The sequence below is a fragment of the Lytechinus pictus genome, chromosome 9 (assembly GCF_037042905.1).
Source record: "Lytechinus pictus isolate F3 Inbred chromosome 9, Lp3.0, whole genome shotgun sequence".
Classification (NCBI taxonomy): Eukaryota; Metazoa; Echinodermata; class Echinoidea; order Temnopleuroida; family Toxopneustidae; genus Lytechinus; species Lytechinus pictus.
This window is the reverse complement of record NC_087253.1, coordinates 21,709,802-21,832,263: the sequence shown is the minus strand read 5'-3', so window position 1 is coordinate 21,832,263 and position 122,462 is coordinate 21,709,802. Positions and strand designations below refer to the sequence as shown.

General features: G+C 36.6%; 5 protein-coding genes across 7 annotated transcripts in view; all 5 read right to left on the bottom strand.

The window, feature by feature from the left end:
* Window positions 1-806: 806 nt before the first annotated feature.
* Window positions 807-38,824, bottom strand: LOC129268582 (uncharacterized). Its single transcript, XM_064104404.1, has 30 exons — window positions 38,818-38,824; window positions 37,847-37,963; window positions 36,585-36,790; window positions 35,067-35,151; window positions 34,144-34,350; window positions 31,555-31,668; window positions 30,900-31,148; window positions 30,263-30,454; window positions 29,603-29,787; window positions 28,635-28,821; window positions 27,926-28,051; window positions 26,848-26,940; window positions 25,276-25,404; window positions 24,813-24,938; window positions 24,305-24,417; window positions 22,948-23,167; window positions 22,333-22,458; window positions 19,506-19,625; window positions 15,541-15,660; window positions 14,893-15,006; window positions 14,082-14,234; window positions 13,245-13,394; window positions 10,642-10,761; window positions 8,727-8,860; window positions 6,796-7,027; window positions 6,427-6,540; window positions 5,655-5,799; window positions 4,944-5,139; window positions 3,742-3,813; window positions 807-3,344 (listed from the first exon to the last, which is right to left on the bottom strand). Exons 1-30 carry the CDS (start codon window positions 38,822-38,824, stop codon window positions 3,303-3,305), a joined length of 4,194 nt encoding a protein of 1,397 aa, XP_063960474.1. The 3' UTR covers window positions 807-3,302.
* Window positions 38,825-39,053: 229 nt separating this feature from the next.
* Window positions 39,054-48,861, bottom strand: LOC129268583 (mucin-4-like). Its single transcript, XM_064104403.1, has 6 exons — window positions 48,694-48,861; window positions 46,288-46,473; window positions 43,165-43,389; window positions 39,706-39,997; window positions 39,313-39,317; window positions 39,054-39,137 (listed from the first exon to the last, which is right to left on the bottom strand). Exons 1-6 carry the CDS (start codon window positions 48,850-48,852, stop codon window positions 39,054-39,056), a joined length of 951 nt encoding a protein of 316 aa, XP_063960473.1. The 5' UTR covers window positions 48,853-48,861.
* An 11,446-nt stretch (window positions 48,862-60,307) lies between these two features.
* Window positions 60,308-77,036, bottom strand: LOC135155441 (serine-rich adhesin for platelets-like; the record flags this gene model as incomplete). The annotated part of the gene is made up of 2 exons (XM_064104402.1): window positions 60,671-77,036; window positions 60,308-60,366 (listed from the first exon to the last, which is right to left on the bottom strand). Coding segments are annotated over exons 1-2 (16,425 nt in total), but the record flags the coding sequence as incomplete, so codon positions are not given.
* A 1,631-nt stretch (window positions 77,037-78,667) lies between these two features.
* LOC135155440 (mucin-17-like) lies at window positions 78,668-89,138 on the bottom strand. Its single transcript, XM_064104401.1, has 3 exons — window positions 89,132-89,138; window positions 78,741-87,520; window positions 78,668-78,694 (listed from the first exon to the last, which is right to left on the bottom strand). The coding sequence occupies exons 1-3, from the start codon at window positions 89,136-89,138 to the stop codon at window positions 78,668-78,670; spliced, it is 8,814 nt and encodes a 2,937-aa protein (XP_063960471.1).
* A 31,835-nt stretch (window positions 89,139-120,973) lies between these two features.
* The window catches only part of LOC129268585 (uncharacterized), a 29,938-nt gene continuing 28,449 nt past the window's right edge, over window positions 120,974-122,462 (bottom strand). For all 3 annotated transcript variants that reach the window (XM_064104929.1, XM_064104927.1, XM_064104928.1), the window contains one exon: window positions 120,974-122,462. This exon is cut by the window's right edge and continues 1,363 nt beyond it. The gene's annotated coding sequence lies outside the window, so the exon portion shown is untranslated.

Sequence of the window (122,462 nt, the reverse complement as noted above, 5' to 3'; positions counted from 1 at the left end):
ATGATGTGTACATTAATACCTATGGTTACTGATGACAATAGGCATGAGTGGGCTTAATAACCAAAGGCAAACACTAAACAATATGGATGTGTGTGTTCCATGACCACCCCCTCCCCCCCCCCACCTCCTTTCGAAAACTAAAGGCTCCTAAAACGAATACTAGAATATTAACCATTATCAGGGATAATCTTTAGATTTCTGGTAAGAAACCTATTTTAACGTCTCTGGACTTGATCGTGGACTTGGTAGTTTTTTAAACATCAATAACACCGTTTTGTGTGAACCATCCCGCTAAAAAATATAAGCTTAAGGGTAAATGCCAGTTTTGGTAACGATATCAAAATGAGTTCGTACAGAATCCAATGAAATGACCACGAAAGTGTCTGTATAAATAAAACGCATGTGCCAAAGGATTCTGGAAGAAATTGTGTAATTGCTGAGAAATCAGCAAATAAGCACAGGATTCGGGTAGAGCGTCGGGCCCGACGCTCAAAGCAATAATTATACACTGTCCCACGTGCGCATATCTGTGTTGGGGAAGTTCAGTCTGAACATTTTCAGCGTAGAATTCAAGATTTTACAAAGTTCAGTTTATGTAACTGTACCAGATCTAGATCCTCGATGATATACTGACAATTAAGCCTGGTTTTACAGACTTTCTCATGAAATCAGTGTTTACTGCAACTACTGGAATTTCTCTTTAAATCAGCTGATTATTAAATGCACAATGCATTGTTGTTCACTGAAACAAAGCACGCAAATAAAACAACAAAATTACCAAAAGGAGATCATCATATATTCTTCTTGATATATTTTAATTATATTGCTCTCTGAGTAAAATAAATCTGGAAGTATAAACCTTAATAAACGCATTTTTGTACATTCAGAGTAATGGATATTGATTTGCGCGTTTTACTGTACAAGTATGCAAACGAACATATTCAATTGGCATCATTATGTAGGCATACAAATTACTTCATGCGAATGCAACAGCTCACGATTACGAGTCTTATTTAAAAAGATACAATATTTCACGAACAAATTACAATTCGAAAATACCTACAACGGAGAAATGAAAAAACTACCATTTAAATTACTACATACTGACATATTAATAATATACTTTACAGAGTTGAGTGGTGTTTGTATGTTATTAAAAGGGTGCACACACACACACACACACATACACTTATACAGTGATATTTCATGATTACCTATATTCAATTCTATTAATTTCATTCAAAAAATACAATAAACAAGAATCACATACATATGAATGCAAAATCAAATTAAACGTAATTAAACAAAATATTTCAGATTAAGACATTTCATGTTACTGAAAGAAAAGGTATTATAAATATAGAATTATAATCAAGCGCGTATCCCCATCAAAAACCTTACCTTTTTCTCTCACACAGAGACAAAGAAACACATATAATTCTTCATCTGCCCTTTATGCACAAATCGAACAAAAATAATAATCCAGGCTGATAGTAATATTATTTTGAAAGAAAAAGAAAATAAGACAAAAAAACACTGAAAATTTATTTAAAGGATTAAAGTTATGACAATTCAAAGATTTACATTATTTCGGTCAGTTATATGCAAGTGTTCATGAGTATTCAGAGCGCAAATTGATGCCATGTCCACACTTGTACTTTTGTTTCATTACATAAAATTATTTTAATTCAAATTTTTTCCTTCACGGACTAAAGCAATAGGACTGACAACCAATTTATTGCACTTTAATTTATTGCATATCCATTGCTTCAACTTATTTTGTTATAAGGGAGACATATTACACACGCATGTATGGAAATGTGAAATGATTATGATTTCATGTGATAACATAGAAAGGGAGAATGTGAATGTGACATCATCACCCCATCCAATAAATGATCACGACGACGTGCATATAAACGTTTTCATGCAATTTTGCTTAACTTTAACATTCAATAACTTCGTCATTTGTTTTCAAATTTTTGATGAAATTTTCAGCATTTTGCTCGGTGAAGTTTACTCTATCTATTTAGATATGATTTTTTTTTCAACCAGGAGCAGCCCTTTAGGTTAAAGACATTTCCTTGTACCTGAAATAAATACTTTGTGTGCCCTCAATAATGCTTCTCTGCTGCAAAAAAAAACCAAAGAGGGGGCACTTAGTTTGTTGGGGGTTTTTCACTACCACCTTAATCACCCGTGCACAGGACTGTACTAAGGCACTCACAAGGAAGAACGTTGGAACTGCATATCCATACAGACTTATTGGAATATTATGTGATCATATATAAAAAAAAAAATATTCAAATTATAAATGTCATTTATAGGCTGCTATATGAAGTACTGGATCTGAAACATATTGAACAGTAAATATTACTGAAACACATGTACATATTTGATATGATGTAGAAATCAAATTGAATATAATTTTATACAACAAAATATTATTAGAAATGAAGTATTCACCCGAGACAAGAAGATAGCCGTCATATATCACTTTATTGAATTCACTTAGAAATGCTTAGCTTACAAACATATTTATTCGATGATGATTAGAACAGATCTAATATCGATCTGGGTGACAATGAGTAGGCATCTGTATAGGGTCATTGTAGATGATAATCTATTCCGTGGCGCACTGTTGTTTTTATTACCCCGGCTTTAAGGTCGGCTGTTTCCATTCCTCAGTACATTCAAAGAAACAATCCTGTCGGGTACCCATTCACTTTATAATCAAGGTACGAATGGATAATTTGTTTTTCAATTCCAGTAATCGAAAAGAAAAAACGGAATTCAGACCCGTGGTTCGGTTTTTTTTTACACAAAAACGAAATCACCGTGTTGTGATTTCGTTTAGTAGATGAAAAACAGAAATCAAAAATCAAAAATACTTTTAGACTTATTTCTGATTTCTCATCAATTTTGATGTTTGCGGTGCGATTGTCGAAAAACAGAATCACAGAGCGGAAAGATTGTTTCGATTTGCATTGTTTGTTTTTGCAAACAGAACCACAGAGCAGAAACCGTGTTCTGATTTAGTTTTTGATGCATAAACAAAAAATTAGAATGAAAAATTTGAAAAATGTCCAAAATTCTTTTTGAAATTTTGAAATCACAACACGGATTCAGCTCTGTGTGATTTCGTTTTTGTGTTTTAAAAAACCAAACCACGGGGCCGACCTCCGTTTTCGCTTTTTGATGATTGGAATGGAACAAACGAATTATCCATTCCTAACTTGATTTTTTATCTGAGTTGAGTGCAAATCAAACAGAGTCAAAATGATAACTAGTGCTTGGGCGCTTTAATAGTAGCTGTAGCTTAACGGGTTCCGTTCAACGGCGCTCTGTAAACAATAAAATCGTACAAAATAATGAATAAGAAGGACATGTTAAAATAAGCAACAGGTTTTTTTTTTTAAGTGCACATGATTATCTTATAAACTTTAAAGCAAGTATATCACATTCATGTTGGATAACAATCAGGTTCACGTTCAATTATTTTTTCTCTGAAATATCCAGATAACACACTTGTGCAATATAATTAATGTTCAAAACAACAAGAATTAAATTTATGAACGATGAACTGAAAATATCGGAAGTATACGGGAAAGAAGTGGTCTGGATAGGCCTAACCTTTGTAGCAATCGAAAAATATTGAGGGTATAATAGATAATTTGTATAAAAAATAAAGAAATGCAGATAAAGGGCATTGCAAACATAGGGGTAAGGGAGTGTACTTACCTCACCGCTGGCACTGCTTCCTTCGCCATCAGCTACATATGGTAGAGCAAAGTTATTTAAAGTACCGGGTCTCTGTTCAGAGAAACAACAAATCAAAGGTATTAATCAAAATAAAAGGAATTGCCAAGACATTAAATAAAACGAAAAAAAAACATTGTTGACGATAGCATACTTATGCAATGTTTACTCATATGCATCTATGTTCAACATTTTAACTATTTACCAAATTATCACTTTTTAATAGGGGGAGAGGGTTTGGGGTTCTAAAGTGCTTTCTTTTTATTGATCAACCACATCATTATATACAAATAAATATATATACCTACACAAAATGTGTCTGACAAATTAGATATGAAAAGACTCCCTAAAACACACACAAAATAAATTACATAAGGTGGCAGGGCTAGCAATATATATAATTTAGTTGATTAACAAGTAATAATGTATTATTATAATTTTAAGCTTTGGAAATATAGTATCAAATACTTGAGAAAGTAACTTACTTTAGATTACCTGCGATAACATATTTTTATTCCGCTTATACAATTATTTCTCTCGATATTAAAATTTGATACATAATGATTTACCATGAATGAGTATAATTTATTTTTAATTGATTAATTATGAGTTAAACAGAATCAAATTTAACTGTGTAAAAATAGCTAAAACTTAATTTGCATTCAAAATATCAATGATAATTCACCAAACGGTTTTTTTTTCTTGTTCATTGTTTATTTGTCTTTTTGTTCCTTGTTTTTTATCCCTAGAACTTTCTGATGTATAATCTATATTATTACATTTTTCGTAAGGAATTTCATTTTGCAAAGCCAAATTAGGCTTTTCCAAAGGTTCTCCATTTCCATTATTGGTCTTTTGCAAAATTTACAAAAGACCAAAAATTATAACAAACAATGAACATGTATATACAATGTTAAAATATAAACAATGCATAAAGAATGTTCGTCAAATGACGAACATTCTTTATGCATTGTTTATATTTTAAGGTTGTATATACATGTACATTGTTTGTAACAATTGTGCCAATATTTTTAAGGGAATTGAATAAATTAATGATCAATTCAACTATATAAAGATAAACCAATAAAGAGAGTGGATGAAACAGAGAGAGAGAGAGAGGGAGGGACAGAAAAGGAAGTGAGAGAAAAGGGGTACAGAAGAATGAAGAAAAAAAATATTCTTACCCGATAATAACTTATTTCACTTCTGGGGTTATCCATGCCTTGATATTGTCTTATCCGATCAACAGCCCTACCGATATCATACTGTCGACGATCAAGAGAATTTTCAATCGAGTAATCGTCTGATGAACGATCCGACCATCGGTCACCGAATATACGCCGGTGCTCTGAGATGCGGTAGTTCATAGGCTTCTGCATCCTGTTGAATTACATTTGAAAGGTCGATTCCATTAATATGTTTACATTATATAAATTTGCCGTTTCGTAATTCATAACACAAAATACTACACATCTTGGAAGGCACGCAAGGGTACTTTTGAAACATTCTAACATTTAGGCTCTTTCAAAAGTAACAAGTATGCGTAATTATTCTAATGCCCGATTCAATTTATGTGTATTGTTTGTTTTATGATATAGTGATGTAAATCTTTATCCTTTTTGGTATACGATTCTCATCTCAAAACCATGACCAGTAAATAAACTAGCCATTAGTACCAGTCATTGGACAATATTTTTGTTAGCTTTAATGCATGTAAATGATTGATCACGTGATCAATCAATTTAGCCAATCTCTTAATTAGGATACGGCGTCTGACCAATTCATAACAGATAAAACCTTAAGTCAACGGCATCACTTTATCACTGCAAGAACAAGAAGAAAAAAATGTCAATACTTATTAGGCTGTTTCAAACAATCATAGAAATTTTACTTACCCTATCACCATCCTATTTGCCTGATTACGACGGACTGTCTGGACCATTATTAAACATGCGAAGATGACGAATATCAGAGCTCCCGACATGGCACCAAGTATAATTCCAACAATAGCACCAGGTGATAAGCCAGTCCTACCAGAGACTATGGGGATACATGAATAAGAAAATATTGCATTAAAATTATGTATAACCTATGAAACTTCAACGTAATTTGTATCATGTTCATGAGTGTGAAACTGCTCGACCAATGGAAAATGGAAATTATTGTGATTTGATATTATTACAACTTACAAATAACAGAACGAAATAAAATTCCTAGCTAAAAAGTACAAACTCCACGGGAGTAAGATACAGAGAACGCCTATAGTGAGGTGGGCGCTCACCCCTACAAGCAGTTATCCCCTGAATTGTGATACAAAGCTTGCAAGGTAGAACAGGTAATCATGTAATGGGAAATATCTATGTTTCCCTAATTCTGTCCATTATACCCTACTTACTCAGGATTTCGAAATAATTCTCTAAAGTATAAGTGAACAAGCAAGATAAACTGAGGGATACTGATGATCAATGCAGAATTTTCATTTTGATATTATTTAATAAAAATGTGAAATTTGACGATCATCAAGGAGGAAAACAAGTTGTATTGATAATAGGGCAAATTGATCGTAAAGGCTTGTTTGCCATAACTTTCTTATTTTACAAAGCTTCCCAAAAGATTAATGACTATGACTGCATTCAAAGTAATAAAAATAAATCAATTCATGCTTACATGTTGAACAGTTTTTTCCTGTGTAATCCTCTGGGCATGCGCAACTATACGTGCTGAATTCATCCGTGCATTTCCCTCCATTTCGACAGGGGTTATTCTCACAATTATCCGAATCTAATGAAACATGGCAAAGAATAACACCAATAAAAAAATTTATTGTGTCTGTGTGTTTGTTGTCTTTAGTACCTGCTATATTTGGATGTTAGGAAAAGGGGAGGGGTGGGGCGGGAGGGTACAGAATTGAAAACACTAAAAGTAACATATTTGAGGCATATAATCTCCTAAAAAGGTTATTTCCTTATAAACAGTCTTTAAGCAAATAATGACTTATTTAACAGAACAGTTTTGTTTTCTTTAATGTGCACTTACTGTCTACGGCTAACTCTTCGACGTAAAGAGAACCGCCGGGATAGGGTAATGTCTCATTCGCCAGTGAGATGTCAGCGGCTGATTCACGAAGATTATCAGCGGACACCTGCGACGAAGCTATGAGACTGATCCGAAGATCACCGATCACACTGCCATTTCGAAAAGAGATTACCTCACATGTGATATTGATGAGCAAAGTTGAATTCAAGGTTTCATTCAAATGCGTTGAGACCTGTCAATTATAAATTTAATTTGGGATATGAAAGTTAGTATATGATTTATTCATTTTTTATTTTATAAAATATTTCAATAGGGTGCCCTTTCAGCAAAAGCTGGTATCAAAATGGGCCCTAAAATCATAAAAACAAAACATGTATATATAAGTGATAAAACATACAAGGTAAAAACATTATATAAATCATACATATTAAAACACAGAAGGCATGCAAAGTTCGAGTCATTAAAATATTTGTAACACAGGAACCATTGACATTTTAACATTTGCTGGACATTATATATGATTTGAGTTCTTTTTAAAACTAGAGAGGGTGGATAGGGTTTTTAAATGAAGGGGCAAGGAATTGAACATTGATATTGAGGAAATAATGAAAAAGCATTTATAGTATTCAGTATTGCATTTTGGGACATCGAGGTGTAGATTGGAGGCATATCTTGTATTTACGTTATGTATTTCGGATACTAATTTAAAGTTATCATTAAAAAAATCGGAAGATAAACTATTTAAACTCTTAAATATAAATAAACATCGAAAATACATTACTCTTGGGGGATAGGAGAACCATTCAAGTTTCTTGAATAACTGATCAGACGGGGTGAGGACGTTAGCTTTGAGTATTATTCTGGCAGCACGTTTCTGAAGTTTTATTATTTGATTCGATTGTGTGATAAATCGTCAACCCCATACTTCACAACAATAGTCAATTTGACTTTGGATTAGACAGTTATAGATTAGTTTTGCCGTGGTAACATCAATGAATGGATGAGCCCTTTTCGGTGTGGCGAGAGCAGCACATACTTTTTTTACTAACGTGTTCTACATGATCATGCTAAAGAAGTTTATCGTCTATCATGACACCTAAACACTTAGTAGAGTGTACCTTCTTTATTACTTTACCATCAATCGTGATAAAATATCTGAATCTGATTTATTATATTTGTTCATTCTTTGTCTTGACCCCAGTATCATCATATTAGTATTTTCAATATTGAGAATTAACTTATTTAATTTTAACCATTGGTTTAAAGCATTTACATCTTCTTGTAAAGCCAATTTCATACTCTCTATATCAGATCCTGATAAAAATACTGTTGTGTCGTCGGCATACATTGTAACTTGACCATTCTTTATTACATTAGGCAGGTCGTTAATTAGGACTAGAAAGAATAGCGGACCTAATATGGATCATTGTGGTACTCCGATAGACACACTGTCGTTCCCAGAAATAGATTTGTTATATTGAACACATTGCGATCTCATGTTTAGATACGAGTTAAACCATCTTAGTGTTTTATCGGAGCAGCCAATACACTGGAGCTTATTTAGCAGTACATTCGTGTTGACAGAGTCAAACGCACGTCTAAGATCGATGAAAACAGCGCACACAAGCTGACCATTGTCTATTGCTTTAGACCAGTGATCCGTCATTGAAGCTAAATCTAACAATTGCTACTTCAAAATATATACTGTCTTCTAAATGAAATGAAAAAGCTGTCCCGATGCTCATGCTTTCCAATAGTGTCTCTATTTCATGAAGCATCTAGGCCTATACCGAGTACAGCATTAATACTAAAATGAAATAAAATAAGTAAAGTAGAATCTAATTTTATCTTATTTATTCAGATTTAACCTAATCTAATCGCATTAAGCGATTTTATGAATAAAAAACAAAAATCAATGTAGATTTCCTCACCGCACCGCAAAAGACATCTTCCAAATCCATAAAAGCGTCCGTAGATTGATCATTAAGTTCTTCTGTGAATACAAGCACTTCACCATTTCGTCTGTTGGCTGTGATCTCAATCCTTATGATGCTCACGAACGTTTCTAATAAACAAGATAGATAACAATTGTAATATTCAAGCATCAACGTCCTGTGTGACGGGCTGGTACTGCTCAAAGGCGGATCCAGGGGGCCGAGCCCCCCCCCCCCCCTCTATTGGTGGAGCAAAAAAAAAAAGGAAAAAAGGGGAAAGAAAGAAAAAAAGGAAAAAGAAGGGAAAGGAGAAAAAAGATGGGGAAACATAAGAGGGAAACAAGTGAATAAAATAAGATGATGGGGAGACTTGGAAAATATTTCAAAAAATCTTTCATGTCACTATATAAAATTTTCGCTCGCGCTTCGCGCTTGCATTGCCTTTTAGATGATTTACATATCTTGCTCAATATGGAGCTTAAATTACCAAATTTTTTTCAATATACAATGCACATTACGGCTCGGAAATCGAACTTTCATTCTTTTGTTTCATTTACAAATTGATTTTTAAAAAGTGCTCTGTAAAAATTTCCGTTTTATGGTCAGAATGTAAATATTTTCTGCTCGCGCTGCGCGCTAAAAAAATTCGATTTGTCAGGTACCTCTTATTTTCCTCTCACTAGGCTGATTAGATTAATAAATAAGAGATTAATTTGATAATCAAACTGTCCTTTTTTAGAATGGAATAACGACAAGTTTCATCTCGCGCTTAGGGAGGGAAATAGGAAGATCATTTTAGAATGTCCCGTCCTATGTCAAAACTCAAAGGAATAATATTAAAACATATCAGCTTGTTCTCTATTTAAATCATCCAATATATCAAACAAATTCTGTTCGTGCTTTCCGCTCGCATTATTAATGTAGAAAGATTTCCAATTACTCATCATTTTCATGATTAAAAAAAAACGTGAATAGAGTGTCCTATCTTTAGGTATAAATCACAAATTTTCCGCTCGCGCTTCGCGCTCGCATCAATTGTTTAGTTATATACCTATTCTTATCTCGATTACATCAAGCGCTTAGGGTTCCATTATTCAGGTAAAAAGATGCAAATTTTCAGCTCGCGCTTCACGCTCGCTTTGTTTGATTGTTAAAATATGTAAGGTCTACATGGCTAACTGCAAGGTCGTGAACAGATCCTTTGGGGTCAGATCAAAACGCATATAAAAAATTTCTGCTCGCGCTTCGCGCTCGCAGTAATTACTTAATTGGATACTCATGGTTCAGGATCACAAACATTGCCTAGAATATAAATATTTTAGGACAAATACTTGAAAAAAAAAGTAATTTTCTTTTCGTAATTTTACACATGATGAGTATCATTACCATTAAAGTTCATGCAACTTTTATTTCCTTACCATAAGAAAGTGTGATTTGCCCTTTTATAGTCGAATTTGCGTGTAATAAGAATTTCTAGGAAATGTATGTGCTGCAGTCAATGTTTATTTGAAGTACAAATGCATATGTCACAAGTCTCAGGTGAGTCGACTTGAGTGGTATTTAATTGATTACCATGGTAACATAAAAAGAGCAAAAATGTTACAGAGGACAGTAAAACTCTCTATTTATTTACTAAAGTAATTGAATAAGTTTAAAGTCAGGACATTTATTGAGGTAATTTGCAGGTAGAAGATTAAATACGAAATGTATTGACATTAGTTTGCTTTATATCTTATTTATGATTAATTTCACTTCTCGGTCCCGTTTCATAATGACTTGTTATGGCAACTAATGCAAAATGCCTTTTATAACTTAAATATCAGCCAATCAAATTGAAGGATTTTCAGTAGTTTTTTAATTGTTTTAAAGCTGTTAAATCAACAAGTTATACGAAATGGGTCCCCAAACATACCAGGCGACGAATCAGAAACAGAAGTAGTTGTAGACCCAGTATCTACTGGAGTAGTTGATCTAGGTTGTGTGGTAGTTGTAGCTGACAGGCCCTCTGTGGTGGTTGTGGTGGTGGCTATTTCTTCCAAAAATGGATGAATTTATGAATTGGATGTCATTTTGTTATGATGACAAAGATAATCATAAAAATTTTAATAATAATAATATTAATAATAATAGTAATGATAATAACAATAATAAAAATGATGTTGATAATTATAATGAAAATGATAGTAATACTAACAATAATAATAATGATAATGATAATAATAATATAAGCATTGCTATTACAGGGTCTATTCAATTGTGCATTATGTACTTAACCCTGACTTTTACTCCAAAATAATTTACTTGCATTATTGATCATTGACGGCTAAATCTGAGTATACATTTTCGCTTTTTACGGGCAGAAACACAAATAACAAGTGGAGCGCCTCTGGCAGTATCACCTGCATCACGCGATTTCAATATAGCAGCAGTGCTGACACTGGAAACTAATATAAAATAATTATTCACAAAAAACACCATTCATATAATGATACAATACTACGTTCATTGACAATAAATGACATTTGACCTTGATCATGTGAATTGAAACTCAGCTAGGATATTTAGTAATACTTGATTAATTGTGTGGCTAAGTTTCATGAGCTAGGTCCATATGCTTTCTAAGTTATGATGTCATTTCAAAAACTTAACCTTTGGTTAAGATTTGGTGTTGACGCCGCACAGTGGACCGGGGCGAAACAAAAGTGCGCCAAAAGTCATTTTGGGCAATTTCAGATTTTCAATTATCGTTATGCCCAGCCGAGAGGCAACACTTTGAAGAATACTTCAGCAAAATATTTCATTCGGGAATGTGCATAAAGATTGTTAATTTCCTACCTCAAATCGTAAAATCGCGTATACGACAATTTAGTTGAAAAACAAGCAATTTCACGGGAGGTTTTTCACGTAGGAATCTTAAATGGCACCCACATAATCCTGATATATTCTTTTTTTTCGTGGGAAAGGGTTCAAAGTAGATAAAAGACACATTTCAGGAGGTTTATAGGCTAATTATTCCTCGAAATAGGCGGATAATCATTTAACATTAGAAACGTTTGAATTTCCGTGGATTTCCGTTTAAATTCTATCATCATTTTGCCAGATGTCTAAGCTTTAAGTCGATACCAAATTGTCATGTTAGAGCCGATTTTACTTGACACAACACCTCCAAAACCTGTTCAAAAACGGTTATTTTTATACCGCGCAGTCATCGCAGCGCACCGTGTGGGGTGTACATTGCCGTTCATTTTTGCACGGCGAGGACGATTCCCCTTCCATTCCATGAAAAGGACATGAATTCCGGGAATAATGCAAACAAAATAAAGGTTGATAACGCATATAAGGGATGTCCGCCCCTCTTCCAGAGATAATAATTGTAGAGTAATTTCGGCCGAAAACCCTCCTCATAGTAAGACATTCGTGGTGTTATATACTCTGCGTTTTACCCAAGTGTACACCGCTTGATAAAGCACGGTTAATATTTTTCAGATTGTTAAGTATTTTTTTAAATCTAATGATCGTTTTGATGCCATAAATTATTTTCAGGATCTCATACACACTTTTTAGGCGTGTGAGAAGCATAAACCAACATTCTCTCTGGTCAATCTTAAAGTAACACATAACACAAAGTTTATATACTGCATATTGTTTAGCGTAATTTGTCTTTTCACAGATAGGTTTTAAGTAGCCAATCAAAATTTGGTATCAAAGTGACGTCATTTCGGCTTTAAATTATGTTCAGTCGATTCTACGCCCAAAAATAACCCTTAATCAACATGTTAAAGTAAAAATAAAACACATAGCATAATTTTGGCGCACTTTCAAATAATTCTGGCCCACTGTGCGCCGCTGCCGTCGCCGTCGGAAAAGCGGCGCCTATAGTCTCACTCTGCTATGCAGGTGAGACAAAAATGTTTTGACGATAATTTTCGTAATTGATATTCCTTCTGAACATACCGGGTGGGGGTGATAGTTGATGAATGAGTGATAGAATCAAAAACAGAAAAGTGTGTAGGCCTGGAGTAGTTGTGCTAGGTTGTGTGGTAGCTGTAGCTGACGTGCCCTCGGTGGCGGTGGTGAACAACCATGTATCCCTAAACATCCTCTCTGCGTTTCAGGTCACATGACCAAGACCAAAGGTCTTTTAAGGTCAATGAACTTTGGCCGTGTTAGGGGTATTTGTTGAATTGGCATCATTACTTAGACTATTATGGATCTAGTTCATGAAACATAGACATAAGGGTAATCAAGTTTGAATTATTGTTTTGCACACGTCCTTAGGTCACATGATCATGGTCAAAGGCCATTTCGAGTGACTGGACATAATATTTCATTATCTTTTCTTTTGTGAATAATCATTCAATAGCTGTTTTCAAAGTCTGAACTGCTGCTATATCATATCGCGTAATGCAAACGAGACTGCCAGGGACATTCCACTCGTTACTTTTACGGGCAGAAACATAAATACAAAATGTGTTGATATAAGTTTTCTTAATCGATTTTCCCTTCTGAACATACCTGGTGAAGAGAACGTTGTTGGATTAGTGATAGAATCAGAAACAGAAGTAGTTGTAGACCTACTATCTTCTGGAGGAGTTGTGCTAGGTTGTGTTGTAGTTGTAGCTGACGGGCCCTCTGTGGTGGTTGTTCTGGTTGTGGAGATTATTTCTTTCAGAAAAAAAAAGTAATAGAGATTACGAGATAAATAAGCTGTCACTTTGTAACAATAATAAATGAAATGATTAGCATCAGAGTTACTTATTCTACTTATTATATAGATGCATATCATAAATTATGCTCAAATTAATAATCTTAATGCTCTTGGACACATTTAAAAAAAAAACACTTTTATACATTTCAAGCTGGATATCCCGCTAGTCTTTATCATGTTTGCCAAGGCAATATATCAGTGTTTTAATGATACAAAAAATATTTCTATTGCCACCCATATTGTATAAATTATATGACCTTAAACTTTGTATCCTTAAGCCTATACTTAAATCGAAAGATGCATGGCATATATATCACAAAACAACCGTATTGAATTATATTATATTATGAAATCTTCATCTAGTAAAATCATTTGTTAAATCCTATTACCAATATCCATTTATTCAGATCAGAGTTTAGTTACTTATGTCTTATTTCAATATCTTATTTTTAACAACTATTGTGTGTGTATTGTTTATATTAATCATTTTTGTAAATTTTACGCAATTCAGCCGTGAGGCTGCTATGTGCAAATGTTTTTATACCGAAATAAATAAATAAATAAATAAATAATAAAGGGCAGACACATAAATACAAAATGTGTTGATATAAGTTTTCTTAATCGATTTTCCCTTCTGAACATACTTGGTGAAGAGAACGTTGTTGGATTAGTGATAGAATCAGAAACAGAAGTAGTTGTAGACCTACTATCTTCTGGAGGAGTTGTGCTAGGTTGTGTTGTAGTTGTAGCTGAAGGGCCCTCCCTGGTGGCGGTGGTGCTGGTTGTGGAGATTATTTCTTTTAGAAAAAAGTAATAGAGATTACAAGATAAATACATGTAAGATATCATTTTGTAACAATGATAAAGACAACAATGATAATAATAGTGATGATGAAATTAATGATGATAATATTGATAACAATATTAATAATAATAATAATGATAACAATGATGATACAAATAATAATGTAATGCATGTACAACATTTATGACTATGTAGCTGCCTATTTAATGGTGCACTATATTACCCAGACTTTAACTCTCATGCAACTGATCTATATGTAACCTTTTCACCTTTGAGTATTTTAAGCTACATTCCAATAAACAAAGTGCAATCATTTTGATACACACAAATTAGACATTATCTTGCTCTGATCTTGATTAACCTTGGTCACTCTCATAATACAGGGTCACCTCTAGGGTATCATCAAGAAATATTAATATCAAAGGCAATGAATCAGAATGTCACGTTGACGCCGGTTCTTTTTTTTAACCAGCTGAGATGCTTGATCGTACTCTTAATTTCAAATAAAGATATTTTCTCTGGCCTGGAAGAAAGGTACACGTACTTATAGCCACATTCTTATTTTAGTTCAAATGAAGAAGCAAAAATCCCCTACACTCTCCATCAAAGTGATCTCAAGATTTCAATACTACTTATTTTTGTCAAATTACCTATTGTGCAATTGGTTCCAGTATAACCAGGTGCGCAGGTACAGTTATACATGTTGATCCCGTCTATGCAAGTCGCTCCATTTTGACAAGGATTCGATTCACACTCATCAATTTCTACATACGTAAAAAAAAGTAACGTAAGATCGTTAGAGTCGAACAGAACAGGAAAGGACACGAGAAATGCAGAATATGGACAAGAAGCAGGAAAGGAAAATGGGCAAAAGAAGGAAAACAAAGAAAGAAACAGAAAAAAGAAGAAAACAAGAAGAGAAAGATGAGGAGGGGAAGATGATGATGAAGAAGAAGAAAAAAAGGAGAAAAGGCAAACAAAAAAAGGAATAATAAAAAGGAAGTAAGAAAGAAGAAGAAAAACAAAGCAAATACCAAACACAAACGACAACAAGAAGACTAAGAAATAAGACTTAAAGAGGAAGAAGAAATAGAAGTAGACGGAACAATTTTAAAGTACGAGGTAAATCGTGCAGTACTCGTAAAAACAGTAGTAGCAGTAGTAGTAGTAGAAGTAGTAGTAGTAGTAGTAGTAGTAGTAGTAGTAGTAGTAGTAGTAGTAGTAGTAGTAGTAGTAGTAGTAGAAGTAGAAGTAGGAGTGATATAACAAGTAGAAGTACATACAAGGAAAATATTTACCTTTACAAGAATCATTTCCTGTTCCAGTGAAACCGTCATCACAAGTGCAATAGTAGCTTCCGTATGTATTTGTACAGTTCCCCTTACTACACACGTCTGCTGCATTACATTCATTGATATCTAAGAAAGAAAGAAACAAAAACACGTTTTTCAGAATAAGGTACATTTTTCAATCAATCAATTCGCAGTAAAAGTGCTTCGGGACAACAATAACCATTCAATAACTCGAACAAGTTGGCTCGGAGTTTTGCTTACTGGTAATTTACATAAACGCACAAATGGTTTAGAAAGAAGACAAACTATAATGCTTTTATCGCAGTGAGCTTGTAGGCATTTTCATGAAGTAGATTGCCGTATATATACATGTACACTACTATTGATCGTTAAAATTTCATAGGATGAATTGTTAATATAAAATGTTATCACAATTTCAATCGGATCGTAACGAAGAGATGACAGGCACGAAGATAAATGTCTGCTGCGAGATTGCACTGGACAGAGAAAAATTAAAAAAAAAAAAAAAAAAAAAAACAATGACATCTAGGGGCGGATCCAAGATTTTCCAATGAAAATGTGACTAGGAAAAAAAGTCCTCGCTTTCAAGGGGGGGGGGGGGGGGGGCTGTTACACCCACAAATGTAATATTCGCCCACAAATGTAATAACGCCCACAAATGTAATAACACTTTACCCACAAATGTTATAACGCCCACAAATGTAATAACACTTTACCCACAAATGTAATAAATTTGAAGGGATTTTTGGCGAATCCGTTCTTAACTGAAATCCTATAGTAATACGTTCATATAGCACAAAAGTGCAAAGTCTTTTTTTCCAGACCCGGTTAATAAAGAAAGTATAATATGACTTAAAGTCTTTTTTCCAGTCCCGGTTGTTTCAATAATTATAATATAAGTTCAAAGTCTTTTTTCCAGACCAAGTTGTTTGAAAATTATAATATAAGTCCAAAGTTTTTTTTCCAGACCCGGTTGTTTAAAAAATTATAATATAAGTTCAAAGTCTTTTTTCCAGACCTGGTTGTTTAAAAAATTATAATATAAGTTCAAAGTCTTGTTTCCAGACCCGGTTGTTAAAAAAAATTATAATATAATATAAGTCCAAAGTCTTTTTTCCAGACCCTGTTATTTCAAAAATTATAATATAAGTCCAAACTAAGATGTGATAATGATATTCCAGTGGAATAAAAATGAGAATCGAGCTTAGTCTTTTTCCAGACCCAGTTAAGTAAAACTGGTGGAATTAGTGTCTTTGTTGTTGTTTTCACTTATACGGCGCATATTGTGAATATATGCGCTAAGGGTAAATTGAGAATCAAGCATAGTCTTTTCTCCAGACCCGGTAACTAAAACTAAAACCCTATAGTAATGTGTTCGTATAGCACAAATGTGCAAAGTCTTTTTTCCAGACCCGGTTAATTCAAAAATTATTATAAGTCCAATGTCTTTTTTCCAGACCCGGTTGTTTCAAAATTTATAATATAATTTCAAAGTCTTTTTTCCAGATCCGGTTGCTTCAAAAATTATAATATAAGTCCAAACTAAAACAACAAAACGAAGACCTATGGTGTAGTCTTTGCTCCAGACTCAGTTATTTCAAAATAGGAAATTATAAGAAACAATGAAAACAAACAAACTATATCAACAAAGACCCCACAATATCATTGATGTAGAATAACGTTGTTATTGTTATCTTGGGTTTTTAGGTGCGTATCATTCAGATATGAACATTTACGCCTATGATTAATTTGTCGTTTTCGTGGTATGCGTTATCACAGGGTTTTAATAGTTTAGAAGATGCTGGGGTTAAGTTTTAAGATTAAAGTTTCGCTTAATTTGTATTTTTTCAGAAAACTGGGTGTGGGGTACAGCCAACACTCTAAACCCAAGCATTTTAACTGGGCTTAATTTTTGAAATTTGGTCTTAGTTTTTTTTTTCTCAAAATGTCTTTATTTTTTAAATAACCGGGTCTAGACGAAAGACTAAACATAATACTCGTGTTATTCCACAGGAATAAGAATATGACAAAGTCTTGTGTTTTTAAGACTGTTTGAATTATTTTTTAAATGACTGGGTCTGGAATAAAGACAACGCTCTAAACATGTGATTTTCTACATGGTCTTAATTTGGAGGATTGTTGGTTCTTAGATTCATTGTTGGGGTTGGGTTTTATTGCTTTTTATTCTTGAAATAACTGTGTCTGGAGGAAAGTCTACAATCGATCTTCATGTTATTCCACAGTAATTCGATTATTGGGTATTCGTTTTAGAATATTTGTAAAAACTATTTTTTTTCTTCAAATAATAACCAAGTCTGGAGAAAGGATGTTTGCTTTACCCATGCATTATTACAATGTTTTGTAAGGGTCTTAGTATTATCTTTAAAAACTGGGTGCGGGGTAAATACATATTTTTACACCCAGTTACACCCAGTAAGGGTGTAACTTTTGAAGATTGGTCATAGATTTGAACTGTTGAAGATTTTTATTTTTATTTTTTTTAATAACCGGGTCTGTAGAAAAGAGTACGTTTTAAAACTCGTGTTATTCCAGAAGAATAAGAATATGATATAGTCTTACGTTAGAAGATTTTATTTATTTTTATTTTTTTTATGATTAGGTCTGGAATAAAGACAATGCTCTAAACCTATTTTTAAAACAGGTTCTTAGGTTGAAGGATTGTTTGGTCTTAGATTTGGAATTTTCTTATTATTACTGTTAGCGTTATTTTGAAGAAAAAAAAACTGGGTCTGGCTGAAAGACTATGCTATATATCCATGTTATCCAGAATTAATAGGATTATGGGGTCATTATACTGTTTTTGTTGTTGTTGTATTGTTATTTATAATTTTCGAATAACAGGGTTTGGAGAAAAGACTAAGCTCGATTTTTATTTTTATTCCACTGGAATATCATTATGGTATCTTAGTTTGGACTTATATTACAATTTTTGAAATAACTGGGTCTGGAAAAAAGACTTTGGACTTATGTTGTAATGTTTGAAACAACCGGGTCTGGAAAAAGACTTTGGACTTATATTATAATTTTTAAAACAACCAGGTCTTGAAAAAAAAAAGACTTAATTTAGACTTATGTCATACATTTTTAATTAACCAGGTCTGGAAAAAAGACTTTGCACTTTTGTGCTATATGAACGCATTACTATAAGGATGTAGTTTTTGGTTTTAAGTAACCGGGTGTGGAGAAAGACTACGCTTGATTCTCAATTTACTCTTAGCGCATATATTCACAATACGCACCGTGTAAGTTCAAACAACAACAAATACATTAATTTCATCAGTTTTAATTAACTGGGTCTGGAGAAAAGACTAAGCTCGATTCTCATTTTCATTCCACTGGAATATCATTATTGTATCCTAGCTTGGATTTATTTTATATTTTTTTAAATAACCGTGTCTGGAAAAAAAAAGACTTTGGACTTATATTATAATTTTTGAAACAACCGGGACTGGAAAAGAGACTTTAAATCACATTATAATTTTTGAATTAATCGGGTCTGGAAAAAAGACTTTACACTTTTGTGCTATATGAACGCATTACTACAGGATTTCAGTTAAGAACGGATTCGCCAAAAATCCCTTCAAATTTATTACATTTGTGGGTAAAGTCATTATTACATTTGTGGGCGATCAAAAATTATTACATTTGTGGGTAGTGTTATTACATTTTTGGGCGTTATTACATTTGTGGGTAAAGTGTTATTACATTTGTGGGCGTTATTACATTTGTGGGTGCAACAGGGGCACACTTGTTTTAGAACGGTGGTATTTTAACATTAAAACTTTTGATTGTGGCTCCAAAAAGGGGGAGGCACGGGCCGGCTGTGCCCCCCCCCCCCCCTCCCCCTGGATCCGCCAATGATGCCTCTTTAAAAAGAAGGAACAGCGGTAAGGTAAGGTAACGGAGCGTGTTATGTAAACGAAACATACCACTGCATGTAAACCCATCATCATCGAGCTCAAAGCCAGGATTACAAGAACACGAGTAATTTCCAGGTGAGTTGATACACGTTTGGTTGCATTCATGATCTCTGAGACACTCATTGATATCTAAAACAAAGCAATAAAATAATAAATAAAAGAGAAAGAATTTAACCATTACTTAATGAAAAGCGATTATAAGTTTGACTACTCTTAAAATGTATAATGACCTCACATCAGGAATATTGGTTATTATAGGGTTGGAAGCATTAGATTCAGGTCAGGGCAGGGGCCGCCTCCTCAGATATTCCAAGTGGTAAGAAAATAAATAATAATAAATAACAATTATATAGGATTTGTATAGCGCACTTATCCACCTTGCCAGGTGCTCAAGTCACTCCTACATGTATACTACCCCGGCTAAGATAGTCTACCGATTCTGGTGCGCACAGCTTTTTGAGAAATTACTTACTGTTACCCATTTACCTCACCTGGGTCGAGTGCAGAACAGTATGGATAAATTTCTTGCTGAAGGAAAACATGCCATGGCTAGGATTTGAACCCATGGCTGTCTGTTTGAATTGAATAGCGAGAGTCAGAACCACTAGACCACAACGCGCCAACACAATAGAGGAGTATAGAAAACAGGAGAAAATGGAAGGATAAACGTTGTTAAGAAGTAAAAAAGGAACAGTGTGCTGGGCTGAAACTAGAGTGAAATGTGCCGTGGGCAAATACATCAAAATTGATACGAGATATATATATACATATATATATATATGTATATATGTATATACAGTGCGTCCCAGAAAAAACGAAACCGATGATTTATCATAACTTAATCACAAATACAATAGACAAATGACCTACCAATGGAAAGCTTAGAATCTCCTCTTTTATATGATATTACTTATATTATTATTATATATCTGACGGTCAATTGGATCGGGGTCAACCTAGCCACTAACCCGTCTCTGTGGTCTAGTGGTTAAGGCACCGGCGCACAGTGGGCCAGAAGGAGTTGAAAGTGCGCCAAAATTATATTCCGTTTTATGTTTTTACTTTAACATGTCTATTACGGGTAATTTTGGGCGTAGAATCGACTGAACATAATTTAAAGCCGATATGACGTCACTTTGATACCAAACTTTGATTGGCTACTTAAAACCTATCTGTGGAAAGACAAATTACGCTAAACAATGTGTAGTATATAAACTTTTGTGTTATGTGTAACTTTAAGATTGACCAGAGTGAATGTTGGTTTATGCTTCTCACTTGCCAAAAAAGTGTGTATGAGATCCTGAAAATAATTTTATGGCATCAAAATGATCATTAGATTAAAAAAATGCTTAAAAATCTGAAAAATATGAACCGTGCTTTATCAAGCGGGTAGACTTGGGTAAAACGCAGAGTATATATACACCACGAATGTTTTACTATGAGGAGGGTTTTTGGGTGAAATTATTCTACAAGTAACTTTTATCTCTGGAAGAGGGGCGGGTAGCCCTTATATGAGTTATCAACCTTCATTTTGTTTACATTATGCCCGGAATTCATGTCATTTTCATGGAATAGAAGGGGAATCGTCCTCGCCACGCAAAAATGAACGGCAATGTACACTCCACACGGTGCGCTGCGATGACGGCGCGGTATAAAAATACCCGTTTTTTAACAGGTTTTGGGGGTATTGTGTCAAGTAAAATCGGCTCTAACATGAAAACGGGCAAAAACGGGCAGCTAAATTTGGTATTGACTTAAAGCTGAGACATCTGGAAAAATAATGATGATAGAATTTAAACGGAAATCCACGGAAATCTAAACGTTTCTAATGTAAATGCAAAAAACATGGATTATCAGCCAATTTCGAGGAATAATTATCCTATAAACCTCCTGAAATGTGTCTTTTATCTACTTTGAACCCTTTAACATAAAAAAGAATATATCAGGATTATGTGGGTGCCATTTCAGATTCCTACATGAAAAACCTCCTGTGAAATGGCTTGTTTTTCAACTAAGTTGTCATTTACGCGGCATTTCGCAAAATGTCACATTTTACGATTTGAGGTAGGAAATTAACATCCTTTATGCAAATTCCCGAATGAAATATTTTGCTGAAGTATTCTTCAAAGTGTTGTCTTTCAGCTGGGCATGACAAAAATTGAAAATCAGAAATTGCCCAAAATGACTTTTGGCGCACTTTTGTTTCGCCCCGGCCCACTGTGCGGCGTTCAAAGCTGGGCGCTCGGGTTCGATTCCCGGCAGAGACATTTTTTCGGCATTACCAATTTTTCCAAAGGGCAGATTGCTCTGGGGAACCTTGATAAAAGCTATGCCTACCATTGTTCTCTACATCCATTCCTTTCACAAAATATTTTAATAAAAGAGTTGCCAAAGCTGTTGTAAATGTAAAATTTCTTAAGTGATTTCTTAAGTTTCGGTTTATGTGTTTTCCTATGGTATTTAGTGAAAATACGGATTTGCTTAACAAAGTACTGATTTTCAGCCTCTACATGTAAAATAATGAAATGTTCTTGATCAGGTTGTTATTTCCGACACGCACGTTTGACAGACAATACGTTCAGCCACAACTTGGAAAAAACTTTTCTGCAGTGATGTATAGCAGTATAATTCATTAATCATCAACTGTTTCAACGATAAGTAGCCACAACTATTAAAACAAGCCTAGAGTGAGAATAATTTATACATTTTTATGAGTATTCCACCATTATGCACAATGATATTTAGATTATTTTAATATCTATATTTTCGCTTTGTTCTAGGGGGATATTCATGGTTTGTATAATAAAGATACATATCTGGCAACTCTCGTACCCACCTATGCAAGAAGCATTCGCGTTTCCGAGTTGGAAACCCGCAGAACAGGTACAAAAATAGCTACCGTCTGTATTTGTACAGTTACCGTTAATACATACATCCGTAGACAGCTCACATTCGTTGATATCTGTAAAAGAAGGATAATGTAAAGTTGGTAAATTATGACGATGATGATGGTGGTGGTGGTGGTGGTGGTTATGATGATGATGATGTTGTTGATTGTGATGATGATGATAACGTTGATTATGATTATGATGATGATGGTGGAGAAGAGGAATAGGATGTGGAGAGAGAAGAAGAAGAAGAAGAAGAAGACGACGACGACGATTTAAAAATGAAGAAGATTCAAGAGGCAGAAGAAAAAATAAAACATTACCATGATAAAATATAGAGTCTTGTATAATGCAGCATTCATTGTGCTTAATTGATCTATGCCTCGCTCTTCTCGTCCCTCTTTATTTCCTTTCAAATCAATCAATACCAAAATTAGACATCTACATCAATAAAAAACAATATAATTAACACCATTATTTATTGAAAATTTTAAAGTTTAAGATTAATTTTGAAAACTAGGGCTGGAGAGTTCTACGTCAGAAACATTCTGGGAAATACCTACCCTCGGGCGGAACTAAATGGTTTGGTTCAATGAGCCGTGAGCTTGGAAGAAGTTCCATGAAAATATTTTGCAGATTAGAATCGGTCAGTGACGAGTCGGGTTTTATGTCAACCCGGAAGGAAATCAGAAGAGAGATTCCTGCCAAGTTGTAGTTCCGCAGAGATACAGCCTGCAACTCGTCTTCACTTAATTCTGATGACGTGTTGAGGTAACGCAATACCTTAAAAGTAACAAAGATAGAATAATTTGATTTAAAAACATGTATTATTCTGATCTTCGAGACTTGCAGAAAGCTTTGACGAATGTATTTTACACACCAGAAATGGCCAAAACAATTGCGAACAATAACCTTTTTTCAATAGTTTATCATGCTAATTGTTGATGAAACAAACTACTTACTTAAATCAGTGGCCAAAACAATTGCGAACAATAACCTTTTTTCAATAGTTCATCATGCTAATTGTTGATGAAACGAACTACTTACTTAAATCAGTTTCATATATTATGTTATTTCTTATTTTGCTTTCGAGAAACGATTGCATTGTGACACGATGAAAGTTTAAAGGCAAATTATTATTCCTATCTTGCTTTTTTTGCTAAAAATGTTTTTTTTTCGGACAAAAATCAATGCACAAAATATATAAATGCTTTAAATATAGAATGATGAATAAATGAGAGAGAAAAAAAAGAACATTATTCCTTTTGTATTTCAACTATATTGATTTTCGAATAAATGTATCATAATAAAAATAATGATAACAAAAAATAACATTTATATTGCACGGTTAGCTTACTATTCTAATACTAACACAAAAATGAGTATTACTGAGGATATAATAGATGGGGTTTTAACATACTAACTTTGGGTGATTCCCATGAATGAGAAAAGTCAACTTTTTAAAGCACAATTTAGTAAAATCAGACATAAGTTTCAAGTACGTGCTGTTGATTGGTTAAAACTTTAATTCGCATTTTTGTTTTAGTTCACTGCAATTCTTTCTGCAAAGAGAACCTGTTTAAACAAAACCCCATTAAAAAATGTGATGAAAATTTGATTTTCAACTAATGAAATTCACCCATTAGGACATTGCGATTTTTTATTATTTATTATTATTATTATTATTTTGCATATAAACTTGATTCTTTCTGCAACGGGCCCAATGAGTGGTTTACACAAAAATTAAGTCCGATTTTGACTTTTATCTCTCAGATTCACGCGCTGCGATTAATGCGCCTCATGTCATTGGACGCGGTGTTGCCCGATGACATTACGCGATATATATCACGTGCACGTAGGCAACGTGAATATTAACCAGATTAAAATATGAGTGAAATAACGCCTTTCCAAGAAACTTACATCTTGTGCCAATTTCTGCTGATTTTCTTGGGAGTCAATTGTCTCTGGGTAGGAAACAACGCTTAGCCCGTTGATAAATGAGAAACGAACGTTGAGGGAGAGCGTCAATGCACCTATTTTATACAATCAACAAGAATACTACATATTCATTCATCAGTATCATTATCATTATTATTAGCAGTAGTATCATTATTACCATTGTCATCATCATTACTATTGTTTTTTTATTTGTCATATCAAATACATAGAGCATACATAGTTACAAACAAGTTAATAAGAAGAGCAATCACAATGTTGCATGAGAAAGAAAATAAGACCCGGGTGAGAGTTGGAGACGCTGCCCGGGTAAAGAAAAGGTAAAGAAAGTTTTCATTTTCTGTTTTTAGTACCTCTAGATTTATTCCTTATAATATAATATAATATAATTATAATATAATATGATCAGTTTTATCATTTAAACACACATATAATGTGACAAATGTAAAATATAAGAACGCATTTTTCATACCAAAACAAACTCCATCGACTTCTGTTGTATTTTCCTTGCAGACGCATAATGAGTTACCCGGTATGTTAACACAATCGAATTCAGCCCTGTTGCAAGTATCCATGTTAAGTTCACATTCGTTAATATCTAATTGGACATAAGGGAGTAAATTAACAACAAATCTGTTTAAAGCTTACAAATATCGCATTGCCTGTTTTGAAATACAAAAAAAACATAAAAAACCCAGTAGAATGAATATGCCATCTTGCGAATAAATGATTAAATAAATACGTGATAGAAAAGGTAAAGCTGTAAATAAATAAATTTATAAATAAGTGGATTAATAGATGAATAGTTATGTAAATGAATAGATGAATTAATAAATGAATAGATAAGTCAGAGGATAAATTAAGTAAATAATAAAAAGTAAATAAATCATAAATCAAACTAAATAATGAATTTTGCTACTAATGTATATGTTTACCTTCACATTCTTTTGGAGACATGTTTTCATATCCAGAATGACAAGTACAATTATAATCTCCTGGTAGGTTGTTACACGTGGATATGTCAGGTGGACACTCGTCTACACCAGCATTGCATTCATCAAAATCTGAAAATGAATAGGATGAAAGTGGAATTCAAATCCTTTATAGATGTTTTTTGTTTAATGGAAATAAGTTACTAGTAAAATAAAGAATTCAAAATTTAGGTGCCCACTTCATAAAACTTGCTATAACATCAAATTAAACGTGTAAATATACTGAAAACATTAAAGCAATATTGATCGGCCTCGGGACGATACGACATATATCGCCCAAACTAGATTTATATCGCCCGAGTCGTAGACGAGGGTGATATCAATTTAGTGAGGGTGATATATGTCCTTTCACCCCCAGGCCAGTCAATATAATTGCTATTATTAACCAAATCAGACATCTAGAGCAAAAATCGTTAATATTTTTGATATTTTAAAGTTTAAGAAGGATAATCTAGTTTGTCATGTTGAGCAGACTGGGCCTCTGAATTTTACCATTGTGACGTAATTGAAATGACGCGTCCATGGCCAAGGGACGCAGTATCCAGCACTGTCTCAACTTGATTACCATTATGACGTATAGCGCTGCGCGGTTCAAGGACGCGTACAAAAACGTAGAATACCCGGATGTTAGCGCTGCCTTTTATTGCCCACCACATTTCCACGCATTTTCTCATTGACTTTCTTGAGCGGGCAACAAATTGGGCCCGTGGATAAACAATTGGAATTGTATTGACCGGCCATTTGATCCCAGTCTTAAGCAGGCAACAATGTTTCAAAGTTGCCCTGCTCAGATGTCTGATACGGTTAATAATTGACTTAATTGACTGTTGTAAACTTGTTCTGTTTATTGTGCATTTGTTATTAATACAAGTCTTTATGAACCAGAACTAAGAACTAATCTAGTGCACATCATAGACTTTTGTTATTTGGTTACTCTCTATACTGTACTTAGGCCATCATCGTAATCAAACTAGCCGATAATGATATAATATGTACCTTGTTTATTAATATGTTTAATCCTAATTTATCGTCCAGTAATTTACAGTAGAATCTGTAAGTGCTTGCAACGTTTTTGTGATCTTTCCACCATTCTCGTAAATATTCTAACTTACGTTATAATGTACTCTATTTAAAATATTCATATTTCTTGATTTGCATGTTTTCATGAAGATGGTGGTAAATAAAGTTTCAATTTCAATTTTAAAGACCGAATAATTGCTCTATAATTTTGCAATAAGGAATAACTTCAAAACATATCATTCAGTTATCTCTGTTTCGCGTTTTTCATATCAGAATAATTCTTAATTATCACAAACTGCTAAAATTAACAGCTCTTTCTCTCTTAGTAGCATTGTATATTTTCTCATTATGATATAAGCCTACAGTGATGCCACAGTCGGCACAATAACATTGAAGCCAAATCGATCATTGTGTGTCGTTGGAAATGATGCAATACTTTAGATCGGACTGTAGTAGGATAAGTCGTTGTGACTGCCACATGATCTAACATTTTACCTGCACATGATCCATCTTTTAGTTTAAAGCCTGGCTCGCAAGTACAGCTTTCAGATCCCGTGGAATTTATCAATTCCTCAGTACAGAATATCTCTAAAGAAATAAAGTATTAAAAGTACTGTCATGGTTAGGGCATTATTGTCAACTGTTGTCGTAATTGTAACCATTTTACTATAAATCTCATGATTATTTATATTTACTATAGTAATTACCATAATCAGTATTGTTATATCATCATTAAAATCATCCGATTTGTAACATATATTTTTGTCGTTTAGGAATCATAACAACTTCTACTACGACTATAGTACTATAAATTATACTACTACTTCTTCTTCTTCTTTTTCTCTTCTACTACTACTACTACTATTATTACTGCTACTACTACTACAACTACTACCATGAATATTATTACTACTACTACTACTACAACTACTACGACCACCTCGACTACTACTATACTACTACTAAACTGCAACTTCTTCTACTACTACTTATACTACTACTACTTCTACTACTACTACTACTGCTTCTACTTCTAATACTACTACTACTACTACTACTACTACTACTACTACTACTACTACTATTACTACTACTACCCCTACAACTACTACTTCTAATACTACTACTACTACTACGACTACGACTACTACGACTACGACTACTATTCTACTGTCTATTACAACTACAACGACGACGATTTTTCTCCATTAGTTTCTGTTTGCTTATATTTTTTTTTGTGGGGTTGCTTTTCCTTCTGTTCTATACTTCCCACATGTTAAAGCATTGTTAGTCAATTTTAATGTCATACAGTTAAAACAACAAAAAACCGCAAACATTTTCATTCCACACTGGCATACACTATACCCATACTCGCAAATTTTTGTGCACGCACACACTCATACTCACCCACACAAATCCACCCACCTATCAACTTACCCACACACACCTACGAAATTCCCCTCTTTGTCAAACACACCCACTCTCCCCTACGTTCCAAAACACACGCACACACACCCTATTCTAAACCATTCACACCAGGTTTATGCCAACAGACCCCCACACATTGACTTACTTATACATGAACGTTGATCAAGGCCATGCCTGTAGCCCGGTTCACAAGAGCACGTGTAGGAACCCAAATTATTTTCACAAATCTGGTCGCAGTCGTTGGTGTCATTTTTAGCACATTCGTTGAAGTCTGAACAAATGAAGAAGGAAGGTTTGAGGAAATATTATTACTGTATACAATTGTAAATCATTTTGGGACAAAGGAAATCAATTATACATCACATTCTACGCATGATGAAGAGAACTTACTCTTTATTAATTAAACAAGAAATACTGCAATATTAATTGTTCATTACTTCAAGAGAACTTTCCGATATGGGCTGTGTACTTATTTATCACGCACTTGCGATTTTCTCACGAGTACCGATTCACATTAAATACTGGAAAACACAAATAGCACATTGTTTTATGTCTTCATGGAAGCTAAATATAATTTGAAGTACAATTTTGAAAAAAAACGACATTCTAACCACTTTGTGTATTGGAAAAATGAAAGAGTTGTCCACTCGCTGCCTCACAATGGCATCACCGATGTAGCCATGTTTAAGTCAACGTCCATGTAATGATTACATTGTGCTACATCTTTTTAAAAACTAACAACTCTAAATGATAATGCGATATTGTTCAAACTTCACCCATCTGTCTCTGTATTTTTCTCCCTTTTCCTCTAAAAACAACTTTTCCATTATTGGTTGGGTTCTCCTATAACTCACCGAAGCAGATACTTCCGTTGCCTGTCAGTTGAGGAGGGCAGGGCCCGCATCTGTATTCTTCATCCGAAGATGGAGGCTCATCATAGCATATAACCCCCTCATAACAAGGCCCGCTACCCTCACATGCATCGTAGTCTACGTCACAGTGGTCACCTGACCACTGATTAGTGCAGTTACACGTGACCACCTGTAATGTCATTACATATATGTTAAATAATGTTGATTTCTATGCTTTTTGAATGTACATGCTTTGAGTGAACTGAATTCATGAAAAATTGCTGAAAAGTGTGAACTATATGGGTTTAATGAATAATTAACAATTGTTCAAGAATATCATACATGCAAATGAAATACATATTTGATTGTGAGTGGTAATGAAAAAACTTGTTGGGGGCAAAAGACAAGATGACGAGTTGCTAAAACTTGGCAACTCTAGATTAGAAGACAAAATGACAAATTTTTAGAACTTGGCTGGTTGACTTGTTTAGGACAAGACAAGACGACGAGCTTTGAAAGACAACTTGTTTGGAAGAAGTATATTATAAAGAGTTCTTGAACATGTTGAACCGTGGAAAATGGGCTTTCCGAGTTTCGTCATCTTGTCTTCTTGTGCCAAACAAGTCTGCTTTCAGAGTTCCGACAAGTAGTCTTTTCGTCACTTTACTCGTCTTCTCATCGTATTATCTCGTCATCTGGAATGTACTTAAAATCTTCAGTACCAATGTCATTTGTTCAGCGTTAGTAGATCAGTACCGACCGCACAAAAACGTTGATAGCGCTAAGAACAGAAAATCCGCTAACATAGGCGCTGTTACAACAGGCAATACCTGTCACAGGAATGCGTTATTTAAGACTTGTGTCAATACTACGATTCGATATATGAAAATGGGCCTACTGTTCGTGTTCTGTTAACGATTTCTGTGCCCCCCCCCCCCCCCACCGCACAGCCCATCTATGAATATACTTACAGCAAAGCCATTAGCATTGAGGTCCTGTCCCTCGGCCTGGCTCTCGAAGTCGCACTCGCCATCGTTCTCGCATTGACAGATGAGGACCTTGTACGACAAAGAGGTCTCCGCGCCTCGGTTGTCCATGGCGATGATCTCGATGGAGGAGACGTTCAGGTCAGTTGGTATCCAAGTGAATATGCCATCTATGGAAGTGGTAGAGAGAGGGGGTGGGGTGGGGAGGAAAGTGAGAGAGAAGGGGTGAGAGAAAGTGTTAAGAAAAGAGGAAACAGCATCGAAACGGACAGAGTCAGAAAGGAACGACCAGAAAGAGGAGAGAGGGTTGGAGCGACTCGATATAGAAAAGGGAAAATGGTGAGACATAACGGCAAGATGGAGATGACAGATACAAAAAGGAAGACAAAAGAGAGATGGAGAGAGAGAGATAGAGAGAGAAGGTCGAAAGATAACGATAAGAAGGGGATAAAAAATAAAAAGAGACAGAATAGGGAAGAGAGAGAAATGATAGAGCATGCGTTACCATTTAATCTTCATCTTACTCATGTAACTATAACATATCTTTTGTTCTGTCATTAAAACTCTAAACCATTATCCAGGCGATAGAAGGAATGTAAGAAACAATAAAAGTCACACACGCACTCACACGCGTGAAAATCTCACCTGAGCTGATATTGGCGCCATCTGGAGTTGTATCGTTGAAAGTAAAGTATACGTCATCATCATCGTTAGGGTCATGTGCAGTAATCTCTAAGGTAACGTTCACGCCCACTTGCACGAAGATAACGTCATCCTCCTGTAGTGCATCTGTTCCCGTAAGTTCTGTGACGCTTGTTATGTTCGGAGGGAAATTATCTATAAAGTTACACAAAAGAAAAATGCAATTGTTCATTTCATATTAATCTAAAATGATACTCAAATTTGCATCAAAACTATTTCAATTCCGTTTTAAGAAATACCAAGTCATGTAATCATAATGTCAGGGCTCAATATATTCCAGGGTTATCGGTGTTAGTTGCTGTTTTTATTTCCGTAAGATGAAAATTCATATAAAATTAAAAATTGCAAGTATGCATGGAATTAGGTAAATTATGGCTAATTGCCCATTTTCAGCGGCAACTATGATGTCTTTGTGGTTTTCTATAGTGTCACTTCAATGTGAAACAATCGATATAATGAAATCATATCAATAAAAATAATGTAATAGGTTTAACAAATTACAAAAAAAATGTAAGAGAAAAACACGAATGGATGATAATATTCATTATTTGGGGTTAATGATAGCGATGACAAATCTCACCAAGGTTTAGGAGTTCGTTGTCGAGTTGGTTCCCGGTGTCCATCGTCTGTTTTCCAAAATCGGGGTTGACGGCGAGGAAGTCGAAAAGGCACGCTTCGTCATCCCCGCAAGTCTCCCGGGCCTCACTGGTCCTGTCTGGGTCAAGGGCGAGTAGGGCGTCTAAGAACATTGGTGTGTAGTTACTCGGGTTGAAGTAACTCCAGTCCTTATCACCGTATTCAAACAGCGACTCGTCCTCTGTTATCATCCCTTTAAGAGTAATAAATAGACACCGTTCAGTGTTATAGCTAAGGAGGTTTAATGGCTGTTCCGATTCATGAAAGGCTACCATTGGCTTTAGGTCTTCCATTATCGTAATCATTATCATCATCATAGTCGTCATCATTATCTTCATCATTAATCACGAAATCAATTATCATCTCCATGCATCATGATCATCATCGTCTTCGTCAATATAATCACCATTAGCAAAATCATTTTCATTATCGTCTTCAACATCGCCATCATCCTTACCATCATCATCCTCATTAAAATGATTATCATCACCCTAATCATCATTATCACCATCATTGTCATCTTCATCAACAATAATCATCAACATCATCATCTGCTTGACGAATAAATATACGTGTGCTAATAAAACCTGATAACTTACATGATTGTCCAAATTTGTATATTTCTTCTTCTGTTAGATTTCTCCCGGGTTGATCGGTAAGTAACGTTCCATTACGTAAAAGAAAATCATCTGTTTTATCTCCATTGACATTACCTGAGCAAATGTACATAAAGGTGGGTAAAAAAAAGAGAAAATATATCAGCTAAAATTGGTTGTGATTGACATTACGTTTGTAAAAATCCAGTTTATCATTCATTAAAACAAGGTTTGCAAACGACCGTTGCCTTTACTTGGCCATGGCACTCCAACAAATCTCTGCGTTCTTTTTTATGCTAATTCTATTGTCCTTCTGTTTTCTCAAACTACAGCCTTTTCTAAATTCCTTCTGTGATACATGAATGATGCAATTACACTAGATTAAGGGAACTATTGTCTCCGTTACACCATGGGCTGGCCTTCGATCGAGAAAGGCCCGCTAGAGCCGACGATCAGATAAAACATGTTATTCAGGACTTCAGGAGATGAATAACAAAACATGTTATTCATTTCCTCGCATGAGGGTTTGTTACAGAAGAGGAGTGACAATGCGTTGTCCAGACCCCAAACCCGAAGCAAGTGATGAGGAAAATCCGTAAGACCCATAGGGCAATTTAAATGCACAAAGCATCACCAGAAGACGAAAACTGTATTAGCAAAACCTTTTTGGAATTCTTAAAACACTGCTGTGTGGATCCCATTGACAATGCAGAAAGCCATTGCCGCATTCTTTCGTTTGAAAAAAAAAGATTATGTCGATCCCCATGCACGTAGGCCTACTACAAAGCCGTTCGAACGTACACTCTTAAAACAAATCAGTCAAATTGACTAGACCGGTATAGATGGGTCAATATACGACCAAAAATACCCTTACCTGAAACAAATTGCAACAAATTATTTTTCAACGGTTTTTTGTACCATTCGGGAAAGTGGTTATTTTCAAGATGGCGTCCAAGATTGCCGCAGTTCACTGAAACTGGATACAACTGACACATTATCCACCCTAGAATCACACTTCGGTTCATATTCCATGGTCTAGGAGGTACAAAAATTGTTGATACAGGCTAGAGTGAATTATAAGTCCTCCAGTGTACCTGGCAAATCTAAAATGGCGCCCAAAATGGCTGACGTAGGCTGAAAATCCACAATTCATCTAAGTGGCTTTAATTATGGTTTTTATTTCAATGGTTTTAAGGGTGAAGTAGTATATTGGAACAAGTTACAAGGACAGCTAGTGGTCTGGTGTGTCCAAAAATCCAAGATGGTGTAAAAAAAAAACCAAGAGGGCTTTCAAAAATGGGGTTTAAAATGGCTGTTGATAATTAAAATGGACATAGTTCATTTTTATATCAGCCTGGGACAAAATGATTTTGGTGTCTAGACCATGATTTCAATGGTCAAATAAGACATTTGGACAAGTCAGTGGTCCATTATGTTTAAAAATCCAGGATGGCTTCCAAAAATGGAGTCTTAAATGGATGTTGCTACTTAAAAGTGGCATAGCTAATTTTAAATGTGCCTGTGAGATATGATTTCGTTGTCTAAACTATGGTTTCAAGTGTCAAATTACAATTTAGGAAAAGTTACAATGACAGTCAATGGTCTAGTATGTTCAAAATTACAAGATGGCTTCCACAAATGGAGTAAAAACATGTCTGTTGTTACTTATAAAGGACATAGTTTGTTCAATATCTGTCTGAGTAATATGAGTTTGGTGTCTAAACCATGATGGAAATGGAGGTCTTAAATGACTGTTGTCAATTAAAGTGGATATAGAACATTACAAATGCACCTTGGGAATATTATTTTGGTGTCTACACTAGGGTTTCAAGGGTAAAAAATACTTTGGGACTGGTTACCATAATATGCAGTTATCCATTTTGCCTTGATATCCAAGTTGGTTTAAAAAAATGGGTTCTAAACTGACTGCTGTTACTTAAAATTTGCCATAGTTCATACGATATCCACCTTTAAGTCACAGTGTTTTTTTTTTTTACATAATTGACCAAACATCGTCCTTATAACTTATCTCAATGCATTATTTGACCCATTTAACCATGGTTTAGGCACACAAATCATATTCCCGGATATTGAACAAACTATGTTTGGTTTTTTTCAAAGTAGCAACATCATTATTTTTACTCCATTTTTAGAAGCCATCTTGCATTTTTGAACATACTGGACCACTGACTGTCCTTGAAACTTGTCCCAATGTATTATTTGACCATTGAAACCATGATCTAGACACCGAATTCATATCTCTCAGGTGGATGTGATATGAGCTATGTCCATTTTAAATATTAACAGCCATTTTAAACTCAATATTTGGAAACCTTCTTGGATTTTTGGACACACCAGACCACTGGCTGCCCTTCCCCCTCCCCCTTTTTATCAACAAAGGTAATTAGTATTAGAATTAGAAACTGCTAAAATAAAAAAAATATTGGGTAAAAGTGGAAAATAATTTGTTTGTCTTAATTATGTTTGTGACGAACTGTTTTTTTTTTACATCTTACATCGTTATGGTAATTCCATGAATTAGGGTTAAAATTATCGCTGACGAATGGTTCAGTGTACATGTAGATGGCTTACCAAGCAGACCCCTCCCTGTTGCGTTCTCAGAATACTCAGGCGGAACCATGACGCCAATATCCAAGATCCCATTCTTAAAGGTCACTGTAAATGACGTACTCGAATAGCCTTCTGGTTGAAAGAGAGCTGTGACCTTGATCTCATCCTCGGATTCGGTCTCATTATCCGAGGATAAGATAAAAGTCGGATCCTCTGAGTCATATCCATCTAGAAATGAACATAGAGAGATTATAACATTCATCATGTGGCATTTGTGGTCGGATGCATATCTCTGGGGGCATTCTGATTACTTTTAATAATCATTTTGAGATGTATCATTTAAATTATTCTGTATCTGTTAAACGTTTTGATCAGCTCTAATACTTATTACAATTCTTAACACCAGCTTAGCCACCATCCGCATATCACCATCATAATCAACGGCATGACCATCAGCACTTAAAATTCCACTACCACGACCATCAATGTTGTCATCATCATCATCATCATCATCGTCATCATCATCTTATCACCGTTATGTCGTTATGATTGTTTCAGCCTTTCAATCAGATGTTTTCAGAGCTCCTAACAAACATGACAAAAGAATACAGTTGTTGTTATGATGTACAGTATGATTTCATATTCGATTCAAACATTTAGGAAAGCTCCCATATTAATGGAGGTACCATTAACTGCATGATGAGACATCATTATAAATTTCAGGATCGTCATTAGCATTCACTTTACCAGAATTATTACCACCATCAACATCACCACAACCACCACCACCATTATCAGTTTTATCAAACTTCAATAAATACTTTAGGAAGTCTGTGGAGGAACTAGACTGTCATATGTAATTATCACCACGATCATCGTCATCTCAATCATTATCATATCATCATCACCATCATCATCATTACTCCTTATTATTCGATGCTTACCGTTTAGGAAATTTGTCATATTAATGGAGGAACCATTAACAAGAATACTCATTTCTGTCCTTTTGTCGTTCAGCTGGAATTCAACCTGGTCAATATTAATGATAAGAGTGTGATTACAAATCCACTTTGCACAGTACTCAAGACGCATTGAAATAAAAAAGAATGCAAAGTTAACTTGTACAGTCAAACGTATAAATCAACTGTATGATTTATTGCTGGACCTTTTCTAACATGGTATTGGGCTTTATATTTATATTTACTGTTCCCAGTACATGTATTAGTTTGCAATCATTTATGCTTTATATATGACAAGCTTCAGTATTAACTAAGCTTCTAATGCTTTATAATTATGTTCAGTGCACGTTTAGTTTTCATAAATTTTCCAGTCATTTGTATGTGTTTAGCCTTTAGCGTTGATAAATCATGTATTAATTTTTTTTGTGCTCGATTGTCCATTATGAAAACATGAATTTACTCTGACATTTTACTTTTCCATGTTCACATTTACTATTACCTTGTATGTACCGCTTTGTTCGAATTACCGATAAATATTTCACTTTGTATATTATTGATGTTTTTGAGAACGGTATATAATTTCTTCGTCTTCTTATTATTATCATTTTTTTTCTTCTTCTGTTTTCTTATCCGTTGTCTTTTTCTTCTCCTTCTCCCTTTTCCATTCTTCTTCTTCCTTGTTTCTTCTCCTCCCCTCCTCTTCACCTTTCTATGATTCCTTTGTAATATTTCATTGATGCTTCTGTTTAGGTTAACATATTTTTTTTCGTATATATTGTTCGTTAAACACTGGTTTTAAAATGTTTACTATGTCAATAAGCCTGTTCACGGTTGTGAACTGCGCACGAGCAGAAAAGGGTCAATGGAGACAACCACAAAGGTGGCTTTCAAATTCACTGACATAGGCATTTGTGATTTGATGATTATTCATGTATTCCTTTCAAAATATTCATCACATCCAAGCTGAAGAGTAATAAATAGAGCCTTCATAATCACTGGTATTTGACAGTAGCCTAAACAATAGTCAAATGTGCCAAAGGCAGACAATAAAACAGATTTCCAAACTTTATCCCTGATGTACTATTCTAGACACCTGGTCTATACAATGTATTTTGTTCTTAGAATTTGAATACTCTACCGGTAAAGCTTACGCAACATCTACATTTGAAAATGATAGTGCTTATCCTAACGAAAAATCACAAAGGTTATTTGAGAAAAGTTGATCATGAGCTAACCGTGAACAGGCTTATTGTATATTATGTTCCACACGGCCCCAATGGAAATCAGTCTGTGAACTGTTTTTTAACCGTGTATAAATAAAATCAATCTTATCTTATCTTTTTCATCGCTTTAAACCTTAATACGGAATCAATTACAATTCTCACATTTGATTTATGCGCCGCTGAAAATGTGAAAGTGGGCGACATTAAATTCATCATTGACTTCTCACATTTGTTCTCGTATTGAATAAACTGTATAAAATAAATTCCGCACTTCACCTACCTTTGTAATATATTGTGTAGCAGCGAACCCTATGAAGACCGTTCCGTGTTCAATAGGTTCACTGTTGTTAAAAGCCTTGCCAGTTCTTGATTGTAAAACGAATGGATCACCGTGATTGTAAGACAATGTAATGTATTCACCAAGGCCGTTGAAGGTGTATTTCCTACCATCCAGAGTATTGATATGCGGATCACCCCAAAACCATCCTTAAAAAATACCAAGAAATCGGAAAGAAATGCAAAAATATTCAATATTTAATAATCACCATTATTTACAAAGCTTTTAGTCGGAAAACGTACCCAATGACCAGGGGTGGAAATCTCTCCCAAAAGGTAGGGGGGGGCAAGGTGCTGGAAAATTTGACAAGCAAAAAAAAAAAGGTTATAACCCCCAAATTTAAGGCCATTTCGACGAAAATGAATTTGACAAGCAAAAAAAAAGGTTATCATCCCAATAGTAAGGTCATCTCGTACTAAAATACATGTTTTATTTCGATTTTGAACGATGTTTTGGGCGCCATATATATAACACAAATAGTAGGGGGGACATTTGATATTGTGTCCCCCCTACTATTTTGAGTAGGGGGGACACGTCCCCTCTGTCCCTCCTGGGATTTCCGCCCATGCCAATTACATAGAGGCTTGAAGCCACTTGAATGACTGTTACTTGGGTTCATCATTCGTTATCAAGTCTATCAAATTAATGTAAAAAAAACTAATGCTGTCTGCTTCTATGGAGATATCACTGAGGACCAATTCATAATTTGGAAAACCAGCTTAAAGCTACTGAACTCATTTAATCTGAACAGTTAATAGTTAATTTATTATAGAAATTTGGCATTTATCTCTGTAACAAGTATCCATATTCTTCCCTTACTGCCCAATTTTAACGATCGTAAATGGAAATAAAAATTTTGTATTCGATATTTTCCCTTAGCTTTACAATATTTTAAGTCATGCAAAGGTCTTTATTAACATTTCTGCATATACTTTTTAAAGATTTATGTTTATTATGGTAACTGTTGCTTTCATTGTATTTTTTAATGCTCCCCAAGGAGTGGAGAAGGTGCATACATAATCCCTACTTGCGGGCAAGCGGCAAGTTAGAATCCAATGACCGGAAAATTATATTTTTGTACGGTTATTGGAGACGTCTTTCCGATGTATTACGTGTTTGTGAAAGCGGATTAAAATAATAATGGAGATGATACAATAGTAAGATTTATGATTTACAATTTTTTCAGTTCGGTGACATATACATACCCCACCATGGTCGCCTATATCCAAAGCAGTGAGCCCGTGGAAGACGTCGCTCGTAAAGTCTACATAAGTTTCCACCAGCAAGTCCACAGCAGTAGAACCGTGGTAACACATCTCTCTCTATATAAAATGGCAATTACATCGTAATTAAGTACTGAATAGGATAAATTGATGGAGAGGAAATGAATGCAAGGAATCAAGCTGAATTGAAGATGAACTTGTATAAAAAAAATCAATAGAAAATTCACTTTTTAAACCATGAGTTATACATATATACACTTTAGATTTTGATTAATTTTATTAGATGTACATTCCCCTTGTACATGTATATACCTAGCTTTCAAGTTGCTGACTGCATACCATTCTGAACACTTTTCAAACCAGCTACATGTAGGTGACTTAAGTTTTGATAGTATGGAAGCATCATGGTGCTGTGTTAATGACTCCCGTCCTTTAATTAGGTTAATCAGAGGGTCGTGGGTTCAAGTCCTGCTCCAAGCATTAATTTCAAGAAATGTATCCATATTATACTACACTCAACCTAGGTGAAGTAAATTGCTCCCTGACAAGAATTTACTCCTTGAATCGCAGATCATGTGACGATATATATATATGTATATTACCCCCGCCCTCCCCGAATCGCCACACGACTTAATTGAGAACCATGGCGCAGTGACACTGTTCAAGGGATGCACCGGAAGTATTTGTGACGGCAATGCTATAGCCCCGTGAACAAAACGGACTCCAAACCGACCAATGGCATGTCATAGCCTCTGACGGTCTGGAGAGAGTTCCGCCGGTGAAACTGCCTCTTCATGGTCATGGTACATACAAATAACATACAGAATTTAGAAGGCGTTGATTGGTTGCCTATTTAATGGCGCACTTTATATCATTACCTCGACATTTGCTCCAGCTGCTAAAAGCGCTTCGTGCATAAGGAATAAATCATGCAGGTCACCCATTTATCTCACCTGTCATTGCGGATAGATTTCTTGCTGAAAGAAATTAAGCCATGGGCTGGGAATCGAACCTTCGACCCTCTCAAAGTCGGATCCACCAGACCATAACACTCAATACGTACATGGTAACTCACCAATCCATGCATAATAGTAACTAAGGGAGTAATAGAAGAATGAAAAGAATCTAGCGTTCGATGGCATGACTGCTTGATAGTGGCTGGACCGCCAAAGACTTCTATAGCCCCTGATCAAAGCAGAGAACTCATAGGTACATCTGTATCCACCTCCAAATCTGGGCCATCGAGGCTGGTAACAGGTAGTCCCTCTACTGTCTGTTAATAGGGCATAAAACATGATAAAATACAAATAAACCATAGCGATATTAGTATAATGATTTAAACTGTGGTATTGCACTTTGGCATGATCCAGGCTAATACATTTTAGTTTTTATATTTTGACATGTTTGAGGACAGGCCCACGTTTCTATATGACAAATTTCTTTATTACAGCACCTGGGAGAAAATCATATGGGAGCATTGCATTAATCTAAAGTGAGGGGGCATGAGGCCAATTAAAGCCGTGGTCTTGATGGCATTCGATTAATTTAAACCCTGATCGTCCGGTCCACTTTAATCTTGACAGGGTTGAGATTGTTAATTTGCATATGGTAATAATAAGGTCGAGTTCAAGACAAGGGCTACGGTTAGACGTTTGATGCAGCTAAACTGCTCCTAAATGCTGTGTCTACTAACGGCATGATCGTCCAGGACGTTCTTCGCGAATCGTACATGATATTTTTCAAGTCTGAGGAATATGATATCTTCCAAGAAGGACTATTAATGACTCACGTACAGGTATAATGAAGGAATTGATGCACTGATAGGGAAATACACTGCTCACCATAATAATAACTAGGAAGTCCATAGCCGTAACCGTATCCGTAGCCATAACCATAGCCGTATCCGTAGCCATAACCATAGCCATAACCGTAGCCATAACCGTAGCCGTAGATAGGGTAGTTGCAGCGAGTAAACCTTCCATCAATCTGGGCCTGCCACCGAGTACAGGGGCATGGCTCTGCCCAGGATGTCCATGAAGGCCTGCTCAGATCATCACTGTACCAATCTTGACAGTATCGGCGCGGGTTGATGTACCAGTCAGGGTTTGAATCAAGACGGTAGATGTCTCTGCCCTGTTCAGTAAGAGGTAATAATGATGATATTAATCATACTTCATTTATAATGCCCTACATTAACTCTGTAGAATGTAAAGGCGGAATGAAAGAAGGAGAGAGAGAGAAATAAAGAAAAGTCTGTGTAATGATAAACTAAAGAAGGAGTCAATTAGGAATATGAAGCATTGCATAAGCGTTAAGATATGTAAGCAAAAGTGTATTATCGGATATACAGGGGAAGATCATTCCAGAAAAAAGGGCCAGTGTGAACAAAAGCCGGTAGCCCTATGCCTTTGCAGAATGTGAACGACAGGCGACAGGACTTTGAAAGCCGTAATTTGAAAACGAGACGTTTGGGAAATATCTCCAGAATCATTTAGCACTATTGTCACAATGATGTACATGTACATGATCACTTTCTCACTCAGACCTTCCGCCTGTACCACTGATGTAGGTGCTAATACAACTATTCCCCGTACTCCTCCTATATACTACGGCTGCTACTATTAATACTACTACTATCACCACCACTACTGCTAATACCACTAATATTACTATTAATATTACTACTACTACTACTACTACTACTACTACTACTACTACTAATACTAGTACTATGACCACCACTACTACTACTACTACTACTACTATTACTACTACTACTACTACTCTTATACTACTACACTATTTGTACATCTGAGAGATTCCCTACTTCAGGCCGGCCCGGGGCCTACCTCGGGTCGGAAAGAAATCAGATGTAAAGATCCCAAACCTACATCGGGCCACCTTTTAGCGAACCTACCCGAGACCACATCCAGAGGTAGTCTCGGGTATGTATCGGGCCGGCCCCGGTCCACCGATTCGTAGATGTAAACGCACACAAGCTTTCGAACCTATCTCGGTCCGTTCGTCAGCTGTCAAATTATGTCATAGCGCCCGCTATCCCCTCCCCAGCCCCGTCGTTCTTCGAATGGCATGCGACATGTGAATTGTGATTGATAAAGTCTTTGATTTGAGTGGAAAGAAGGAAGCATTTTAAACGTATCCTTTTCAAGTCGATCACATCTTCAACGACTGCTGGGATCATAAGCATTCTTCCAGAATCTCGGGTAAAGGTCCCGGAAAAAGGTAAAGGTAAAGGTAAAGAGTCGTTCCGAGTCTCTCTGGAAATGATCGGCACATGTCCCATCCTGTCATTTATGTGTAGCAGCCGACGAGTGTAACGAAATGTAAACAACTTCAATCACCCCACGCAAATTATTCAGAGCCTAGATCGACAGCGCCATTTGGTGTCAGCAATCTGATACCGCTCGAAACCGTACCGATAGGGGAGGAAATGAACGCTGTGATGTGAACAGACCACATTTTGGACTCGGTCCGTTCGCGAAGCTAATCCACGAATAATTCAGTCAAGGTTGCAAGTGGACTCGGTCGGGTCTCGGGTAGGAAACTTTAGATGTAACAGGGGTCTTATACTACCACTACTACTTCTTCTACTACTACTACTACTAATATTACTACTGATTCTACTAGTTACTACTTCCGAGTGTACAAATAATACAGTTTAAAAAAAACATGTGAATTTTTTTGTACTGGAAATTTGCACAATATCCTTTAAAAAAAAAGCCCACTGAATAAAAAAAAGGATGAATGTATGAATATATGCACATCATAGCTTGAAAATATTTATGATGAACATGTATTGTAGATTATGACGTTGCTGGCCGTCCATAGTTATCGCAACTCCTTGTAAGACGGGTTCAGGTGTTGTTCACCCGGGTCACACGCACTATCTATTCTTTACCCATTTTAGTAAATGAAATTGCAAATATTTTAAAGTGTGTATACTTGGAGAAAAGTATGCTCTTTATTGAATCGCTGTAACAATTGTTTATTTAAGTCAATTGGAGCAGAAATTGAAATATTTCGAATTTCTTAGAGACAAATATACACGCAGAAGCGATCCGCACGTGACCTCACAACACATCCATTTGCAAACCGATATCACTATTTTATGAAACATTGAAAAAAATTCAAATGTCATGCGATATCTCATATTGTCATACATGCCATACCATATTTTGGTGAAATAAGAGATTATGTCTATAGATTTGTTCTTCTTTCTACTTGAAAAGGAGGATGGGTGTAACTTAAACGTGAGCGTGTTGAACTTTTATATTGTATTGAACGAAAAGATGAATAGGCCAACGTTTTTATTTGACCAATGTTGCAAATAGTGATTTTATGCATCTCCCCCTTCCGCAGACAATCATGAAAAAATATGAAATGTATGGACTCTGCCTTAAATCAATGATATCTCATACGGTATAAAAACAAATTTACGTTATGCATAACTTGATTTATATGACATCACTTTTCGATTTGTGTGAAGAGAATGGAAAGTAAGTTTGGCGCTGTTTCATATTAAATATTTCTCGAATGAATGTTGATCAAATTTTCAATAAGGGTCTGGGCCTAAAGACTTTTACAGCGCCCTACATATTTCATTTTATTTGTATATATTTATATAACTGATCTAGGAAATGCATTTTACGTCACTGATAATCATTAGGTTGTCCCGAGTCACCACAAAGGGATTTAAACGGACTTGAACAGATTTGAGATAAAGATGTTGTGTTTATAAGACTGTTTAGGAGGGTTAATGAAATTGATATTTCATGCCGTGATATCGATCTAATGTCAAGAAATCGAATGAGACTGGTAAGACCACTGTCATTAAATGAACTTTTAGAAACATAGAAGGTTTTAACAAGTTGCTCAAACTTTTAAACAAGTTGCTTAAAAGGTCTAAACAATTTTTTTTAATGAATGATTGAATATTTAAAAAAATTGTTGCTAAAACGACGCGCTTTAACAACGACCCCGTCTTACAAAGAGCTGCGATTGATCTGATCAACCTTAACGATATACATCATTATCATAGCCCCCTCCCCCACCCCCTTCCAGGGAATTTGAACAATGTAAAACTAAGAAGGGCCCACATAATTGTCAAAACAAAATTCAGGAATGTATGAGTATACATCTTATCTAGAAAACATCTTGTATTAACATGAATGATAGAAGTTGAAGTTGATGGCTTTCCTTAGTTGTGGTTGGTCAGATATATTGCGAATCTTTGTAAGACGGTACCCTACAATGTAAGTAAGTAGGAACCTATTTCTTACCAGAAGACCAGTGTTGCCAACTCTTAGATCAGGACGATAGCTCTCATATATTACAGCTAGAGAGTTTCTTTCATAGACGTTATACCAATCATGCCTGGTGCTGACACCGATTCTAGCCGGTACTGACTTAGAGAATGGATTCCAACTGAAACTGCCTTGCTGGTACATCATCAGAACACCACTTCTTCTTCCGTCAGTGAAGAGAATAGCTTGGTAGGTTACAGTCTAAGGGGGCATTGCAAGGAAAAGATGTGCAATTAATTGAAAAGATTATGTTGCAGTTAATATATCAATATTAGCAGCGGCAAATCAGATTTAAGTCCTTGTTGCAAGACGCACGATCAGAAATTAATTGCAAATTTACAATTGAAGCAAGGTATGTGAATGATTTAGGGACCAAAAGTAGACTAGGAATTGATCGCCTCATAAAACAGATGGGACGAAAAATGGTCGATCGCTGAAAAAGAACTGTGGTGTTATCCGGTGTGTAAAAACGGCAAAAACTCCGTAATTGTTGATTTACCACAAGCCCGGAATCTATGTCCACACCGGAGAAGTATCGAAACACCATCAGTTTGGAATCAAACCAATGGCGTTTCAATACTAATTGGTGTTGTATAAACACATATCTAGTGTTGGACCAAAACCAAACTGGTGTTGTTTAACATTTCTCTGGTTTGGACATAGATTTCGGGCTGGTGGTAAATCAACACCAGAGTTCTGCAGTGTATAGAGAGCTTCACCAGTCGTGATACTCCGGTGTTTAATTTTCAGTAGCTCAACATCCATGGATGTTGTTACAACTCCTGAAGTTGTTATTTATACTCATAACCTTTGGTGTTATGTTCAATTTATAGGGTGTGATTTCAAAACCTCAGGGAGTAGTCCCCCAGGGACACCTGTCTAGCTGGTGCTGGTTTACCCCCCCCCCCTTCTTTTTTTACAGTGATGGGACCGTCGATTTTCAAATTGGTAGAACTATTTCCTCCTTTCCTATTTCACCAGTAGAGTAATAATCCAAAAAAAATTAGGGAAACAATGTGGTATACTTGTGGGGTAGAATGTCTAAAAAGCCACAAACGAGCGAAAATCTCGACCTTTTCGAAATAAAAATCTAATTTTGAATATCATTATTTCCTTGGTCTTGGATTAAACTTTGACCAAAAAAAAAACTTTTGGCAAAAAAAACCCCGCATACATTCGTAAATCCGAAGCTTCGTTATTCCGAAGGTTCAGTTACTCCGAAGGTTCGTATTTCCAAAGGTTCGTAATTCCGAAGGTTCGTAATTTCGAAGGTTCTTTAATCCGAAAACGAAATAAGGTTCGTAATTCCGAAGGTTCGTTAGTCCGAAAACGAAATGAGGTTCGTAATTCCGAAGGTTCGTTAGTCCGAAAACGTAATGATTAACGAACCTTATTTCGTTTTCGGACTAACGAACCTTCGGAACAACGAACCTTATTTCGTTTTCGGATTGACGAACTTTAGGAACAACAAACCTGATTTCGTTTTCGGATTAACGAACCTTCAGAACATCGAACCGTATTTCGTTTTCGGATTATCGAACCTTCGGAATAACGCCACAAATGTTCGGATTAACGAACCCTTTTACGTTTTCGGATTAACGAACATCGAGGTAAAGGCAATTTACGTGTTTCGGAATTACGAACCTTCGGAATAAAGAACCTTCGGAATTACGAAGTGTAACCAAAAACCCCAAGAATTTCACACTGTGTGACCAACAAACCCACGAAAAACATAATCAGTCTTCCCTGAGTGTATAGTGTTAAAACTAGCTTCAATGACACTTGATATTCTACAGAAGATGATAATGATTCACTATGTAGGAGCACAATTATATTTTTCAGTGAACAATGAGGGACGTTAGGGGCGCGATAGGAGCTAGCAACTCCGAGCAATTGATCGATCGAATTCGGCCAACCAGGTTTCAAACGGCTACCAACATGGCGCAATTTCTTTTGAATAATAGGCTTGCCTAACAAAACATTATGCGCCATGTAGATAACCAATTCAAACCGGAGGAGCGTTTGATGGAAGGACTTGTCGGACATTTTATCCGATAAGTCCTGTTTTACCCGACAGAAACCATACTAGGAGTGCCTCTCAGCCAATCACAATCAAGGAAAGTTGTCAGATCTGACAACTTGTTGGAAAAAAATGTTGATGAAACGATCCCCGGGTAGGCCAAACTCTTTCTATTACTCTCCCCCCCTCTCTCTCTCTCTCTCTCTCTCTCTCTCTCTCTCTCTCTCTATATATATATATATATATATATATATACATGTGTATATAACCTCCTCAAAAAAAGTTTGGAAATCTGACTTTAATCGATAATCCCTCCTCGGTTTTAGTGAATATTAATGTGTGATTGATACCAATAAATAGATCATTTAATGTTTTTTTTTTTAATGATCCCCTACATGATATGATTATGGTTCACACGGAGGCGCAGTGCCTTGAGCGAAATGTGGCCCAAGGTAAAAACTCAAAAGTCGCAAAATGAAACAATATTGAAAGTCACTGTTTTTTTTCCCGTGGTGATGAGTGAATTTCTCAGCGGTTTATTTTGTTTTTATGCACCTTAACAGAAACACTAACATGGAATTAAACACACCTCTGCACATGTAAACACATAACAAACAAACAAACATGCATGGGTATTTCAAACCATGTTATCTCACAGAACCATCATGGTATAAACCACAACAAAACTTCAGAAATGAAGAAGCAGGGGCTTGATTTGAATGGATTTTCATCTCTATTGGCACAGACAAAAGAATCATGTTCTTTATTGACCCTTCATGGATTTTTCTGCTCATTTTGCAGCTTTTCAGTTCAGACCTCGTCCAACACTTCTGGATCCTGCTCTTTTCGTGATGACATGATCATAACAAGCATGGTATTATTTTAGAGAATTAAATTATCTTTTGAATGATATCAAATATGCATTGTGTAAAATTGGAAGTTGGGATATATTAATGGCCAGACTCAGATTTCCAAACTTTTTTTTTTTTTTTTTTTTTTTTTTTTTTTTTTTTTTTTTTTTTTTTGGGGGGGGGGGGGGGTTTAAATGTATGTATATATACATATAATTTCCACTTTACCTCCTGTCCTGGCACCGATCCCTGAGGTTGCACATTTTGCCACGTGACCTTGCAAATGAAGTTGATTCCATTGATGAACCGGAATGACTCTAACCCTGCCGGAAGTGACAGAGATGCATACAGTCTTTCTTGTACCGCTGAGAGAAGAGTGGCTGAATTTCCGTACCCCCTGTTGATGTCGTATACCTACAAAACGATGGGAATTGTGATATAATGATAACATTATCAATAAAACTGATAATGATAAAGAAAATAAATTATTACGATAGTGGTAGCAATAATAGTATTAATACTAATGTTAATAATGATACTGACAGTAGTGGAAATGTAATCATAATATAATAATAGCAGTTGTAATTGGCCTAATAATAATACATGTGTAAGATAGTTATAAGAACAATCGAATCGAAAAAAATAACAATTATAATAAGAATAACAATAATACTAGGTAAATAATAATATTGATTTTGACCTGTAGAATATTCACAAAACTATTATTATTGATGAATTTTGGCCAAAATATTATCAATATCATAAACTGATTGTTTTTTTATTTTTCACTTGTATTTATTACAAACTTCCCATTTTAAGATTCAACTTTGCAATTTTGGGAGAAATATTTTAACAGCTGAATTGCTGTGGTCCCGTTTTTATGAAATACAAAAATGTCGGCTGATTTGAAGTACGACTGTGATTCCAGTGAATCCTATCCCTTCTTCGAATATTGAATTATTAGTAGTTCTGCGTTTGAATATTAACTTCACGCAGCGTTAAAAAAGGGTGGAAATCCCAACCATATGTATCACACAACACAGCAGTTGTCTTCATTTAATTCACTTGCGGAAGTCATATCGAAAGCACTTCAGACCGAACGAATCATTTGCTTTAAATTGAAAGGGTTTAGTTGACATGTTAACGCACAGTAATAGACCCAGGATCTTACGGAGAGGGGGGGGGGGGGGTTGGTTGCCATTTTGTGGAAGACGACCTCAAAGTAATGGGTTTCGTTGGGGTCCCTCCCACTGAACTGGAAATACGTACGTACAGTTCAGTTGTCCCTCCCCAATTGACAAAAGAAAGGAAAGAAAGAAAGAAAGAAAGAAAGAAAGAAAGAAAGAAAGAAAGAAAGAAAGAAAGAAAGAAAGAAAGAAAGAAAGAAAGAAAGAAAGAAAGAAAGAAAGAAAAAAAGGAAGGAAGGAAAGAAGAAAGAAAGAAATAAAGAAAGAAAGTGGTGAACTAAAAATGGGGAACGCACTACACTTTTTTTTTTCTCAAAAGAATTTGATACCTCCAATAAAGCTACAAAAGGTATCATCAGGCCTACAGTTATAAATCAAGTGTTCAAGTTTTCCCTTCGTTTGTATATGCTTAGATATAACACTTGCGTATCAAATTGGGGCGAGAACCCCTAATCCCCCCCCCCCCCCTCCTCCAATGGAGTCGCCAGTGCTTCTATGCAATGTTTGAACACGATATCAAATGCCAATTCCACGATAAAAGACTTGTCATGTTTAGTTTGAAATGCTCTATAAACCAGTTTACTTATGTGCAAACAGAGAACAGAGCCGAAAGGTACTTAAACGTGCCTGTGAGGGTTATTGGCTGTATTTGACCTGACTCATTTCACATAGCTTCTCCGTTCACTTTCAACCTAAGTCCAATACATATTCTCAAATTCTGTACCATTTGGAGGATAGCAAACTACATGTATGATATCAGGAAATAAAAAGTAAGAACTTTATGGGCGTGGCAAAATCTGCATCTAGTAATACGGGCTACTTTGAGCTAGGTGTGTCATATGACGTGATGATAGAAAACTTAGAGGATAGATGAACAAAACGTTTCATATTGATTCTTTTCATTGAATCAGTGATTGTCATAGTTTGAGTTTAAATGAAAATAGCAAATATTATTAACACAAGACAGATACTCAATTCTATAATTCTGTCACAAATCAAACTAATCTCTTGCGTTAACAACGGATATTATACAAAAAAATACTTCGTTAACAACTTTCTACCGTGGTAACTTTGTCATTAAGGTAATGAAAATATATAAAAAGGCATATTGCACATCCCTTTAAATGTGATGTGAAAATTGGGCCAAAATACAATTTTCCCTCCATTTTTCACAAAAATGGCGGGAACCAATATAGAACTACATCGTAGGTCGAAATGGTTGTCGGATTTGTGTTCAGCAGCCCAAATTTCCATTATATGCATCCGTTTTTTAAACAAATTGTCTTTTGCCCACCCCTGGTATAAAGTCAACTGGTGCCCAAAATAGCACGAGAGATGCCTCGCGGTAGATGTACAAAAATAATGCTTAATATGACGAAAGGTGGATGTACTTGTGCAGGTTTAGCTACGTGGATACAAGTTAAAAATATGTACTTGCATAACCTACCTTATAATAGATCCTTGGATTACCGCGGTAAAGGTCGACCGGTGCACCAAATACCGCAATAGATGGATCGCGGTAGATATCAAAAAGGTAATATAACGACGGGTTGATATACTTGTACAGGTGATAGCTGCGTGGATAGTAGTTCGAAAAATGAATCATGCCCGTTGATGTACACTGTAATGATTAGATGAAACAAAAGATAAGACCGTCAATTTTCGTTATCGATTTTTTTTTAGGGGGAAGTGCTTTACTTGAATTTCTTATAGTTATGGAATATTCTCGTCCAAGGTATTTTATTTAGAGATGGATGGAAAAAATTGTAGTGGGGTCATCGATCGTGGTATACGTGCATTCTACCTGTTAACTATAAAAGAGTTGTATTCCTCAAGTGCCACGCCATACGGGGAGCCATACTCTTAATAATGCACAGGCTCTGTTAATTGGTGTTAAACCCTGTTCCGTGTATATCAGATGTAAGTTTCTATGTGACCTATGTATATGGTCACATGAGTACATATTTAAGTTTCTACCCGAGCGGGATGTGGAACATCAGACCTGGTTTCTAACCCGGGTAATACTACACTGTAAAAAATGAAGTGCTGATTTAGCACTTACAGTGCTTGTAAAGTGACTGCACTACAAGTGCTGATTTCTAGTTTAAATTTGAACTAAAAAATCAGCACTCGTAGTGTAGTCATTAGCACTTCATTTTTACAGTGTAGGTTTATGACAGCGCCTCAAGCTCAACCCCTCCCCCGACTGAGATTCAAAATACTAGACCGAAATGTTGCACCACCACACCGTTATATTGTACTTTACATAATACTCACTGTTATATAGGTGTATAGTTGACCATAGCTGATAGGAAACCCTGTATCCAGTCTTACAGTAAACCACGCTAGAAAGCTGTATTGAACATATCCAAGTGACCGGTCAAGCCCAGAGCCATAATCGATGTAAATACGCTCTAAACAGTAAATTAAAAAATAAAGCAAATAATCAGCAGATGAAAGCGACGGAACAACTATCATTTCCCGGACGATAATTAGATGTAGCTATATTTCCCCGGAGCGAATATGAGTAAAGAAAGCATTCAAAATCACATGCCTGTCGCTGAGTAAGGGATAGTTTGTGCTATCCACTGAAACCCAAAGATGATTATTTGTTTTACATTCTGTCATTTCAGAAGAGATTCAGATGTAGCTATACTTTCCCAAAACGAACCGGAGGAAAGAAAGAATAGCATTTATGGGCCCATAACCGAGGAGGAAGTGACAGTTTGTCCTAACCACTAAAACCTACATGATTATTTGTTTTATATTCTACAATATTTTACCAATAGGAAAGCAGCGCTGTGTTTGTAGGACAGGATTCGCTATATTCATTTGTTGAATACATTCTTACCAGGGTGCTAGCAGGCATAAAGGACATTCAAATGATATTTTTGTCGACGGGAAAGGAAAGGGTGGTTGGTTTGGTCAGCACTCAATGAGAAAGGGAAAAAATGGCGTCAAACACGAACTTGGTATGGGAGATGATATATACAGTGCGTCCCAGAAAAAACGAAACCGAGATTTAGCGATGATTTATCATAACTTAATCGCAAATACAATAGACAAATGACCGACCAATGTAAAGCTTAGAATCTCCTCTGTCATCTGATATTACTTAGATTATTCCTCATTCACGCATGAGTGAGCAAAAACAATTTGAAGAAAGGATAAGAAAAACTCATTTGGCGGGGGTATCTGAATTTCAACAAGAAAATCGCATGCCTAAAAAAGTTCAATACCTGCTCTTTAAATTGATACCTTAATCTGTAATTGAGATATCAAATTAAAGAGCAGATATTGAACTTTTTAGAAATGTGGTTTTCTTTTTAAAACCCAGATACAGCCCGATAAATGAATTTTTGGTATCCCCTCTTCAAATTGTTTTTGCTAACTCATACGTGAATGATAAATAATCTAAGTAATTTCACATGAAAGAAGCGATTCTAAGCTTTACAATGGTAGGTCATTTGTCTATTGTACACTTTTAAAAAAATAGTTGAAATTACTCAATAAAATTGTTTCAACAGATTGCCTTAATTTTTTAAGTATTATGAGTTTGCATCCATTTCACTCAAGAAAATTAAGTAACAATAACTTAATTCAATTTAGTAAAACAATCACTAAAATGTTTGAAAAAAATCAAATGGGGGAGCGGACTTTCGTTATCCGAAAGTCCGCTCCCCCATCGTCCCACTTTTACTTTAGTGGCATCATTTTCATCTTAGACATCTTTTATCCAAATATTAGACTTTGTGCATTTTCACTTACCTGTTACATATATAGGTACTTACATTGATTACGCGATCGTTTCATTCTTACAGATAAAACAGTGAGAACAATATAATCATTTACCGAAAACCTAAAAAGACATCTAAAATTTTCTGCTAAATGACCATTTAATGTTGCTTTTTCTTTGATTCAAGAAAAGAATTAAAAAGTTAGCACAACCTTATCCGAAAAAAATTCAAACACAAATAGATATGACAGTTATTTAAAAAAAAAAAAAAACATTTACTTGCTCTAACATGTCTAATGAATATTCATGCATTATTTAAATAAGGCGTTAATTGAAAAATATAAATACATTCAACAAGAATTTATAAGTAATAATTATCTTAGCCTAATTGAGTTAGATTTACTCAATCAAAGCAAGCCAGCAATACGTGAGTTTTCTTTAATGTATATTGAACCCAAAAAAATCAAGTAAATTAAAAAACAAGTTAAAACTACTTTAAAAAATGAAAAATAATTACAAATTATAAATTCTACTTATATTCATTAAGTATTAACTACTGATTCATAATTTTTTTTACAGTGTATTTGTGATTAAATTATGATAAATATCGGTTTCGTTTTTTGTGGGACGCACTGTATAGCATAATTATGAATGAGAAATATAATCACCATTGCAAGAAAATCCATCGCCTCCATATCCATCTTGGCATTCACAGGAATAACTTCCTATGACAGTCAGACCGCAGCTCGCGCGATAATGAGCATATTCACGGAAATTTATTCAGCGGCCCTCTAGCGGTCTCCGAAGGAAAACGTGCGATCAATTTGGCTTGATTTTCCCACTGAATTGGAGGGGCTGAAGTTATAGCTCTGTACTGGTCGCTAACTTCAGTTTACGTCGAAACGAATTGTGGTAAGTTATTCTCAAGACCTTCATCTACAGTTTGGTATATAATTTTCCATATTTCGACATTTTCGACCTACCATTTTTACCTCTTTAATTGATGCTTATTTTTAGTAATATTTTAACTGCGATTTTGTAGTCGGAATTTCACTTTTGGTTCCTGACTTTGCTACATAACCAAATTGTTTCGATCAGGATTTTTTAGAAAGAAGAAAAGTCACTGTTCAAAATATGTCAGAACCAACTTGACGCAAACTCACCTTATATTTTTATTTTAGAGAAAATGATACCCTAAAAATCGAGAAATTTACGTTTTACCCGGAAGTAACCTTCTCGTTCACTCCACGATGGCGCGAAATAATGCCAAAATTACGTTCGTCGCGGGTTGGTAGAATTTCGCCTTTGGTCCCATACGTTGAAACTTCTGTAATGATGGCAGATGGCTCGCATTACATGCGTCTGTGGACGGTGGACTTGTTTTTTTTAAATTAAGACTCAATATAAACGAAGCTTAATAAGTAGATCCCTTCTAAAGTTTTATTCAATGATTATCAGGTTTCCGAATTCCATCAAGTTTTTATTATAGATTGAGATATTTCTTGACTTATGTTGAAAATTGTTAACCTTTTTTCTTAATTAGTCGAAGTTGAGCCCCATGATGATTTTTGCTCCAGCCCAGCCCAGGCTGCGGTTAAGAATTAAATGATGATTAGCTCAGACAGTCTACTCTAGAGACTATAAACAGTTTAAAGTCAAACTAAAGAGTCTGGTACTACCGTACTCAGTAGTATTTATAAACCATTTTTGTTCAAATAAAAAAATTGTGGCTGTCACAGACAGTACAGTAACTTAGACTTAACTTAGTTAGTCTCTTAATTGACGTACATGTAACATAATTCATACTTTGAATGGTTATTTAGTAATTTAGACTATTTCTCTCTTTTTTTGTCTCTTCTACACACAGATCTGCATACTTGCTGACTCTGGTCTCTGCTTGCTACTTCATTCTGGGAGAGTCCATCATGTACTATAATGGTCAGACCATGATTTCCACAAAGCCCTTATTTCGTTTGCAAATTTTGGACTGATACAACAGAAAATTTATCTTTATCGATATTGGAAACAAAAAAATTAGAACACAGTTTTGGGGAGGACTAAGAATACTGACTTGGACAGGAATACAGCTTGACAAAAATAAAAATTCACAATTCAAAACCAAAGAACATTTTTAATGTTACTAATAGTGCATTGCAAGAAACTTTCTACTCAATCACACATTCCAAAATTAAGGGTAAGTCCTTTGATTAAACACAAACATGTAGTTGATTTGCAATTGAAATTGAACATAAGTTTCTTGCAATGCCCCATAATCATATTTTGTTCTCAAGCAACTCTGTTATATGTTATCTAATGTGCTGAAGGTTAAGTGCCATGTATGTTCACAATTTTTTTTCTCGAAGGTATAATATATTTGTCCTTTTAAACGGTATTTGAATGTGGTTACGCCTTGTTTTTGTTTTCCACAGTAATTATTGCATATATGAACAGAAGTGAAATATTTGTTGTGAAGCACTGTATGAATGTTGTGTGATCATGGAGCTATGGTGTGATGGTATTATAATTAATTCATCATTTTTGTTATAAGACTGTAAACCTGGTGGATGTGAGGGAGTGGCCTGGATGAAAGGAAAGTGAGCATGTGTCCAATTACGGATTTGCATATGTTTAGACAATTTTGTTCGTGGATAAATATTAATGTGCATTCCCTATTCCAAGCAAAGAGTAAAGGAGAAGTCCACCCCACCAAAAAATTAATTTGAATTTAAAGAAAAATAAAGTATTGCAGAAAATTTCATAAAAACTATGATTCAAAATTTAAAAAATTACTATTTTGACATTGAGAAATTTGCCTAATTTTATAAAACAATTATATGCTCATCTTGGTCAATGTGCAAATTACAGACCCGATTATGTCACAAGCACTCTAATTTCTTGTGTATTTTTTTGTTTGATACATGTACATGACATGTATATTTTATTTTAATTTTCATTAACAAATTTTGAGAGGGATTTTAATTCCTCCATTAACATTCGTAGTTTCCATAAATGTAACCTATTGTGATTCGAGGAAGATTTTTTAGATCAAATTTGTTAAAATTTATATAATAAAAATGCAACAAAAATTTAAAAAGTAATGTGATGTGAGTGACATAATCAACTCTATTTGCATACCATTGTTTTGTGTATATAACTGTTTTGTGTTAAAAAAGGGAAATTTCTGTATTTATTCAAATAATTTTTTGTTGATGTGCACTTGACCTTTAACTCACTTCCCTTCCCACCCCTGCCCAAATAAGTGTAATCAAGAACTTGAAAATCAAAAGCAGTGATTAAGAAGAAGTAAGAATTAATCATAGAGCTATTAATAGCTCCATGATTTAATAAATACAGGCCTAAATAGAACTTCACATGAAAGTAAAAAGAGAATAAAGCTGGGTAGGAACGATGAAGGAATATGATTTAAAGAAAAAGCATAAACATATCCCCATCACCCCCCCCCCCCAAAAAAAAAAAAAAATAAAAAACAGTCCGGCGGGTTCGAACCAGGGTCCTTGCACACGCCAAAAACAATGCGCCTACGCAATTCGCCATCGTTCTCTTCCATACTACTTCCGGGTTTTTTAGGCTATATGAAATGTTGCAAGTCTGTGCGCCGCTGTTGACCAATCAGAACGCGTCGGCAATTCTACTGCAATTCCAATCATTTTGCGATGGACATTGCCGTGGTTTTTTGTGGTTCCTGACTTTGCTACATCATAAAATTTCATAATTCTTTTTCAGTCGTAAAGAAGAATGTCTACGCTTTATATTGATTATAATATCAATTTGACGCAAGTGTAATTTCGGTGCAAAAATGCGCTCTGTTTATTCACATATATTTCGTGAAAAAAATCATTTTTTCTAAGCTAAATATCGGTCTTCAAAATACATTAAATGTGCATTTTATTTAGCTGATCAGAAATTTCAAAATTTTATCTATAAAATAAGACCAATTCTGTGAGGAATAAACGATTCTAAGAGCAAAAAACACCGATCGGAAAGTTCGTCTTCACAGCTCATTACGTATGCATAACCACGGACGGCTATGCATACCGCTGAATAAAATAGAGCACTTTCGGACGGGCTGCGGACTGACTGTGATGTTCACACACCGGGCGTTTACATCACAGCCATCGATGCCTGATATACATTCGTTGATATCTGAATTTCATGGTGATAATTATGATTATGTGGTATATGATCTGAGTAATAGCCCATCATAAAACATAAACAAGATATAAATATGTAGTATTTTATGATGATGATGATTATTATTATTATCTATAATTGTCATCATTAATGAAATGAATCATTATAATAATTATCAAAATCATTATAATTAGTATCATTACAATGAAATGATCGTTACTATCAATTAACATATACAAGCATTGAATGATTGATTATGTTCTGTGCATCAATCAAACATTATATACAACACAAAATGAATTAACAATGATAAAAATAATAATCATTGCATGCCGGGGGACAGCCATAAGCACAGTTGCTTAAAAAAGAATGCCAGTATACGGCCTCACTGCCCATTGTCATCAAATTGTCATTATCATCGTTATCATCAGTACTTCATTTCACAACCCCTTTAGGTCAAAATGGCAAATTAAAAAAGCCAGTTTGAAAATCTAGATTGTCTGAATAAATCAATTATTTTGAATTTATCCAAGATTAATAGGATCTTACCATAACAGACAGGAACAGGTGCAGAAAGGGTCCCGTTATCACACATGAACTCTGTTAGAATACCCATACCGGTAGAGTAGCCAATGTTACAGGCTATAACGATACTTGCATTATGGTCCAAAGAATCAGCCGTTGTTTGATTGGAGAAAAGAATTGCATCTACATCACAGTTTTCTATAAGACGGAAAAAATGAATAATCCGGTAACAATATTACCAACAAAAATAACATACTTATTATTGAATCAATTAGAGCCCCCAAAAAACTTGCCCTTGGAAAATTTGTAAAGAAAAAAATTCAAACTTACTAGAAATATTTACGACAGTAAAATGCCTAAAAATAGCAAGCATCTTTTAAAAATTAATCCTTACAATGGGTAGAGTAAGAAAAATTATCAGTACTTTCTTTACAACCCCATTAAGTCAAAATGGCACATAAAAAAAAGTCAGTTTGAAAATCTAGATTGTCTGAATAAATCAATTCTTTTGAATTGGCAGATTTATCCAAGATTAATAGGATCTTACCATAACAGACAGGAACAGGTGCAGAAAGGGTCCCGTTATCACACATGAGCTCTGTTAGAATACCCATACCGGTAGAGTAGCCAATGTTACAGGCTATAACGATACTTGCATCATGATCCAAAGAATCAGCCGTTGTTTGATTTGAGAAAGGAATTGCATCTACGTCACAGTTTTCTATAAGAGGAAAAAAAAGATACCTTGGTAACATTATTACCAACAAAAATAACATACTTATTATTTAATCCATTAGAGCCCCAAAAAAACTTGCCCTTGGAAAATTTGTAAAGAAAAAATTCAAACTTACTAGAAATATTTATGACAGTAAAATGCCTAAAAATAGCAAGCATCTCTTAGGAATTAATCCTTAAAATGGGCAAAGTAAGAAAATACTCAGTTCTTAATGTTAAATCATATTAATAATCATCATGATAATGATTAATGAACATCATTGATCATTATCATTATGATAATTACAAATGGATTATAATGTGATTAAGAATTCATCATCATACCCATTCGGAATTTTCACTCCAAGACGCAAGACGTATTCAAGAACCTAGAAAATGTATTGTCATGACAAATAACATCCAAGCAGTCTTTGTCGAAAACTGTTGAATCAAATATACGCATTCTGTCTTCAGCTCGGAAACTAAGGACGAAACTACTGTTTTGTTGTGTTCGGGTTTACAAATTTTCGACAAAGACCAAGTCCTAGCTGCCATTGTCATTTGACTGGCATTTTCTATACATTTACTATACATTTACTATCATAATGTTCTTCCGTCCGTCGCGCGTCGCGGGGGGAAACTGTCTAATGACAAGGAAAAGGAAAATATATAAATAACGCGCGTATTTACCAGAACAGCTTGTTCCGCTGCCTTGATATCCATCATTGCACACACACGTAAAGCTTCCAAAGCTGTTTACACAACGTGCATTGACGTCACAGTCATCGATCCCCAAATCACATTCATCATTATCTAAAACAGTCATTGAAACAAAGGAGATTGCAGGTAGAAGAAAAAGTAGTAGTAGTAGAAGTAATAGTAGTAGCAGCAGCAGAAGTAGTAGTAGTAGTAGTAGTAGTAGTCAGTGGCGTAACGTGGGTCACGGCATTGAGGGGGGCACCAGCAACATTTTTGAGTCACTAAGTGAGCGTGCGAAGCGCGCTCAGTTGCAAAGTATACTGACCTAATAGAGACATCTTACGGACAGTGCCGTTAAATTGATATGTATGTCACTTATCAAATAATGCGAGCGCGAAGCGCGAGCTGAAAATTTTTGATATTCAGACCTAAAAAGGGACATTATAAGTAAATTTTAATCATGATACGTAACTGTCTCGCTAAACAAACAATGCGAGTGCGAAGCGCGAGCTGGAATTTTTGTATATATTGACCCCAAACAGGGACATTTTAAGGACTATATTTTAGAAATCCATTAAGAGCATATATATCTCACCAAGGTCATCTAATGCGAGTGCCAAGCGCTTGCTGATTTTTTTAGAATTATATCTAGACACATGTAGCACTTGTAGTCATAATGATCATGATTAACATACGCATCTTACTAATCAAATGTTGCGAGCGCGAAGCGCGAGCTGAAATTTAGGAAATTCAGACCTAAAGAGGGACATTCTAGGGCTCGTTTGTAGGAATTAACTAAGACCATACGTATTTCACTAACCAAATGATGCGAGCGCGATGCGAGCTGAAAATTTTTGATATTCAGATCAGAAAAAGGGACATTTTAAGGACTGATTTTAGGAATTCATGAAGAGCAGACGTATATCACCAATCCACTAATGCGAACGTAAGCACGGACAGGAAATGTTTTATATTAAGACCTTAAAATTGGGCAATCACTTTAAGTATTCATGAAAAAGAAGCATAATTATGTCACTACATAAAGCAATAATAACTCGAAGTGCGAGGAAATATATTTGGTGTATAATGATTTGAAACCCGGATGTTTTAGTACAACAGGATTATATATCTCGTAAAACAGACAATGGAAGCACCAGGAACAATGAATACATAGGCCCTGAGCAAATTATGTTTCATAAAAAAAACGTTTTCTTATGTAATATAACATAATTATAACTATAATGAACAATATTTTCTTCTTTCCCACTTCGTTTCTCTTCCTTTCTCCCTCTTATTCTCCTTTCCCCCCTTTTTTTTTGGGGGGGGGCAGCCGATGGGGGGGGGGGGGGGCACGTGCCCCATCCCCCCCGTAGTTACGCCACTGGTAGTAGTAGTAGTAGTAGCATTAGCAGCCCGGGGGGACTTACATGGAGTATAAATGTATGATACGTATGCGTTTGAGACCCCCATTTTCTAACCTAAATTTCCGTTCCAGAGAATCACCAATTCAGAAAGCCATAAGAAACTCCTATTTTTCCTGTTCCGGATACCCTCGAATTTGTGATTTCTCGTTCCAGTCATGAACTACTCAGCCGGTCGGAGCGGCGAGCTCGATTGGCGCAGAGCGATATATGCCGGGTCGCCAATTTAAGCTCCCCGCACCTGCACCTAGCTAGCGCTAGCCCTGCTAGCGGTAGACCGATATGAATGTAGCAAGACGAAACATGTAGGATGTTATTATTCGAGTACCCCCCCCCCCCTCGCCCGGAGTAGTAGTAGTAGTAGTTGTTGTTGTATAAGAAGTAGAGGATGCAGGGGCGGCGATCCTGGGGGGCCAGGGGCCCAGTCCCCCCCCCCCCCGCCACACACACACACATTTTGAAGCACTGAAAAAGAGTCCTTTTTAATGCCCCCTCACGAATGTGTACTGTGCCCCTTTCATCGGAGGAGGACCCGTTTTAGGTGTTACCAAGTGCCCTTTCAACTACAAGTGCCATTTTTATCTCTTCAAAAAATGCTCCTGAAGGACTAGCCTATAATCTAGGCGGAGGCTGCAGTTATTGCCTTTGCTGTTATGCTAAAAGTAAGCGATACGTCTGAACTGGCAAAGACTACAGCAAGGCCAATAACTGCAGGCTTCGCCTGGATTATAGGCTACTGAAGGACGTGTTCTGTGCCCTTTTCACCTGAAAACGACCCGTTTTATGTATTAGCAAGTGCCATATCTCATATCAGTGCAAAATTTTAACAAATAATTCTCCCTCACGAACGTGTTCTGTGCCCCTTTCACCTGAGAAGAACCCGCTCTGTGTCCTAGCAAGTGCTCCCTTGCCTTGTAAGTGCCCTTTGTCAAATCAGTGCCCCTTTTTACTTAAAAAAAGTGCCCCTCACGAACATGTCCTGTGCCCTTATTACATGAGAGGGATCCGTTTTATGCCGTTCGCAAGTGCCCTTTTGCAATATTTTAGGTGCCCTTTCAGGTATCAGTGTATCAGTGCCCCGTTTTACCCGAGAAAATTGCCCATCACGAACGTGTACTCTACCCCTCTCCCCTGAGAAAGACCTGTTTTATGTGTTAAGAAATGCCCCTTCGCCTTTTCATAGGAGCCTGTTCTTAATATCAGATAATTTGTCCTGAAAAAAAACAAGTTTCGTCCCCGAGGAGCGCCCGGATTCTTTATTTAGCGCCGTTCTGCTCTTGTCTGCAAGTGCATAATGAACGAAAAAAAAATTGTGAAAATAATTCTACGTGCCTAAAGTTTCATGAGTCATGTTAGTGGGGTAGATAAGTCATTCCCCCCTTTGTTATTGCCTTACGCAGCAAGGGACGGGGGCAGCCCCCCCCCCCCCCCCCCCGAAATTTTGAAAACTCACATTGTCAGTTCACTGCAGATTTGCACAAAATTTACAAAAAGCATGCACAAAATCCATCAATTTCACTTAACAAAATGAAAAAGCGCCTCAATTATAAGCTCGGTCGCTTCGCTCCCTCGCTTTTGTCTCGCTGTGCCCCCCCCCCCGACTTTCGGCTTCGCTCCGCCGCCCCTATAAGAATGCATATACAAGTGGTAGTTGAAGAAGAAGAAGAAGTAGTAGTAGTAGTGGTGGTAGTAGTACTAGTAGTAGTAGATTTACTACTAGTAGTAGTTGTGGTAGTAGTATTATTATTAGTAGTACTAGTAGTAGTAATAGTAGTAATAGTAGTAGTAGTAGTAGTAGAAGCAGAAATAGTAGTAGTAGTAGCAGTAGCAGTAGTAATAGTAATAGTAGCAGTAGTAGTAGTTGTAGTAGTAGTAGTAGTAGTAGTAGTAGTAGTAGTAGTAGTAGCAGCAGCAGATATATAAATGGTATGTTGATGAAAGTCAAATCATTATTGCGGCTAATGCTGGATTGCAATTCATTTACAAAGAAATAATGGAACACAAATCTTTCGAACATAAATAAAGATAAATTGAATAAATAGCTAGAAGGATAGATTGATGGATGGATAGATAGATGGATAGATAGATAGTGAACCAGTGAGATAAAAAGGGGCGAGGGAGAGAGGAGAGAGCGATAAAGATTAACATAATATAGAAAAGGAGAAGCATTAACACACCTGAAGTAGTAAGTATAACAGTAGTCGTAGTAGGCATTTTAATTGTTGTAGGAATCACTGTACTGGCATTCTTCAATGTGGTGCTTTCAGTTGTTGAATCAGCTGGTATAGTTTCTTCAGTGGCTGTATCAGCCAGTGTAGTTTCTTCAGTAGTTGTATCAGCTGGTGTAGTTTCTTCATTTGTTGTATCAGCGGGTGTAGTTATTTCAGTTGTTTTATCAGCTGGTGTAGTTTCATATGTTGTTGTATCAGCTGTTGTCGTTTCTTGTGTTGTTGTATCGGCTAATGTTGTTTCTTGTGTTGTTGTATCAGCCAGTGTAGTTTCTTCTGTTGTTGTATCAGCTGGTGTAGTTTCCTTTGTGGTAGTATCAGTTGGTATAGTTTCTTCAGTGGTTGTATCAGCTGGTGTAGTATCTTCAGTTGTATCAGCTGGTGTAGATTCTTGTGTTGTTGTATGGGCCGGTGTAGTTTCTTCTGTTCTGGTATCAGCCGGTGTAGTTTCTTCAGTTGTTGTATCAGCTGGTGTCGTTTCTTCTGTTGTTGTATCAGCTGGTGTAGTGTCTTCAGTTGTTGTATCATCTGGTGTTGTTTCTTCTGGTGTTGTATCAACTGGTGTAGTTGCTTCAGTTGTTAAATCAGCTGGTGTAGTTTCTTCAGTTCCTGTATCAGCTGGTGTAGATCCTTCTGTTGTTGTATCATCTGGTGTGGGTTCTTTAGTTGTTGTATCAGCTGGTGTAGTTTCTTCAGTTATTGTATCAGCTGGTGTTGTTGTTTCTTCTGTTGTTGTGTCAGTCGGTGTAGTTTCTTCAGTTGTTGTATCAGCTGGTGTCGTTTCTTCTGTTGTTGTATCAGCTGGTGTAGTGTCTTCAGTTGTTGTATCATATGATGTTGTTTCTTCTGGTGTTGTATCAATTGGTGTAGTTGCTTCCGTTGTTGAATCAGCTGGTGTAGTTTCTTCAGTTGTTGTATCAGCTGAAGTAGTTTCTTCAGTTGTTGTATCAGCTGGTGTCGTTTCTTCGGTTGTTGAATCAGCCATCGTTGTTTCTTCAGTTGTTGTATCGGCTGGTGTAGTTTCTAATGTTGTTGTATCAGCTAATGTAGTTTCTTCAGTTCTTGTATCAGCCGGTGTAGTTTCTTCTGTTGTTGTATCAGCTGTTGTGGTTTCTTCAGGTGTTGTATCAGCTGGTGTAGTTTCTTCATTTGTTGTATCAGCTGAAGTAGTTTCTTCACTTGTTTTGTCAGCTGGTGTCGTGTCTTCAGTTGTTGTATCACCTGTCGTAGTTTCTTCAGTTGTTGGATCGGCTTGTGTAATTTCTAATGTTGTTGTATAAGCTGGCGTAGTTTCTTCAGTTGTTGGATCAGCTGTCGTAGTTTTTTCAGTTGTAGTAACGGCTAGTGTAGATCCTTCTGTTGTTGTATCAGCTGGTGTGGTTTCTTCAGTCGTTGTAGCAGCTGGTGTGGTTTCTTCAGGAGTTGTATCAGCTGGTGTAGTTTCTTCAGTTGTAGTAACAGCTAGTGTAGATCCTTCTGTTGTTGTATCAGCTGGTGTGGTTTCTTTATTTGTTGTATCAGCTGAAGTAGTTTCTTCAGTTGTTGTATCAGCTGGTGTCGTTTCTTCGGTTGTTGAATCAGCCATCGTTGTTTCTTCAGTTGTTGTATCACCTGGTGTAGTTTCTAATGTTGTTGTATCAGCTAATGTAGTTTCTTCAGTTCTTTTATCAGCCGGTGTAGTTTCTTCTGTTGTTGTATCAGCCGTCGTAGTTTCTTCAGCTGTAGTATCGGCTGGTGTAGTTTCTTCAGTTGTTGTATCAGCCGGTGTAGTTTCTTCTGTTGTTGTATCAGGTGGCGTAGTTTCATCAGTTGTTGTATCAGCCGGTGTAGGTTCTTCTGTTGTTATATCAGCTGGTGTGGTTTCTTCAGGTGTTTTATCATCTGGCGTAGTTTCTTCAGTTGTTGTATCAGCCGGTGTAGTTTCTTCTGATGTTGATTCAGCTGTCGTAGTTTCTTCAGTTGTAATAACTGCTAGTGTAGATCCTTCTGTTGTTGTATCAGCTGGTGTGGTTTCTCCATTTGTAGTATCAGCTGAAGTAATTTCTTCAGTTGTGGTATCAGCTGGTGTGGTTTCTTCATTTGTTGTATCAGCCGTCGTAGTTTCTTCAGTTGTTGTATCGGCTGGTGTAGTTTCTTCAGTTGTTGTATCAGCTAGTGTAGATCCCTCTGTTCTTGTATCATCTGGTGTGGTTTCTTCAGTTGTTGTATCAGCCGTCGTAGTTTCTTCAGTTGTTGTATCGGCTGGTGTAATTTCTACTGCTGTTGTATCAGCCAGTGTAGTTCCTTCAGTTGTTGTATCAGCCGGTGTAGTTTCTTCTATTGTTGTATCAGCTGGTGTGGTTTCTTCAGGAGTTGTATCAGCTGGTGTAGTTTCTTCAGTTGTAGTAACAGCTAGTGTAGATCCTTCTGTTGTTGTATCAGCTGGTGTAGTTTCTTTATTTGTTGTATCAGCTGAAGTAGTTTCTTCAGTTGTTGTATCAGCTGGTGTAGTTTCTAATGTTGTTGTATCAGCTAATGTAGTTTCTTCAGTTCTTGTATCAGCCGGTGTAGTTTCTTCTGTTGTTGTATCAGCTGTTGTGGTTTCTTCAGGTGTTGTATCAGCTGGTGTAGTTTCTTCATTTGTTGTATCAGCTGAAGTAGTTTCTTCACTTGTTTTGTCAGCTGGTGTCGTGTCTTCAGTTGTTGTATCACCTGTCGTAGTTTCTTCAGTTGTTGTATCAGCTGGTGTAATTTCTTCGGTTCTGGTATCAGCCGTCGTAGTTTCTTCAGTTGTTGTATCGGCTGGTGTAGTTTCTTCAGTTGTTGTATCAGCTGGTGTCGTTTCTTCGGTTGTTGTATCAGCCGTCGTAGTTTCTTCAGTTGTTGTATCAGCCGGTGTAGTTTCTTCTGTTGTTGTATCAGCTGGCGTAGTTTCTTCAGTTGTTGTTTTAGCTGTTGTAGTTTCTTCAGTTGTAGTAACAGCTAGTGTAAATCCTTCTGTTGTTGTATCAGCTGGTGTGGTTTCTTCATTTGTTTTAGCAGCTGAAGTAGTTTCTTCAGTTGTTGTATCAGCCGGTGTAGTTTCTTCTGTTGTTGTATCAGCTGGCGTAGTTTCTTCAATTGTTGTATCAGCTGGTGTAATTTCTTCGGTTGTTGTATCAGCCGTCGTAGTTTCTTCAGCTGTAGTATCGGCTGGTGTAGTTTCTTCAGTTGTTGTATCAGCTAGTGTAGATCCCTCTGTTCTTGTATCATCTGGTGTGGTTTCTTCATTTGCTGTATCAGCTGAAGTAGTTTCTTCAGTTGTTGGATCGGCTTGTGTAATTTCTACTGTTGTTGTATAAGCTGGCGTAGTTTCTTCAGTTGTTGGATCAGTTTTCGTAGTTTCTTCAGTTGTAGTAACGGCTAGTGTAGATCCTTCTGTTGTTGTATCAGCTGGTGTGGTTTCTTCATTCGTTGTAGCAGCTGAAGTTGTTTCTTCAGTTGTTGTATCAGCTTGTGTCGTTTCTTCGGTTGTTGTATCAGCCGTCGTAGTTTCTTCAGTTGTTGTATCGGCTGGTGTAGTTTCTTCGGTTGTTGTATCAGCTAGTGTAGATCCCTCTGTTCTTGTATCATCTGGTGTGGTTTCTTCAGTTATTGTATCAGCTGGTGTAGTTTCTACTGTTGTTGTATCAGCTAGTGTAGTTTCTTCAGTTGTTCTATCAGCCGGTGTAGTTTCTTCTGTTGTTTTATCAGCTGTTGTAGTTTCTTCAGTTGAAGTAACAGTTAGTGTAGATCCTTCTGTTGTTGTATCGGCTGGTGTGGTTTCTTTATTTGTTGTATCAGCTGAAGTAGTTTCTTCAGTTGTTGTATCGGCTGGTGTAGTTTCTTCAGTTGTTGTATCAGCTGGTGTCGTTTCTTCGGTTGTTGTATCAGCCGGTGTAGTTTCTTCTGTTGTTGTATTAGCTGGCGTAGTTTCTTCAGTTGTTGTTTCAGCTGTTGTAGTTTCTTCAGTTGTAGTAACAGCTAGTGTAAATCCTTCTGTTGTTGTATCAGCTGGTGTGGTTTCTTCATTTGTTCTAGCAGCTGAAGTAGTTTCTTCAGTTGTTGTATCAGCCGGTGTAGTTTCTTCTGTTGTTGTATCAGCTGGCGTAGTTTCGTCAGTTGTTGTATCAGCTGGTGTAATTTCTTCGGTTGTTGTATCAGCCGTCGTAGTTTCTTCAGCTGTAGTATCGGCTGGTGTAGTTTCTTCAGTTGTTGTATCAGCTAGTGTAGATCCCTCTGTTCTTGTATCATCTGGTGTGGTTTCTTCATTTGCTGTATCAGCTGAAGTAGTTTCTTCAGTTGTTGGATCGGCTTGTGTAATTTCTACTGTTGTTGTATAAGCTGGCGTAGTTTCTTCAGTTGTTGGATCAGTTTTCGTAGTTTCTTCAGTTGTAGTAACGGCTAGTGTAGATCCTTCTGTTGTTGTATCAGCTGGTGTGGTTTCTTCATTCGTTGTAGCAGCTGAAGTTGTTTCTTCAGTTGTTGTATCAGCTTGTGTCGTTTCTTCGGTTGTTGTATCAGCCGTCGTAGTTTCTTCAGTTGTTGTATCGGCTGGTGTAGTTTCTTCGGTTGTTGTATCAGCTAGTGTAGATCCCTCTGTTCTTGTATCATCTGGTGTGGTTTCTTCAGTTATTGTATCAGCTAGTGTAGTTTCTTCAGTTGTTCTATCAGCCGGTGTAGTTTCTTCTGTTGTTTTATCAGCTGTTGTAGTTTCTTCAGTTGAAGTAACAGTTAGTGTAGATCCTTCTGTTGTTGTATCGGCTGGTGTGGTTTCTTTATTTGTTGTATCAGCTGAAGTAGTTTCTTCAGTTGTTGTATCAGCTGGTGTCGTTTCTTCGGTTGTTGAATCAGCCATCGTTGTTTCTTCAGTTGTTGTATCGGCTGGTGTAGTTTCTAATGTTGTTGTATCAGCTAATGTAGTTTCTTCAGTTCTTGTATCAGCCGGTGTAGTTTCTTCTGTTGTTGTATCAGCTGTTGTGGTTTCTTCAGGTGTTGTATCAGCTGGTGTAGTTTCTTCATTTGTTGTATCAGCTGAAGTAGTTTCTTCACTTGTTGTGTCAGCTGGTGTCGTGTCTTCAGTTGTTGTATCACCTGTCGTAGTTTCTTCAGTTGTTGTATCAGCTGGTGTAATTTCTTCGGTTGTTGTATCAGCCGTCGTAGTTTCTTCAATTGTTGTATCGGCTGGTGTAGTTTCTTCAGTTGTTGTATCAGCTGGTGTCGTTTCTTCGGTTGCTGTATCAGCCGGTGTAGTTTCTTCTGTTGTTGTATCAGCTGGCGTAGTTTCTTCAGTTGTTGTTTCAGCTGTTGTAGTTTCTTCAGTTGCAGTAACAGCTTGTGTAAATCCTTCTGTTGATGTATCAGCTGGTGTGGTTTCTTCATTTGTTCTAGCAGCTGAAGTAGTTTCTTCAGTTGTTGTATCAGCCGGTGTAGTTTCTTCTGTTGTTGTATCAGCTGGCGTAGTTTCGTCAGTTGTTGTATCAGCTGGTGTAATTTCTTCGGTTGTTGTATCAGCCGTCGTAGTTTCTTCAGCTGTAGTATCGGCTGGTGTAGTTTCTTCAGTTGTTGTATCAGCTAGTGTAGATCCCTCTGTTCTTGTATCATCTGGTGTGATTTCTTCATTTGCTGTATCAGCTGAAGTAGTTTCTTCAGTTGTTGGATCGGCTTGTGTAATTTCTACTGTTGTTGTATAAGCTGGCGTAGTTTCTTCAGTTGTTGGATCAGTTTTCGTAGTTTCTTCAGTTGTAGTAACGGCTAGTGTAGATCCTTCTGTTGTTGTATCAGCTGGTGTGGTTTCTTCATTCGTTGTAGCAGCTGAAGTTGTTTCTTCAGTTGTTGTATCAGCTTGTGTCGTTTCTTCGGTTGTTGTATCAGCCGTCGTAGTTTCTTCAGTTGTTGTATCGGCTGGTGTAGTTTCTTCGGTTGTTGTATCAGCTAGTGTAGATCCCTCTGTTCTTGTATCATCTGGTGTGGTTTCTTCAGTTATTGTATCAGCTGGTGTAGTTTCTACTGTTGTTGTATCAGCTAGTGTAGTTTCTTCAGTTGTTCTATCAGCCGGTGTAGTTTCTTCTGTTGTTTTATCAGCTGTTGTAGTTTCTTCAGTTGAAGTAACAGTTAGTGTAGATCCTTCTGTTGTTGTATCAGCTAGTGTAGATCCTTCTGTTGTTGTATCAGCTGGTGTGGTTTCTTCATTTGCTGTATCAGCTGAAGTAGTTTCTTCAGTTGTTGGATCGGCTTGTGTAATTTCTACTGCTGTTGTATGAGCCAGTATAGTTCCTTCAGTTGTTGTATCAGCCGGTGTAGTTTCTTCTGTTGTTGTATTAGCTGGAGTAGTTTCTTCAGTTGTTGGATCAGCTGGTGTCGTTTCTTCGGTTGTTGAATCAGCCATCGTTGTTTCTTCAGTTGTTGTATCGGCTGTCGTAGTTTCTAATGTTGTTGTATCAGCTAATGTAGTTTCTTCAGTTCTTGTATCAGCCGTCGTAGTTTCTTCAATTGTTGTATCGGCTGGTGTAGTTTCTTCAGTTGTTGTATCAGCTGGTGTCGTTTCTTCGGTTGCTGTATCAGCCGGTGTAGTTTCTTCTGTTGTTGTATCAGCTGGCGTAGTTTGTTCAGTTGTTGTTTCAGCTGTTGTAGTTTCTTCAGTTGTAGTAACAGCTTGTGTAAATCCTTCTGTTGTTGTATCAGCTGGTGTGGTTTCTTCATTTGTTCTAGCAGCTGAAGTAGTTTCTTCAGTTGTTGTATCAGCCGGTGTAGTTTCTTCTGTTGTTGTATCAGCTGGCGTAGTTTCGTCAGTTGTTGTATCAGCTGGTGTAATTTCTTCGGTTGTTGTATCAGCCGTCGTAGTTTCTTCAGCTGTAGTATCGGCTGGTGTAGTTTCTTCAGTTGTTGTATCAGCTAGTGTAGATTCCTCTGTTCTTGTATCATCTGGTGTGATTTCTTCATTTGCTGTATCAGCTGAAGTTGTTTCTTCAGTTGTTGGTTCGGCTTGTGTAATTTCTACTGTTGTTGTATAAGCTGGCGTAGTTTCTTCAGTTGTTGGATCAGTTTTCGTAGTTTCTTCAGTTGTAGTAACGGCTAGTGTAGATCCTTCTGTTGTTGTATCAGCTTGTGTGGTTTCTTCATTTGCTGTATCAGCTGAAGTAGTTTCTTCAGTTGTTTGATCGGCTTGTGTAATTTCTACTGCTGTTGTATCAGCCAGTATAGTTCCTTCAGTTGTTGTATCAGCCGGTGTAGTTTCTTCTGTTGTTGTATTAGCTGGAGTAGTTTCTTCAGTTGTTGGATCAGCTGGTGTCGTTTCTTCGGTTGTTGAATCAGCCATCGTTGTTTCTTCAGTTGTTGTATCGGCTGTCGTAGTTTCTAATGTTGTTGTATCAGCTAATGTAGTTTCTTCAGTTCTTGTATCAGCCGTCGTAGTTTCTTCAATTGTTGTATCGGCTGGTGTAGTTTCTTCAGTTGTTGTATCAGCTGGTGTCGTTTCTTCGGTTGCTGTATCAGCCGGTGTAGTTTCTTCTGTTGTTGTATCAGCTGGCGTAGTTTCTTCAGTTGTTGTTTCAGCTGTTGTAGTTTCTTCAGTTGTAGTAACAGCTTGTGTAAATCCTTCTGTTGTTGTATCAGCTGGTGTGGTTTCTTCATTTGTTCTAGCAGCTGAAGTAGTTTCTTCAGTTGTTGTATCAGCCGGTGTAGTTTCTTCTGTTGTTGTATCAGCTGGCGTAGTTTCGTCAGTTGTTGTATCAGCTGGTGTAATTTCTTCGGTTGTTGTATCAGCCGTCGTAGTTTCTTCAGCTGTAGTATCGGCTGGTGTAGTTTCTTCAGTTGTTGTATCAGCTAGTGTAGATCCCTCTGTTCTTGTATCATCTGGTGTGATTTCTTCATTTGCTGTATCAGCTGAAGTAGTTTCTTCAGTTGTTGGATCGGCTTGTGTAATTTCTACTGTTGTTGTATAAGCTGGCGTAGTTTCTTCAGTTGTTGGATCAGTTTTCGTAGTTTCTTCAGTTGTAGTAACGGCTAGTGTAGATCCTTCTGTTGTTGTATCAGCTGGTGTGGTTTCTTCATTCGTTGTAGCAGCTGAAGTTGTTTCTTCAGTTGTTGTATCAGCTTGTGTCGTTTCTTCGGTTGTTGTATCAGCCGTCGTAGTTTCTTCAGTTGTTGTATCGGCTGGTGTAGTTTCTTCGGTTGTTGTATCAGCTAGTGTAGATCCCTCTGTTCTTGTATCATCTGGTGTGGTTTCTTCAGTTATTGTATCAGCTGGTGTAGTTTCTACTGTTGTTGTATCAGCTAGTGTAGTTTCTTCAGTTGTTCTATCAGCCGGTGTAGTTTCTTCTGTTGTTTTATCAGCTGTTGTAGTTTCTTCAGTTGAAGTAACAGTTAGTGTAGATCCTTCTGTTGTTGTATCAGCTAGTGTAGATCCTTCTGTTGTTGTATCAGCTGGTGTGGTTTCTTCATTTGCTGTATCAGCTGAAGTAGTTTCTTCAGTTGTTGGATCGGCTTGTGTAATTTCTACTGTTGTTGTATCAGCCAGTATAGTTCCTTCAGTTGTTGTATCAGCCGGTGTAGTTTCTTCTGTTGTTGTATTAGCTGGAGTAGTTTCTTCAGTTGTTGGATCAGCTGGTGTCGTTTCTTCGGTTGTTGAATCAGCCAAGGTTGTTTCTTCAGTTGTTGTATCGGCTGTCGTAGTTTCTAATGTTGTTGTATCAGCTAATGTAGTTTCTTCAGTTCTTGTATCAGCCGGTGTAGTTTCTTCTGTTGTTGTATCAGCCGTCGTAGTTTCTTCAGCTGTAGTATCGGGTGGTGTAGTTTCTTCAGTTGTTGTATCAGCCGGTGTAGTTTCTTCTGTTGTTGTATCAGGTGGCGTAGTTTCATCAGTTGTTGTATCAGCCGGTGTAGGTTCTTCTGTTGTTATATCAGCTGGTGTGGTTTCTTCAGGTGTTGTATCATCTGGCGTAGTTTCTTCAGTTGTTGTATCAGCCGGTGTAGTTTCTTCTGATGTTGATTCAGTTGTCGTAGTTTCTTCAGTTGTAATAACTGCTAGTGTAGATCCTTCTGTTGTTGTATCAGCTGGTGTGGTTTCTCCATTTGTAGTATCAGCTGAAGTAATTTCTTCAGTTGTAGTATCAGCTGGTGTGGTTTCTTCATTTGTTGTATCAGCCGTCGTAGTTTCTTCGGTTGTTGTATCGGCTGGTGTAGTTTCTTCAGTTGTTGTATCAGCTAGTGTAGATCCCTCTGTTCTTGTATCATCTGGTGTGGTTTCTTCAGTTGTTGTATCAGCCGTCGTAGTTTCTTCAGTTGTTGTATCGGCTGGTGTAATTTCTACTGTTGTTGTATCAGCCAGTGTAGTTCCTTCAGTTGTTGTATCAGACGGTGTTGTTTCTCCTATTGTTGTATCAGCTGGTGTGGTTTCTTCAGGAGTTGTATCAGCTGGTGTAGTTTCTTCAGTTGTAGTAACAGCTAGTGTAGATCCTTCTGTTGTTGTATCAGCTGGTGTGGTTTCTTTATTTGTTGTATCAGCTGAAGTAGTTTCTTCAGTTGTTGTATCAGCTGGTGTCGTTTCTTCGGTTGTTGAATCAGCCATCGTTGTTTCTTCAGTTGTTGTATCGGCTGGTGTAGTTTCTAATGTTGTTGTATCAGCTAATGTAGTTTCTTCAGTTCTTGTATCAGCCGGTGTAGTTTCTTCTGTCTTTGTATCAGCTGTTGTGGTTTCTTCAGGTGTTGTATCAGCTGGTGTAGTTTCTTCATTTGTTGTATCAGCTGAAGTAGTTTCTTCACTTGTTGTGTCAGCTGGTGTCGTGTCTTCAGTTGTTGTATCACCTGTCGTAGTTTCTTCAGTTGTTGTATCAGCTGGTGTAATTTCTTCGGTTGTTGTATCAGCCGTCGTAGTTTCTTCAGTTGTTGTATCGGCTGGTGTAGTTTCTTCAGTTGTTGTATCAGCTGGTGTCGTTTCTTCGGTTGTTGTATCAGCCGTCGTAGTTTCTTCAGTTGTTGTATCAGCCGATGTAGTTTCTTCTGTTGTTGTATCAGCTGGCGTAGTTTCTTCAGTTGTTGTTTCAGCTGTTGTAGTTTCTTCAGTTGTAGTAACAGCTAGTGTAAATCCTTCTGCTGTTGTATCAGCTGGTGTGGTTTCTTCATTTGTTCTAGCAGCTGAAGTAGTTTCTTCAGTTGTTGTATCAGCCGGTGTAGTTTCTTCTGTTGTTGTATCAGCTGGCGTAGTTTCTTCAGTTGTTGTATCAGCTGGTGTAATTTCTTCGGTTGTTGTATCAGCCGTCGTAGTTTCTTCAGCTGTAGTATCGGCTGGTGTAGTTTCTTCAGTTGTTGTATCAGCTAGTGTAGATCCCTCTGTTCTTGTATCATCTGGTGTGGTTTCTTCATTTGCTGTATCAGCTGAAGTAGTTTCTTCAGTTGTTGGATCGGCTTGTGTAATTTCTACTGTTGTTGTATAAGCTGGCGTAGTTTCTTCAGTTGTTGGATCAGTTTTCGTAGTTTCTTCAGTTGTAGTAACGGCTAGTGTAGATCCTTCTGTTGTTGTATCAGCTGGTGTGGTTTCTTCATTCGTTGTAGCAGCTGAAGTTGTTTCTTCAGTTGTTGTATCAGCTTGTGTCGTTTCTTCGGTTGTTGTATCAGCCGTCGTAGTTTCTTCAGTTGTTGTATCGGCTGGTGTAGTTTCTTCGGTTGTTGTATCAGCTAGTGTAGATCCCTCTGTTCTTGTATCATCTGGTGTGGTTTCTTCAGTTATTGTATCAGCTGGTGTAGTTTCTACTGTTGTTGTATCAGCTAGTGTAGTTTCTTCAGTTGTTCTATCAGCCGGTGTAGTTTCTTCTGTTGTTTTATCAGCTGCTGTAGTTTCTTCAGTTGAAGTAACAGTTAGTGTAGATCCTTCTGTTGTTGTATCAGCTGGTGTGGTTTCTTTATTTGTTGTATCAGCTGAAGTAGTTTCTTCAGTTGTTGTATCAGCTGATGTCGTTTCTTCGGTTGTTGAATCAGCCATCGTTGTTTCTTCAGTTGTTGTATCGGCTGGTGTAGTTTCTAATGTTGTTGTAATAGCTAATGTAGTTTCTTCAGTTCTTGTATCAGCCGGTGTAGTTTCTTCTGTTGTTGTATCAGCTGTTGTGGTTTCTTCAGGTGTTGTATCAGCTGGTGTAGTTTCTTCATTTGTTGTATCAGCTGAAGTAGTTTCTTCACTTGTTGTGTCAGCTGGTGTCGTGTCTTCAGTTGTTGTATCACCTGTCGTAGTTTCTTCAGTTGTTGTATCAGCTGGTGTAATTTCTTCGGTTGTTGTATCAGCCGTCGTAGTTTCTTCGGTTGTTGTATCGGCTGGTGTAGTTTCTTCAGTTGTTGTATCAGCTGGTGTCGTTTCTTCGGTTGTTGTATCAGCCGGTGTAGTTTCTTCTGTTGTTGTATTAGCTGGCGTAGTTTCTTCAGTTGTTGTTTCAGCTGTTGTAGTTTCTTCAGTTGTAGTAACAGCTAGTGTAAATCCTTCTGTTGTTGTATCAGCTGGTGTGGTTTCTTCATTTGTTCTAGCAGCTGAAGTAGTTTCTTCAGTTGTTGTATCAGCCGGTGTAGTTTCTTCTGTTGTTGTATCAGCTGGCGTAGTTTCGTCAGTTGTTGTATCAGCTGGTGTAATTTCTTCGGTTGTTGTATCAGCCGTCGTAGTTTCTTCAGCTGTAGTATCGGCTGGTGTAGTTTCTTCAGTTGTTGTATCAGCTAGTGTAGATCCCTCTGTTCTTGTATCATCTGGTGTGATTTCTTCATTTGCTGTATCAGCTGAAGTAGTTTCTTCAGTTGTTGGATCGGCTTGTGTAATTTCTACTGTTGTTGTATAAGCTGGCGTAGTTTCTTCAGTTGTTGGATCAGTTTTCGTAGTTTCTTCAGTTGTAGTAACGGCTAGTGTAGATCCTTCTGTTGTTGTATCATCTGGTGTGGTTTCTTCAGTTATTGTATCAGCTGGTGTAGTTTCTACTGTTGTTGTATCAGCTAGTGTAGTTTCTTCAGTTGTTCTATCAGCTGTTGTAGTTTCTTCAGTTGAAGTAACAGTTAGTGTAGATCCTTCTGTTGTTGTATCAGCTAGTGTAGATCCTTCTGTTGTTGTATCAGCTGGTGTGGTTTCTTCTGTTGTAGTATCAGCTGGTGTTGTTTCTTCATTTGTTGTAGCAGCTGAAGTAGTTTCTTCAGTTGCTGTATCAGCTGGTGTCGTTTCTTCGGTTGTTGTATCAGCCGTCGTAGTTTCTTCAGTTGTTGTATCGGCTGGTGTAGTTTCTACTGTTGTTGTATCAGCTAGTGTTGTTTCTTCAGTTGTTGTATCAGTCGGTGTAGTTTCTTCTGTTGTTGTATCAGCTCGCGTAGTTTTTTCAGGTGTAGTAACAGCTAGTGTGGTTTCTTCATTTGTTGTATCAGCCAGTATAGTTCCTTCAGTTGTTGTATCAGCCGGTGTAGTTTCTTCTGTTGTTGTATTAGCTGGAGTAGTTTCTTCAGTTGTTGGATCAGCTGGTGTCGTTTCTTCGGTTGTTGAATCAGCCAAGGTTGTTTCTTCAGTTGTTGTATCGGCTGTCGTAGTTTCTAATGTTGTTGTATCAGCTAATGTAGTTTCTTCAGTTCTTGTATCAGCCGGTGTAGTTTCTTCTGTTGTTGTATCAGCCGTCGTAGTTTCTTCAGCTGTAGTATCGGGTGGTGTAGTTTCTTCAGTTGTTGTATCAGCCGGTGTAGTTTCTTCTGTTGTTGTATCAGGTGGCGTAGTTTCATCAGTTGTTGTATCAGCCGGTGTAGGTTCTTCTGTTGTTATATCAGCTGGTGTGGTTTCTTCAGGTGTTGTATCATCTGGCGTAGTTTCTTCAGTTGTTGTATCAGCCGGTGTAGTTTCTTCTGATGTTGATTCAGTTGTCGTAGTTTCTTCAGTTGTAATAACTGCTAGTGTAGATCCTTCTGTTGTTGTATCAGCTGGTGTGGTTTCTCCATTTGTAGTATCAGCTGAAGTAATTTCTTCAGTTGTAGTATCAGCTGGTGTGGTTTCTTCATTTGTTGTATCAGCCGTCGTAGTTTCTTCGGTTGTTGTATCGGCTGGTGTAGTTTCTTCAGTTGTTGTATCAGCTAGTGTAGATCCCTCTGTTCTTGTATCATCTGGTGTGGTTTCTTCAGTTGTTGTATCAGCCGTCGTAGTTTCTTCAGTTGTTGTATCGGCTGGTGTAATTTCTACTGTTGTTGTATCAGCCAGTGTAGTTCCTTCAGTTGTTGTATCAGACGGTGTTGTTTCTCCTATTGTTGTATCAGCTGGTGTGGTTTCTTCAGGAGTTGTATCAGCTGGTGTAGTTTCTTCAGTTGTAGTAACAGCTAGTGTAGATCCTTCTGTTGTTGTATCAGCTGGTGTGGTTTCTTTATTTGTTGTATCAGCTGAAGTAGTTTCTTCAGTTGTTGTATCAGCTGGTGTCGTTTCTTCGGTTGTTGAATCAGCCATCGTTGTTTCTTCAGTTGTTGTATCGGCTGGTGTAGTTTCTAATGTTGTTGTATCAGCTAATGTAGTTTCTTCAGTTCTTGTATCAGCCGGTGTAGTTTCTTCTGTCTTTGTATCAGCTGTTGTGGTTTCTTCAGGTGTTGTATCAGCTGGTGTAGTTTCTTCATTTGTTGTATCAGCTGAAGTAGTTTCTTCACTTGTTGTGTCAGCTGGTGTCGTGTCTTCAGTTGTTGTATCACCTGTCGTAGTTTCTTCAGTTGTTGTATCAGCTGGTGTAATTTCTTCGGTTGTTGTATCAGCCGTCGTAGTTTCTTCAGTTGTTGTATCGGCTGGTGTAGTTTCTTCAGTTGTTGTATCAGCTGGTGTCGTTTCTTCGGTTGTTGTATCAGCCGTCGTAGTTTCTTCAGTTGTTGTATCAGCCGATGTAGTTTCTTCTGTTGTTGTATCAGCTGGCGTAGTTTCTTCAGTTGTTGTTTCAGCTGTTGTAGTTTCTTCAGTTGTAGTAACAGCTAGTGTAAATCCTTCTGCTGTTGTATCAGCTGGTGTGGTTTCTTCATTTGTTCTAGCAGCTGAAGTAGTTTCTTCAGTTGTTGTATCAGCCGGTGTAGTTTCTTCTGTTGTTGTATCAGCTGGCGTAGTTTCTTCAGTTGTTGTATCAGCTGGTGTAATTTCTTCGGTTGTTGTATCAGCCGTCGTAGTTTCTTCAGCTGTAGTATCGGCTGGTGTAGTTTCTTCAGTTGTTGTATCAGCTAGTGTAGATCCCTCTGTTCTTGTATCATCTGGTGTGGTTTCTTCATTTGCTGTATCAGCTGAAGTAGTTTCTTCAGTTGTTGGATCGGCTTGTGTAATTTCTACTGTTGTTGTATAAGCTGGCGTAGTTTCTTCAGTTGTTGGATCAGTTTTCGTAGTTTCTTCAGTTGTAGTAACGGCTAGTGTAGATCCTTCTGTTGTTGTATCAGCTGGTGTGGTTTCTTCATTCGTTGTAGCAGCTGAAGTTGTTTCTTCAGTTGTTGTATCAGCTTGTGTCGTTTCTTCGGTTGTTGTATCAGCCGTCGTAGTTTCTTCAGTTGTTGTATCGGCTGGTGTAGTTTCTTCGGTTGTTGTATCAGCTAGTGTAGATCCCTCTGTTCTTGTATCATCTGGTGTGGTTTCTTCAGTTATTGTATCAGCTGGTGTAGTTTCTACTGTTGTTGTATCAGCTAGTGTAGTTTCTTCAGTTGTTCTATCAGCCGGTGTAGTTTCTTCTGTTGTTTTATCAGCTGCTGTAGTTTCTTCAGTTGAAGTAACAGTTAGTGTAGATCCTTCTGTTGTTGTATCAGCTGGTGTGGTTTCTTTATTTGTTGTATCAGCTGAAGTAGTTTCTTCAGTTGTTGTATCAGCTGATGTCGTTTCTTCGGTTGTTGAATCAGCCATCGTTGTTTCTTCAGTTGTTGTATCGGCTGGTGTAGTTTCTAATGTTGTTGTAATAGCTAATGTAGTTTCTTCAGTTCTTGTATCAGCCGGTGTAGTTTCTTCTGTTGTTGTATCAGCTGTTGTGGTTTCTTCAGGTGTTGTATCAGCTGGTGTAGTTTCTTCATTTGTTGTATCAGCTGAAGTAGTTTCTTCACTTGTTGTGTCAGCTGGTGTCGTGTCTTCAGTTGTTGTATCACCTGTCGTAGTTTCTTCAGTTGTTGTATCAGCTGGTGTAATTTCTTCGGTTGTTGTATCAGCCGTCGTAGTTTCTTCGGTTGTTGTATCGGCTGGTGTAGTTTCTTCAGTTGTTGTATCAGCTGGTGTCGTTTCTTCGGTTGTTGTATCAGCCGGTGTAGTTTCTTCTGTTGTTGTATTAGCTGGCGTAGTTTCTTCAGTTGTTGTTTCAGCTGTTGTAGTTTCTTCAGTTGTAGTAACAGCTAGTGTAAATCCTTCTGTTGTTGTATCAGCTGGTGTGGTTTCTTCATTTGTTCTAGCAGCTGAAGTAGTTTCTTCAGTTGTTGTATCAGCCGGTGTAGTTTCTTCTGTTGTTGTATCAGCTGGCGTAGTTTCGTCAGTTGTTGTATCAGCTGGTGTAATTTCTTCGGTTGTTGTATCAGCCGTCGTAGTTTCTTCAGCTGTAGTATCGGCTGGTGTAGTTTCTTCAGTTGTTGTATCAGCTAGTGTAGATCCCTCTGTTCTTGTATCATCTGGTGTGATTTCTTCATTTGCTGTATCAGCTGAAGTAGTTTCTTCAGTTGTTGGATCGGCTTGTGTAATTTCTACTGTTGTTGTATAAGCTGGCGTAGTTTCTTCAGTTGTTGGATCAGTTTTCGTAGTTTCTTCAGTTGTAGTAACGGCTAGTGTAGATCCTTCTGTTGTTGTATCATCTGGTGTGGTTTCTTCAGTTATTGTATCAGCTGGTGTAGTTTCTACTGTTGTTGTATCAGCTAGTGTAGTTTCTTCAGTTGTTCTATCAGCTGTTGTAGTTTCTTCAGTTGAAGTAACAGTTAGTGTAGATCCTTCTGTTGTTGTATCAGCTAGTGTAGATCCTTCTGTTGTTGTATCAGCTGGTGTGGTTTCTTCTGTTGTAGTATCAGCTGGTGTTGTTTCTTCATTTGTTGTAGCAGCTGAAGTAGTTTCTTCAGTTGCTGTATCAGCTGGTGTCGTTTCTTCGGTTGTTGTATCAGCCGTCGTAGTTTCTTCAGTTGTTGTATCGGCTGGTGTAGTTTCTACTGTTGTTGTATCAGCTAGTGTTGTTTCTTCAGTTGTTGTATCAGTCGGTGTAGTTTCTTCTGTTGTTGTATCAGCTCGCGTAGTTTTTTCAGGTGTAGTAACAGCTAGTGTGGTTTCTTCATTTGTTGTATCAGCTGAAGTAATTTCTTCAGTTGTTGTATCAGCTGGTGTCGTTTCTTCGGTTGTTGTATCAGCCATCGTAATTTCTTCTGTTGTTGTATCAGCTGTCGTAGTTTCTTCTTTTGTAGTAACAGTTAGTGTGGATCCTTCTGTTGTTGTATCAGCTGGTGTGGTTTCTGCATTTGTTGTATCAGCTGAAGTAGTTTCTTCAGTTGTTGTATCGGCTGGTGTCGTTTCTTCAATTGTTGTATCAGCCGTCGTAGTTTCTTTAGTTGTTGTATCAGCCGGTGTAGTTTCTTCTGTTGTTGTATCAGCTGGCGTAGTTTCTTCAGTTGTTGTTTCAGCTGTTGTAGTTTCTTCAGTTGTAGTAACAGCTAGTGTAAATCCCTCTGTTGTTGTATCAGCTGGTGTGGTTTCTTCATTTGTTCTAGCAGCTGAAGTAGTTTCTTCAGTTGTTGTATCAGCCGGTGTAGTTTCTTCTATTATTGTATCAGCTGGCGTAGTTTCATCAGTTGTTGTATCAGCCGGTGTAGGTTCTTCTGTTGTTATATCAGCTGGTGTGGTTTCTTCAGGTGTTGTATCATCTGGCAAAGTATCGTCAGTTGTTGTATCAGCCGGTCTAGTTTCTTCTGATGTTGAATCAGCTGTCGTAGTTTCTTCAGTTGTAATAACTGCTAGTGTAGATCCTTCTGTTGTTGTATCAGCTGGTGTGGTTTCTCCATTTGTTGTATCAGCTGATGTAATTTCTTCAGTTGTGGTATCAGCTGGTGCGGTTTCTTCATTTGTTGTACCAGCTGCAGTAGTTTCTTCAGTTGTTGTATCAGCCGTCGTAGTTTCTTCAGTTGTTGTATCGGCTGGTGTAGTTTCTTCAGTTGTTGTATCAGCTGGTGTAGTTTCTTCTATTGTTGTATCAGCTGGTGTGGTTTCTTCGGTTGTTGTATCAGCCGTCCTAGTTTCTTCAGTTGTTATATCGGCTGGTGTAGTTTCTTCTATTGTTGTATCAGCTGGTGTGGTTTCTTCAGGTGTTGTATCAGCTGGTGTAGTTTCTTCAGTTGTAGTAACAGCTAGTGTAGTTCCTTCAGTTGTTGTATCAGCTGGTGTGGTTTCTTCGGTTGTTGTATCAGCCAGTGTAGTTCCTTCAGTTTTTGTATCAGCCGGTGAAGTTTCTTCTATTGTTGTATCAGCTGGTGTGGTTTCTTCAGGTGTTGTATCAGCTGGTGTAGTTTCTTCAGTTGTAGTAACAGCTAGTGTAGATCCTTCTGTTGTTGTATCAGCTGGTGTGGTTTCTTTATTTGTTGTATCAGCTAAAATAGTTTCTTCAGTTGTTGGATCAGCTGGTGTCGTTTCTTCCATTGTTGTATCAGCCATCGTAGTTTCTTCTGTTGTTGTATCAGCTGTCGTAGTTTCTTCAGTTGTAGTAACAGCTAGTGTGGATCCTTCTGTTGTTGAATCAGCTGGTGTGTTTTCTGCATTTGTTGTATCAGCTGAAGTAGTTTCTTCAGTTGTTGTATCGGCTGGTGTCGTTTCTTCGGTTGTTGTATCAGCCGTCGTAGTTTCTTCAGTTGTTGTATCAGCCGGTGTAGTTTCTTCTGTTGTTGTATCAGCTGGTGTAGTTTCTTCTATTGTTGTATCAGCTGGTGTGGTTTCTTCGGTTGTTGTATCAGCCGTCCTAGTTTCTTCAGTTGTTGTATCGGCTGGTGTAGTTTCTTCTATTGTTGTATCAGTAGGTGTGGTTTCTTCAGGTGTTGTATCAGCTGGTATAGTTTCTTCAGTTGTAGTAACAGCTAGTGTAGTTCCTTCAGTTGTTGTATCAGCTGGTGTGGTTTCTTCGGTTGTTGTATCAGCCAGTGTAGTTCCTTCAGTTTTTGTATCAGCCGGTGAAGTTTCTTCTATTGTTGTATCAGCTGGTGTGGTTTCTTCAGGTGTTGTTTCAGCTGTTGTAGTTTCTTCAGTTGTAGTAACAGCTTGTGTAAATCCTTCTGTTGTTGTATTAGCTGGTGTGGTTTCTTCATTTGTTCTAGCAGCTGAAGTAGTTTCTTCAGTTGTTGTATCAGTCGGTGTAGTTTCTTCTGTTGTTGTATCAGCTGGCGTAGTTTCTTCAGTTGTTGTATCAGCTGGTGTAATTTCTTCGGTTGTTGTATCAGCCGTCGTAGTTTCTTCAGTTATTGTATCGGCTGGTGTAGTTTCTTCAGTTGTTGTATCAGCTAGTGTAGATCTCTCTGTTCTTGTATCATCTGGTGTGGTTTCTTCATTTGCTGTATCAGCTGAAGTAGTTTCTTCAGTTGTTGGATCGGCTTGTGTAATTCCTACTGTTGTTGTATAAGCTGGCGTAGTTTCTTCAGTTGTTGGATCAGCTGTCGTAGTTTCTTCAGTTGTAGTAACGGCTAGTGTAGATCCTTCTGTTGTTGTATCAGCTGGTGTGGTTTCTTCATTTGTTGTATCAGCTGAAGAAATTTTTTCAGTTGTTGTATCAGCTGGTGTCGTTTCTTCGGTTGTAGTATCAGCCGTCGTAGTTTCTTTAGTTGTTGTATCGGCTGGTGTAGTTTCTTCAGTTGTTGTATCAGCTAGTGTAGATCTCTCTGTTCTTGTATCATCTGGTGTGGTTTCTTCATTTGCTGTATCAGCTGAAGTAGTTTCTTCAGTTGTTGGATCGGCTTGTGTAATTCCTACTGTTGTTGTATAAGCTGGCGTAGTTTCTTCAGTTGTTGGATCAGCTGTCGTAGTTTCTTCAGTTGTAGTAACGGCTAGTGTAGATCCTTCTGTTGTTGTATCAGCTGGTGTAGTTTCTTCTGTTGTTGTATCAGCTGGCGTAGTTTCTTCAGTTGTTGTATCAGCCGGTGTAGTTTCTTTTGTTGTTGTATCAGCCGATGTAGTTTCTTCAGTTGTAGTAACAGCTAGTGTAGATCCCTCTGTTGTTGTATCAGCTGGTGTGGTTTCTTCATTTGTTGTAGCAGCTGAAGTAGTTTCGACATTTGTTTTAGCAGCTATAGTAGTTTCTTCAGTTGTTGTATCAGCTAGTGTCGTTTCTTCGGGTGTTGTATCAGCCATCGTAGTTTCTTCAGTTGTTGTATCAGCTAGTGTAGTTTCTTCAGTTGTTGTATCAGTCGGTGTAGTTTCTTCAGGTGTTGTATCAGCTGGTGTAGTTTCTTCAGTTGTAGTAACAGCTAGTGTAGTTCCTTCAGTTGTTGTATCAGCTGGTGTGGTTTCTTCGGTTGTTGTATCAGCCAGTGTAGTTCCTTCAGTTTTTGTATCAGCCGGTGAAGTTTCTTCTATTGTTGTATCAGCTGGTGTGGTTTCTTCAGGTGTTGTATCAGCTGGTGTAGTTTCTTCAGTTGTAGTAACAGCTAGTGTAGATCCTTCTGTTGTTGTATCAGCTGGTGTGGTTTCTTTATTTGTTGTATCAGCTAAAATAGTTTCTTCAGTTGTTGTATCAGCTGGTGTCGTTTCTTCGATTGTTGTATCAGCCATCGTAGTTTCTTCTGTTGTTGTATCAGCTGTCATAGTTTCTTCAGTTGTAGTAACAGCTAGTGTGGATCCTTCTGTTGTTGTATCAGCTGGTGTGGTTTCTGCATTTGTTGTATCAGCTGAAGTAGTTCCTTCAGTTGTTGTATCGGCTGGTGTCGTTTCTTCGGTTGTTGTATCAGCCGTCGTAAATTCTTCAGTTGTTGTATCAGCTGGCGTAGTTTCTTCAGTTGTTGTTTCAGCTGTTGTAGTTTCTTCAGTTGTAGTAACAACTTGTGTAAATCCTTCTGTTGTTGTATCAGCTGGTGTGGTTTCTTCATTTGTTCTAGCAGCTGAAGTAGTTTCTTCAGTTGTTGTATCAGCCGGTGTAGTTTCTTCTGTTGTTGTATCAGCCGTCGTAGTTTCTTCAGTTGTTGTATCGGCTGGTGTAGTTTCTTCAGTTGTTGTATCAGCTAGTGTAGATCTCTCTGTTCTTGTATCATCTGGTGTGGTTTCTTCATTTGCTGTATCAGCTGAAGTAGTTTCTTCAGTTGTTGGATCGGCTTGTGTAATTTCTACTGTTGTTGTATACGCTGGCGTAGTTTCTTCAGTTTTTGGATCAGCTGGTGTGGTTTCTTCGGTTGTTGTATCAGCCAGTGTAGTTCCTTCAGTTTTTTTATCAGCCGGTGAAGTTTCTTCTATTGTTGTATCAGCTGGTGTGGTTTCTTCAGGTGTTGTATCAGCTGGTGTAGTTTCTTCAGTTGTAGTAACAGCTAGTGTAGATCCTTCTGTTGTTGTATCAGCTGGTGTGGTTTCTTCATTTGTTCTAGCAGCTAAAGTAGTTTCTTCAGTTGTTGTATCAGCCGGTGTAGTTTCTTCTGTTGTTGTATCAGCTGGCGTAGTTTCTTCAGTTGTTGTATCAGCTGGTGTAATTTCTTCGGTTGTTGTATCAGCCGTCGTAGTTTCTTCAGTTGTTGTATCGGCTGGTGTAGTTTCTTCAGTTGTTGTATCAGCTAGTGTAGATCCCTCTGTTCTTGTATCATCTGGTGTGGTTTCTTCATTTGCTGTATCAGCTGAAGTAGTTTCTTCAGTTGTTGGATCGGCTTGTGTAATTTCTACTGTTGTTGTATAAGCTGGCGTAGTTTCTTCTGTTGTTGGATCAGCTGTCGTAGTTTCTTCAGTTGTAGTAACGGCTAGTGTAGATCCTTCTGTTGTTGTATCAGCTGGTGTGGTTTCTTCATTTGTTGTATCAGCCGTCGTATTTTCTTTTGTTGATGTATCAGCCGGTGTAGTTTCTTCTGTTGTTGTATCAGCTGGCGTAGTTTCTTCAGTTGTTGTATCAGCCGGTGTAGTTTCTTTTGTTGTTGTATCAGCCGGTGTAGTTTCTTCAGTTGTAGTAACAGCTAGTGTAGATCCCTCTGTTGTTGTATCAGCTGGTGTGGTTTCTTCATTTGTTGTAGCAGCTGAAGTAGTTTCTTCATTTGTTTTAGCAGCTATAGTAGTTTCTTCAGTTGTTGTATCAGCTGGTGTCGTTTCTTCGGTTGTTGTATCAGCCGTCGTAGTTTCTTCAGTTGTTGTATCAGCTAGTGTAGTTTCTTCAGTTGTTGTATCAGTCGGTGTAGTTTCTTCTGTTGTTGTATCAGCTGGCGTAGTTTCTTCAGGTGTAGTAACAGCTAGTGTGGTTTCTTCATTTGTTGTATCAGCTGAAGTAATTTCTTCAGTTGTTGTATCAGCTGGTGTCGTTTCTTCGATTGTTGTATCAGCTGGCGTAGTTTCTTCAGGTGTAGTTACAGCTAGTGTGGTTTCTTCATTTGTTGTATCAGCTGAAGTAATTTCTACAGTTGTTGTATCAGCTGGTGTCGTTTCTTCGATTGTTGTATCAGCAATCGTAGTTTCTTCTGTTGTTGTATCAGCTGTCGTAGTTTCTTCAGTTGTAGTAACAGCTAGTGTGGATCCTTCTGTTGTTGTATCAGCTGGTGCGGTTTCCGCATTTGTTGTATCAGCTGAAGTAGTTTCTTCAGTTGTTGTATCGGCTGGTGTCGTTTCTTCGGTTGTTGTATCAGCCGTCGTAGTTTCTTCAGTTGTTGTATCAGCCGGTGTAGTTTCATCAGTTGTTGTATCAGCCGGTGTAGTTTCTTCTGTTGTTGTATCAGCTGGTGTGGTTTCTTCAGGTGTTGTATCAGCTAATGTAGTTTCTTCAGTTCTTGTATCAGCCGGTGTAGTTTCTTCTGTTGTTGTATCAGCTGGTGTGGTTTCTTCAGGTGTTGTATCAGCTGGTGTAGTTTCTTCATTTGTTGTATCAGCGGAAGTAGTTTCTTCACTTGTTGTGTCAGCTGGTGTTGTGTCTTCGGTTGTTGTATCAGCCGTCGTAGTTTCTTCAGTTGTTGTATCAGCTGGTGTAATTTCTTCGGTTGTTGTATCAGCTGGTGTCATTTCTTCGGTTGTTGTATCAGCCGTCGTAGTTTCTTCAGTTGTTGTATCGGCTGGTGTAGTTTCTTCAGTTGTTGTATCAGCTAGTGTAGATCCTTCAGTTGTTGTATCAGCCGGTGTTGTTTCTTCTATTGTTGTATCAGCTGGTGTGGTTTCTTCGGTTGTTGTATCAGCCGTCGTAGTTTCTTCAGTTGTTGTATCGGCTGGTGTAATTTCTACTGTTGTTGTATCAGCCAGTGTAGTTCCTTCAGTTGTTGTATCAGCCGGTGTAGTTTCTTCTATTGTTGTATCAGCTGGTGTGGTTTCTTCAGGTGTTGTATCAGCTGGTGTAGTTTCTTCAGTTGTAGTAACAGCTAGTGTAGATCCTTCTGTTGTTGTATCAGCTGGTGTGGTTTCTTTATTTGTTTTATCAGCTGAAGTAGTTTCTTCAGTTGTTGTATCAGCTGGTGTGGTTTCTTCAGGTGTTGTATCAGCCGGTTTAGTTCCATCAGTTGTTGTATCAGCCGGTGTAGTTTCTTCTATTGTTGTATCAGCTGGTGTGGTTTCTTCAGGTGTTGTATCAGCTGGTGTAGTTTCTTCAGTTGTAGTAACAGCTAGTGTAGATCCTTCTGTTGTTGTATCAGCTGGTGTGGTTTCTTTATTTGTTGTATCAGCTGAAGTAGTTTCTTCAGTTGTTGTATCAGCTGGTGTCGTTTCTTCGGTTGTTGAATCAGCCATCGTTGTTTCTTCAGTTGATGTGTCGGCTGGTGTAGTTTCTTCAGTTCTTGTATCAGCCGGTGTAGTTTCTTCTGTTGTTGTATCAGCTGGTGTGGTTTCTTCAGGTGTTGTATCAGCTAATGTAGTTTCTTCAGTTCTTGTATCAGCCGGTGTAGTTTCTTCTGTTGTTGTATCAGCTGGTGTGGTTTCTTCAGGTGTTGTATCAGCTGGTGTAGTTTCTTCATTTGTTGTATCAGCTGAAGTAGTTTCTTCACTTGTTGTGTCAGCTGGTGTTGTGTCTTCGGTTGTTGTATCAGCCGTCGTAGTTTCTTCAGTTGTTGTATCAGCTGGTGTAATTTCTTCGGTTGTTGTATCAGCCGTCGTAGTTTCTTCAGCTGTTGTATCGGCTGGTGTAGTTTCTTCAGTTGTTGTATCAGCTAGTGTAGATCCCTCTGTTCTTGTATCATCTGGTGTGGTTTCTTCATTTGCTGTATCAGCTGAAGTAGTTTCTTCAGTTGTTGGATCGGCTTGTGTAATTTCTACTGTTGTTGTATAAGCTGGCGTAGTTTCTTCAGTTGTTGGATCAGCTGTCGTAGTTTCTTCAGTTGTAGTAACGGCTAGTATAGATCCTTCTGTTGTTGTATCAGCTGGTGTGGTTTCTTCATTTGTTGTATCAGCTGAAGTAATTTTTTCAGTTGTTGTATCAGCTGTTGTAGTTTCTTCAGTTGTAGTAACAGCTAGTGTAGATCCCTCTGTTGTTGTATCAGCTGGTGTGGTTTCTTCATTTGTTGCAGCAGCTGAAGTAGTTTCTTCAGTTGTTGTATCAGCCGGTGTAGTTTCTTCTTTTGTTTGTTCAGCTGTCGTAGTTTCTTCAGTTGTAGTAACATCTAGTGTAGATCCTTCTGTTGTTGTATCAGCTGGTGTAGTTTCTTCATTTGTTGTATCAGCTAAAGTAGTTTCTTCAGTTGTTGTATCAGCTGGTGTAGTTTCTTCTGCTGTTGTATCAGCTGGTGTCGTTTCTTCAGTTGTTGTATCAGCTGTCGTAGTTTCTTCGGCTGTAGTAAGAGCTAGTGTGGATCCTTCTGTTGTTGTATCAGCTGGTGAGGTTTCTTCATTTGTTGTATCAGCTGAAGTAGTTTCTTCAGTTGTAGTAACAGCTAGTGTGGATCCTTCTGTTGTTGTATCAGCTGGTGCGGTTTCTGCATTTGTTGTATCAGCTGAAGTAGTTTCTTCAGTTGTTGTATCGGCTGGTGTCGTTTCTTCGGTTGTTGTATCAGCCGTCGTAGTTTCTTCAGTTGTTGTATCAGCCGGTGTAGTTTCATCAGTTGTTGTATCAGCCGGTGTAGGTTCTCCTGTTGTTATATCAGCTGGTGTGGTTTCTTCAGGTGTTGTATCATCTGGCGTAGTTTCTTCAGTTGTTGTATCAGCCGGTGTAGTTTCTTCTGATGTTGAATCAGCTGTCGTAGTTTCTTCAGTTGTAATAACTGCTAGTGTAGATCCTTCTATTGTTGTATCAGCAGGTGTGGTTTCTCCAGTTGTTGTATCAGCTGAAGTAATTTCTTCAGTTGTGGTATCAGCTGGTGTGGTTTCTTCATTTGTTGTATCAGCTGCAGTAATTTCTTCAGTTGTTGTATCAGCTGGTGTCATTTCTTCGGTTGTTGTATCAGCCGTCGTAGTTTCTTCAGTTGTTGTATCGGCTGGTGTAGTTTCTTCAGTTGTTGTATCAGCTAGTGTAGATCCTTCAGTTGTTGTATCAGCCGGTGTTGTTTCTTCTATTTTTGTATCAGCTGGTGTGGTTTCTTCAGGTGTTGTATCAGCTGGTTTAGTTTCTTCAGTTGTAGTAACAGCTAGTGTAGATCCTTCTGTTGTTGTATCAGCTGGTGTGGTTTCTTTATTTGTTTTATCAGCTGAAGTAGTTTCTTCAGTTGTTGTATCAGCTGGTGTGGTTTCTTCAGGTGTTGTATCAGCCGGTTTAGTTCCATCAGTTGTTGTATCAGCCGGTGTAGTTTCTTCTATTGTTGTATCAGCTCGTGTGGTTTCTTCAGGTGTTGTATCAGCTGGTGTAGTTTCTTCAGTTGTAGTAACAGCTAGTGTAGATCCTTCTGTTGTTGTATCAGCTGGTGTGGTTTCTTTATTTGTTGTATCAGCTGAAGTAGTTTCTTCAGTTGTTGTATCAGCTGGTGTCGTTTCTTCGGTTGTTGAATCAGCCATCGTTGTTTCTTCAGTTGATGTATCGGCTGGTGTAGTTTCTTCAGTTCTTGTATCAGCCGGTGTAGTTTCTTCTGTTGTTGTATCAGCTGGTGTGGTTTCTTCAGGTGTTGTATCAGCTAATGTAGTTTCTTCAGTTCTTGTATCAGCCGGTGTAGTTTCTTCTGTTGTTGTATCAGCTGGTGTGGTTTCTTCAGGTGTTGTATCAGCTGGTGTAGTTTCTTCATTTGTTGTATCAGCTGAAGTAGTTTCTTCACTTGTTGTGTCAGCTGGTGTTGTGTCTTCGGTTGTTGTATCAGCCGTCGTAGTTTCTTCAGTTGTTGTATCAGCTGGTGTAATTTCTTCGGTTGTTGTATCAGCCGTCGTAGTTTCTTCAGCTGTTGTATCGGCTGGTGTAGTTTCTTCAGTTGTTGTATCAGCTAGTGTAGATCCCTCTGTTCTTGTATCATCTGGTGTGGTTTCTTCATTTGCTGTATCAGCTGAAGTAGTTTCTTCAGTTGTTGGATCGGCTTGTGTAATTTCTACTGTTGTTGTATAAGCTGGCGTAGTTTCTTCAGTTGTTGGATCAGCTGTCGTAGTTTCTTCAGTTGTAGTAACGGCTAGTATAGATCCTTCTGTTGTTGTATCAGCTGGTGTGGTTTCTTCATTTGTTGTATCAGCTGAAGTAATTTTTTCAGTTGTTGTATCAGCTGTTGTAGTTTCTTCAGTTGTAGTAACAGCTAGTGTAGATCCCTCTGTTGTTGTATCAGCTGGTGTGGTTTCTTCATTTGTTGCAGCAGCTGAAGTAGTTTCTTCAGTTGTTGTATCAGCCGGTGTAGTTTCTTCTTTTGTTTGTTCAGCTGTCGTAGTTTCTTCAGTTGTAGTAACATCTAGTGTAGATCCTTCTGTTGTTGTATCAGCTGGTGTAGTTTCTTCATTTGTTGTATCAGCTAAAGTAGTTTCTTCAGTTGTTGTATCAGCTGGTGTAGTTTCTTCTGCTGTTGTATCAGCTGGTGTCGTTTCTTCAGTTGTTGTATCAGCTGTCGTAGTTTCTTCGGCTGTAGTAAGAGCTAGTGTGGATCCTTCTGTTGTTGTATCAGCTGGTGAGGTTTCTTCATTTGTTGTATCAGCTGAAGTAATTTCTTCAGTTGTTGTTTCAGCTGGTGTCGTGTCTTCGGTTGTTGTATCAGCCGTCGTAGTTTCTTCAGTTGTTGTATCAGCCGGTGTAGTTTCTTCCGTTGTTGTATCAGCTTTCGTAGTTTCTTCAGTTGTTGTATCAGCCGGTGTAGTTTCATCAGTTGTAGTAACAGCTAGTATAGATCCTTCTCTTGTTGTATCAGCTGGTGTGGTTTCTTCATTTGTTGTATCAGCTGAAGTAGTTTCTTCAGTTGTTGTATCAGCTGATATCGTTTCTTCGGTTGTTGTATCGGCTGGTGTAGTTTCTACTGTTGTTGTATCAGCTAATGTAGTTTCTTCAGTTGTTGTATCAGCTTGTGTAATTTCCTTTGTTGTTGTATCTGCTGGTGTAGTTGCTTCAGTTGTTGTATCAGCTGGTGTAGTTTCTTCTGTTGTTGTATCAGCTGTCGTAGTTTCTTCAGTTGTTGTGTCAGCTGGTGTAGATCCTACTACTGTTGTTGTATCAGCCGGTGTAGTTTCTTCTGTTGCATCAGCTGATGTAGTTTCCTCTGTTGTTGTATCAGCTGGTGTAGTTGCTTCAGTTGTAGTGTCAGCTAGTGTTGTTTCTTCTGTTGTTGTATTAGCTGCTGAAGTTTCTTTTGTTGTTTTATCAGCTGGTGTAGTTTTTTCTGCTGTTGTATCAAATAAAAAAAATGAAGAAAGAACAGTAGATTTTAACTAATATCAAATTGTTCCTAGAACATTTAGTATATGTTATTTTTTATTGCTTGTAGTTCTTGAAAATGTTTATCAAAACCACAATTCTTTTTAAAATATTTGTTTTATATAATGTATATACTGTGCGTCCCACAAAAAACGAAACCGAGATTTAGTGATGACTTATCATAACTTAATCATAAATACAAAAGACAAAAGACCTATCAATGTAAAGCATAGAATCTCCCCTTTAATCTGATATTAGTTAGATTATTCCTCATTCACGCATGAGTGAGCAAAAACAATTTGAGGAAAGGATACCAAAAACTCGTTTTGCGGGGGGTATCTGAATTTCAAAAAGAAAATCACATGCCTAAAAAGTTCAATATCTGCTCTTTTATTTGATACCTTAATCACAAAAAATGGTCAAGAAGTAAAAAAGTTATTTTCCCTCGAAACAATGCTTGTATTTCCATAATTTCATTAATTAAACGTGTTTTCACCGGTTTCCAACAAAAGCTATCGCACAGTTAACAAAAGACTAAATGCATGGCTGATCGCTAGCCTGTAAAACCTCTTCATTTTATGAAATTATTGAAATTCAAGCCTTATTTCAAATATCCAGAACTTTGTTATTTCTTGACTATTTTCTGTAATTGAGGTATCAAATTAAAGAGCAGATATGGAACTTTTTAAAAATGTGGTTTTCGTTTTGAAACCCAAATACAGCCCGCAAAATGACTTTTTGGTATCCCCTCTTCAAGTTGTTTTTGCTCACTCATGCGTGAATGAGAAATAATCTAAGTAGTTACAGATGAAAGAGTAGATTCTAAGCTTTACAATGGTAGGTCATTTGTCTATTGTATTTGTGATTAAGTTATGATAAATCTCGGTTTCGTTTTTTGTGGGACGCACTCTATATATATATATATATATATATATATATATACATATATTTATAGGTTTTTTTTCTTTCATTTATGACTCAGATTTACATCGAGAACAAACAATTAAATATCATTAGGCTGAAAAAACATCATTGCTTTGACCATCCATCCCAAAGTAAAAGGTATCCTAAAATCAATGATGGATTTTTATTGACCATGGATAACGTTGACAATCCCAAAATCAAGGTTTTCATTACCAAATCGAGGTCATTTTGTTCAACAATTTGACAAGCAAACAAAATGGTCCTTGCCTATGCGCAAAAGAATTCAAGATCATTTTACGGGGCAAATAATTCATGCATTCTAACGGCTGCATTACTCTTTTATTTACAGAAAGCGCCCTCACATCCCCTCCAAGATCTGCCCCCGTTGACAGTCAGTTTCGTAACAAAATTATGACTGTCTATTGATTGTTTTATAAAATTATGACTGTCCATTTATTTTGTAATAAAATAAGAATTGCATGTTTTTTTAGGTACATTGGTTTACACTCGGTGCCCAATATTAAGATTCCAATTTATTCCTGATATTTGAGACCATTTTTCACAAAGCAAGGGGTTTGCGGTTGCAAACAAACTCAAAGGTCAATCGAAAACAACTCATTTTATTTAGCAAAGAAGCCATGAAACCTGGACTTACCAGTCATCGTAGTTTGCGCCCAGCACGCTGTGGAGATCTGTAAGATTCAAGAACAATAGAAGCAAGATTATTCGATGAATTCCGTTGAGAGAAGGGCATGATTTATCGTAGCGGAAAATTGCTCTGATAAAATAGAAGTCATAGGTAGACACATATTGCACTTTTTCTGGGATATCTAACACAACGACGTTTGTTTTGAAAGTAAACCTGTAAGAAAACGAAAAGGGGTTCTTCTAAAAATGTGACGTGCCACCCAAAATCAACAATAAGTTGCCAAAAACATTTGGGAGATTTTCATTTAGCTTGAAAACAATAACCCATATCAAACTGTTGAAATCTGAAGAAATTCTGCGAGAGCTTTGGGGATGTGCACACTATGCAATCGTGCCAAAAGGTCCGCAAAATTGATGTAAAAAAATCTTGTATCTTAGCTCTACAACTTCAGATTTTTGGCATTTCGAAGGAAAAGAATTACCAATTTAAATTTTATTTACACATGTTTGCTTTTCGGAGAGAATATTGCTTGTTCTGGAGTGGCTTGTCAATAATATACTTTATATTGGATAAATTGATACTCGTCGTTCTCACATGATAAGAGTACACGCCCAACCACACACTCTCACATTACAAACACACATCCACACACGCACGTGCTCATTTTGGATTGCTGGAATTGCCTGTAAAAAAGTCTTATGATTTTCACTGTTAAAAATGTTAAACTAAAGCATCGGAAATCTATATTATTCAACGCAAAATATTTATCTTGATAACAATTTATACACACTCGTAATCGGGGTATATATTATGTCCTACCACCTTAGGTGAGAGGTGAATATCCTACTATTTACCAAGTTCATATTATATTACGTTAATTACATTATTCACGTATTCGAGAGATCAGCGTCCAACAAGCCAAGCTTCTCAGCTGGTCTCTCTTTTCATTTCACACATTTCTTTTTTTTTTTACATACACACGAATACTCATACTTTTAAGAATGTTTAGTTTTATAAAATGATAATATAAGTATCGTATTTTGTTCGTATAATTTACATTACCCAATTTTTGCAAATGTAAGGTCATTACTTTTGTTAATTTTTGTTTGTAATTGTATTTATGTATTTTTTATTTGTATGTGAAAAATGGAAAGAAAAGAAATGAAATAAATCAATAAATCTAAATGAGGGTGTGTGTGTATATTGGAGTTAGTACAGACATGTATGATTATTTACGTCTGTGACAGACCTTTAACGTCACCCTCCGAAAGACGTGACCAGGGCTCGAACCTCTGCATTAATCGTAACTTCCCCCACGTATCTTGGATTGGATTACATGTATACGCTACGACGCGTGGGTATTGGATGGTTTGTACAAATTAGCCCATGCTTAAAAGAAATGGTATAGTTGAGGACATTTCTCAAATCAGTGCTGTCTACAGGGTAGAAATATTCGCATGCCTGATAAATAATAATGAAAATAAAAACGTTAAGTCTGAACAGTCATTGGAAGAAGTTACAAGCGTAGAGATATCGAAGTACATGTACTGTAAGTAGAAGTTACAATAATGATGATGGTAATAATAATAATTATGATAACAATAATATTAATATTGTCACAAGTCGAGTTCCTAAATTGTTATCTATTATAATTTTTTTACTTTCATCCTCCCAAAATCTAACCGAGGAAAAGATCCCTTAATATTTACAATTAAACAAAATGCTGGTCAATGATCAGGCCAATATAAATGTATAACAAAATAGCTTCGTGGCGAATTGCCGCCGATTTTCTTTCTTAGCGCTCGTCGCTAAGGTAATTATGCAAATTAGTCCACCGAGCGTACGTGGCTCGTAATTTATGTAAGAATGTATATACGATGTTTACGTATGTGCCACACCCAAGTTGATACGTCGGGTAAGTTGTATTGGTTGGTGTACAAGCTAGTGACAGGCATTACGTTTTTTGCTTTCATTGAGTGAAGACATGTAGTCGTCTGAGTTTAATTCCTGCCAGTCAATTTATAAGACGAGTAGAGAAGTCGTCCCTTTTTGGTGTATTTTAAAGCTCGCTTCGGTGGTAAGCAATGATTGTATTTATCTATCTCTCGGTTAAGCAAATTACGACTTTTGAAAGCATTTGAATGTTAAACATAGCACTGATTTAACATTAATAGTTATTGAGTATTTGCTATAGATTAAACTCAATTACTAAAAAAAAAACGGAAGAAATTATTAGCCAATGTGATAGAAACATATTTTGTAAATGTTTGATCATTGTTAATTGGTTCTTATGAATGATTTAAAGAGCATATGAAATAATAAGTTTTTTTTGACATAATTTATGCATAAAGATTTGTTTACCTCGATCTTTATTGCGTTATGTAAAATGAGGAAATGTAATCCAAACGGGTATTATTGGCATGTATGCATGTGGATGAATGCGAATGTTTGTTTGGGTAAATATAGCTATACATCTCAAAGATCTTGTTCTCGAAAGACATTTTGGATTATTGTTTTAGTATAAAGTTCTATCGTCGGGACTGGAGTCGGCTACCCTATCGGGTGCGTTTATGCAGCCGTTACTTTTGAGGGGTCATCAAGGACAGCTCAAGGTCGTCATTTTGGGACGTCGCACAGTTCATCGACCGGCAAGAGTTGGAACCGAGTTTCAAATCCAGGGGCCCCACCCTACCGCGAACTGATAATCAGGTTTCGTGTGAATGCGTGTGTGTGATTGGATGTGGGTATTTCATTAAGTCCGTGAATATTTTTCCTCTTCAATTGAAATAGTATTCAACCTCTCAAATGTATTTTGAATACTCGTTAATAATAACTATTGATTTTCTCAAATCTCAGTGTTCTAAGGAAGATGGGAATTAATAATCCACTCTGTTGTGAACTGATGTTGGAACGAGAACTTAATAATTAAATGCTATTATAAAATGTACTCAAACTGTCAGGGTTTTGTTGTACTGAGCATCCGTTCACAAGTCTACCTCTGTCTTTTCTTTCCGGACCACAATATAGGGCTGTGACAAATAGTAATGATAATAATAATTGTAATAAAAATGATAACAACAACAAAACAATACATTCATGACACAAAGTACAATCAATGATATAAACAATAATGTATACAAAAATGACCCGTTCAGCAAAATCACAAACAAAATAACAGAAAACATCTGTTCCTATTTACCACCCATGCACTTTACTACCCCCCCCCCCCCTCATGACAGACATCACAATAATGACCTACCACCCCATAGTCATACAAAACCACCAATAATTCGCCAGGTAAGGTTCTCTGTCAATAGCCAAAATATTAATTCAATTTCCCCAAAAAATGAAAAAATAGCTTACCTAAAATAGCAATTCCTCTTCTTCATACTGTGAAAATTTGAAGTCATGAAGTTCAATAAAAGAAATATACGTTTTGCAGACTGCTTGGAAGTTTCACTGAGATTACATAGTATGCACATCTTATGCTTGAGTGAACCCAAACTTCAAACCTGGATTTTCCTTATTTGTTAGGCTCTTGCTGAATTTCCTCTGCATTCAATCAAGTACTTGTAATGGCTATTGTTGGTCAATTTTAACATATTATATATCATATTAAAACTTAGGAAATGAATTTTCAAGCTCGATAAACATTTCAATATTCATTTTGGTCGACTTATTTTTGGTTTTTGGGTGGCAGGTCACAAATTTATTCTAAGACGGTTTTATAATCTGTTCTTAATTGTTTTTTTGGGGGGAGGCCTTCGACGTGACGATTGCTTCATTGATCATTTTATCATGAAGATCAGAATTTCATGGATAATATCATTATGTTTCATTTTGTGCAGGAAGGGCTGTCATACCTGTTAAGCCGGGGGGGGGGTGTTCACGAGGCAAGGGTCGACTATCCCGAGTGTCCACGAGGCCGATTTTCTCATACTGTATTTCCTTTCATCAAGATGTTTGTCTACGTAAACTACAGACCTTGGGTTTGGCCTATTCTTTAATGTAAACGAAAATGGGTCTACCCAAAGCCATTTTCGCAAGTTATTATTATTAGCAGTCGTATTTTATTCGGCATAATTATAAAGAATATTACACAACAAATATGTAAAGGAGAGTCGCATTGATGCCGGTTAATAACAATAAATTGTGGGAAAATAAAATATGAGGAAAAATTCGGCCTCGCGGATTCTCGGCCTCGTGGACGCTGTGCCTAATGAGAAGTTCCTCACAGGGCATACCGACGTAATTGCACGTAACATAATTATTATTGACAAAAGGCAATTCTCGAAATCAGGTATTGGGGAAAACCAACTTTGCCATCCCATAGCCTACATACATCAGAATACGCTGGCCAAAATATCAAGCCATATGGGTCTGTTGCAAGTCCCGAATGCCCGCATTTCATTTGTTGAAAATCAAGCTGCGATTGATTTTTTTATTAGTTGCGTTTCATTGCAGATTTTTGTTAAACTGGCCCCAAGTGTGACACGCCCACTGAAGACCATTAATTTGGATATACACTCTTTACACGCTCTAGGTGAAAACTATACAGTATTGGTTGAAAGCTACCTAAAGTTTGATAATTTTGTTAACCAATTGTTGTGTGGACAGTATGTTTCCCAACATTTTAAGAGTGTATGAAATGTATGAATTTGTAATATTCTTATCTATTGATCAAGTTTATGATGTTATAATCATACAAAACCTGTTCAAACTATCTTTTTCATCATTGGGGGAAATGTATAGTTGATTAAATCAAAATATTACATTAGCATAAAAAATATATATATCATTAAAAATTATTATATTATGTTTGATAGGAGGCCAATGAATTCAGAGCCTAGCAGTAGGTGATATCTCTTGACAAGTTTCAATTCGATGAGATTCAATTTAAGTCAAATTTACTGCAAGCACCAGGCCGATTTAGTGAATAAAGAATAAATCAAAGAAGCATAACAGTTTCTGACTTTTTCTCAATTAAACAAAAAGATATATTTTTATAAAAATTACAAGGACAAAGTAAAACCAACAGAACTAAAGAAATACGTGCACTTTGGACAAAATATCAATATAAATGATATATCAAAGAATAGGAATTAAATTCGTTGCGCATTTCTCAAATAAACAAATATTACACAATTTGTCGATTTGACATTACGAAAATAAACGTTAAATGAGTTTCAAGAATTTAGAAAACATGTTTTAAAGGCATTATGTGAAGGAATTAGGAAGCGTTGGCTTCACAAATTCCATATTTTGGGCAATTTAATGACATTATGACGTACATATCAAGTTGTTCGTTCTATGATTAAAAAAATGACGTTGACTCCAACTATAGTACACGAAATCGTTATCGCAATATTGCATTGCAAAATTTATGAAATTTGGTGGAAATTGGCCGGTTTGGTGTTTATCTACACAACATAAGATGAGCTCATTAGGAAATGTGCATTCCTGTTTTGGCTACTTTGGCACACCTCGAAAGATATCAATGAATCTGAAAAACCATTTAAACTGGATTTGTTAGAATGTGAGCACGCGAAATAATTGGAGGATCTGGTAGCGATTGCACCAGACTAATTTGTTTGTTTTTGGACAGAAAAACTCTCGAACCCTCTTACCGCCCATTCACAAGGTAAACAAATCGTGATTTGAATGATGATTCCAGTGGAAAATAAGGCTAATGACGAATATTTAGCACGTGTGAAACCAAACTAGAACACGATTAGAATCACCAACGCTAATCATCACAGTCACGATTACAATAGCAATCATCATTACAATGATGATTCAAAATTCACGTGTGAAAAGGCAGTGAGATTTGCCCCCTCTAGGTGTACCTCAAACGTCGAACAATTGTGCGGTATCTCTGGTTTTCCCCATGATAATAAAATTTAAAGAAAAAGTAAATCCACCATTGCTCATCTGGCACGGAATTTAAAACCGCTTCGGTAACTGTAACTATACAGAGTCACTCACAATGTCACGCTTTAAGCGACAACCCTTCTTTTTCCATTTGACATTTATTCGAGGAATGCAATTTACCCCTTCTTTTTCTCTGTCTCCTTCTCTCTCTGTCTGCTTCTGTTTCTCTATCCCTACCTCTCCTCTGAAAAGAGAGAAAGAGAGAGGTCAGTGTCTCGTCACTCGTTAGGTTAGCGATTAATTGCTCAATGAAACGGCCAAACAAAATGATCGTTGCATGCGCATTTTGGACTGACAATGAACCAATCAGAGTTATTCTTTGAAATTAGCGGGGGGGGGGTTCTTATTTTTATTTGGCAACCAGTCAATTTGACTATTTTCGCCATCATATATATTTTATTATTAACGTTTGTTTTCTTTGAAAAAGAAAGTAATTGAATAAAGCAAAATTCAAATATTTATTTATTTTTCCTTTCTTTTTTCTTTTTCTTTTTTTATGTCTTTTTTTTTATTAGGATATCTACTAGGATTTAAAGTCGATTAGGTGTGTCTCACAATTTAAAACCAGGGCTTTTACTGAAAATATGTTATATATGCCTACTAGTATGCAAGTAGGATGGAGAGGACAGAGAAAGAAATGAGGAAAATCACAGCTCCAATCCTACACCCGTATCGGAGTATGGGGATACGTCTGTCCCGTTGATGTGAACATCAACGTCAGTGAAGTCTCGATCTTTCCCGCAGACAAGACGCCTTTAAATCCTACCTACTTTGGGAGACAAGCCCTTGTATATAGGATGGAATGTGATTTTGGGTGAGTTTGGGAGAAAAAAAAGTATAAAAAAAGAAAGAAAAAGAAAATAAAAAAATCAATCCATATATATCCATATCCCTTTGCGTGCGACGGGCTTCCACAGAAGCTGAGATATGTTTGGATTAATTCAATGAAGTTTGTCAGCTTTTTCGTAATTGTTATGTACTAAAACCTCTGCCACTATTTCCTTTATAAACCTATTCCGATAACAGATTGAAAAAAATATACAGCTACGTGGGGAAAAATCCCGAAAATAGGAAATCATTTCAACTTTACCCGATATTTTCGTTTTAGTCTGACGGGGAAGATAAATTTTGTGACGAGCACGTACGCGCGCGCACAAGGCCTGATCACGTGATTTGTTCTGATCACGTGATTTGATCCATATCGTTGTTCTGATAGATATATACGCTAACATCTTTTCTGCAAGATCGTCACGTAATAAGCTAAGCGTTTATTCACCATTTTCGTCTTATTTGTTTAATCAAGAAGATATCACTCTAGATAGAATGATATCTCCTTGGTTTCATCGATCGATTGTATTTTCAGAAAAACAAAAAGCTTGTAATGTCTTAGTACTTTGAGTTGATCTCGGTGCACTTTTGAACTTTTTCCCTCCCCATCATCCCCCTTCTTATTATTTTTGTCTACTATTCTGAAAAAACGAGAAAAGAAAGCAGTTAAGCACACCATTCATCTTCTGCCCTTTTCAAAAGGGAAACGTCCATGTAGTTCATGATATCGGCACTACCTGAACAAAAGAATGTCTGGGCGGCCACTGAAACAAATTCCTTCCGAAAAGAGCAGGATACAGATGGTCAACGCCCCGAACAAAAGGAAGATTAGTGTTTATCGGCAGGATGACCCATTGAATGCTTTTCGTACTTAGCAATACAAAAAGCTTTTATTTCGACCAACATACCGTATCTAAAAATAAATTGTCTCATTACCGACAACACAGGTGCTTATGACATCCGTCAGTGATTCATTTTGCATAAAAGCGCTACCCCTTGGTTGATGATGCATATAAGGATGAACGAAGAATCGTTTAGGGAAATTATAGAAAAAATATGATCAGATGTCACGGAGAACGAGAGTAAATGAGAGACAGAGACAAAAGGGGGAATAGACAAGTGCGCTTTTGCTAAAATTCCATGAATATCTACTTAAACGAATAACAACATGACTTTATTTTTTGGTTAGATTACTTTTAAAAAATCCCACAACGTTTGTTTGTCGCAACTCGGTCCCCAGACCCTTGCCAAACTGATGACTTGTATACAAATAATGCATGCAGCCGAGTGCGTTAGTGGAAATGCAGAGCACGCGAGGTTTCTTTAGATAGGAGTCGCACTGTGCACGAGCCGCTTGCGGCGAGTGTCCAGTGTGCTCCATCTGAAGAAACCGAGCTTTCTCTGCATTTACTTTTACGCACGACAGAGCAAGTGCATTATTTGTTTTATAAAATAGCAACACAGAAACAATTTTTTTAAAGTTACAGTACAGTTTTTTTGGACTTCTACCGCACTGGTTTGCTTGAGCGTGCAATGTCAATTTTCGTTGCACACCTTTTGCACTACCGTGCAGTGCACAAAAAAAGTTGGATGTCATGTGACGCGTATTGACCAATCGCGATGCTTGAAATAATACAGCTATTTTATAATTATCATTATTCTTGTTTGACCTTGCCCCCCCCCCCCCCCAGGTGGAAATGTTCTGACATACACTCTAATATTGCTCGTTTTTCTCCTCTCTCCGATTTTCTGTTTTTAATTGCGAGTAACGCGGTAGAAAAGATAAGAATAAAGACCGTCCTGGCCAGTTTTTCCCCTTACGACCAAAAAAAAATCGCATTTGGGGCGCTTACCATGGTTAGCATCTAAACCAAAATATTTGGAAAAAGATGTTATACAGGGACAGCAAAGTTTTTTTTATGGTGCAGGGGTTGAGCTGTGGGACGGGGGTGAAGCGGCAAAAAAAATCACAATTTGTTAATTCATGTCATTTTACAGAATGAATTAATAATAGGTTAGGTTTTAGAAGCTCTTCATCTTATTTCCTTTTCTCTCCCATTGAAAACTTTTGCATTGAAAAGTTACCGGAAACATAATCACTTCAAATGATAATAACAATAATGAACTAAAAGTTTCCTCGCGCGAAATGGAGGAAATAGAATGATACAGGATGACAAATTGTTTGTCTGGCGTGTCACCCGATAGAACCCTCTCAATCATACAAACTTTTATTCATGTGTGGCCTACACCCCCCCCAAAAAAAAATGTTGATACCGACCCAAATTTTATTGATTTTCCTACTTTTTCGCCAATTTCTTTCTTTTTTTTTTTTACCTGCGAATAGCGTGGTAGAAAAGATTCATAGAGGAAAACAAATTGTTTCCGTTACTGCAAACAAACATTTTGGCCACCCTGGTTAGCATCAAAACCAAAATATCTGATTTTTTAAAATAAAAAACAGGGGCCACTGAGCGTTTTTGATAATGGAGGGGTTGAGCTGAATGTGGGAGGGAGTGGACCGGCCAAAAAAAATCATAAAATTATATAGACTTCGGATTTTTTTGTACATGTTTGCTGAAAGGGATGAGGACTGAAACTTCCTACCAACTCCGCTGCCTCTGTACTATGAGATTTAACGATTAAAACGATAGAGACAAAAATGAATTCTAACTATTGTGAATGTTTTTTTTCATAATTTATTTATTACTTTGTTTTCGGCTGTGAAATCAAGGAGACAATATAACAAAACGCAGGAGATAATCGAACAAAACGAAAGAATAAATAAAAAAAAACATTTATGATTACGGATGCTATAATTTATTCAAGAAAAATTATTTTCTCTTACTTTCAGTAATTGCTATCATGGCTCTTTTTGAGGGAATAGTAAGATAAAGAAAGAAACGTAGAAAGTGACAAGAAGAGAGTTGGGAGGTACGATTTCAGACTTACAATTTTAGTCACTTTTATTCGTTTAACACTTTGAAATAATTTCAGGATATTACAAATCGAATACCGGTGCGCAAACTTCAGGAACAAAATTATTTTATCATTATAAAAGCTGCGTGGAAAATCGAATTAAATGAGACTGAGACATATAATTTATGAAAAAATCTTTAAAAAAAAAATACTTTTAGTAAAAGATTGAGGCCTCTGTCTTGCCATAACCCTAAGCCCCAAGTTCAATAAAAATAGTTTAGTTGTGCATTTTTATACGATGATGATGTTATCAATATAGAAAATGGAAGATGATATAGAATTTATTGTGAAATGACAGTTACAAAAGTAATTTTAAAAGTTTTTTCGAGACATTATTTGAGAAACTGGGGGGAAAAAACCCAAAGTTTCGACTTGATGACCACGATGCAATAGAACGAGAGGCCCATAAATCCAACCATCTCCGATACAAGTTGGCAAAAACGCGGCATTCTCTCGGAACTCTCTCGGAACCGTTTCCGATGAAGAGAGAGAGAGGGGGGGGGACGTTAGATGTAATCTAAAACGACAGGTACTGAGAAGAAAAAATCAGAAAGGATTGAGGGGGATGGGGGCGGGTATATACCTCGTAATCCAAATCGGGAAGAAGGAAGACGATACAGATACAATTTAAATGAGAAGAACTCAGAGAAAAAAAGGTGTAGAAGGGCATGAAGGGAGGGGATATAGAAAGACGATAGATATAAGGGAATGAAAGCGGTAGATAATACATTCGGTTACAGGTTAGAAACCAGATAAAGGGAAAACGAGGAAATCCCTAATTGGTACCGTTTTATAAATACATTATACATGTACATTTTATCTTGACAAATGTGCAATAATTTAAACAAATTTACCATCCGCCAGTCAAATAGAAGGATTTCAGTAGCTTTCAAGTGTTATTGAAAATTTGTAAACAAATTTTATATAAAAAGGGCCCCCGGTAATTTTTTGAACCCCCCCCCCCCTGCTTTCTCTCGTTCTCTCATCCGATATTGCTCTTATTTTTGTCTTCTATTTCAAAGGAAACAAACAGAAAATAAAGGAATTTAGAACATCGTTCATCCTCTGCTCTTTTGAAAATGAAAACGTCCATGCAGTTCTTGGTTTCGGCACTCCCCAAACAAAAAGAAAGTCATGGCGGACGCTCAAACAAATTCCTTATGAAAAGAGCATGGGGACAAATAGCCAACGCCCTGAATAAAAGGAAGATTAGTATATACACCTAAAAAAAACACGTTTGTTTGACGTGTCCCGACAAACCCCTCTCAATCTTACACCTACCCCTCCCCCTGAAAATGTTATTAATTTGTTTCGCCAGTTTCTTTCTTCTTTTTTTTTTGGTCTTTTGTTTTTCTGGCGAATAGCGTAGCAAAAAAGGATCCATATAAAGAAAAAATAAGGACAGGTTGACCTTATATTTTTTTTGGGGGGGCGCTTACCCTGGTGAGAATCAACACCCAAATATTTGAAAAAGATGTATAGATAAATTTAATTTAGATGCTACAATTTCAATAGATAAAAATAATTTACTTTCTCTCATTGTGACGAACAGTAATCGGTAGCATGGTTATTTTGGAGGGAAAAGGGAGATAGAAAAATGAAACGTAGAACGAGACGAGGAGAGCGTTGGTGGGAGGTATGATTTCAGATCCACTATTTGAGTCACATTTACCCCCTTCGCTCTTTGAAATTGCAACAGGAAAACAAATCAAAGACTGGTATGCAATCTTCAGGAACAAAATTATTTTTTTATTACAAACTATAATTCATGAAAAGAAGAAACCAAAGACGATTTTTAGTGAAACATTGAGGCCACCGTCTTAAAGCCCAGAAGCCAAAAATCACAAAATAGTTTCGGACTTTCGTTGCGCAGCATCATCATCGTACTTGTAAGGGAATATTCATCCTTTTTTATTCATTCTGGAAAATAAAGGTATTTGGTATGCTGTGATTTCACCCAAAACGGATTATCGTTGTAATTATACACTTTGCAAATGATCTGTATACAAGGGGGTAAAGAGAACATTCATAAGTAACGTGACAATAGGCAATGAAAAAAAGCACCAGAGCAGAAAACAAAGCGGTATCGATCGAACCCGACTTGTCCGCGCGTGCTGATTGCCCTTACGCATTTTTGTACTCAGTGCCTATTGACTTGGGAAAAAGCGAAGATTTTACAAAATAACGACTTTTTCCTCGTAAATTTCTTAACTATTCTGTTGATTTGAGAAGCGAGACCTTTAGTTCTAAAAAGAAAAATGTCTGATCTTTCATCTTTACATTGACTAAAAATCCTGAAAATACTTCAGTTTGGCGCAATTAGCAATAGATTAGGAAAACACCGCCACAGATCCAAATACCAGCAATGTACAAAAACGGCTCCGCCGCAGGGAGAGGTATCCGGTTTCGCGGGCCCGCACGCAAAGTGATATGCATACTTATTCATCATTTAAATATAAGTAAACCGTAAGGCAATTATCTGAAGGCTAGTCATGACCATATAACGATGTAATTGCAAAATGAACAGTATTTGGCTATAATATAATGTGATTACAAGTAATCAAGAGCAGTCCAACTTGTACATAAAACGTTTTCTATTTTTTCTGTTTTCTTCTCTCTCAATACTTCCTCCACCTTTCTCTCTCTCTCTCGTAATTCTTTTTTTTTTTGTCGTGAGTTTGAATATCCACATGAAGCCTGGAATATGATTATTGGCAAAACAAACCAATTAAAAAAAGCTCAATTTTTTAACTGCTCCTCGAATAGCTGGGTAACTGATGAACTAAATCGACTTGGTGCTTTCATGGGCCGTTTTCCTCGAGTCACCTATGACTAATCATCAGCCGAGAAGGAGACTTTCTCCAACCGTTGACCAACATAAAAAACATTGGCCCCAGTATCCGATTTACAGAATTAATTGAGGAAAGCATCCGGGCTTTCTGTGCATATTGCAGTGTTTCCTTAAAGCATTAGAATATATATTTAGCATTAAAACAAACTAGCCGAAAATGCATGCAAAAACATACATAACACATTCTTCCCTCAATATTTTTCTTTTGTATTTTAGGTAAATTTTGAGAAAATCGTAAATACCATAATTCATGCCATTCTTTAAAGGGGGTTACATAATGTTTATTGTTTCAGGATTGTTAATTTATTTCGCATAATTCAACGAGTTGTACAACTCAAACTGTTCTGAGAAAAAGGTATATGAATACTGTTTGTTATATATTCGTTTCGTTCTAAGGACGAAACGTACGAGTGATTTTTGTTTGTCGGTGTCTATGCTTTTTAGCAGGGAGGGAATCCCTATAGGTTTCGTCAAATTTGTTTCAGTGAGCAGCATAGCTCTTTGAATGATATAACGTGGGCATTTCACGAGAAAATGGTCAATAGTTTCCAATATTTTGCAGGAATCACAGAAACCAGTGGGATGTAGTTTTAATCGGAAAAGATCAAAGTTAAGACCTATTATTCCGAAACGAAGTTTATGTAGTAGACTTTCGGCAAATCTGTTCAGGTGGCATTCGTATAAAGAAAGATTCACTCGTGGTTGTATCTGTCTCATATTACAAATGGAATACTTCAATTGATTGATTGCTAACCTTGGGGGGTATAGTGAATTGGTGAAATGATCCCACTTTCAGAACATGGGCGGGCATCGGGTAATTTTGAAAGCGGGAGATGAGCCTATGATATATATATATATTAACTTAAAGTGGTAACATTAAGTTAAGAGACTAGTATCTCTGTTTTTTTCTCCATTTTCTTCTCTCTGTTTGTGTTATGACCTCTTCTTCATCCTCCATTATTGTGAGGTCACATGAACAGTCGCTCTCCTGACCCATATATCACCAACCCTGTTGGAGATAAAGATTTGGAGCAGTTATTGAATTAACAGAATAGATTAAAGATTACGTCGGGAGTTTAGCTTAGCTGAAAAGAACTCTTGTTGAAAATAAATCAAACTATGTGATGGGAAGATCCAACGGGCACGTGCAAAAACAAGCAAACATAACAGAAGTAAGGGGGCGGTTGATAGAAAAAACGAGGTGGTTGTATTGTATTGTATTGTATTTATTTAATCACGGTAAAACTTACATTCAGTCATGGCAGACTGCTTTTCAGGTTGTTGATACGCATCCTATCTTGAGCGCCACTTCTGCAAATCTCGTATTTTTCAACGATCTTTCCCCTTTTCCAACACACAAAGAAGGGTGTAACGGTGAATATTCCTTCCATTGATGGAGTTATTTAATCCTTTATCATTATGATAATGGCATATCCGTTATTATTCGCAAATGGTGGGAATCTGATCGTGGGAAATTGTATCTATTGACTACAGGAATAGATCCTGTCATTGTTTGTTCCCCTAATGTACATTAATTGACCGTCAGACCAAAAAAAATAAATGAATACAATGATGCATATTTCAATGCATTTTCTCGCTGATCACGTCTGTACAGAATCAGAAGTGGGCTATGGTGTTCATCAGGGCCCTGGGAACGATTTTGTGCTGGGGGTGCTGAAGTAGGCCTAAATTCTGTGGCGGATCCAGCTTTCGCCAATAAGGGGGGGGGGTTCACCCATATTTTCCCCGATTGGCCACTTAAAGATGAATTCTGTTTGCTTCTTCGTATAAACAATAACGTTTTTGCTTTATTCTACGGTAATCTTTTAAACCATATTCAAATCGAAAATTCTGGGAAATGTTTGTGATCCTGAAGAAAATGCGCATATAACTGATCGAAAAGGGTCTTTTTGAAGACTGTTTGTAGTTAGCCATAAAGCGATACATATTCAATAGTCAAATAAAGCGAGCGCGAAGCGCGAGATATAACTAAACAATGCGAGCAGGAAGCGTGAGCGGAAATAAAAGAGATTTAGACCTAAAAAACGGGTCACTCTATTTATGTTTTGTAAATCACGAAAAGAATGGGTAATTGGGTATCCTAAATCAATAATGTGAGCGCGAAGCGCGAGCAGAAAAGTTTAGTCTGAAACTGTTTTAAATAAAGAACAAGCTATGTATCTCAATATTTATTTATTTATTTATTTCAAAATATTTATTCAGGATAAAAACATGTATCAGCACAATGGCTGTTCTACATCATGGTCCTGAAGGACAAAATATAATCAGTAAAATAAATTCAATATTCATAAGATTAATATACTAGCAACAAAGCGAATATAAGATACAAACAATCAATATAGCCAAACTTAAGAGTACGACAAAAAGAAGGTTTAAATCAAAAGAAATGTGACAAGTCGAGTTTGGAAGTACAAACAAATGTTTGAATGTCTGAGAAATAGAAACATTAGATGAGAAATAGAAACGACGGAGGATTGAGTAATAGTCGACTCCAGGGATGAAGCGAAAATAGAGGGGATATGAGTCAGAAAGAAATGAAACAATTAAGAAATGCAAGAGTAATGAGAAGAGGAATATTAAGAAGGAGAACTTTGAAACAAACTCAAAACTTTTTAGAATATAACTAACATATCAAATTTAATAAAAAGTAAACATAATTATTCTAGTCATTGTAAAAAAAACATGTGATTAAAGAGTAATATCAATATTATTTAAAATATTTTTGTTTACAATTCATCTTGAAGGACTTGAGGGTTTGTTGATTTTGTCATTCATTTGGGAGAGAATTCCATGATTTTGCACCAGAGTATTTAATGGATTGTTTGAAAAGTTCGGTATTTGGTTTGGGCGGGACTACATTTAAAGAATCAGCATTACGAGTATTAAAACCATGTCTGTCATAAAACATTTATATTTCATTACAAAGTCTCAGTGGTGCAGAGCCACGTATGCAACGATACATAAGTACATTAATGAAATAATCTCTTCGCCTCTCAAAGTCTTGCCATTTTAAACCTTTAAATAGTTTAGAAACACTAATATCACGTACACCATAATTCTTAGTGACTAGACGAGAAGCTCTTTTTTAAATCCGTTTGATAAGATTACGATTCTTCGATGAGCAATTTCCCCATACAGAGCTTCCATAACCAATGACAGGCTGGATGGAGGATTTGAAAAGGGTATTCAGTAAATGGGTAGGCATATATCATCAAACATGCAATGCGAACGCGAAGCGCGAGCGAAAACTTGCCAAAAGCTATTGTGACATGAAAGGTCTTTTTATTATATTTTCCTATTCGTGCCCTCACCTTATTTTATTCACTCTTCTTTATCCTCTTCTTTTCTCCTTTATTTTCCATTCTTTTTCTTTTTTTAATGCCTTTCCTCCCCCTTTTTTTTTGCTCCGCCAATAGGGAGTCCCCCTGGATCCGCCTATGTAAATTTGACAAGCAAAAAAAAGGTTTCACTACAAAATGAACGTCGTTTTGGTGCCAAGAAATTTGATAAGCCTCTATTTTCCGTTCTTTTTCTTTTTTTAATGCCTTCCCCCCCCCCCCCCCACTTTTTTCGCTCCGCCAATAGGGAGTCCCCCTGGATCCGCCTATGTAAATTTGACAAGCAAAAAAAGGTTTCACTACAAAATGAAAGTCGTTTTCGTGCCAAGAAATTTGATTAGCCTCTATTTTCCCTTTTTCTTGTTTAAATGCCTTTCCTCCCCTACTTTTTTTGCTCCGCCAATAGGGAGTCCCCCTGGATCCGCCTATGTAAATTTTACAAGCAAAAAAGGTTTCACTACAAAATGAACGTCGTTTTGGTGCCAAGAAATTCGATTAGCCTCTATTTTCCCTTCTTTTTCTTTTTTAAATAAATATATGAAGATAACCATGATGAATTAAGAGAAATCTTTCAATTTGGGGTAGTGACTCTGTAGGGGTGGGCAGCTGCAGTAGAGCGCGTCAAACGGACAGGGGGTCAACATGGTCAAGGGGGGAAGAATTCCAGACAATCAACAATCAAGGGATGGTTTTTAGGAAGAAGTAACGGCAGAACGTACAGAAATTACAGAGAGATGCAACAGTTCTCCGGTGCTCGAGTGGATAAAGCCCAACCTTGGAAGGGTATTCAATTCTCAGGAAGCGGATTGCTTTCCGCTATAACCTATCAACATTTTCAAGAAGTGTGAGTACACTAGCACCAGCTCCAGCCAAAATCGGACATTAAGGGCCTAATATCAGCTTTGTAGATAGTGGCTCTTGCATTGAACGGAAGGAGATGTACAACCCCTTTGCAACCTTTTTGGCGAGGCATGTGACGTAGGGTGCCCAGGTCAAAAGTGTTGGCGACGGTGACACCAAGTAGAGTGATGCTCTTTGTTGGTTTTAGGGCTGAGTTCATAAAGTAGAGAGAAGGGTGATTCTGATTTCGCTTCCTGCTGATGATCATCTCTTCTGTCTTGCTTGCATTGCAGGTGATGCATTAATCTGTTACCTATTTCTCAATTGTCAGCAAGTCGCGTTGAAGATTCTCAGCACAGATGGTTCTGTCGCAGGATTGTTTGTTTTACTAAATTTCACTCAATTCAAACGTTCATCCATATGCTACTCAACAAAAAGATCATGTCCATCAGTGGCGGATCCAAGGGGGCACAGGGGGCGCACCCCTCTCTAATATTTGAGCGGCGCCTTCGGCGCCACTCAAAAAAAAATAAAAGTAAAAGAAAGAAAGGGGGCCGCTTGAAAAAATAAAAATAAAGGAAAGAAAAGAAAAGGCGCGGCTTAAAAAAATTATACACTGATATATTAGCAACAGTAAAGGAAAGACTATCCCCCTGCAAAGCACAATCATATCATCTTCCTTATCTTTTCTTTTAACCACCCTTTTCCCAACAATTTCGCCGGTTGAAAATAATCAGCAGTGCGCTGCCTGCATATAACTGGCGCCAATCAAGAATAATCAGCGCCACCTAAATCTAAATCGGTGCGGGACAAGAATAATCAGCACCATCTGGTTATAAATCGGCGCCGGTAAAGAAAAATCGACGCTGCCTGAGTTCCTAACCGGCGCCGATCAAGGATAATCAGCGCCATCTATATCTAAATCGGGGCTGGTCAAAAATAATCAGCGCCATCTGGTTATAAATTGGCGCTGCCTGAGTCTTAACCGGCGCCGATCGAGAATAATCAGCTCCACCTAAATTTAAATCGGCGCCGGACAAGAATAATCAGCACCACCTGGTTAAAAATCGACGCCAGTCAAGAATAATCGGCGCCTCCTTGTTCTAAATCGGCGCCAGTCGATTATGAATTGCCGCTGCCTGAATCTTACGTGACGTCGGTAAAAATAATCAGCACTACTTGTTCTAAATCGGCGCCGGTCAAGACAAATCGGCGCTGCCTTCGTCTTAACCGGTGCCACCTAAATTTAAATCGGCGCCGGTCAAGAATAATCAGCGTCCCCTGGTTCCAATAAATAGGCGCCGGTAGAATAATGAAGAAGGGCCTATTGCCAACCAAATCTAGATCGGCGCCGGTCAAGAATGACCAGCGGCACCTGGTTATACATTTTATTGTTGAATGGTCATAACGAATAACAAAGCTTATCGCATGCCATTACAGCATGTACAGAGTAAACTGGGGCGGGGCAGTTGCCCACAGATGTCATGAAATCTTTAATTTGTTATTTAAAAAATCCCAGAATCATACAAAAGTGTAGAGCAAATCCTTTAATTTTGATCTTACTTTCCAATGCTTTAATAAAAAAATGTCAGTCACTTTTCTTCTTTACACATTCCACATTGTGCCACTTCTATGGCCTTTAGTGTAAAACAGCTACTATAGTGTTTTATGAAGATGAATCGATATTTTAGTCCAAAACTTTGCTAAAACCCGTTGCTAATACCGGGAGTGTATAATTACTCAACCAGACATATATTCGTTAGACCTTAAACCACTAAATATCATTTTCAATGTATAAATACAGGTTTATCAATACCTTTGTTTTAACGTTTAAATGTTTACGCCACAAAATTTGATTTATTTTCCTCTTCCATTAAGTTAAATATTATTCATCTGATCCATCAGGAAGAAATTAAAAACAAAGATAACGATATCTGTAAAACTGGAGAACTATTTCCAAAGCTCTGTCTTGAAGGATCTCTTTCTGAATTCAGGTCTTAAGCATTATATCCAGTTTCATCAAAGTAATAAGATAAAAGTTACTTATCATTACAAATTGCATTATATTTAGTGAAAAGCATCACAATATATATATAAATACCTAATTCAGTATATAGGCCAATACATCATGTACATGAAAATTGAATGATAATATATAAACCTGGATTGGTGATGTATTCCAAATGATTCATGATGTAGTATCATTGTATATACAGAGGCGTCGATCCTGGGGGGGGGGGGGGCAGGGGGGGCGATCGCCCCACCAATGAAAATATTGGGGGGCAAACATATCGTTTTGCCCCCCCCCCCCAATGATTCCGCATGTGCAAAAATAAAATAAGATGGTAATGTTACACAGAAATCAGCAAGCGAGATTGAGCTACACAACTCGTTCTTTATTTAAAATCATGCTCAAATTGTCCGCTTTTTAGATTGGAATAAAAAAAATTTCAGCTCGCGCTTCGCGCTCGCATCATTTCTGTAGGAAAACCCCATACTTTTCATGATTAAATAGGTGAATAGAATGTCCCGTTTTCAGTTCTAAACCTCAAAAGAACTCCCGCTTCGATTTGCAATTATCTTTTGTTGGATATATAATCTTGTTCTTTATTAAAAACGTCCATTAAACTGTCATTTTTTTTCAGATCGAAATAGCAAATTTTGGGTTTCTGGTCAGAATATAAAGAAATTTCAGCTCGCCCTCGGCACTCGCATTATCTGTGTAGTGAGATATGTATCCTACATACAGTCCTAAACAGGCACATTTTTTCTGTTTTCAGGTCAGTATACTAAAAAATTTCAGCTCGTGCTTCGCGCTCGCATTAATTTGTTGGTGAGATATGTGTTTCTATCTCATGAGTCATATAACTATATATATATATATAAATATATATGCATATGTGTGTGTGTGTTTGTGCGAGTTTGTTTGTTTTGTGTGATATCGAGCGCCTTTGGAAAGTTGATTCATGATTTTGCCCCCCAAATCTAAAAAAAAAGGATTGACGCCCCTGTGTGTATATATATATACATATAGTAAACAAAACTTGTATCTCTATTAATATACAAAAGTATTGGCCTCATCGCAATAAAAAGGTTAATACACGATATTTTGAAATCGCACATAACATGCATAATACTTTTTGCTTGTTTCTTTCTTTAATAAGTTTTTCAATCTCAGTATCTCTATATATGTTTTAGAAAGATCATATGTTTAAATTGATGTATATTTTCTGTTATAGTGAGATATGTTTAAGTGGACTTCAGGGAATTTTGGGTTTCTGGTCAGAATATAAAGAAATTTCAGCTCGCCCTCGGCACTCGCATTATCTGTGTAGTGAGATATGTATCCTACATACAGTCCTAAACAGGCACCTTTTTTTCTGTTTTCAGGTCAGTATACTAAAAAAATTCAGCTCGCGCTTCGCGCTCGCATTAATTTGTTGGTGAGATATGTGTCTCTATCTCATGTGTCATATACAAAAATAAAAATATATATATGTGCATATGTGCGTGTGCGTGTTTGTGTGTGTGAGTTTGTTTGTTTTGTGTGATCGAATGCCTTTGGAAAATTGATTCATGATTTTGCCCCCCCCCCCCTTAATCTGAAAAAAGGATCGACGCCCCTGTGTAGATATATACTAAAAAACAACTTATATCTCAATTAATATACAAAAGTATTGGCCTAATCGCAATAAAAGGGTTAGTTCACGAGATTTTGAAATCGCACATAACATGCATTATTTGTGTTACTTTTTGCTTGTTTCTTTCTTTAAAGGACAAGTCCACCCCAACAAAAGTTGATTTGAATAAAAAGAGAAAAATCCAACAAACTTAACACTGAAAAAAATCATCAAAATCGGATGTAAAATAAGAAAGTTATAACATTTTAAAGTTTTGCTTAATTTCACAAAACAGTTATATGCACATCTTGGTGGGTATGCAAATGAGGAGACTGATGACGTCATCCACTCACTATTTCTTTTGTATTTTATTACATGAAATAGGGAATATTCTATTTTTCTCCTCATTGTCAAATGAACACCGATTAATTCCTCCCTGAACATGTTGAATCAGCATTGTTTAATACTATATGATTCAGTCAAGTTTGTCCTCATTGTCAAATGTAAAAAAAATGAAATATTGTATAATTCAAACAATAAAAAACAAAAGAAATAGTGAGTGAGGGACATCATCAACTTTCTCATTTGAGTTGTTCATATCACTGTTTTGTGGAAAATAAGCAAAACTTTTAAGTGTCATAACTTTCTTATTTTACATCCGAGTTTGATTTTTCTCTATTTATTCACATCAACATTTTTATGGGTTGGACTTGACCTTTAATAAGTTTTTCGATCTCTCTCTATATATGTTTTAGAAAGATTATATATTAAAATTGATGTATATTTTCTGTTATAATGAGATATGTTTAAGTGGACTTCAGGGAATGGTCGTACGCAGCAAGGGGGATGGGGGGGGGGCAAATTCCCGATCAGCTGTTGTGAAAACACTTTTTTTTCCTTATGTGCAAATGTGAGATGTGCACCAAATACTTTTATTACACTTGTAAAAAAAAATAATCGCCCCATTGAGCAGCTCGGTCCGTTTACTCTATCGTTTTTTTTTGTTTTTTTTTAAAATAAAGTTCGAGTCTTGCCCCCCCCCCCCCCCGGATTTATTATCTGCGTGTGGTCATGCAAAATGGCATGACTAGAAATCCTACATTTTGAAAAGAGCATTTGACAGGGTCAGACTTTACCCCTTTTTCAACATTTTCTTTTATGGCGCCAGTGAAGTGCAAAAATATGTGCTCCGCTCGGCAGTGGGCCCCCCCCCCCCCCCTCTATCGCCAACAGCTGGATCCGCCTATGTCAATTTTCCAATAATGAGACTTTCCTCTCCTCTAAATTCACTAGCTTTTACCGGTAGAAAGTGGAATCAACTCCCAACTTCTCTTAACTATGATGTTGCGTGACGTCAGACCTCAATATATACTTCGCTCTACCAATAGTCTGACGTTATTGTTTCAAAAAACTGGATATTCAGCTAAACTCTCGGGCGCTGCACTGGTCTGCTAGTTGTCTCTCCCGGCCAAGTCCCGCGATGCATCAGCGCAGGCACTTGTCCGCGTTCCGCTTGGCATGCTTGGGGAAATATAGGTAATTTTAGGAGTGGTAAACGGACTCTGCAAGATCAGAGTATCGATTTTCGTTCTAAATTCTTAAAAATAGGATATAAAACAAATATATCAGGCGTTTCCTTCGAAAACATTGTGGGGACTATTAATCCTCGGTTGGCCTGGCAACATAACTATTTTCCCGAGGGACTTCGCTCCTCGGGAAAATAGTAAGGCCAGACCAACCTCGGATAAATAATTCCACTATACTTTCTCAAAGCCTGATATATTGTTTAATATATCTGGCGGATAAATCATAAATCAGTTTAAAAACACAAACACTTTGTATACGCAAAAACACTCGAACACACATCCACTGTATCTCACGAGCACACACACGCACACTCACACACACCCACATACGCACGCACCCACACACAGATTAGTGAAATTAAAGTAAGACTCACCATGATGAGGAAAAACATTGTCACCCACATTGTTCTTAAAAGGCCAGCCCCCTTAACAGGTCTCGGCATCCCTTCACTGACCTCCATGCTGACCTATGACCTCTCAATTAACCGTGAAATATAATATGTTATCCCACTGTTTCCATGGGTAATGAGTCAGTGAAGAAAGTGTAGCAGAATTGTCTAAACCATCATGCCGATTTCCGGTATACAAGTAAGATCCTTAGTGTTTTCACCTACATGAAAGAAAAAACATATTTTAAAGATTTAGAGACCAGAACAGAAGAAAAATAAAAGCTATTCAAAAATATTTATCTACGGTTCTTTTTTTCTCTCATACATCTTGAACCGATTTGAGTATTTAATCATAATCTAAAATGACGTTCTATAAATCATTTGTGACATACTGTGATATGATATAAAAATGATAAAACAGTAATGTGAAGTACAGGAAAGAAAAATCTAAGGATCATTTTATTGATATGTTGCATTAAACAAAAAATATTAAATTTCTTTCCATCAGAATAAGGAAAAACATGATTCTTTTAATGAATCATATTATTATTCCATTTCTGTTTTCTCAGTTTGGAAATGCAAAACACGTTTGGCATGATATATAAATAATTTATAAAATAGAATTTACGATAAAGATGCCATATATATATATATATATATATATATATATATATATATATATACTTATTAACTTAAAGAAATTAGATAAATGCAAACAACTTGTGGCAACTCTTTACGCCTCGCATCTATCATTCTCTCTTCTTCATTCCTTAACTGTATATCATATCATTGTTACCAAGTATCATTTAAATTTGGATCCCAAAAAAATATTTCCTCAAATTGCAAACCGATTTTGTTATTATCGGTTATTTATTTATTGGTGGCAAATAACCTAAGATTTACGATTTGGTAAACGAAACAAGATTTGAATTAGCATTGAATTTGAATTCGGATCTAAATTTTGACTTAAATTTGGATAGAATTTTTATTAGGATTTGAATTCAAATTAGAATTTGAAATTGAAATTGATATTGATTTTAACAATGAAAGTGATTTGGTATTGAAATGGGAAAAGTAATACCAGTTTGAATTGAAATGTCAATAGCAATCTAAATTTGAATTTATATTTCAAATTGAAGTTTGAATTTGAATTTTGAAACGATATAAGCTTCCCTATTCCTCAGCCTGCTCAAAATATTTTTATCAAGAAAAATTTACGCTTCACTCATATCTATTAAAAGACTAATGTTCTAATAGACTGCTTCCTCTTTTTCACATATACAATATAGTCTTATGTTTTTTCCCGTCACACCTATATAGCGGATCACAATATCAGTTACACCATATGTGTATTTATATTTTTTCATATACCTTTCTTTTTTGGATATATTTATATACATATCACTCATAGATACATCTTTACACTTACCTTCTCTTAGTTTGTTTAATGCTGTATCATATATACCTATATGTCTTTTGCACATTATCAGTTGTTCCCCATTCTTGTCCTTTTTTTCCCCACTCTTATGCACCAGTTTATTATGCCTTTCTTTGTAACCTGTTTGACACACCTCTCATTCAATCTCTTCCTCATACCCTCTATCACTGTTTTGTTCCAGATCCTGTTTGATGTTGCCTGCCTCATTATCTTAATCCCTCTTGGCTTGAGGTCTTTTACTGGCCTTACTTACACTAACTTCCCTTTGTGTCTGCCTACTCCTTTTCTTTCATCCCCTTCACTAACCTGGTTGGTCTTCTCTACTCACTAATGCCCCTTTTGTCTCCATGTTTCTAGTGTTGCTGTAGCTTGTATGTGGTCTATTATGGTTGTTCCACTTTATATGTTTGTCATTTTGCCTTCGACGAAGATTCTGCTAGGATCGAAAGCTTAGGCCCCTTTTTGACTTTCTAAAAGACTAATTTGATAGTGAGTTGAATCTGAAATGGTTGGCCTATCATAAAGACATTTTGCTATTTAGAAGAATTTCGATACCATCTCAAAAGAAGAGTAAGTCGCCGCAATCACGTATCGATTAAACGTGTTCAGGAAAAATCTATTAAATTCCTACTTGTAAAATACTTTGAATAACACGTTCTGATGATAAAAAGTAGGCTCTACATATTGAGAGAAAAAAAGGACTGATGGGGTTAATATACATTCTAGCTCAAAAACAAAAACAAAATTTTGGCCTATAATGCATCATGAATTAATAAAGATTCTCATGCGCCGCGGCAAAGTAATTTCATTAAATTGAATATGTATAACTTCCATCATAAATTATGAATACCGATGTCTGATAAATTGAAATGTAAAAAGAGAGAACAGAAACACTTGTATTAGTATGATGTAAGTTAGAATATCGTACTTACCGAGATTGTAATAAGAAAGTTTTTATTGACTTTAATTTCCAAAGCTTGTGCTAAGCAATTACCCTCGTACATAACATGTATAAAGAGCAAGAGCGCGGAGGAGTTTGATGTTCCTGAACAATCAGCAGAATATGCTGGTGAACTTGCTGCTCCTCTTCACACTGCCAAAGTCGACTCCAGACCGATTATTACGTTATTTTCAATTATGACATACCATCGATCGGTTTAGAATCGGTTAATTTGGTGGGACTCAGCATGAGACACTTAACCAATAGAAAACAAGACAGGCTCCTGTTTGAATTGACGTTTTACATTGAAGGGGCAGACTATTTGCTGTAGCTAATAGTACTGCACTTCCTTCTATTTGCAAAGACCACTAAGGATGAGTAAATAGCACATTAAATAATATTTCATTTCAGGAGTAACTCAACAGAAAATTAGAATATCACAACGAATGCCATTCTTTGTTTTTTAATTGTATAGTCGTTTGGATGCGACTGTTATTTCTTTCATACCCACTGGTATACAGATGGGGTTTTGGGTGGCTCTGGACCCCCCGGAGTCTCAATGCCAACAAAGAGAGAGAGAGAGAGAAAGAGAAGAGGAACGAACACGAGAGGAGAATGGTAAAATTAAACATGTTAACATTTGGAGTGTTATCATGTGGAGCGTTGTGGCCCAGTGCATGGATGAGTCTTTTGACTATGAAACAGAGGGTCGTGGGTTCAAATCCCATCCATGGCGTAAGTTCCTTCGGCAAGAAATGTATCCTCATTGTGATGCACTCAACCCAGGTGAGGTAAATGGGTACCTAGCAGAAATGTAATCCTTGAAATGCCACTGCGCTATAAAAGGCTGCAGTAGTAATGATATCCAATGGACCAGTTCTAGTAGACTTATTTAGGGGTTGAACGCTACATTTTTTAGTACAAATGTCCCACTTGGCACAAATGCTCCTTGAGTAAAAAAAAAAGATTCATCCAAAGAGACACGCTGTATCTATGCAAATATGCAATAAATTTGCCTAAATTTGCATATGATGTCGATATAGTGAAAATAAGTATTTAAGAATATATATATAACCAGAACTGCTCTAAAATTGGAAACAAAGACATTGGGTAAGAAAAGAAAGAAAATTGTCATAAAAATATTGAGATATCCTTGTTTACTATTACCTAATTTACATGAATTAAGCAAATCATAATAAAAAAAACATGGTATTTTTTCATGAACCCTGAATTGTTTTATGAATGACAGCAATGAATGCACAATGTCAACATTCTACATGAAATAGAATATATTATCGAAAACATTGATACGCTTCATGACAGTCATGACAGTATTAATGCCTTAATTTGCTTAGAAAGAGGGCAAATATGTCAAAATGTATTACGTGATATTGGGTTAAAACGATACCAAAACAAACCTCTATGTCACAGTCACACTAACGAATCCGACCGTAAAGCGATCAATGGTATGTCGTTCGAGATAACACAGTCCCAATACGATAGCTTCCATCGGCTACTCGTATCGGTTTTGTTGGTGTATCTTCCACAACGGTAAGCTATGGGTATATATGGGCAAAATGCATTTCGGCAGCGGTAAAACACCATTTGTTTTATGGCATCTCTTTGAAGTTTTAGATGAGACATTGCTTTACAGGTTACTATAATGAAGCTCTGGCACATCAAACATATAAAACAAATGAATCATGACGAATGTACCCCCACCTCAATCCATATTTTAACTTTATTAACATATATATCTTTTTGAGACCCCGAAGTGGCAAAACTGCTTTCCCACTACTTTACAAAGCCAGTTTGACTTGTATTATCGACTTGGAAAAGACAGATCTAGTGAGGCATCAGTGAACATGTTTCCTGAAAAAAGTTTTTGGTTTTTTAAGCCTACGCCCACGGGAGCCCTCCGAATTTACCCCCACATCTCTCCGTATTTCAACACTATAAAAATATCGTGTTTTTTAGTGGCAAAGCGAAAAAAAAAACGTTACCAAAATAACCTTCATTTTATAGTGCAATCCTTTTTGTTTCTTTGCTTGTTAAATTTCTTGGGCCACAATGACCTTCATTTTATAGTGAACCTTTTATTGCTTTTCAAATTTATATCAGCACCCCCTGTAAAAATCGTTCAGAGTGCCCTGAAGGAGGCATTGGTCTAGCGCACACAGGTTATATAATTAAGAAATTCGGGCAATTTTAAGCCTACTTCTAAGGGAGCTAGTTCCCCATCCCTTTCCAGATTTTGACTACATTGAAATATTTTATGTTTTTGTAGCTCCCCCCCCCCCCCATTGTGGCAAAAAGGCGTCTTTAGTACCTATTAAAGCAAATTTTAGTTTTATGGAACCTATGTTTAATAGATAGAGGAGACGTTGCTGTGTCGATTTTATGTTATTAAGTTCATTAGGTCCTATTCTTCAAAGGAGCCTGCATGTCGAAAATATCACATTTCATTCAAATCAAATCATTTATTTCCACACTAATATAAAAACATTACAAATATGTACAAAATAGGAAACAAACATAATTGAAAAGGAAAGTGAACCGAGTTATTCAAAAATAATACAAAGAAATGTACATTATTGTGGGGGAACCAAAGAAGACAAAATAAGACTTAAAATCAGGCACCCAACATAAAATAAACAAATAAGTGCTATCAAAATAGACATTTCTTAACAATATATAGCATGTGAATATGGCTCTCATTCATAACTTTCAAAATAACAGTTAAGAAAAATCAACACAGTCATAAAAAATCAAATAGCATTACGTATGAAAAAGGAATTTGACTCTATTTTTTTTTTGGAACTCTCAATTGGGACAAAACGTCATTTTTTTTATACATGGAAAAGTCACTTCCATGTTTTATTGATTTCTAAAAAAAACATAGAGGGGATATTCTGCCTGTCAAGTTACAGGAAGAGAAAATCCGGCACATTGAAGCATATCCAACAGTGTGTGCCTGTTGAATATTAGATAAGCCATCCTGGAAAAGATGTTTCACAAGTTGCATGTAAAAAATTCATGGTACAGAGCGTACCTTCATTATGGTTCCACACACCTTTCCATAATACACTTTTTAAACCCCATTTGGGGCAAAAAGCATTCCTCTTACTTTTTAATAGTAACCATGGCGAGCTAATGTATAGTAAAGACACCTTTTCCAATGAAACCTCTTCATATTTTGTATTACATTACAAGAAGATAGTTTAAAATGTACCAATCCCCATCTAAATGAAATAATACTTGTCTATGCTACGCACAATAATATATTTTGATGTGTGCCCGTGTACTAGAAATGCCATTGGGAAAGGCTTTGATGTCCCAAATACTAATGTAACCAGAATAGTAAGGTCTTCTATTTCTTATCCAAGAGAACAATAAGTATTGAAGTGGTTTTACATGTTTCTAACAACTTCATTGCGACTAGCTAAAAAGAACTATTACCTTTTACAAGTCGATGCTCATAAAGGCGATTTTAAAAAGACGTGGAAATTTATAAATGATGTCTTGAAAACAAAAGTAGTCTCAACTCCTATTTCGAGAATTCTAGTTAACGAAACCGAAGTACAGGATTCTCTCGCAATTGCTGAGAAATTCAACAACTACTTCGTTAATATCGGCCCAAATTTGGCGCGAAATATCTCTGAACCATTTGTAATTTCAAACAGTAAAAAAAAAATCCAAACCCTCACTCGTTGTTTTTAGATCCAATTTAAGAGCATGAAGTTTTAGACATAGTGAACAATAAATAAATAAACAAAAGTACTGGATTCGATAGTTTATCCAACTCTTTGCTTAAAAAGCATTTACAGAAATTTTATCTCCCCTAAAATTTATTTTTGATTTATCATTATCTAAATGGAACTCTGCCGAAAAAAAACTGCAAAAAGTTATACAAATTTTTAAAAAGGGTAGTAAAGAAGAGCTCGGAAATTATTGCCCAATATCACTTTTAACTGCACTCTCCAAGATTTTGGAAAAACTGATTTATTCTCGCGCAGTGAAGTTTCTTACAAAGTATTAAAAAAAATTTGATACTCAATTCGGTTTCCGACGAAACCACTCAACAACTCACGCCCTTCTTCTATTTTTGGATAAAGTTAGCCGTGCAATTGGCAAATCATCTCATACCGTTGGAATTTTCCTGGACTTCTCCAAGGCCTTTGATACCATCAACCATGATATATTATTGTACAAACTGAGTAATTATGGTATACGAGGAAATGCCTTGGGGTGGTTCAGGAGTTAGCAAACGGACAACCAATTTGTGAGTATTAATGGTGAGGATTCCTACCCCGGACGAATATCCTGTGGCGTTCCACAGGGATTGCTGCTGGGTCCTTTGCTATTTATTCTTTATATAAAAGACTTCCAATATAGTTCTAAAATCATGTCATTCATCCTTTTTGCGGATGATTCAAACATATTCTACTCCCATCACAACCCCCAAACTCGTCTTGATACTGTCAATGAAGAGCTAAAAATGGTTCAAAGTTGGATAAATGCTAATAAATTATCTCTAAATGTTACTAAAACACATTACATGCTCTTCAGTAATTCGCTCTCAACCCTTTCTGGTAATTTGTTTATACATAATACTTCTCTAGACCTAGTTGAATCAACAAAAATTTTCGGCATATATATAGATTCTTATTTATCGTGGAAGACTCATGTGAACTACTTATGTAAATTATTGTCTCGCAACTCGGGAGTTTTAAATAAACTAAAACATGAATTTCCACACCATATATTAGTATCCCTATACTTCACTCTCATATCATCCTACCTCAACTATGGTATTTTATCCTGGGACAACGGGCCAAAATTCCTGCTTGATAGGATTTTATTTTTCCAGAATCGTGCAATTAGAAATATTAACAATGTTGGTTACCTCTCTCATACATATCCATTATTTAAAAAAAATTACCTCCTTCGTATTTTTATCGTTATATCTATAACTTAGGAATTTGTATGTATCAATTAAATGCCAATGATATACCTTCTGTTTTGCCTCCCTTTTTTCAAAAAAATAGTAGTGTCCTTGGATATCCTACTCGAAAAAGTAATTTTTTTTCATCTTCTTCGTGTAAGAACCTCCTTTGCCAAAAGGAATATCACATTTACCGGTCCAAAATATTGGAATGCCCTCCATAATGAACTATTTATACATTTACCCTCAATATAATAATGTCTTTCGACGAAAGCTAAAAAATTATCTTCTCAAGGACTATACTTAGTATGAACACAGTTGCGTATATTTTTATCAGTTATAGCCTCATTCCATTCCATACTGGTATACCCTGAATTAATGTTATGTTTCTCATTGCTCCTTTATTATCGTTGCGCGTGGGTTGTCATATCCTCGGAAGTCACGCCCCGGCGCGTAGGGATCTTTGATCATGTTGATCGGACGGGAGTCTATTATGTGGTGGTATACTCTTACTCGAGTGCCCCCCTGCTGTCGCTTCCGCTCATTGCTCCCTGATGCCATTGATCATTGATTTCCATTATTATTATTATTACTACTATTATTATCATTACTATTTTTGCCACTCTGAGAAATAATTATTTCCATGCTCCTTCAGGCTCTCATTCAAATTGTTGCTTTTACACTTATCATTTAATTCATTATTTATGTATCTGTGTACCCCCCCCCCCCCGTTTTTTTTACTTTTTCGCTTACTCTTTTATTCATCCCCCTAATTTTCTTGTTGTATTAATATTTTATGGGACTATCACTGCATATTTTTTGGACCATTCAACCAAAAAGCTCTACTTTTACTTTTGGCTACCTCATATCTACATCTCTCATTTTCTTTCGTTGTCATTATTTTAGAACATATTACAATACTACATTATAATACTTTTTTTCTATTGTAATATTAGGTACATGCATACATTTCATATTTTACGATATTTATTCATGCTTATCTATGATAATTTGTATTGTATAATATTATTGTTTGTATTGAGTTGTTGATTTTGGTGAAAATGTGAAATATTGATGTGAATAAACATTGTACCTTGATTTATAACAATTGGATATTTAATGGGGGAAGTCATTCTTATTTCGGGTATTTAGAAGTATGTTGGTGTGTGAAAAAACTAATGATATGATGATGACGGTGGTGGTGGTAGTGGTGGTGATGATGACGATAGGATAGTGATGATGTTGATGACAATGGTGGTGATGGTGATGATGTTGAAGACAGGATGATAGGATGAAGATGGTGGTGGTAATGATGGTACTGATGATATGATGATGATAATGATGATGATGGTGGCTATGGTGGTGATGACGATGGTGGTGGTAATGATGGTAATGATGATGGTGATGATGATGTGTACATTAATATATATGGTTACTGATAACGAAAGGCATGCAGTGGGGTTAATCACAAAAGATAAACACTAGACAATATGGATGTTTGTGGTCCGTGACCACCACCCCACTCCCTTTCGAAAACTAAGGACTCCTATACTAGAATACCTACCATTATCAGGGATAATCTTTAGATTTCTTGTAAGAAACCTATTTTAACGTCTCTGGACTTGATCATGGACTTGGTAGTTCTTTAATCTTGTGTCAATCTGGGCACGTGCTCACATTTAATTATTATTCGAAATATTTTTTTTTCTTGTGAGCTCTACTTCTACCCAGGTTGACACTTTTTTCTTTTTGATTCTTTATGTGATTGTAATGTTAATTTGTTGTCATCTTCAACAACTATATAGTTGTATTTTACTATTTTGTATTACATGTATGTTATCTTTGTAAAGTCACATGGATTGGAAAGGAAGACCTTCGGGTAATAGTTATTTAGTTAATCTTTTTCCTTTCCCCGCATCCATGTGACTCTCCTATTCCTATTGTTTGTATATGTTGTTTATATGTTTGCTTTTGCCGAATAAATGATAATAATAATAATCTCAATAACACCGTTTTGTGTGAACCCTCCACCTAAAAGTAAAACCTTAAACCAGCTGATTATTAAATGCACAATGCATTGTTGTTCACTGAAACAAAGCACGCAAATAAAACAACAAATTTACCAAAAGGAGATCACCACACATGTATTCTTCTTGATATATTTTAATTATATTGTTCTCTGAGTAAAATAAATCTTGAAGTATAAACCTTAATAAACGCATTTTTGTACTTTCAGAGTAATGGATATTGATTTGCACGTTTTATTGTACAAGTATGCAAACATACATCTTTAATTGGCATCATTATGTAGGCATACAAATAACTTCATACGAAAGCAACAGCTCACGATTACGAGTCTTATTTTTTAAAAATACAATATTTCACGAACAAATTACAATTTGAAAATACCTACAACGGAGAGGTTAAAAATTATCAATAAATTACAATATACTGGCATAACAATAATGGACTTAACAGAGTTGAGTGGTGTTTTTATATTATTAGAGTGCACACACACACACCCTCACACACTTATAAAGTGATATTTCACGATTACTTATATTCAATTCTATAAATTTCATTCAACAAGAAAAATACAATAAACAAAAATCACATAGATATAAATTCAAAATCAAATTAAACGTAATTAAACAAAATATTTCAGATTAAGACATTTCATGTTACTGAAAGACAAGGTATTATAACTACATAATTATAATCAAGTGCGTATCCCCATCTATTTAGATATATATTTCTTTCAACCAGGAGCAGCCCTTTACATGAAAGACATTGTCTCGTACCTAAAATAAATACTTTGTGCGCCCTCAATAATGCGCCTCTGCTGCAAAAAAAAAGAGAAGGCACTTAGTTTGGTGGGGGTTGTTTTCACTACCACTTCAATCACACGTACGCTGGACTGTACTAAGGCACTCATAAGGAAGAACGTTGGAACTGCATATCCATACAGACTTGTTATTGGAATAATCATGTGACCATATATAAAAAAAAATATTCAAATTATATATGTCATTAATAGGCTGCTATATCAAGTACTGTATCTGAAATATATTGAATAGTAAATATTACTGAAATACATGTACATATTTGATAATATGACGTAAAAATTAAATTAAATATATATACCAAAAAATATTATTAGAAATGAAGCATTCACCCAAGACAAGAAGATAGCCGTCATATATCAAGTACTATATGTTCTGTGTATAATAAATACATATGTTTACCTTTCACTATTCATTTAAAATTTGATATCAGAGCCATGGTAAATTGCTCTTCCATATAATAAGGAACTAAACTAAGTATTTAAAATAGCAATGATATGTTATTACACATATGTGAATCCTTTACACCGACTTCTTAATTTAAAGAAATATTAAATAAATTATCGTGAAATTGATTAACTCCTGGGAAGCGTTTTATGAAAGGTCTAGTCGGGTGTTTCATCCGACAGTTTTCACAGGAGCTGTGCTTCTCAGCCAATCAACATCTAGGAAAGTTGCCAGATCTGACAACTTTTCGCACAACAAATGTTGATGAAACTTTCCCCTGATAACGAGGTCATTTTCATCTACTTGTATTGCATGATATTGATTTATAAACAATTGACAAAAAT

Excerpts from the sequence above, each read along its gene's own strand:
- LOC129268583 (XM_064104403.1), bottom strand. The coding sequence starts at position 48,852 with ATGATTCATTTTTCGAACTACTATCCACGCAGCTATCACCTGTACAAG. Across the intron at positions 43,390-46,287 it reads GATCGGTGCCAGGACAGGAG|ACTGTAACCTACCAAGCTAT; the intron begins GTAAAGTGGAAA and ends ATGCCCCCTTAG. Across the intron at positions 39,998-43,164 it reads TTGGCAACACTGGTCTTCTG|GGCAGAGACATCTACCGTCT; the intron begins GTAAGAAATAGG and ends CTTACTGAACAG.
- LOC129268582 (XM_064104404.1), bottom strand. Across the intron at positions 26,941-27,925 it reads TGATCAACGTTCATGTATAA|AGATATTCTGTACTGAGGAA; the intron begins GTAAGTCAATGT and ends TTATTTCTTTAG. Across the intron at positions 23,168-24,304 it reads AGCAGAAATTGGCACAAGAT|GTATTGCGTTACCTCAACAC; the intron begins GTAAGTTTCTTG and ends GTTACTTTTAAG.
- LOC135155440 (XM_064104401.1), bottom strand. Across the intron at positions 78,695-78,740 it reads CTGAAGGAACTACACTAGCT|AAACCACACCTACTGATACA; the intron begins GTTACTACAACT and ends CAACACCTGAAG.